General features: G+C 40.0%; 3 protein-coding genes and 2 pseudogenes across 6 annotated transcripts; 3 read left to right on the top strand and 2 right to left on the bottom strand.

Annotated features, from left to right (window-relative positions):
• Positions 1-2,660: 2,660 nt before the first annotated feature.
• Positions 2,661-53,640, top strand: TSG101 (tumor susceptibility 101). 2 transcript variants are annotated; one of them, XM_081240850.1, is made up of 10 exons: positions 2,661-2,825; positions 8,970-9,054; positions 11,322-11,387; positions 15,029-15,192; positions 24,494-24,620; positions 28,574-28,640; positions 34,172-34,263; positions 50,303-50,505; positions 51,780-52,019; positions 53,308-53,640. In XM_081240850.1, the coding sequence occupies exons 1-10, from the start codon at positions 2,784-2,786 to the stop codon at positions 53,395-53,397; spliced, it is 1,176 nt and encodes a 391-aa protein (XP_081096976.1). In that variant the 5' UTR covers positions 2,661-2,783; the 3' UTR covers positions 53,398-53,640. The 2 variants fall into 2 exon arrangements, with proteins under 2 accessions (XP_081096976.1, XP_081096977.1); XM_081240851.1 differs by lacking the exon at positions 8,970-9,054.
• A 19,439-nt stretch (positions 53,641-73,079) lies between these two features.
• LOC308621028 (L-lactate dehydrogenase C chain-like) lies at positions 73,080-119,864 on the bottom strand (the record flags this gene model as incomplete). The annotated part of the gene is given in 8 exon segments (XM_081241087.1): positions 73,080-73,244; positions 78,769-78,869; positions 78,872-78,891; positions 90,223-90,340; positions 91,963-92,136; positions 108,175-108,348; positions 115,229-115,346; positions 119,739-119,864. Coding segments are annotated over 8 exon segments (996 nt in total).
• LOC308620109 (WW domain-binding protein 2-like) lies at positions 73,336-77,401 on the top strand (annotated as a pseudogene). Its single transcript has 2 exons — positions 73,336-74,042; positions 77,354-77,401. The product of its transcript is annotated as a WW domain-binding protein 2-like (transcript).
• LOC308621029 (heterogeneous nuclear ribonucleoprotein A/B-like) lies at positions 85,240-85,925 on the top strand (annotated as a pseudogene). Its single transcript has one exon. The product of its transcript is annotated as a heterogeneous nuclear ribonucleoprotein A/B-like (transcript).
• Positions 119,865-123,298: 3,434 nt separating the features above from the next.
• LOC308621027 (L-lactate dehydrogenase A chain) lies at positions 123,299-134,237 on the bottom strand. The gene is made up of 8 exons (XM_081241086.1): positions 134,132-134,237; positions 131,830-131,979; positions 129,993-130,110; positions 128,853-129,026; positions 127,649-127,822; positions 126,872-126,989; positions 124,732-124,855; positions 123,299-124,032 (listed from the first exon to the last, which is right to left on the bottom strand). Exons 2-8 carry the CDS (start codon positions 131,953-131,955, stop codon positions 123,868-123,870), a joined length of 999 nt encoding a protein of 332 aa, XP_081097212.1. The 5' UTR covers positions 131,956-131,979; positions 134,132-134,237; the 3' UTR covers positions 123,299-123,867.
• Between the last annotated feature and the right edge of the window lie 9,942 nt (positions 134,238-144,179).

A 144,179-nucleotide genomic window follows, 5' to 3' on the forward strand; every position in this document is an offset into this window, starting at 1 on the left:
TGAAGTAGGCGTTTAGTTATTTAGTCATTCAGTTAAATAAGTGGGAGCCTGCTATATACCAGATGCCATACTGGGCACTGCAGATACAGTGGTGAGCAAACCTGGACTAGGTACAAGCCCTCATGGTGCTTATAATCTAGTATGGAAACATAGTAATCAAGTCTCACAAATAAATGTACAATTGCAAGTGTAATAAGTGCTGTGAAGAAGTCCCAGGTGCTTTGAAAGCATATTATAGGTAACCCAAACCTGTTCAATGAGATAGGAGCCTGATGGATTATAAGGGCAGACATACCTTAGGTAGAAACAGTCAAACTAATGCTGATTTAGAATAATAATGGATGCTTATAATGATGAGCTTAAATCATAAAGAAAAGGTGAAATTATATTCAGTGTTCCATGTTTAAGTAGAAAAGTATTTAATATGCTTGGAAAGATTCACACCGTAATGAACTAGTGTAAAAACATTGGCCATTTGAAGAGAAGAGCATTAGTTCTGTGTAATTTCACTGCATGGGTAGGTTATTTTGGTGTTAACTCTAATAGCATATCCTCACTGTCCTTTTGTATGAAATAAGAAATTAAAACTAAAAGGACCATTTCTTGTGTTTGTAAAGTCGCCTTTTCTAATATCAGATACCTAATTGTGCTCTTGAACAATAACCTAATTACAAGATACTGTATAAATAGATGAATTGCTAAGAATTCACTACATTAATTATAAAAGGAACATGTCACTACAGCAATACTTATTGCGTCTACTGTTATTCCGGGTACTGTGTTAGAATCTGAGAAGTCAAAAGATGAGTAATAATAGCGCTTGCCCTACAGAAGCCCACAATATAGAAGTAATTCTATCAGATATTTCCTTGAGTGTTGAGTATTATAAATCATATAGTAAGTTCCATATATAAGTCAAGAAGCAGTACCACCACCACCTCACTGTGATTTGGTGATAATTTGACATTCATGATGCTTCTATTAACTTTCACTTTTTTTCATCTTTCCAAAATCATGCAGTGCCTCTTGTTATGGTTTTTAATGGGGCTTGGATTAAAATGCTTCTTTGATATTGTAACAGATAAATATTTTATTTTCCAATTTACATTGTAGTTATTCTTAAATATCAAGAATAATGAATAAAATAAACTTTGACTTTAAAATTACCGGGAGATTCCTAATTTATTGGGTGGAAGGAAATATATTCAGACTGAGGAGAAAGATTCTTTCCTATAATTCATACAGTCCCCAGGATATTTAGTTACTTCATTTTAAGTGGCTTAAGTGCAAAATGAAGAGAATGGATTTTGTTAATTGTTTTCAAACTTTAAAAAATTAACAAGAACACCTTTTGAACAATATATTACCTACACTCTTCCAATTGATAAAAGTAGAACTGCTGTAACTGAAGGTGCTCCTGGGTAAGCTGTGGCTTTAAGAATAGTTTGAAAAGCACATTACTTTTAAGTGACAAAGAAGAGGTGTAGGGAAGGATAGACTGCCCTATAGTTTGGTTTGACTGGAACTGTGTGCTTAACTAATATATAGTGTCCAAAGAAAGATACCTATTAAAATAGACTTTATTTTGTGTGTGTTGGCAACAGTGTGTAACGATGCTTCCACATGTTGTCAATTAGGCCCTCTTTTTGTATGTGACCTTCATTTAGATGCCAATTTAGAAGAGAATTAATACCACAGCCTGTTCCCCAGTAACACTATGCTAATATCATCCAAATAATCATACTTCACACCGTCAAACCCAAGCTTTACAGTACCTCGAACGGCACTGTACTTACAAAACTGGTGGTGATGTGCAATAATAATGACTAATATAAATGACCATGAGGAACTTCTATGGGTATAGAAATTCAATTAAGATAGAGTACCTACTCTTGCACTGTATAATAAGACAATGAGGATCTGAAGATGAGTCTGCCCTCAAAGACTTGGACTTTGTTAGTGGACAGGCTAGTACACACACGGAGTCCAAGGTAGAAGGTAGGATGTCTGGGCACCAAGGAGAAATGGGGGCTTGGATTAAAATGGTTAATCCAAGCATTTGGATTAGGGGAATGATTTCCTGTAGAAGAAATTACTGCCTGGCTTCCTGTGAAACAAGGGCTCTGCACTTCGCCCTCGGGAATGTAGTATGATGAACTTTTCACCTTAAAAATGAAAACCTGATAATCAGAGACCCTGGGCATCGCCTTTTGCAAGCCTTTCATCCTAGAGTTGGAAAAAACTGAAGCCCGAACTAGCAGTGCATTTGCCTGCTATCATCAGAAGGGCAAGTCAGTGGCAGAACAGTTTTCTGATTCCAGTCCAGTGCCTTCCCACTTGATGAATCAGTCGTTTAAGCTCACTGGCAAGATCTTCGTACTTCTTCCCCTCCCTGCACCTGCGCTCTCAGTCTAAGGGCAACTGTCAAAGACCTGCCAATCTTATCCCGGCTCAGAGTTTCCACCCTCGGAACAAGAGTGCACTCTTGGAAAGATTCACACCATAATGAACTAGTGTAAAAACATTGGCCATTTGAAGAGAAGAGCACAAGATTCCACAAAACTGCTCAGCCTGCCGAGCTCTTTCCACGCCCACCCTTGGTCACCGACCTCGGAAGTGACGTAAGGGAACCGGAAGCGCTGGCGTGGTGGCCGACTTCCTGTTGGTAGAGGCTGGGGGGTGGGGGGCTGGCTCCGCTGTGTGCGACTGTGTGGGGCAGCCTGGGGCAGCCCTGGAGCGGCTGACCCTCTGCCTGTGGGGACGGGAGTCGCGAGGCGGCCGCCATGGCGGGGTCGGAGAGCCAGCTCAAGAAAATGGTGTCCAAGGTGAGGCCGCGGCGCGCTTGCCTGTCGGCGCGCACCCACCGCTCCCTTCCGCGCCGCCCGGGCCTTCCCGACCAGCCCAGCGAGCACCCCCGGGCGGGCCCGAAGCCCCGGGCAGTGCCCGGCCGCCTCCGCCGCCCCAGCCCCGGGATGCCTGTCGCCCGGTGCCGGAATCCTGGGCCGGGGCCGGCGGGGGGCGGCGACGGTCAACAAAGGCGCGGAGCCGAGGCTGCCTGCCGCCTGCCACCTGCCGCCCGCCCTCCTCTCTTCAGGGAGAGAGTTTGGAGCAGTCTTTGGGGCAGTATAGTTTTCGTCTTAGTTTTTATCAACACAAAGAGAGGGTTGTACTTAAAACTCGGTCGTGGGCACTCCTCCACTTGTGTCCCAGTGTAGGGTTCGTGCGTCTTCGCCCTTCCCTCCCGGCCCCCGGAGATTGTGTCCTTTTCAGTTTGTATTCTTCACGCAGCTCAATAGCCGACCCGTGGGAGATCATAACTTTTGGTTGAATTGGCTCAGTTATAGGTAAAAACGTCCTGAGAAGCCAGAATACCGGTACCTCACTACATCGGGTGAAATAAATAGAATTCCATTACCATTCCAGGGACTTTGATTTGCTAAGAGTGACTACCTTTAATTGTATGCTACTTATAACGCGGAATTATTTGCTTTGAAATTTTTAATCTTCACCGTTCAAGACCGGTGTATTTTTTTCATTTTTATAAAAGTAGGTAGGCATTTTGTATTTAAAGCCGTGGGTTATTTTGACAACTACTTAAAATGTAGCACCTGATACCAGAGGGAACTGGGTGGTTTTTTTGTTTTTGTTTTTTTTCAGTTTACCAAAGCTAATTGGAATAAGATGTATGTGAAATGGTTGAGTGTAGAATCTTCTCCAGTTAAACGATTAGCTTTAGATACTTTTGTCAAAACAAGAATGGTAGGAAGCAAAGAAGTTTAAACAGTCTTCAATAGTATTAAAGTACACTATTATGTATGAACTTATTCCTTTGAAAAATATACTTTTTCCCCCAGTAAAATCATCCCCATAGTCTTTGATTGAAGAACAAATAATCTCTAAATAGAGAGTGATGGTTTTTTAAATAAAGCTTCTCTTGATTGCTCTAATCATATCTTCTAGGCTTCTGATTTTCTTTCTTTTAAAAAAAAATTGAGGTATAGTTGATTGGATTTTCTTTCGATAAAGTAATTATCCTTAATTGTAGAGGAAGTTTTAGGGAGCCCTAGAAGATTGTGGCAGAGGTCTATGTTGTAACATTTATATATTGCTTTTTTTTTTTTTAAAGTACATTGTTTTATATACTATGTAACTGAAGAGTATCTGTTCCGTACCATTTTTTTTATCTTTAAAGTTGATAACATTGCCTTTAAAGTTTATTCCTTAATTTATATGTGTGAAGGTATTTACATACAAGGACAGGAATATTCAAATATTGGTTTTGAATTTTTAAAACCATAATTAGTTTTCCTAAACTTTCTGTAGAGGAACCTGCCTTCAAAGACAGAGGCAGGACATCTTTAGAAGATATTTTATACCTCCACCTGTCTTTTCCCTCCACCCTCTTCATATCCTAAGAACAAAAAAGGACATAGGGAAGAGGTGGGAGAGGGCATTCTGTCTTTCTTTTGGTTCTTGGCTCGGTTTCTGAAAAACCGAGTCTCTTACAAGTGGTGATGTCAGTTCTGAGTATCGGCATGTTTTCTCTCCAGCCTGTGAAGAGATAGATAGGTAGGAATAGTAAGTAGGATAATAGAAGCAATTTGTGGAATTTCTTCCTCCTGGTGGAGGGCTAGCTTCAGGTGTTATCCTTTCAGTTGGATGTGGTCCAGTGTAGGCATTGGTAGCCAGGACCTTGGACACATTGCTAGGGTGATGGTCCTTTACTCTTTATCTGATTCTGGGACTTCATCACCCAACATGTTACTTTGGGCCACCTGCTTTGACTTACGTCTTTTTTGAGGTATAATTGACATAGAACAGTATATTATCTTTTGATATATTACTACAGGTATATTTTTCCTTTGAGCATTTATTTTAGCTCCCAGCTTAAATACAGCTTTTAGTTTAACACCCTCTCTGTCATTGTTTTTGCAGTTAAGAGAGGTATATTTATGCTATTGGTCCATCTTGCTTTACACAAATAACTTTTACATTTTTCATACAGACAACTACCTGTATTCTTACATGCTATATCTACAGCATTCCTAGAGGTGGAGTCACTACTAACTAGGTAGGAGAGAGCTGGCACATTAAAGATTGTAATGCACTTCACACTGTTTTAGATTTAGGGATACAACAGTGAACAGACAGTGTGGAATTTAAATTCTATTAGAAGGCAACAAACAGCTCAGTAAGTACATTAAGTAGCACGTTAGAAGGTGTTAAGTACTTTGGAGAAAAGTAAAGCAGGAAAGGGTAATAGAGTGCTCAAACGTGAGAATAGGATAGGTTGCAATTTTATAGAATAGTAAAGGAAGACCTTCCTGAGGTCTATTTGAGCAAGACCTGAAAGAGGTGAGGAAGCAAACTGGAACAATCTGGAGTAAGAACATTCCAGGAAGAAGGAAAAACAAGCACAGGGGCCCTGAGACAGAAGCTTGTCATGCATGATAGAGGAACAGCAAAGGGAGCTAAGGGGGCTGGACTGGAGTGAGCAAGGGGAAACAGTGCTGAATAAAGGGGTGGTAGATTTTGGAGGGTCTTGCAGGCCACTGTAAGCACTTTGGCTTGTACTTGGAGTATGGTGGGAAACCCCTGATCTGTTAACAGTATAGCTCTAGCTGCTGTGCTGAGACTAGACTGTAGGAGGTTCAGTCGAGTGGAAGCAGAGACAACTCTAAGGAGGCAGTTGTAGTAACCTAAGTGTAGCTATGAAGGTAGTGAGGAGTGATCAGGTTCTGGATATTTTTGAAGGTAGAGCTAACAGGGTTTTCTGACAGATTCACTGTGGATGTGTAGGAAAGAGAAGCATCCAGGATAATGTCAAAGCTTTTGTCCTGAGCAACTAGAAGGATACAGACATGGAAGACTGTAAGAGGCATAGATTTTGGGGGGAAGATAAGGAGTTCAATTTTGATCATGTTAAATTTGACATTCATTAGATATCCAAGTGGAGATATCAAATTGGTAATTGGATATACATGTCTGGAGTTCAGGAAAGAGGTTCAGACTGGAATTTTTAAATTTGGGAGTTATCAGTGTATAAATGTTATTTTAAGCCATGCATGGAGATCACCAAAGGAGTGAGTTGAGATAAAGAAGAGGACCAAGGACTGAGCCCTGGGGCTCAATATTATTAAGATAAGAGGTTAGGAGGGGCCTCCCTGGTGGCGCAGTGGTTGAGAGTCCACCTGCCGATGCAGGGGATGCGGGTTCGTGCCCCGGTCTGGGAGGATCTCATATGCCGCGGAGCGGCTGGGCCCGTGAGCCATGGCCGCTGGGCCTGCGCGTCCGGAGCCTGTGCTCCGCAACGGGAGAGGCCACAACAGTGAGAGGCCCGCGTACCGCAAAAAAAAAAAAAAAAAAAAAAGAGGTTAGGAGAAGAGAAAGAACCAGCAAAGACACTGAGAAGGGGTAGCCACAGAGAGGAGAAAAAGAAGCAGTCGTGTCCTGCAAATCAAGTGAAGAACATGTGTTAAGAGGAAGGAATTGACTTGGTCAAATGCTGCTGTGATAGGTTAAGTAAGATGAAGACTGAGGATTGGCCATTGCATATGGCCATGTGTGGCAGTTACTGGTGACGTTAATGAGCAATTTCAGTGAAAGTGGAAAACCCTGATTGGTGTGGGTTTGAAGAGAATGGGTCTAGTCTTTGAGCATCAGTGGTTAACATCACGGAGAGATACCTAGATGTCTTATGCTACTTGATGGAAAAACACCGTCATCTGTGAAATGATCTTGCCAGAGAGAGGGGAAGATAGTGGAGGGAAAAAAAAGTAAAATTTAGAAAAAAATCATGAAAAAGATCATAACTTCCAGATCCAACTACTAATTCACAAGAAATACAAAGGGAATAGGAACATATATATTAAACTACACCAAGGGGACGCAGTTAGCAAAATCCAAACTGTGGGACAAATGAACCGATTTCTTCAACAAGTAAGTTTCAAGGGGTTAAAATAGAAATGGGCCCACTGATGAGTAGTTAAATAAAATGTGTTATATCCATATAATGGAATATTATTCAGCAACATGAATGTACCTTGAAAACGTGCTAAGTGAAAGAAGGTAGTCATAAATGACCACAGACTATATAATTCCATTTATATGAAATGTCCAGAATAGGCAAATTGATAGAAACAAAGTAGATTAGCAGTTGTCTAGGGTGAAAGGGGATGTTGCTGGTGGAGTGAGTGGGTGATTGCTACAGGGTATGCATTTCTTTTGGGGGTGATGAAGATGTTCTAAAATTGATTGTGGTGGCGGTTGTACAACTCTGAATGTACTAACAGCCACTGAGCCTTACGTAAGTCACTTTAAATATGTGAATTATATGGTATGTGAATTATATCTCAGTAAAGCTATTATCAAAAAAGAGGGGTGGGAGAGAATCTGTAGATTAAAAGAGGCCTAAAGAACATTTTAACAGATTGAAATATGTGGTCTTTATTTGGATCTCCATTCAAACAAACCCTCCCCCCAAAAAAAGACATGAGACTGCATATTTTATGATATAAGGAAATAGTGATTATTTTAGTATGATAATAGTATTGTGGGCTTTTTTTTAAGTTCTTATCTTTTAAAGATACTTACTAAAATATTTATGGGTAATAGGATATGATGTTACCATTTGCTTCAGAATAATACAGGAGAAGGGAAAGGTGAATGAGATTATAGATTAAATAAGATTGGCTATGAGTTGATTGTTGAAGCTGGGTGTAGTGCTGAAGCAGGGGATTTATTATACTGTTCTACTTTTGGATACCTTTGAAATGTTCCATAATAAAAAGCTTTAAGAGGAGAGAGTAGGAAGAGAGCAATTACGGACAGCAAAAGTAGGAAGCTCCTTGCAGGAGTTTTTCCTGTAAAGGGGAACTGAGAGAAGTTTGGTTGTAGGTGGAGGGGGAAGGGAGGTAAGGAATGTTTTTGTGTGAATAAGACAGAAGAAAGAAGAATATGTGTGTCGTAATAGTACTGATCCCATAGCATGGAAAAATTGGTGCTTCAGGACAAAAGAGGTCAAGAACTGCTGAAGAGATGCCTTTGAGTAGACCTGGATTTATTTCCTAATTTTTCTTGTATTTTCTCCCTTATTGTCTATCACTGTCTTTTGTGCTGGTCTCTGAGATTTCTTTGACTTTATATTCTAATCCTTCTATTGGATGTTTTTTTTCTACTCTCACTTTTCTTTACGTCCAAGAGTCCTTTCTTTTCTGAGTGTTCTTGTTTTATGGATACAATATCATTTCTTCTTTCTTTGAAATTTTTAGTGCTAATTCTTTTTAAAGTTTTCTTCTGCTCCTTGCATTATTTTTATTCTTAGTTCCTTCTTTCCGTTTCTGTCTGTGACATGTTTCTTGGAGTCTTTCTTTTTGGAATAGCTGACTGTTCCTTTTTAAGAGAGAAGCACTAAAAGCTGATTGAAAGCTTTGTGCATGAATGGAGCTTGTCAGCTGGTGAGCTTCAGTGTGTTGTGAACAGATGGGGATCCCCATCTCCTGATTTCCTAATCGGCTAAGAGTGTGTAAACAAGGTTCCTAGTTTTCCTGGACTGGAATGGTACAAGGCAGGGGTATGAGAATACAATACAGCACATGGTAAATTGCAAAATAGTATTGACGATGAGTGCTGGAGAGGGAGAGATCGTTTTGGGCTAAAGGGAAGTCTGGAAAAGGATTCATTGAGATGAAAGTGATGCAAACTAGGTCTTTGAGAATGATTAAGATTTGATTTGACGGAGGGCCTTTTAAGTTGGAAAAAGAGCTAAAATGGAGGTAAAAGTTTGAATAGGTGGAAGGAGAAAAAGCTACTGAGGTTCTTTCAGTCTTTATTTAATTAATGTTAATGATCACTCAGAACCATTATACTTTTAAGAAGAGTGCTATTAATAAGATTTTAAGAAAATTAACCTAGCAGTAAAATATGTGCATTGGTTTTAAACTAAATTCATTTGTAATTTTCCTTTTCAGTACAAATACAGAGACCTAACTGTACGTGAAACTGTCAGTGTTATTACTTTATACAAAGATCTCAAACCTGTATTGGATTCATATGGTGAGTTTATATAATAAAAATATCAAGTACTATACTTTGAGTTTCCTCTTTTTGTTAATAATTGTAGGTTTCCCATTTTCCCTTTAAGTTTGTTGGTTTTTTCATTGTAGGACTAACCTTCACCTAAAAAAAGCTGTGAGAGATAGGAAATTACAAGATCTAATAATAACATCTTACATTTGTTTAGTTATTTTAAGTTTTAATATACTACTCTAACATAGAACTAATGCAAATTTAGAACTAGAGGTGATGTTAAAAATAGTTTAGTCCATCATTTCCCAAAATAGTATACATAGTTGTGAAGAATGTTGCTTTGGGGGCGTGGGTAGAGGGGATTCTGAGGTTACATTTGAGCACTTATAGATTAAACAAAATTAAATGGGTTTCTTTGCAACAAGATTTCTCAGAGCCTTTAATATGCTAATGTGTCATTATGCCTCACCAAGGGGGGAGAGAAGATAATACATCGTTCAGTATATTCTGAAGTTAATTAACTAGTGAACCTTTTTCTCTCTAGAACATCTCTTTATATTCTTGAGAACACATTTTGTAAAACTATATTCTGGACTATCCTTTTCATTTTATAGATGAAGAAAACACTTAAAAACTATTGTCCTTAATTCTGTAGAGTAGGTAGGTGACAATTTGTGTCCACCTTCTATTGAGATGAAATAAAGTTGTGATTTAAGTAAGAAATGACAATATTTAGAGGGGTTTTTTTTTGTTTGTTTGTTTTTAAACAGTCTTTTCGGCCCTACCAATCCTAACATAATCTCTCCAACCCCGTCTCCTGGTAAACACCAGATGTGCCAGGGCCAAGGGAAACCCATGCTGCCTCCTGCCCATTGTGAGGCCCTTGGCAATGAGGGCAAAGAGCTGAATTTTGTAGCTGAGGCTCTCACTCTAAACCCCACTAGTCTCCAGGGCTTTGTAAACAGGAGCCTGGTGAGAGGCAGCAGAGGGGGAATCAATCCTGAATTTCCTGAACAACAAAGTCATGAACCGGAAGTCCTCTCCCAAACTAGGGCATAATTCTCCTTCCTGTCCACATACTGTACTATGGTATTTAGATCTGCAAAAAACCTCATATTACCAAAATTAGAGTTAATTTTAAAATGACTTCAGTGGGGGAATAAAGTGACAAAGACTAGAACTTTATGGTAAGTGTACAGTTTTTACTGAATACTAAAAGAATAAACGTTGATCAAAACTGACAAAGAGGGGGCTTCCCTGGTGGCGCAGTGGTTGAGAGTCCGCCTGCTGTTTCAGGGGACACGGGTTCGTGCCCTGGTCCGGGAGGATCCCACATGCCGCAGAGCAGCTGGGCCTGTGAGCCATGGCCGCTGAGCCTGCGTGTCCGGAGCCTGTGCTCCACAACGGGAGAGGCCACAGCAGTGAGAGGCCCGCGTACCGCAAAAAAAAAAAAAAAAAAAAAAAAAAACAAACTGACAAAGACTCCAACATCATTGAACAAATATTATATATACAGCCACACAGGCTGGACCAAGTCTAAACCATTGTCATCAACATGCTTTTAGAGTAAATATAACCCTAAAATTAAATACAGTGGTCTTTTTAAAATACAAAATCAGAATAAATTACAGCACAGTTTATAATTGTCGATAGTAGGTAAAAGAACTGAGGTCAACAGTACAGTTCTGTGTTCTTGTACTTCACATTACAGCCTTTCCTCTATGTAATACAGTGTTAATTCCAAATCATTATTACAGATAATAGCAGTCCATGTAACACAAAGTATGTGCCCTAGTTATTCAGTCAATTACAGGTAGGAAAACTTGTGCGATGTGAGAAATATTTGTATTAAAAGAAGATGTCCGTATTTGACTGTGAAAACTTTTTTCCTTTTTCATACTGTGGGATACTACATTGGGATTGAGAATGACAGTGAGTGGGAATAAACATCTGAAAATATTAGGTTAATATTTAATATGGTGTCAGTTAGTAGTGATTTTTAAGTAATTTTATAATGTTGGTTGGGGATCCAGAGCTCATATTTATTGGGACTGTAGCATTAACGTTTATTTTTCCAAGTAATTCATAGCATCTTTACTCATTCAAAAGCTGATCCCATTAAGTGGATCAACAAAGGATACTTTATTATTAGACAAAATGTATGAACATTAACAAGTTAGTCCCTTTCAAGGGGAATAATGTGTTTTAACTGTTGTTTCTGAAACATAAGAATAACTTATTTGGGAGTATCTGTGAGAATGCTTGTTGATTAACTCATTATTCTTACCTTTCAGTTTTTAATGATGGCAGTTCCAGGGAACTAATGAACCTCACTGGAACGATTCCTGTGCCTTATAGAGGTAAATGTCTTATGTGATTCATGTTTCCAACATAGATGCATTTTAATTCACATTTAGTTGCCAAAGAATTGTAGGTAATTAAGCTTGCTTTTTTGTGACTTTCATGATAATATAGAAACTTCACCTCCTATTCTAATTGAACTTCATTTGGCAGCAGCACCTCATATTTTCAGCTTTTTCCCCCTACTTCCTTACCAAGATATATCAACAAATAAGTGCCTCAGTGCACTGGAAGAGTTTGTTTCATAGAATCAGAGAATCTTAGAACTAGAAAGGGATCTTAGCTGCCTCCCAGTTCAGCTCCCACCCTACTCAAACTTATCTGACAATGGGAAGCTGTATAGTATAGTGACTAAGATAGAGGCTTTACAGTCAGGGCAGAGTAGGGTTTTAGTTCTCCCTCTGTAATCTATTAGTTTTGTGACAATGGGCATCTGTAACATTTGGATAATAGCACCTAACTCAAAGAAGAATTCATTTGTAATAATGTATGTAAAGGACTTAGCACAGAGGCTGGTATATCAAAAGTAGCTATTATTTATGGTTGCAATGCTGATGGTGGATAATTACATCTCTGTTAGTCAGCCACCCTCTGCTGGAATACTTACAATGATAATGGAGCATTCAGCTTCATGAGCAGCTGTGGACAGCTCTGTTTGTTAGTTATTCCTTGTGACTAGCTAAGAGCTGTGTCTCAGTAACCTACCCATTGATTTTATATAGTACCTGGTATACGTGGGGGAAAAGGGCTAGGGATACAAAGGTGAATAAAGGATGTACCTTCTCTGGAAGAACATACACAAATAGGGGAAACAGGGAATAAATAGATATTTACACTATTCTATACCTGTTATAGAATAATGAAATATAAAGGTGCTGTGAGATTATAGAGGAGAACAAGAACACATGGGAAGGTCATCAAAGAGATGACGTTCAGTTTGGTGTTAAAGGTTGAGTGAACCATTCATAACAGAATGGACGTCCCAGGCAGAGGGAAAAAACACTTCAGCATCAGCATTTTATAGAGCAAATACGAGTGAACTTCAGGATTACTGACTTTGCCTTTACCCCAGGAAGTAAGCTCTGGTGAGGGAAAAACGTATGTGGGAGAGAGAAGGAGGCAGAAGACTATCATAGACATAATTAAGGACATTTATTATTTTTTTCTTCCGGTTTTATTGAGATGTAACTGACATATAGCACTATATAAGTTTAAGATATACAGCGTAGTGATTGACTTCATACATCAAGAAATGATTACCTCAGTAAGTTTAGTGAACATCTGTCATATACGTACAAAATTAGAGAAACAAAAAAATATTTTTCCCTTATGATGAAATTCTTAAGTTTTCATCAAGTTGCGATGTTTACTCTCTTAACAACTTTCATATATAACATACAGCAGTGTTCATGACATTTATCATGCTGTACATTACATTCCCAGTACTTACTTTTTTTTTGGCTGCGTTGGGTCTTCGTTGCAGCTTGCGGGCTTTCTCTAGTTGTGGTGAGCAGGGGCTACTCTTCGTTGCGGTGCGTGGGCTTCTCATTGCAGTGGTTTCTCTTGTAGCGGAGCACGGGCTCTAGGCGCACAGACTTCAGTAGTTGTGGCACCTGGGCTCAGTAGTTGTGGCATGTGGGATCTTCCCGGACCAGGGTACGAACCTGTGTCCCCTGCATTGGCAGGCGGATTCTTAATCACTGCACCACCAGGGAAGTCCCCTTGCTTTTTTATAACTGGAAGTTTGTACTTTATGTCTACCGTCCTACAATTCTCCGTTCCCCCCAGCCCTCACCTCTGATAACCACAAATTTGATCTCTTTTTCTGTTTGTTTATCTGTATGTGTTTGAAGTATAATTGACCTATAACACTGTGTTAGTTTCTGTTATACAACATAGTGATTTGATATTTCTGTACCTTTCAAAATGATCAACATGATAAGTCTAGTTACCATCTGTCACCATACAAAACATTACATAATCATTGACAGTATTCCCCCACACTGTACATTATCATACTGTGATTCATTTATTTTACAGCTGGAAGTTTGTACCTCTTAATCTTCCTCACCTGTTTCTCTCCTCCCAGCTTCTTCCCCTCTGGCAACCACCTCTTCTTTGTATCTATGAGCCTGTTTCTGTTTAGTTTTGTTTGTTCAATTGTTTTGTTTTTTAGATTCCACATATAAGTGAAATCATACAGTATTCGTCTTTCTCTGTCTGACTTATTTCACTTAGCATAATACCCTCTAGGTCTATCCATGTTGTCACAAATGGCAAGATTTTATCTTTTCTATGGCTCAGTAATATTCCATTATGTATATGTATACCACATCTTCTTTATCCATTCATCTATCAGTGGGTACTTAGGTTGCTTCCATATCTTGGCTATTGTAAATAATGTTTCAGTGAACACAGGAGTGCATATATCTTTTCAAATTAGTGTTTTCATTTTCTTCAGGCAAATAACCAGAAGTAGAATTGCTGGATCATATGGTAGTTCTATTTTTAATTTTTAAGTAATCTCCATACTGTTTTCCATAGTGGCTGCACCAATTTATATTCCCACCAGCAGTGCACAAGAGTTCTCTTTTTCATACACACACAAACACAGACACACACACACACACGCATACATATATGTAAATTTTATTTAAACCTTTGTTCCTTCACCATATTTTTGTACGGCACAGTTCCTAAGCCTAAGTAATTCTAGAGAATCTGTCATTTTCACAAAGCAAAGAATTCTAGATGGTGGAAATAAAGTTATGTTTTATGTATTAGGATATATTTTATTGGAGTCTTTTTTTTTCATTCTAGAAGTACTTTGGGTAAAAAATAAATCCGAAGTCCCATAACTGTCTGATCTCTCTAAGTGAATTTTATGTGTATATACTTCTATGAAGTAAAACTGTTTCTGAGTGGGGGAAATGTATCTGAATTATGTTAGGTGATTCAAATGGTTGCTGGGGACACTGGGCTTTAACCTTAGGAAGAAAAGTCTTTGATTTATGTTCAGTATATTAACTATCAGATCCTTTGAAACACTGTTCATTTTGACTATATATAGTCAAATTTCTCAACTGAGAGAGATTCTATTACCTAAAGCAAAATAAAGGGGATGACATCATTGATTGTGAAACTACCACTGAAAATGCCATATTCATTGGTCAAGCTGTGGCCACCAGTCAGCATCTGTTTGACACTTGGATTAGGTCTTACAGTGTGACTTTTGGCAAGGGAATTTCAAGTTTAGCATATCACTTTCCGAAAGGACACCATTATCTATGGTCTTCCTTCTATATCCTTTACCAGTGAACTTTATTAACTGAAATGACAAGAGTCAAATAACAGAGAATGGTTTGAACCAAAAGATAATTTGTGAATAACGTTGTTACGGCAGTAAGTACACTTACTACACTGGCAGAGTAGTGATTAATTAGCTCCTTAATCCTGCTGATGTATTTTACAAACTGAAAATTTGAGAAACTGATGTTAAACAGAACTTTGAAACATAAAATATTTGTTGTGATTTTTTTAAAAAAGTGTTGCTTAGTTGTAGCTCTTTGTTGCTTACCTACTAAGCCATTATTGAAAAATAATAAAAGTAGAGTAACTGAAGTTTCTCTTTCTCTCTCAGGTACTACATATAATATTCCAATATGCCTGTGGCTGCTGGACACATACCCATATAATCCCCCTATCTGTTTTGTTAAGCCTACTAGTTCAATGACTATTAAAACAGGAAAGCATGTGGATGCTAACGGGAAGATATATCTTCCTTATCTACATGAATGGAAACACGTAAGTATTAACAGAGTGTTCTGCGAATTCGTTGTATTTTATATATTTTGTTCACTAGCACTTACTTTCTGTTAACTCTCAAGGAGGATTAAAGGAGAATAAATTCACATAAGATCACTAATCACTGAGCTGGGTAATTCAGAAAGGCTCTTTAAAAGAAATATATCTGGACTTCCCTGGTGGTGCAGTGGTTAAGAATCCTGCCAATGCAGGGGACATGGGTTCAAGCCCTGGTCAGGGAAGATCCCACATGCCGCGGACCAACTAAGCCCACACGCCACAACTACTGAGCCTGCATTCTAGAGCCCGTGAGCCACAATTACTGAGCCCACATGCCACAACTACTGAAGCCTGTGCTTGTAGAGCCCGTGCTCTGCAACGAGAAGCCACTGCAATGAGAAGCCCATGCACCGCAACGAAGAGTAGCCCCTGCTTGCCACAACTAATGAAAGCCCCCGTGCCACAGCGAAGAACCAATGCAGCCATAAATAGATAGATAGATAGATAGATAGATAAATTTATTTATTTATTTGAAAAATATATATATTGGGTTGGCCAAAAGGTTCAGTTGTTTTTTTCCGTAAGATGGCTTTGGTAGCACTTAGTTGTCGTTAACTTCATTCAAAACAGTTTCGTTAGATCGTATGCGATAGCTGTCCTATCAACGTGCATTTAAAAAAAGACATCAAAATTGGTGAATTTTTGTGTAGCCATTCATTTTAATATTGAAGATAGAAGAAAAACAATATTTTTGGCATATTATGCTTTATTATTTCCTGAAAGGTAAAAATGCAACTGAAATGCACAAAAAGATTTGTGCAGTGTATGGAGAAGGTGCTGTGATGATCGGACGTGTCAAAAGTGGTTTGCGAAGTTTCATGCTGTAGATTTCTTGCTGGATGATGCTGCATGTCGGGTAGACCAGTTGAAGTTGATAGCAATCAAATCAAGACGTTAATTGAGAGCAGTCAACATTATACGACGTGGGAGATAGCTAACATACTCAAAATATCCAAATCAAGCATTGAAAATCATTTGCACCAGCTTGGTTATGTGAATCGCTTTGATGTTTGGGTTCCACGTAAGTTAAGCAAAAAAAAACTTCCTGACCATATTTCCGCATGCGATTCTCTACTTAAACGTAATGAAAACGTTCCGTTTTTAAAATAAATTGTGATGGGAGGTGAAAAGCGGATACTGTACAGTAATGTGGAACGGAAGAGATCGTAGGCAAGCGAAATGAACCACCACCAACCACACCAAAGGCAGGTCTTCATCCAAAGAAGGTGATGTTGTGTTTATGGTAGGATTGGAAGGGAATCCTCTATTATGAGTTCCTTCTGGAAAACCAAACGATTCATTCCAACAAGTACTGCTCCTAGTTAGACCAACTGAAAGTAGCACTCAACAAAAAGCGTCCAGAATTAGTCAACAGGAAACGCATAATCTTCCATCAGGATAACGCAAGATGGCGTGTTTTTTGAAGACCGGGCAAAAACTGTTATAGCTTGGCTGGGAAGTTCTGATTCATCTGCCATATTTACCAGACATTGCACCTTCAGGTTTCCATTTATTTTGGTCTTTCCAAAATTCTCTTAATGGAAAAAAAATCCCTGGAAGACTGTAAAAGGCACCGGGAACAGTTCTTTGCTCAAAAAGATAAAAAGTTTTGGGAAAACAGAATAATGAAGTTGCCTGAAAAATGGCAGAAGGTAGTGGAACAAAACGGTGAATACTTTGTTCATCAAAATTCTTGGTGAAAATGAAAAATGTGTCTTTTATTTTTACTTAAAAACAGAAGACACTTTTTGGCCAACCCAATAGTATACTGGTGGCATATATTTGTGAAACTGTTCAAATCTCATTACTCAAAGTGTTCCTATCAAGAAGTAATACTAGTAAGAAACTTCTGTTTCTGCCTCTGATGGTATAGCTCTGGCAGTTTCTATCCAAAAAAATGCTAGAAAAGCCAAAGTACAAACAACATCTGCGGAAGGCTTTGGAGAACTGTTGAGGCAATTAGGACTTGAAGGGCCAAGATCCTTGCTGCAAAGAGATGAGTCAACATTCTGCCAGTTTTCCCTAAGAGTATTTACTGATTCTTGGTACAGAGTGAAAGGCTGAGAATCTGGGCAGAGGGCATTAGCTAGAGGCAAAGAAGACTGCACAGTTTCTAACAGTCTCACAGGGCTGAAAAGACAACAGTTGCTGTTCTGTCTGCCAGGCAGCCAGTATCTTAGGAGCCAAGATTTGGGAGAAAAGGAAGCTACAAAGAAGTGAGCCAGATAATTTGAGTTTCCCCCTCAAGGAATATGCTGAATTCCTAAATTTCAAAGACAAGATGCTAAAAAGCTAGGCAGAAAGCCTCTGAAATTCATAGCCAAGTTCTCAGCAGTCTTAGGTTGAGGAGGCAGTATGAGTTTGGAACCACTCACAAGGAGGAGGGGTATGAGTAAACATCCTAGGCTCTCAGTTGGCACCACTGGAGGAATACACCCCATGAGTGGGAACTCAGGCAGAATGAGCCCTATAAAACTCCACCCTTGAATCAGTTCAGTGCCTGATTATAATTCTCACGGTATCTGCCGGCCATAGGATAGAGTGAACTGTTGCTGGAAGGAGATAATATATAGAGCTAATTTTTCACGAAGTGTCCGGTGTACGATTTAAAATTATCAAATACATCGAGAGATAGGACAAAGGGGGAAAAAGACAGTAGAAACAGGATACCACCCCCCAGGTAACCCAGTTATCAGACACAGACTTGAAAATGATTGTGATTAGTATGTTCAATATGGAGAATTAATTATAATTATATTTAAAATGAACCAAATAGAAATCTTAGAACTGAAAAATAGAATAACAGAAATTAAAAACCCAATAGAGGGACTTCCTTGGTGGCGCAGTGGTTAAGAATCTGCCTGCCAATGCAGGGGACACGGGTTCGAGCCCTGGTCTGGGAAGATCCAACATGCCATGGAGCAGCTAAGCCCGTGTGCCACAACTACTGAGCCTGCGCTCTAGAGCCTGCGATCCATAACTGCTGAGCCCACGTGCTGCAACTACTGAAGCCCATGCACCTAGAACCCGTGCTCTGCAACAAGAGAAGCCACTGCAATGAAAAGCCCGTGCACCGCAACGAAGAGTAGCCCCCACTCTCCGCAGCTAGAGAAAGCCCGTGTGCAGCAACGAAGACCCCAACGCAGCCAAAATAAATAAATAAAATAAATTTAAAAAACAAAAAAACTCAGTAGATAGGTTTAATAGCAGATTAGACTCGGCAGAATAGAGAATTAATGAACTGGTTTATGAATACTTTATATTTTTAATGCTGTTGACGTAGGAATAAACCTTACAAAAGATGTACAAATCCATTATGGAGAAAATTCCAAATTTTATTGAAAGATATTAGAAGAGACTTAAGTCAAAAATAGAGAACCTTGTTCATGGATTGGAAGACTCAGTATTATAAATATGTTGGTTCTCTACAAATTGATCTATTCTTTTTCTTTTTAAAGAAGATGTTGGGGGTAGGAGTTTATTAATTTATTTATTTTTGCTGTGTTGGGTCTTCATTTCTGTGCGAGGGCTTTCTCTAGTTGTGGCAAGCGGGGCCACTCTTCATCGCAGTGCGCGGGCCTCTCACTATCGCGGCCTCTCTTGTTGCGGAGCACAGGCTCCAGACGCGCAGGCTCGGTAGTTGTGGCTCACGGGCCTAGTTGCTCCGCGGCATGTGGGATCCTCCCAGACCAGGGCTCGAATCCGTGTCCCCTGTATTAGCAGGCAGATTCTCAACCACTGCGCCACCAGGGAAGCCCTGATCTATTTCTTAACAGAAGTGTTTGTTTCTTTGCATATTTGTTAATTTTGTGAACTTGGTAAGCTAAATCCAAAGTTTATATGGAAATGCAAATAGCCAAGAAGAATAAGGTGGAATAAGGTGGAAGGGACTTGCCCTAGAGGTATCAAAATGCATTTTAGAAAACTAGTAATTAAGATGGTATGGAATTGTCAGAGAAATATTCAAATGGATAGATGGAACATAATAAATAACCCAGAAAAAAGATACACTATACAGACATACCTTGGAGATATCGTGGACTCAATTCCAGACTACTGCAGTAAAGCAAAATGTTGCAATAAAATGAGTCACACAAATTGCATGGTTTCCCAATGCATGTAAAAGTTATGTTTACACTATACTGTAGTCTGTTAAATGTGCAATAGTGTTATGTCTAAAAAAGTATTCATACCTTAGTTAAAAATACTTTATTGTATCCTATAATAAAGCATAATAGAATATGAAAAAGAATATATATATGTATAACTGAATCACTTTGCTGTACAGCAGAAATTAACATTGTAAATCAACTATACTTCAAGAAAATAAATTTTAAAAAAATACTTTATTGTTAAAAAATGTTAACCATCATGTGACAACACAGGGTTGCCACAAACCTTCAATTTGTAAAAACTGCAGTATCTGCAAAGGACAATAAAGCTAAGCACAGTAAGAAAAGGTATGCCTATACATAAACACTTGATGTATAACAGTGGTGTTATAGTAGGTAAGTGGGGATAAGATTAACTTCAGTAATGGAGTTGGGACAGTGAGATTCCTATTTGTATAATATACAAAAATCCATTTCAGGTAGATTGTGAAAGGCAAAAAAGTAAGACTTTTAAAACATAATATAGGAGACTGCCTTTCATGATCTTGTAATAGGTTAGGTTTTTTTTTAAACAAGATGGAAAACTTTTACTATAAAGGAAAAGACAACTAAATTTTACCTTGAGCTTATGCAGATTAAGAACTTCTGTTCATGAAAGACACATTAAAAACTGAAAAGACTAACCACAAACTGAAAGAATATACTTGTAGTACTTAACACCCACAGGGTAATGTCCAGAACATAAAAATAACTTCTGGGAATCATTAAAAGAAAGAAGCCCAATAGAAAAATAGATGAAACTCTTGAACAAGTACTTCACAAAAGAGAAATCCTAATGGCCAGTAAACATATGGAAAGATGTTTAATCCTGCTTGTAGTGAGGGAAATATAAATTAAGACCATAATGAGATACCATTACATGCACATTAAATTTGCACTACCAGTTGACAATGCTAAGGTTTAGAGAGGATGTGGAGCAAAGGGAACTCTTAGACACTGCTGATGCGAGCAAAATTGACACAACTACTCTGGAAATTAGTTTGGCATTACCTAGTAAAGTTGTAAGGGCCCATGCCCTATGTCCTAGCAATTCCACTCCTTGGTATGTACACTAGAGCAGGGTTTCTCAACCTCAGTGCTACTGGCATTGTGCGTCGGATAATTCTTTATTGTGGGAGAGCTGTTCTGTTCATTATAGGATGTAGGATCCCTGGCCTTTATCCACAAGATGCCAGTAGCATGACAGTTGTGACAACTGAAAATGTCTCTAGACATTTCTCAATATCCATTGGGAGACAAAAATAGCACCCCCAGTTGATAACTACTGCACAAGAGTAACCCTTGTGGGCTTCCCTGGTGGTGCAGTGGTTGGGAATCCACCTGCCAATGCAGGGGACACGGGTTTGAGCCCTGGTCCAGGAAGATCCCACATGCCATGGAGCAACTAAGCCCATGTGCCACAGCTGCTGAGCCTGTGTTCGAGAGCCCGTGAGCCACAACTACTGAAGCCCGCACGCCTAGAGCCTGTGCACTGCAACAAGAGAAGCCACCGCAATAAGAAGCCTGTGCACTGCAACGAAGAGTAGCCCCCTCTTGCTGCAACTAGAGAAAGGCCGCGCGCAGCAGTGAAGACCCAGTGCAGCCAAAAAAAAAAGAGTAACCCTTGCACATACATACTAGGAAACAGAGCAAGAATGTTCATGGCAGCATAAATAACCAAAGGCTGGATACAACCCATATGACTGTTAACAACAGGAGAGTGAATAAAGAAGTTGTGTATTCATTCACTGGAACACCATACAGCAATTAAAATGAATTTGTAACTATACTCTTTAACAGGAATGTATCTTACAAACATTGTTGAAATAAGTCTCAATAGAATCCACAGTTTGATTTAATTCATGTGAAGTTCAGAAACAGAAAAAATTAAACATACTGTTTAGAAAATTGTTTATAAGGTAGTAGTTTAAAGAAAAGAATGATAATCTGCTAAGTCAGAGAAGTGGGTAACTCTATAGAATAGATAGAGGGGGATGCAGTCAGGAACTTGTAAGTTGCTGGCAATCTTCTACTTCTTAACTTGGATGATAGCTACACAAATATTTTCTTTATTGTTACTCTTTAAAGTTACATACGTTTTATACATTTCTGTGTGTATGATATATTCCACAAATCTAACAAAAAAGACATAATGGTAGCTAACTTTGGTATGGTATTCAAGGTTATATCATGGAAGATCCTGATTTTTAGCTAAGGACTTCATCCTTTAATAGGCAGTTGGGAGTCATTTTAGATTTCTGAACAAAAGTAAGGCATTAAATGCAATGATTATTAGGTATAATGTCTGAAGTGTACTAGATAAATACATTAATTAGCTTTCTGACTGAAAATCACTAGTTGCTTTAAAACATAAAACCCCAAATACTAGAGACGTAACACTGGAAATTTCTTGCGCACATGATAGTCCACTGGGAGTCTTCCTCACTGGCAGGCAGCTTTCCCTCACTTGAGCTTCAGGGACCAGGCGCTTTCCAGTTTGTTGTGCCACCATCTCCCGGGGCTTCAGAGTCCTCCGCATCAAGGAAGACAAGCAAAGAGATTGGTGGCCCTCCTTCTTGTGCACCTTGGCTTAAAAGTTAAATCTCTTCTGCTTATGGTCCATTGGTAAAAACGAGTTGCAAGAAGGACTGGAAAATGTTTCCGCCTAAGCAACTGATTCTCAGCAACAACTCTGTATAATGGGAGGGGAGCATGAACTTTTATAGAAAATTCTCTCAATCATAATCAGTAAGTAAAACTAGAAGCTGCACAGAAGGCTATTGCAGTAATCTAGCATGGCACAGAATGTGAACTAGGGCTGCTCTCATTTATCTTGAGCTTTTACTAATTCAATTGCTTATTAATCCTAATCCTGAACATGTGTCATATATGCTTAGAATGAAAATCTGACCTTTTTATTGCTTGCTGGAAAAGCAAACAAAAAGGGATAGAGAAGAAAGCAATTTTGCTCTTCAAGTTTTCAGGGTTTTCAATAGGAAAACAGTTTTATAAAGATATGTTTCAGTTGACCCTTAGGTGTTTGAGCTAAAATAAACTAATATTCTTGCTATGTTTTTTGTATCCTGTATCATTCTGAATTAGTCATTTGTCATTCTGAAATATTCATGACCTGTTGCTTTATAATAGGCCTGGAAGTAGGTATTAACGATTAATTTTCCTTTCTTCAAAGACTTCAATGTGAAAGGAATGGTATGGTAAAGAATTAAAATAAAATTTGTCTTGACAAAACTATGGTTATAAGACTGTATAAATGGAGTACTGATTCATACTACAAACATGGGTTAACCTTTGAAAATATTATGCTAGGTGAAAAAAGCCAGGCACGAATTGTATGATTCCATTTACATGAAATGTCCAGAATAGGCAGATCCAATGACAAAATAGATTTGTGGTTGCCAGGAGCTGAGGGGAGGGGGAAATTGGAAGTGATCACTAACAGGGATAGGTTTCTTTTGAGGATGATAACAATATTCTGGAATTAGACAGTGGTGATGGAGAAAAACCACTGAACTATACACTTTTTAAAATTTATTTATTCTTGGCTGCATTGGGTCTTTGTTGCTGCACGCGGGCTTTCTCTAGCTGTGGCGAGTGGGGGCTACTCTTAGTGGTGCACGGGCTTCTCATCGTGGTGGCTTCTCTTGTTGCAGCACATGGGCTCTAGGGTACGTGGGCTTCCACAGTTGTGGTGCATGGGCTCAGCAGTTGTGCATGGGCTCAGCAGTTGTGGCTCTCAGGCTCTAGAGCGCAGGCTCAGTAGTTGTGGCGCACGGACTTAGTTGCTCCGTCGCATGTGGGATCTTCCCGGACCAGGGATGGAACCCATGTCCCCTACATTGGCAGGCGGATTCTTAACCACTGCACCACCAGGGAAGTCCTGAACTATACACCTTTAGACGGTAAATTTTATGGTATGTGAATTATCTCAATTTTTAAAGTGCATGATTTTAAAATCATTTTATGATTTAGTTAGGGAGTTTTGTTGGACTAAATAATTAACAAGAGATTAAGTTGTGTGATTCTCAATAGCACCCCCCCTCACACACCAGCCATAATCTCCAGCCAACACTCCTTGGTGCTACACAGATACTGTACATGTTTACTCCCTGTCTCAGCGTGTTACAGACAGACATAAGAAGGGTATTGGAATGGTGCAAATTAGCAAGTTTTTGTAAGAAGCTTTCTGAAATGTTATCTATTGTCACTGTCCATACGTTGGGACAGAATGGAACAAAATTGGTGCTTTGGAAAGTTGAAAGCTGCTAGTAAACTCTTCTGTCAGGAGAAGGGAAGTTATGAAGATGATTAGCTGGTCAATATAATTGAGTAATCCTTCAGAACCTGATGAACTAATGAATGAAGTATGTGAGGTGAGATATACACAAAGTATAATGGGTGAAAACAGAACCATCAGATAAGTCAGTTTGAACAACTTTGCCTAGCATAGATTGTCTTAAATTAGTGATCAATAGATACTTGAGAAAAAAGTTTAGCAGCCTTTATGGGATACAGGCACTCTCTTTGTAACTATGGTAATGGAAGGAAAGATCCTTTAATAATTTATATCTTTTGTACAGCAATCTAGTGATTTCTAAAGTGGAGTCTACCTGTAATTTCAGAGTTCATAATACTATCTTTAATAAAAATTAATCTAGGAACATGTGTTTCCAAGGTAACAATGTTATCTTTTAAAGGCCTTAAATAATATTTGTGACTACTGCTTACATCCATCCCTGAGTTCGTACCAGCATCCTTAATTTGTCCACTGGAAATATAATAAATTTTGGTTAGCTGTATGGAGTCAAATGAAGAACAATACCATCTGAATTTTGCAGTATACTGCTTTGGCTAGTGCTGTTTTTATATACATGAAGTAGCAGCCTTGCTACACATAAATAGTAAATAGAAATCACCTAGCTGTATTAAATTAATTAAATGGAATTTTCACGTTTGGGGTCCTACAAAGGAAATTGTCGAGCTAAGTTGAAAACAGATAAGAAATGGCCAGACTTTTCCTTATTGCCAAAAAGTAAATCTGTAAATGACTTAAATTTGTTTTCCGTTTTTAGCCACAGTCAGACTTGTTGGGGCTTATTCAAGTTATGATTGTGGTGTTTGGAGAAGAACCTCCAGTCTTTTCTCGTGCTACTATTTCAGCATCCTATCCACCATACCAGGCAACAGGGCCACCAAACAGTAAGTAGAACTGAGATTTGATTTTTAAACTCATATAAACAAAAGAAAACAAAATCTTGTAAAAAAATTTTTTTTGATGACTTCACTTTGCTTTTTAGCTTATCAAGTTAGTGGATTTTTTGGAGGTATTCTGAGGCCCCACATCTGCATGTACAGATTCCCAACAAAGACTGGCATTTGGGCTTTCGTTTGTGGGTAGAAATCTAACTATGGGTGTGCTGGATTCCAAAATGGAGGAGAAAGAATGCTGGAATAGAGCTGGAATTTTTTTTAAAATTATGCATGCCATGGAATAGCTTTATTTGATCCGTTTGGAAGCAGATACAACTTGAAAGGCAATCTGACCTTTTGTTTGCAACTCCAGGATCAGTGCTGTAGATAAGAATCAATTATAAAGTAAACTATATCATTCACATTCAGCTATTCTGGGTGTACACAATGGACATCTAGCTCTCAGCTTTCTTCTCTTGAGTACAACCAATTCATGATTTTACTTCGAGTGGAGAGGGTGGGGGCATGGAGTCAATATCAGTTCTCCCCTAACTGGTGTACGTTATCTATTATTTCTGGGTTTTTCAAAAATAATTCTTACTGATACTTTAAAATCACTCTGGATAATTGAGAGTTGGTTGTACTTACTTGTTTTGACTTTACTAAACCTGTTCATTGTGTTTTGCGCTGTGATTTTTTTAAACAAATTTTTGTTTAAGATAATTAACCAGACTTAATTTATCTTATAAGTTAGATTATGTGAGCTTTCATTTTCCTCCCGCTGAAAATTATCCTCCTCCTTTTTAATCCATTCTGCCTTGAGGAGCATCTTGACTAACAAGCTGAATGGGAATCTAACAGAACTTTCTGAATCCATTTCCTTTTCCTTCTCTGCTTTCCCAGAATAAGTTTGGTTGTAGCATTTTGTTGCTCTTTTAATAAGGATTCTAGGGATTCTTTTGGATCATAAATTTGTTTTCATCTGAATAAATTCTGTTGACTTTAATATCCAAGGTTAGATTATCTTGCCCATCTAATGTTGAAATGCAAAATATTTCCTAGATCATCGTTCACATTTATTTGCTCAAATAACATAACCAGTGACCACTTAAGGTAAAGGTAACCTTTTCAGAACGTTAGTCCCCTAAGCAACATATTTTTCCTAAATTTCTTCTAGTTTTATGTTAACATTGGAAGTACAGCATTCAAGAAAGAGACCTCACTAAAGAGGTCACTATTACACTTCCATTTTGCACTCACTCACTATAAATCACATCAAACAATATAGAGCTAATAGAAGTAAATTACTAAAAGAGACCAACTTATTGTCTGTCCATTACAGTTTTAATACTTTTTATACATTTAAATGATATTCATTATTGTTATGTATGACTGCAAAGAAATGAAAGTCTGAATTCCGTCCTACACCCACACATCAAGGAACAGCCCAGAAATTTGGATCCATACTTAAACAAATACGATCTTCTAGTTAAGAAATTATATACTTCTATTATTATTATTATTATTATTATTATCATCATCATCATCATTACTGTAAACATTTTTTTAAAGAAGATGTTGGGGGTAGGAGTTTATTAATTTATTAATTTATTTTGCTGTGTTGGATCTTCATTTCTTTGCGAGGGCTTTCTCTAGTTGTGGCAAGTGGGGGCCACTCTTCATCGCAGTGCATGGGCCTGTCACTATCGCGGCGTCTCTTGTTGCGGAACACAGGCTCCAGATGCGCAGGCTCAGTAGTTGTGGCTCACGGGCCTAGTTGCTCCGCGGCATGTAGGATCCTCCCAGACCAGGGCTCGAACCTGTGTCCCCTGCATTAGCAGGCAGATTCTCAACCACTGCGCTACCAGGGAAGCCCTACTGTAAACTTTTTTTTTTTTTTTTTTTTTTTGTTACGCGGGCCTCTCACTGCTCTGGCCTCTCCCCTTGCGGAGCACAGGCTCCGGACGCACAGGCTCAGCGGCCATGGCTCACGGGCCCAGCCGCTCCGCGGCATGTGGGATCCTCCCGGACTGGGGCACGAACTCGTGTCCCCTGCATCGGCAGGCGGACTCTCAACCACTGCGCCACCAGGGAAGCCCCTGTAAACATTTTTGATCTCTGGTTTTAGGAAAACTTTTGAGCTATCTGTAAGTCACACTAAAAAATTGTTGTGCCCAAACCTCATTTTTTGACAACTAACAGTAATAGTCAACGTTTATTCAGTGGTAACCATGAGACACAGCTAAGCACTTCATATTAGTTCTTATTTAATCCTTATAATAACCCCATATATTATGCTTATTTGTATTCCATTTTATTCTGGCTCTGAAATTACTTCACCTCATTATCTGCTTCCTTACCAGTCTTGGACTCAACTTTTGTTGTTTCCCAAAATCAAAATTTGAAGATTTTGGTCAAATTACTAGCTTTTCAGAACCTTAGAAAGGAAAATTGCCTATAATTATGAGGAAATTGCTTATAACTGTGAAGTGGTAGTTTATATGTGTTTAAGAGAAACTAGAATGGGGAGAGAAACTAGTAATTGACTGTATATGTTGCTGACACCTAATAGTGGCCTCATCTTTTGATGTTCATAAAGATCAACTGTGTTTTGGCCCAGGAAGAAGAAATGTTTTATGAGATCTAGCAATTATGATATTTTGGGAGGTTTTTTTTCCCGCTATGAAATAGCATTGAACATCATCCTTAGCTTCATTATACTTAAGAAAAAATTTACTTATGACATCTATAGATTCATCCTAACAAGAAGACTATGAACACTGATATTTGGGGATGTAAGCTCAGCAACTCTGATAAAGACATTTAAGGCCCTTAGTCAGAGCCCAGCATACTTCTCCCATCCACTTGCATTATGTGCTCTAAAAGTTTATTTCTTGAGTGTTCCACTTTTCTCTTCAAGCCTTTGTATACCATTCATCTACTAGATCACTCTTGTTTACCCCCACCTCCTACATTTAATTAGCTACCTCCTGTATGATCCCATATATATCACTCTGTACTTCTCCTGTCATGACACTTATCACTCTGTATTTTTATTCTTTTCTTGTTTATCTCCTTCACTAGACTGTAAGCAACTTGAGCCCAGGAATTCTTTCTTTCTTTTTTTTTTTTTAATCCAGTGCCTTTCACAGAAAGGCACTAAAATATTTATTGATTGGATTAAGGGCTAATTCATCATTATATTCAGTGAGAAAAATTTCACTGAGGTTAATTTGATTCTCAGACAAGTTGTTTCCAGTTAAGGCCAAAATTAACTTCTTCTCTTTTTCTTCCTCGATGTTGGTTAGCCTCTTGGCATCACTGACTAGTTCTTTGTCATTAGTGTTCTCTTTAAAATATATATATAAAGCATTCTTTATGCTTGCTAGATCTGAACCTTTTTCCACCTAGTATTTCCAAGCTTTTGTTTGTTTTAACCAGTCTGGCTGAATATAAGTTTTGTTTAGGACTTCTTGTAGTAATTTGAAGTCATTTAAAGTCCTCAGTCAAGCCAACAAAACCAGCTGTGCTAATCGGTCAACATGATCTTGCAAGAAATATCAAAAGATATCTTAGATATAATAAAGAGGTCACTTTCTAAGAAGCTGACCTTGGACCAGAGGAGGGCACAATTACCTTCCTCTAAATTCCAAACTGAATTGGCCCCTGTCTCAGGTTATAGACTCATTGAGAGCTTGAAGAGCTGACCAGGTTGACCTGTTCGCCAGTTAATCCTTGTTGGAATTGTCACGTTTAATGCTTTTAGAGTTGTGTGATTTGAAGATATTTATTAGTTGCAGTGAAGAACTAATATGGCTGGAGTGTTTTGTTTTGGTGCTGAGATTTGAATTCTTCAACTGTATGAAGTTTTGCTGTGGTTTGATGGTGATGTGTGTCTTATTTGATACCCTATATATCCAGAACTATGCATACTATTTTAAAATATTAAAAATTATTTTTAGCTTCCTACATGCCAGGCATGCCAAGTGGAATTTCTGCATACCCATCCGGATACCCTCCCAATCCCAGGTAATGAAAAATTATCTTTTGAATAATTGTATTAGAAATTCTATTAGATCTAGAATAAAAATAATGGGTGCTAACTAGGGCATTCAAGTGAAATTAGTTGCAATTTATTGGAAGGTAAAACTCAGTTTATTGCTGAAATTTTATGGTATATACATAGTTCAAGAGGAGTTTTTTCCATTTAGAGAAATGCAGCTCCTTTCTATTTAGAGAGAGGAAAGGGGTGGGGAAATGACAATAATCTTGATTAGTTTTGTACCTTGAAATCCTTCTTTCTTTCAACAACTCTGTATATCCAGTGTAAATGGCTGAAAGATTAATGGAATACTAATTATGATGACTTCAGCCACGGAGAAAAATATTTTAATATCCTTTTTAAAAAACTGACCTTTTCTGTAAACTACAGGGAATGAATTAATGGTGCATATGGTGGGGTCAGTCTTGTCCCCATATTTGTTTATTCAGTTCATAGACTACACGTACTACCAACCTTTATTATCCATATGTTAATCACATAAAAGGTAAATTAAATTAATAGTGAAATCAGTCTATGAATAATATATACTAGAAAAATCAATAAGAAATCATTATTAATCCATGTTTTAAATGTGCACCTGTTCCAGGGGTAATCTAGGAGTACTTTCCAAAGGTGGTCTTGGGGCTAACTTAGAATGCAAGACTGGCATATACTTGGTGCCTAGATGAAAATTTTCCAGCTACTCAAAATTAACAAGAATTAACAAAAAAATTTTAGCCCTGCTAACTCTTCTTAGCTCCATAGAACCTCACAGATAAATGCAGCTAGAATTCCGGAACACCTGCCATAAATAAATATATGTATATACATATATAATATGCAGGATCTTATAATTTAAATTTAGCAAACATTTATTTGGGGGCCTTTCTTAATTTCAAGAACTAGCTTTATAAGGTAGTAAGTATTCTGTCACATTTATCTGGGTAAGCAGACTAGATGAATATCTGTCAGAGACAAGAGAGAAAGATTCCTATGATTGTTATATATAAACAAGTTGTAAGTTTTAGATTTCTTGAGGCCTTTAATTTTCTGATTAAGTTCTAGAAATGGATTTTTGTCTGAAGCCTTGAAATTACAAGCCTTTATAATGAACAGTTGCTAGTAAGAGGGAACTTTGGGCATGTAGGGAATGGTTATTAGAAGCACAATAAGGAAATGGACTCCTGGACAATGAAGCCACTTCAGAGAAACTTGTAGATAAAAATGAAGGCTGAAAATATTGACAGAAATGTAAATCTTACTCATCTTACATAACCTCAAAAGTGTCTTTTGTGGGCTTCCCTGGTGGCGCAGTGGTTGAGTCTGCCTGCCGATGCAGGGGGCACGGGTTCGTGCCCCAGTCCGGGAAGATCCCAGATGCCACGGAGCAGCTGGGCCCGTGAGCCATGGCCGCTGAGGCTTCGCGTCCGGAGCCTGTGCTCCGCGACGGGAGAGGCCACAACAGTGAGAGGCCCGCGTACCACCAAAAAAAAAAAAAAAAAAAAAAGTGTCTTTTGTGAGCTTATTTGTAAGAAGTACCTTTTTAAAAAAAATTTTATTTTATTGTTTTTTTTTTTTTTTTGGCTGCGTTGGGTCTTTGTTGCTGCGTGTGGGCTTTCTCCAGTTGAGGCGAGCAGGAGCTACTCTTCATTGTGGTGCGCTGGCTTCTCACTGCGGTGGCTTCTCTTGTTGCAGAGCTCGGGCTCTAGGCGCGTGGGCTTCAGTAGTTGTGGCACGCAGGCTGTAGAGCACAGGCTCAGTAGTTGTGGCGCACGGGCTTAGTTGCTCCGCGGCATGTGGGATCTTCCCAGACCAGGGCTTGAACCCATGTCCCCTGCATTGGTAGGCGGATTCTTAACCACTGTGCCACCAGGGAAGCCCAGAAGTTCCTTTTTGAGGTAGCTACTTTTCAAAGATTTGATGTGTTTTGTTTTTTTGGGGTTTTTTTGAAATGTAACGTTTAATCTCATGACAGGCTAATGAGTTGTTAAGGGTAACTGTACTCACATTACTGTCTGTATCCTTCTGCATATGCAAGGTCTTGGCAGAAGAGCCTCAGAACCTCTTTCTCGCTTTATCCTAAAGGAGAATTAGTAAATCAGTGATTCAAGAATCTTTATTTTACAACAGTGAATATGAGAATATTTATTCTTGCTGTGGAAAGTTGGACTAGATGATCTCTAAGGTCTCTTTAAAATTTTAAGGTCTTTTGAAAGTTTTATTTAGCACCTTGCAGCATGTATACAAGGAAACTAAAAAGTATGTCAGGGATAGTTGTTCCGGTTTTGGTATATGTACTAGCAAGCATGTATTATTAGAAAACAGTTTCTGATATCAGAAAAGACAGAAAATGTTAAGTGCTGTGATAAACAGCTTTAAAGGAGAGGTCACATCTGATTTGGAGGTGGGAGCTTAGAGATAGCTTCATAAATGTAGGAACTGGTTTAAAAGAAAAGTAAGCATTTAGAGGTGGAGGGAGCAGCAAACAGTAATAACATTTTATATCAGAGGAAACTTACTGGTTATTAAGTTCAGCCCACTCAATTTTATGTAATCAAAGGTGTGAAAGCCAAAAAAAATCCCAGGAAAGAATAAGGAAACACTCTAATATGGCTGGAGAATATAGGGTTATGAGTAGGAGGACTGAAGAGTTTTGTTTTTTTTGTTTTTTTGTTTTTTTTTTTGGCTGTGTTGGGTCTTCGTTGCTGTGCGTGGGCTTTCTCTAGTTGCGGAAAGCGGGGTCTCCTCTTTGCGGTGCGCAGGCTTCTCATTGCAGCGGCCTCTCTTGTTGCGGAGCGCGGGCTCTAGGCGCGTGGGCTTCAGTGGCTGTGGCTTACGGGCTCCAGAGCGCAGGCCCAGCAGCTGTGGCACAAGGGCTTAGCTGTTCCGCGGCATGTGGGATCCTCCCGGAGCAGGGCTCAAACCCGTGTCCCTTGCATTGGCAGGTGGATTCCTAACCACTGCACCACCAGGGAAGCCCCTGAAGAGTTTTAATAAAGGTGCAACTTTCATAGGTATTACAGATCTCCCCAAACCTTCTCTGATCTCCTCTAGCTGGTATTGATTTTCCACTACAGTTGACTCTTGAACATCAGGGGGAGGTCGGGGGGCTATAGGGGTGTCAACCCTCCTTGCAATTGAAAATCCAAGTATAACTTTATAGTCGGGCCTCTCTGTCATATCTGAGGTTTCGCATCCTCGGATTCAACCCACTGTGGCTTGTATAGTAGTCTAGTATGTATTTAGTGAAAAAAATCTGCATATAAGTGAACCAGCACAGTTCAAACCCATATTGTTCAAGGATCAACTGTATACATTTCCTGAACTTTTATTTAGCATTTATTGTTTTCTTTATCCTATCAGGATTGTTTACAGGGATCTTGCCCTATTTTGATTATTAGTATCTTGAGGAAGAGATGGATTCATACTTTACCTCCTGCCTCAAGCACTTGAAAACAGTGCTTTAAATAGAATAAATAGTAAATTTTGAAGGGGCATATAAAGAAAAAGGAACATAAGAGTGTTGGAAAATTCTTTTTAAATACACTTAGTCCAAAAGTGCTCTTAAAAATCTGAAAAAGGTTTCCTACATAGGGCAAATTGTTTAATAATGTACAAAGATAGAAAATAGTACTACTAAATTATTTTTTTACTCAAGAAAAGTTGTTAACCGTGAACATAGAGAATAACTACGAAGGAGAAATTAAGCAAACTAAATAAAGAGACAGGGAGTTCTCTGAAGTTAATATCTGTAGGCCTAGAAGAGTTTTATACCACTTACTGAAAAATTCAGCAATAAAATCACAGATTGTCCTTGAAAAAGTATGCAAAATGGGAGGAACTCCAGAAAAAGCAAATTTATTCCAGTGTTCAAAAAGGTAGATTCAGAAATTTGAATAAGATTGACATTGTTTCCTTGCAGCATGGATTACTAGAGAGACTAGAACAAAAGTACTGTGCAATAGCATTCAGCATGTGTCCACTGGGAACAGAAATGCTTAACCTTTTTCTTTTTTGATTTTACTTTTATACTAATTGATAAGAGAGTATCATGATTACGTTGAATCCTCAACAAGTTATACACAAAATTTTTTTGTTGGTGACAGGTTATAAAGTGTGAACTAGTAGTACACATAGGAGAGAATCTTTGAGCCACTGCCCTATAAAAGGATTACTGATTATGAACTCAGAGCTCTTGCTCGGGGACTCTGGGCTGGGTCTTTTTAGTCAGTAATTTTAATGGACTCATAGAAGGCATGTTAATCAGAATTGCAAATGTCATAGATCTGACAATTGTAGATAAAATAGGATTCATCAAAATTGATTGTTCAACTAACAGGTAGCTATAGTAATCATCCTGTTCCTTTTCTTCTCCATTATAAGGGAAACACTGCCAAATTAGTGATCATTCAGAGGAAAGTGATTAGATCTGAAAATCAGAGCTGTGAAGAATGGTTGAAGGAATTAAAAATATTTCACCTGAAGAAGAGAAGACTGAGGGGAAAATGTTAGAAGTTTTCAAATATGCAAGTGATCTTACAGAGTGCAAATTCAGGACCATTAATTAGAGGTTACTGTGTCAAAATGCAGTTAGTGTTCAGTAGAGAAAGATGACCATTTGTCAGGGATATTGTAAATGATATTTATGAAACAATGTTGGATAGGAGATTGGAGGACAATACTTCTGAGGAAAGTTTCTTCCAACTCTGATGTGAATACAGGAATGACACAAACCTTCCTTAGAGTGAAGAGGAAGCTTTTAAAACTTTATCTCAAGAGGAGTATTTTCAGATCAGACATTCTTAAAGGTTATCAGTGAACCACAGGTAAAAATTAAATAATACTATTTTCCTGTATGCTAGGAAATCAGAATGGAAAAGTTCTCACAAAATATTCGTTGCTCTCGGTTCTGATACTGTTGGACTGCCCTTAGAAAAACTCGAGTTGCTTTCTGCTACTGTGAAGGTGTCCCTCAAATAACCAGGGCCAAGGGACTTCCCTGGCGGTCCAGTGGTTAAGACTTCACCTTCCAATGCAGGGGGTGTGGGTTCAATCCCTGGTCAGAGAGCTAAGATTCCACATGCCTCGTGGCCAAAAAACCAAAAAACATTTTAAAAAACCCAGAAGCAATACTGTAACAAATTCAATAAAGACTTAAAGCAAACAAACAAACAAACAAAAAAATCCACCCCATTCAGAAAGCTAAGCTTGATACTTCATTGTCTTCCCAGTTAATGACTTTACAGTTTTAGAGCTACAGGTGTCTATTCAAGCAAAGCTCTACAAAAATTCCATTAATGACACTGGATTTACCCTTAAAGTAAATGATTAAAATACTCTTGCTTGGCCCTGGTTTTTTTTTTTTTTTGGCTGCGGCATGTGGGATCTTAGTTCCCTGACCGGGGATTGAACCCGTGCCCTCTACAGTGGAAGCACAGAGTCTTCCTGAATGGGGTTCTTCAAGATACTGTAGGGTTGGGTCATCTTAACATTTAATATTTTATGTTCTTTTCTTTAGTGGTTACCCAGGCTGTCCTTACCCACCTGGCAGTCAGTATCCTTCCACAACAAGTTCCCAGTACCCTTCCCAGCCTCCTGTGACCACTGTTGGTAAGTACCGTTCAAAACTGTATTTCTCCACATAAGGAAAGTCAGAGTCTCCTGTTGTGAAAAGTGCATTTCACTTTTGTTTTTTATTGAATAAGTTTGATATGTAACATTGTGTAAGTTTAAGGAGTACACTGTGTTACTTTGATAGATTTATATATTGTAATATGATTGCATTATAGCGGTATTTATTACATTACATAATTATCATACAGTATTATTGTCTATATCCATTATACTGTGCATTAGATCTCTATGGCTTGCTTACTACTCGTTATAAATTTGTACCCTTAAATATCATCAATTTTATCACGCCTCCCCCCATTTCACTTTTACATGTGAAATGTTAGAATACTCTTTTCTTTTTAGAGCAAAAACTGTTGATGATCAGTGTCCTGTACTCTAAAACTTGAAATGATTTATCATCATATAAATGAGCCTTCTACCAGGGCATAAATGTAAATTTGATTGACTCTTATCACTCTTTCCTGTGTTTCACATATTTATTGGTGAACATTAATGTGTGTTGAACTATTAACAGATACTTAGGTTTTCCTAGCCTGGTTATATGTAAAAACAGATGAGCATCTTTAGAAGAAAGCACCATTGGGAAATATGAGTAGATCAAGTAAGACAAATTATTGCAGACCAGTAGTTCTTGTTTTTTTATGTTGCTTATTAGTAGAGTTACCTGAAATATAATTTTCTTCAGTTGAGAAAATGAAAGCAATACATGAACTTCTACAGACCCCCACCCCTCTACATGACTATCTGCCCCTACCATATCTGCCTTCTCCCTGTTACCACAGATCATTATTTCTACCCACTAGGTTTTATCCTCTCTGATTTACTCAGGGACATCATTTCAGCAGTTTCCCCTCTCATCATCAGTTTTTGTTCTCTACTGGGTTGCTCTCATCAGCACTCAAAAATATACCCTAAAAACCTTTAAAAATCCTCCTCTTAATTTCCCTTTCCCTGCCACCAGTATTCCATTTCTTCATTCCCCTTTACAGCAAAACTCCTTGAAACAAGTATCCGTACTCATTACCTTCAATTCCTCTTCTTCCTTTCACTCTTGAACCACTCCATGTGGGATTTCCCTCATGTCCTTCCACTAAAGCTGCTTCCCTCAAGGTCACCATTGACCTTTATGATGTTAAATCCAATGGCCAATTAAATAGTCTCCGCTTACTTGGCCTGTCAGCAGTATTTGACACAGTTGTATCTCCTTGATACACTTTCCTCTCTTGCTTTCTAAGACCCCCAGACTCACTTGTTTTTCCTCCCATCTCACTGGTACTCATGCTCAGTCTCCTTTATAAGTCCCTCCTTTTCTTCTTTTTTTTTTTTTTCCGGTACGTGGGCCTCTCACTGTTGTGGCCTCGCCCGTTGCGGAGCACAGGCTCCGGACGCGCAGGCTCAGCGGCCATGGCTCATGGGCCCAGCCGCTCCACGGCATGTGGGATCTTCCTGGACCGGGGCACGAACCCGCGTCCCCTGCATTGGCAGGTGGACTCTCAACCACTGCGCCACCAGGGAAGCCCTATTCCCTCCTTTTCTTAATATTGGAATGCCCCCTGGCTCAGTCCTTGGCATTCTCTATACTCACTCTCCTGGTGATCTCTACCAATCTCATAGCTTTAAATACCATTTCTGTGTCCACACTTTCCAAATTTCTTTCCAACTTACACCACTCTCCAGAATTCCAGATTCTTACATCCAGCTCCTTTCTCAATATCTCCATTTGGATATTTAATAGACATTTCAAACTCTGTGACCAAAATTAAACTCTCAATCTTTCTATGATGCTTTCCCACCTCCAGTGATACCTACTCAGTACTCTAACTTTGGTGTCATCCTTGATTCTTCATCAAGAACCAATTATCTTCAAAATACAGCTAGAATCTGATCACGTCCAGTGCTGATCCAAGTCACCGTTATCTTTCATCTAATTTACTTCAAAAGCCTCCTAAAAAGCCTTCTTCTTTCCTTAGTCTCTACATCTGTTTTTAACACAACAGCCAGAATGATCCTATTAAAACATAAATAAATTATATCACTCCTCTACTCAGAACCTTCCAATGTCTTCCCATTTCACTCAGCATTCAATCCAAATTTCTGAGGCTTAGAAGGCCCTTTGTGATCCTGCTTTCCTCCCCCTGTTACCTCTCTGAACTCATCTCCTACTACTCTTCTGTTTTAGGATTCGTCCACTACCTGTTTCTTTGTGTGGAGCAGTCAGGCCTACCCTGACCAATCTATTCCTATCACCAGCCCCGCACACATATACACACATGCCCAACATCTAGAACAGTGCCTGATATACAGAAGTTCATCTAAATATTTTACTGAGTGTCTGAATGTAGAATCTTGTGAAGTTTACTGTTCTGTTACATTTTCTGATCAATTGTAAGCATCCTGAGATCTGCCGTAAACATCTCCCCTTCCCCCAAAAAGAACATTTTCTTCAGCTGTTTTTGTCATTGATACGTTCTAGTTATTGAGATTCTAGTGGCAGTGGTTTTGTTTTTTAAAAATGTTCTCATCCTTCTGTAATATAGCTCTTTTTTTAACAATGAAATTTAAATGCTCGAGTTAGAAACCTGATGATGGGAGATCATTAATTCACAAGCAAAACACACTAAATCTTGTTAAGCTCTCCATTGTGGCTCAGGCATCATCAGTAAAATAGGAGTAGCGCCATTTGTTACCCTGTTTCTCACTGAGACGATAGCATTTGCTTTGTAGAGAACCTCAGTTCCTAATGTTAACTCATCTCACTACAATAGGTATGAAGCATTTTATAACTTAGAATAGACGATGTCCATACCTCAAAAAAATAGGAATATGGGGAAAACGGTACATTGTAAATCAAATCTAATGTTTGTTTTTAGAACAAGAATCAAAGCAATTAATATTTTATTGTACTTTTTTTTTTTTGCGGTACGCGGGCCTCTCACTGTTGTGGCCTCTCCCGTTGCGGAGCTCAGGCTCCAGATGCAGAGGCCCAGCAGCCATGGCTCACGGGCCCAGCCACTCCGCGGCACGCGGGATCCTCCCGGACCAGGGCACGAACCCGCGTCCCCCACATTGGCAGGCGGACTCTCAACCACTGCGCCACCAGGGAAGCCTTTATTGTACTTTTAAGAGTACTTTCTTAGAAAGGCTAGAAACAAATTATCATTTTATGATAATCTAGGATATCCTTTTAATGTATGTTGTTTTTCTACCCTTTGTTGCTTGCCTACTTGATTTTTTTCATCATATTTTAGTAGTACATTGTGCAAAACACTGTTGAACCTCAAAATTGTCATAAAGGAAAGCAGAAGCGTAAAAGTATCATCTGAATATTAGAGTTCACAAATAGCCAACATTTTCTCAGTCTGTCAGTGGCCATCAGGATTTGTGCTATTATTCTCTGTGCTACTAAGGCCATGAGAAAGAATGAAAGTGGTTATTTATCCTTTGTGGAACTTGATAGTTTCACTTTAAAGATTTTGATTTTATGATGTAAAACAAACACCTGTTTCACAGCATCATTAATTTACTCATGTCTTATTATTGATGTGGATGCCTGTGCAAGCGTTGATTTTTAACCATCTCCAACAGTATTGAAGTAAAAGAACCACTTAAAGTGAAGTAATAGAGGCAACTTCCCTGGCGGTCCAGTGGTTAAGACTCCGCACTTCCACTGCAGGGGGCGAGGGTTCGATCCCTGGTCGGGGAACTAAGATCCCAAGATTTCACATGCTATGCAGTGAGGTTGGGAAAACAAAAAAAGAAGTAATAGAGATTACATTTTTAATAGCAGTCTCTTCTGAAATATTGCAAAAGACTGAGGATTGATGCAGATCTTTGTACTTAAAACAGCTCTTTCTCACTCCATTACATGTAGATTTTGAACAACCACCTTTATAAGAAAATCAGAGAGGGCTTCCCTGGTGGCGCAGTGGTTGAGAGTCCGCCTGCCGATGCAGGGACACGGGTTCGTGCCCCGGTCTGGGAAGATCCCACATGCCGCGGAGCGGCTGGGCCCGTGAGCCATGGCCGCTGAGCCTGCGTGTCCGGAGCCTGTGCTCTGCAACGGGAGAGGCCACAACAGTGAGAGGCCCGCGTACAGCAAAAAAAAAAAAAAAAAAAAAAAAAGAAAAGAAAATCAGAGAATTTGTTTTGTCATCTTTTTTTATGGCTTTTTTGTTACCTGGCAGACAGCTTCCTGCCTAACCTGACTTTTAAAACCACCTTCATGAGATTGGTGCTCACTGAGAGCATTGACTAAGCAGTGAAGGCAGCTGTTGAATAGTGAAAAACCTGTTGGTGGTGCTTTTCCATCAGGTCTGGGCAATTGCAGTGATATTTTAATTCATTTGTATTATTTAATGAGGGAAAAGTTGTGATCTATAACTTAAATTCTTCGTTGAAGTTACTGTAAGACCAGGTGTTCTTTTTGTTTTGTTTTTTTGGCTGCGTTGGGTCTTTGTTGCTTCACGTGGGCTTTCTCTAGTTGCAGCGAGTGGGGGCTACTCTTCGTTGCAGTGCTCAGGCTTCTCATTGTGGTGGCTTCTCTTGTTGCGGAGCATGGGCTCTAAGCGCACAGGCTTCGGTAGTTGCAGCACACAGGCTCAGTAGTTGTGGCACACAGGCCCTAGAGCACGTGGGCTTCAGTAGTTGCGGTGTGTGGACTCAAGTAGTTGTGGCACTCGGGCTCTAGAGCGCAGGGTCAATAGTTGTGGTGCACGGGCTTAGTTGTTCTGTGGCATGTGGGACCTTCCTGGACCAGGGACGGATCCCATGTCCCCTGCATTGGCAGGCGGATTCTTAACCACTGTGCCACCAGGGAAGTCCCAGGTGTATTTTTTGTATATCATCTTTGCAAGTGACTAGCAAAAACATTTTCTACTGGAAGATCAGTGGGAAAAGATGTGGAATTTGGACAGTTTTCCTTAGATTTTCTGCCCATTGCAGGCATTATATATCAACAAAAGCATCAGAAGGAATGTAAACTTTTCTTGATATCTAAAAAACTTAAAAATTTAAGTTTCTGTTTCTTCAGGTTCAATTATGTTTCTTAAGAGTAAAACATTTTTGTTAGGACTGGCATATAACTTTTACCAAGTTGGCATTGCCAAAACTATAAGAGAACTTGAACTCTGATTTTAAAGGTTTAAAACTACTTGACCGCCACCAAGTTACAAAGAATAAGTTTAGGAGACAACATTAATACTTGTTTGTTCTCTTAATAGCACATGCCAGAATACAGCAGAAGCAGGTATGGATATTGGTCATCTGTATGTTTTCAGGGCTGAAAAACGGGCATTCAAAGAAAGCTTTGGTCCCCAGCTGGGCATTCCCATGGAGAATTCCAAACTCTATTGGATAGGGAAGAGTGGCATGAGGGACCAGTCACTCCACCTTGATTCATGCATAGCACTCTCTGTCAGACCTTGATGTGCTTGCTGGTGGTGCACCCAGGTGGCAGTGATCTGGGAGTGATGAAGTTGTTTGATATTTTAATCCAAATTAAGACAGATTTAAGATTTATCGGGACTTCCCTGGTGGTCCAGTGATAAAGAATCTGCCTTGCAATGCAGGGGATGTGGGATCAATCCCTGGTCAGGGAACTAAGATCCCACATGGTGCGGGGCAACTAAGCCAGCATGCCACAACTACTGAGCTTGCGCGCCTCAACTAGTGCCCACGTGCTGCAAACTACAGAGTCCACACTCTCTGGAGCCTGCACACCACAACTACAGAGCCCACGCGCCCTAGAGCCTGTGCGCCACAACTAAAGAAGAGAAAACCCGCGCGCCACAACTAGAGAGAAGCCCATGTGCTGCAGCAGAGATCCCGCATACCACAACTAACACCTGGCACAGCCAAAAATAAATAAATAAATATTTAAAAAAAAAAGATTTATCAAGTAAATGTTCAAGAATGTTACTAGAGTATGGTCCAGTGTGGTACCCAGAAAAGTGTGGTCCCACTCAACGAAACCTCTACATGTTATGAATATACGTGTGAAGAAAGTCAGTGGACAAATAGGCTCCTTTATGAAGTTCATCAGAGGATGTACCATCAGTACATCACACACACACATACACACAAATACATACCACATTTTCTTTTTTTTTCTTTTTTAAATTTATTTATTTATTTATTTTTGGCTGCATTGGGTCTTTGTTGCTGTGCACGGGCTTTCTCTAGCTGTGGCGAGCGGGGGCTACTCTTCATTGCGGTGCATGGGCTTCTCATTGCGGTGGCTTGTCTTGTTGCGGAGCACGGGCTCTAGGCACGTGGGCTTCAGTAGTTGTGGCTCATGGGCTCTAGAGTGCAGGCTCAGTAGTTGTGGCGCACGGGCTTAGTTGTTCCGCCACATGTGGGCTCTTCCTGGGCCAGGGCTCGAACCTGTGTCCCCTGCATTGGCAGGCAGATTCTTAACCACTGTGCCACCAGGGAAGCCCATACCACACTTTCTTTATCCATTCATCTGTTTTTTTCCTCAGTTATTTGTTTATTCATTTAGTCATTCAACATATATTTACTGAGTGCTTGCTACATGCCAGGAGTAAGAACAACACAAAGTAACTTCCTGCCTTCATGGAGTTTACATTTCAATGGGGGAAGACAGAAAACAAACTTACAGCACAGTATACAATGCACTAGATGGAGATAAATGCTACCTAGGAACATTCAGACGAAAGAGGGGCACAGGAAGACCTGGAGGGTGAGGACTGCATTCTGTTCTCACCTCCTCTATATCCACCTTGCTCACACCACTGGCCTCCTGCCACTCCTTGAGCCCCAAACACACTGGTTTGCTGTTTCAGCCCCATCCGCGCTCTGCTCGCTTGGATTGTGACCTGGAGGTCTGCAAGACTGGAAAAAGGCTTCTGTGCCTTATACTTTGAGGTGGGAGTATGTTTATGGTTCAAGGAACTGCAAAGAGGCCAGTGGTGTGAGCGAGGAGTGCACAGAGAGATGGGGTCAGAGGGGAAACAGGCCTGGCTCAAGTAAGCCCTTGTGGGTCAGGGGGAGGCCTGTGGCTTTTCCTCTACGTGAGCTGCGGAGCCACGGGCAGGCTTTGAGCAGAGGAGTGACCTGATCTGATTGCTATTATAACAGATGCCTCTGTGCCAGACCCCGGGAGGGAAGGGTGGCAGCAGAGCTCCCCACCCCGAGGAGGCCACTGCAGGAATCCGGGTCTGAGGTGGTGGCTCGGACCAGTGTGGGGACAGAGGATGTGGTCACATACGCTGAGGAGGGGTATCCATTCATCTATGGATGGACACTTAGGTTGCTTCCTTCCATATCTTGGCTATTGTAAATAATGCTGCAATACACAGGGGTGCATACATCTTTTCGAATGACTGTTTTTGTTTTCTTCAGAAAAATACCCAGAAGTGGAATTGCTGGGTCATATGGTAGTTTTATTTTTAATTTTTTGAGGAACCTCCATACTGTTTTCCATAGTGGCTGCACCAATTTGCATTCCTACTAGCAGTGTACACGGGTTCCCTTTTCTCCACATCCTCAACAACACTTGTTATTTGTTTTCTTCTTGATAAAAGCCATTCTGACAGGTGTGAGGTGATACCTCATTGTGGTCTTGATTGCATTTCCCTGATGATTAGTGATGTTGAGCATCTTTTCACGTGCCTGTTGGCCATCTGTATGCCTTCTTTGGAAAACTGTTCAGGTTCTCTGCCCATTTTTTAATCAGGCCGTTTGGTTTTTTGATGTTGAGTTGTATGAGTTCTTTGTATATTTTGGATATTAACCCCCTATCGGATATTTTTTGCAGCTATCTTCTCCCATTCAGTAGGCTGCGTTTTCATTTTGTTGATAGTTTCCTTTGCTGGTCAAAAGCTTTTTTAGTTTGATGGAGTCTCCCATTTGTTTTTTTTGTTTGTTTTGGGGGTTTTTTTTTGCTTTTGTTTCCCTTGCCTGAAGAGATACATCCCCAAAAATATTAAGACCAATGTCAGAGTACTCCCCATGTTTTCTTTTTTTTTTTAACTTTTTTTTCTTACAGTTGTATTGAGATATAATTGACTTATAGCACTGGATAAGTTTAAGGTGTCCAGCATAATGATTTGACTTACATACATCATGAAATGATTACCACAGTAAGTTTAGTGAACATCTGTCATCTCCTATAGATACAAAAATATATATTTTTTTTCTTTGTGATGAGAACTCTTTAGGATTTACTCTTAACAACTTTCCTATATAACATATAGCAGGACTTCCCTGGTGGTGCAGTGGTTAAGAATCCACCTGCCAGTGCAGGGGACATGGGTTCGATCCCTGGTTCAGGAAGATCCCACATGCTGTGGAACAGCTAAACCCGTGCGCCACAACTACTGAGCCTGCGCCTTAGAGCCCGCAAAGCACAACTACTGAGGCCACGTGCCACAACTACTGAAGCCTGCACTCCTAGAGCCCTTGCTCTGCAACAAGAGAAGCCACAGCAATAAGCCCGTGCACCGCAATGAAGAGTAGCCCCTGCTCGCCACAACTAAGCCCGTGCGCAGCAGTGAAAACCCAAGGCAGCTATAAATAAATAAACAAACAAAAATAAACAAAATATATCAGTGTTAATTGTATTAATCATGTTTTACATTACATCCCTAGTACTGCCTATGTTTTCTTCTAGGAGTCTTACGGTTTCAGGTCTTACATTTAATTTTAACCCATTCTGAGTTTATTTTTGTATATAGTGTGAGAAAGTCCAGTTTCTTTTGCATGCAGCTGTCCAGTTTTCCCAAAACTATTTATTGAAGAGGCTGTCTTTTCCCTGTTCTGTATTCTTGCCTCCTTTATCATAGATTAATTGACCATATAAGTGTGGGTTTATTTCTGGGCTCTCTGTTCTGTCCAGTTGATCTATGTGTCTGTTTTTAAGCCAGTACCATACTCTTTTGATTACTGAAAAGCTTTGTAGTGTAGTTTGAAATCAGGGAGCATGATACCTCCAGTTTTGTTCTTTAACATGGTAGATTCTTAGATTGTTCTTGTTCACAAAATGATTTTAAGGTATGACTTTGATTCTGACCCATTTTGTTTTTTTTTTTTTTTTTTTTTTTTGCGGTACGCGGGCCTCTCACTGTTGTGGCCTCTCCCATTGCAGAGCACAGGCTCCGGACGCGCAGGCTCAGCGGCCATGGCTCATGGGCCTAGCAGCTCCGCGGCATGTGGGATCTTCCCGGACAGGTGCACGAACCCGTGTCCCCTGCATCGGCAGGCAGACTCTCAACCACTGCGCCACCAGGGAAGCCCCCCATTTTGTTTTAAAGGATGGAATCTGTCCTTCAGATTAATTGGCCTTGGTACTTAAGCCTGCTTGTAGCATCTTTCATGATTATGATAGTTGAATGATTTTGTAGCACCATTTCTTTTTTGAAGTAGTTACTACTTTGGCATCTATTTTAATAAGGTCTATACTTAACCTCCACTTTTGAAACTTGAATTGTTATGTAAATCTAAATCTTTCTTTGTGCTGTGTGTTTATTTTCAAGAAGTGTAAACCTGCTGTTTTTCTTTTTCTCATTGATTGTGGTAATAGAAACTTTCTAGAGTTTAAAGAGTACTGCTCTAGGGGCTTCCCTGGTGGCGCGGTGGTTGGGAGTCTGCCTGCCAATGCAGGGGACTCGGGTTTGAGCCCTGGTCTGGGAGGATCCCGCATGCTGCGGAGCGACTGGGCCCGTGAGCCACAATTACTGAGTCTGCGCATCTGGAGCTTGTGCTCCGCAGCAGGAGAGGCCACGATGGTGAGAGGCCCGCGCACCGTGATGAGGAGTGGCCCCGCTTGCCACAACTGGAGAGAGCCCTCGCACAGAAACAAAGAGCCGACACAGCCAAAAATAAATAAATTAAAAAAAAATAAATGTAAAACAAACATTGGAAACATAACCATTTAAAAAAAAAAAAAAAAAAGAAGAGTACTGCTCTAATAGTGTTTAAAAGATAAATTGAGGTCCCCTGATTTCTTTGGAAGAAAGTTCCATAGCCTGCCCAGAGCCTGGCCAGTAGTATTAGAAGCTTATATATTCATAGACTATAAATAAAAGCCTTTTGTAAGCAGCTTAATGAATTTGCCTGATTTGTGTTTAATAGCACGAATCAGAATGACTCTGCTCATATAGTTGTTTGAAATGTTTCTCCTATTTCAGAGATTGACCTGTTTTTCTGTTTTTATTCTGAAAGGAAATAATACGGGCTTGATCCAGTGATCCACATGGGCTTGACCCAGTTTCTCAGTAGATGGGTCAATAATCTTCCGTTTCAGATTGCTTAGGCTCCATAGTTTGCTCTGTAGCACAAATGCCCGACCAAAGATCATTATGTGGGTCTTCAGCAAATAACTTCAGGAAGGAAAAATGCTGGGGGCGGGGGCAAGTGATTCACTTTGCTGGTTAGAGGTAAGATCAGAAAAGTTACTGTTCATAGTTATTTTGTATTTTTCTTTGGGGTTACCGTGGATTCTTTCTCTAATATAAATGAGCTCCTTTTTGAGTTGTAGGAAGTAATGATCATCAGTAGGTACTGTTAGGAGATAAATAAAACTGATTATCTTTAAGTGTTTAAAGATGGTTTAAAAATCAGGTAGTGTATATACCAGTGTACTTTGAAGATACTGGCCTAAATTATTCATTGAATTATCAGATCCACTGAGTATTGGTTTCCTAATAGTAGAAAAATCGTCTTATTTCCTAAGGATTAAGTTTAGTGATTGGATCCTATCTGATATTTAAATGAAGTTTTTGTTCTGGATTGTTTCTCAAAATCTGTGTTACCTTTTCAATTGCTGCTAATCTGGAATTGTAGAAGGGCACTTCTGAAATCCAACTCTGCATGAGTAAAGGTCAACAATGTGTGGGGACTTGAGGTATGGCAGTTTGCCACAAACTCATTAATACAAGGCTTGTTATAGCAGGTATAAAGAATATTAAAATTTCTCTTAAGACTTTGGAGAAAAAAAAGATTTTTTTGTTTGAAGAGCGATCAAGAATAAGAATCTTCTACCAGATGTTTTTCTTACTTGTTTATATAAACAATCTCTTAAAGTGTCATGGTTCATTCAATTTTGAACTTTAATCTGGGTTTGTCTCTTGGCATTCACATTGCAGATCTTAATTACAGTTTTCTTCTTTTTAGAAAGTAGATGGATTTAAAGTGTTCACACATACTGTATAATAAGGTCTGTGTGTGATAGAGGAGAGGACTAGGTCTAACTTGGCATTTCTAGCCTCCTCGGGTGAACTGTGACCTTTATAGAAAGCCAGGTGACTGCTGCCTCAGCTTGATTCCCATTTTGAATGTTAATGGCTTTAGCTATTTGGAAGGACTTATTTGGCCCTGTATTGTAGCATGTGCCTTAACGTATTTCATAAGAGAAACAGAATGTAAATTCCAGGATTTAAGTGTGTTTTTTAAAATTGGTTTTTAAAAATTCAACATCATTATAACTTGATTCATTTTATTTATTTATTTTTAATATTTTATTTATTTATTTGGTTGTGCTGGGTCTTAGTTGTGGCACATGTGCTCCTCACTTGTGGCCAGCAGGCTCCTTAGTTGTGGCTCGCAGGCTCCTTAGTTGTGGCATGCGAACTCTTAGTTGCAGCATGCATGTGGGATCTAGTTCCCTGACCAGGGATTGAACCCGGGCCCCCTGCATTGGGAGCTTGGAGTCTTAACCGCTGCACCACCAGGGAAGTCCCTTGATTCATTTTAATGTAGTGATTTTAACAAAGTTTGTTGATATGTTTGTGTGTGAAAAATCCAGACTAGTTATAAAAAGACCTTAAGCTTGTATTAGTTCAGATAACTTCTACACAGATAAATGGGACACTAACTGCTGCATATGATTGACCACACATTTGAATACCTAACCATATTCATATAATTTGGGTTCCCCAATCTCTGGGAGAATGTTTGTTGTATCTCACAGGAGCCATTTCATATAGAATATAATAAGAAACTTCTTTTAGAAACAAGTTTTTAAATTCCTATTGTTAATGCATCTTTATCATAAAATGGGGACTTAATGAGATACCATCTCCACTAGTCATTATTTTGTAAATCATCCTTTGGGCACAAAATTCTAAACTTGTAGAAATTACCCCTTTTTGCTCTCACTTAGGACTTAATAGTGCGATATAAGAAACTAGAGATTTTGGTTTGGCATAAATTCTGTACAAATAAACAGCTAAGTCATTTTTTTTTCTTTTTTTTTAAATTGAAGTATAGTTGATTGATGATGTTAATTAGCAAAGTGACTCAGTTATATATACATTCTTTTTCATATTCTTTTCCATTACAGCTTATTACAGGATATTGAATATAATTCCCTGTGCTATACAGTAGGACCTTGTTTATCCATTCTATATATACCAGTTTGCATCTGCTAATCCCAAACTCCCACTCCTATCCTCTCCACTCCCCTCCCCCTTGGCAACCACCAGTCTATTCTATATGTCCCTAACTCTGTTTCTGTTTCATAGATAGGTTCATTTATGTCATATTTTAGATTCCACATATAAGTGATATCATATGGTATTTGTCTTTCTCTTAGTTCACTTAGTATAATAATCTCTAGTTGCATCCATGTTGCTGTAAATGGCATTATTTCGTGTTTTTTTTTATGGTTGAGTAGTATTCCATTGTATATATTGTACCACATCTTCTTTATCCATTCATCTGTTGATGGACATTTAAGGTTGTTTCCATGTCTTGGCTATTGCAAATAGTGCTGCTATGAACATAGGGGTGCATGTTATGTTTCTGAATTATAGTTTTGTCTGGATATATGCCCAGGAGTAGGATTGCTGGATCATATGGTAATTCTATTTTTAGTTTTCTAAGGAACCTCCATAATTTTCCACAGTGGCTGCACCAACTTACATTCCCACCAACAGTGCGGGAGGGTTCCCTTTCCTCCACACCCTCTCTAGCATTTGTTATTTGTAGACTTTTTAATGATGGCTATTCTTACTGGTGTGAGGTAATACCTCATTGTAGTTTTGATTTGCATTTCTCTAGTAATTAGCGATGTTGAGCATCTTTTCATGTGCCTATTGGCCACCTGTATGTCTTCTTTGGAGACATGTCTATTTAGGTCTTCTGCCCAATTTTTGATTGGGTTGTTTTTTTTGTTGAGTTATATGAGTTGTTTGTACATTTTGGAAATTTTAAGCCCTTGTTGGTCACATCTTTTGCAAATATTTTCTCCCATTCTGTAGGTTGTCTTTTCAGTTTGCTTATGGTTTCCTTTGCTGTGCAAAAGCTTGTAAGTTTGATTAGGTCCCATTTGTTTATTTTCATTTTTATTTCTATTGCCTTAGGAGACTGACCTAAGGAAACATTGGTGCGATTTATATCAGAGAATAAAACAGCTGTTTTGCCTAAAACAGCAAAGTCTTTAAATCATACTGAGAGGAAAAGCAAGTTGTCTTGCTGAGAAAGGGAGGCGAGTGCTTTTGAATGGTGAGGAGTGAAGCACATAATGAAAGGGTTAGGATTCTTGTTCCAAAGCAGAATGGGAGAAGAGAGTGGAAGACTCCCATCTGGTTGTTTCAATCCTTGAAGATGTTGTGAGGATTTTTTTTGCCTTTGTGGGAAAATGGTAAAAGGAGGGCCTAAGGCTTTAAGAAAGAATCCAAAGGATTGAGGATTTGGGTTAGGTTATGGCAGGCGAGGCCTTTGGAATTAGAAGTCCTGGTGATCTGATAGAATGAGAGCGAGGCTGCCATGGCAGGCAGCCTGTATACAGGACTAAGAGAGATGGGCAAGGAGTTGGGACTGAGTGGACATACTGGGACCAGGAGTGGAAGGAAGGGAGGTCGAAGGTACGAAAAGGAATGAGTGGAGATAAGAATTGATGAATTTGTGGAGGTTGCTAGAGTCATCCCGGTGTCCATACAGGAGGTCGTGAATAAAGAGGTGGTCAGAGAGGAAAATGTGAGTGGAATGAGCCCAGAGGTGATGCAGTAGCTGGTAAATTGATGAGAACACTTTGGACAAGTCAGGTGTTGAGAGGCCAGGGATGTGAAAAACAAGACCTCAGGTTGCCCTCTCGCTTTACAACTCTGAATTCCAGAGCACACATTGTCTGAAAGTTAATAGTTTCGCTTCTCAGAAATACGAAATAATACGCTGACATATTTTTGTAAAATCAGAAGTGAACTCTGAAAAGCATATATGGATTTGTATTTTAACAATCAATCAGAAGTATTAATTGCCTCCTTGTAAACACTGGAGGATGGATACTGTTTGGGCTCTCCTCAGCAGGAGGTTTCTAACAGGAAAGAGGGAGACTCTTAGTGGGAGAGTCTGATATTGGGCTTTTCCTTTCACCATGTACAAAGCAGTGTCCTTAGGACAGATGGACGAAGGACACTCCTCAGGAAAACCTGGCCATGGGAGACACTGTCTTTACTCATTTTAGTAGAACCCAAGTCAAAAAAAACATAGTTCTTCTGTGGTGGAAACAAGAAAAAGAGGGGAAAAAAACACAACAACTCTAGATTTAGACTCTTTTGTTCTGTTTTTGTTTTGCGGTACGCGGGCCTCTCACTGTTGCGGCCCCTCCCATTGTGGAGCACAGGCTCCGGATGCGCAGGCTCAGCAGCCGTGGCTCACGGGCCCAGCCGCTCCGCGGCATGTGGGATCCTCCCAGACCAGGACACGAAACCGTGTCCCCTGCATCGGCAGGCGGACTCTCAACCACTGCGCCACCAGGGAAGCCCAAGATTTAGACTTTTTTTTGAAACCTGTAACACCTGAGAACTCCAAGGTCTCCCAGTGTCATTTACAAAAGCCCAGAAAAGCACTCAGGGTATCCTGGGTATGGACCAGCTTCTGGGAGAAAACAACTTTACGAATCAAAAGCCACAAGAAGTAGAGTGACCAGACCAGTGTATGGAATAGCGAGAGTTGTGATCAGATGGGACGCTGAAGAGCACAGGTGGCGCTGGTTGCAGTGTAGTTTGGACAGTGCAGTTTCCTTGTAGAAACAGTCAACTTTGCATGGTACCAGGAAGGAGCCTATAATGGATGGGAACATGAGTGGTGAGACTCTGGGTACATTTTTACAAACTGACTTGAAGGGTTTTTTCCCCCTAGTAAGCAGAACTCAGCGTCAAGGTGATAACAGTTTTCAGCTCAAAGTGGAAGTGATACTTTCTGTTAATCTGTAATCATTCTTTATTCATTGTAAGCAATAAAGGTAAGTATAATTCCCCACGTGTATTCATCCTCAAACATAATTGAAAATACCATTTATCATTTGCTGATTTAGGACCCTAACTAAAGAACACTGACAGTCATAAAGAGTATCCATACTTATGTTAAAAGGGAGGACCTTTTGAAGAAAATATCCGAGGAGTAAGTTTTATATAAGACACTGATTAGGAAGGTACATTTGGGAGAGAAGAGTAAAGAATCTGAGAATAAGCAGAATTTTATCAGCTGTTGAATTTTTTGGATGGCATTCTCTTTTGCACGTCTGCTCTTTCCTATTCTTTTCGTAAAGGGTAAAGGAGTAAACGTCTTACAGAAGGGACGCCAGGGTAACCTGTATATTAGTTTAAGGAAACTCTGCCCATTCTCAGTCTTACTGGCCTCTAGAGTGGGTTCCTTCCTCCTCCAGCTTAGCAGTAAAGCCTGAGAACAGACTTGACCTGAATCAGATGTTCTACCTTGGTATAAATTTGTTGTCCCATTTGTTGGAGATTTAGGAATAACTGTAATCTGTAGGGATATAGCCTCTGCCTCATTGAGAAAATAGCTAATTGTTTGGGCTGTTAATGCAAGAAAGTGGGTAAATATGGATTAATAGTAATCTCTTGCAGGGAAAGTATTTCTGAATCAACTCAGATTTTAAATGTTATGTTTTATGAAGTTGTGACATAAAATTTTTCTTTCCTCGCACTTTGAAAGTGTTGACTCATATTTTGTCCTGTTTTGTGATGGCTCTTGTGAAAGGAATAGAAAGAGACTGGGAAGTAAGCAAGTGTTCTGCCTTTTTCTCCTGCAGGTCCCAGTAGGGATGGCACAATCAGCGAGGACACTATCCGAGCCTCTCTCATCTCAGCAGTCAGTGACAAACTGAGATGGCGGATGAAGGAGGAAATGGATCGTGCCCAGGCAGAGCTCAATGCCTTGAAACGAACAGAGGAAGACCTGAAAAAAGGTCACCAGAAACTGGAAGAGATGGTTACCCGTTTAGATCAAGAAGTAGTAAGTAACTCATTGAATAGTTGCACTATTTAGATTGAATCGTAGCCACGGCTAAGTGTTCTGTATGTACTGTGGTTACCCTGAACATTGTGGGTATAGTTAAGAGTTCAGAAAGTTATACACGCCTTTAAGCATTTTCACATAGCTCCACTACAGCTTTGTTAAAAAAAAAATGCAGCCTGTGGTTGGAATGTAGTCTTTGATTGGGGAGTGGATGTATTTAGAGGATTTTTGCTTGCACCTTCACCCCGGGGGATAATGTTTTGACCCAAAGGAGGACTGTGTGAGTGCTTGATGTTACCAGACAGTTACTAGGAAATAAGAATTTGAGAGAGCTCTAAGTCGTGATAAAGATCTGCAGACCCTGGGTACAAACCTAAGGGTCAGTTCTTTTTTGTTTCCAAATGTTGTTTGAACTATATTTAAAGTATCTTTGGTGAGCCCTTCTAACTTAATAACCCATCGTGTATGCAACCTTTAGCTCTTAAGCTTTCTCACATTTTTATCAGACTGCTGTGCCCTGAAGAGTCGGTGTAAGTCAGCCCTGTGACTTCTTTTGTTAGTGATGTAGAGGCACTAGCATAATTTGAGTGCCAGCTTCACTCTTCACTTTCATTCCTGTGATGGAGAACTTGTTCCAGCAAGTGTGCATTTTTGATGAAAGGGTAAAGAGTTATTAAGTGTTTGAGGGCTTTGGAGAAAGTGATTTGTATGTACACATTACTCTAATAAAATGGTTCTAGTGTGTAAAGTGAGCTTCTCAATAGCCAGCTATTTTCAAAAGTTCAGGAAAGTGACACCAGTACAGTTCAGAGCCTGCAACCACCACCTGCCGTATCTTGTGAATAAAGTTCAACTGTTTGGAGTTCTGTGTGTTGAATCGTCTGTACCGACTGGGGAAAGTTATTCCTCTGAGGCAGGTCGCCACTTGTTTTGAAAGCAGGACCTCCTTTATGATTTTCCTGTAAGGAACCTCCTGCTGGAAAGTGTCTTGTCTGATGGCTTAGTTTGCCGTATCATTTGTCACTGGTAAGTGACAAGCTTATCACTGCCATCAAAAGTGCTCAGCTCAGCATCTCCTGTTTTCACTCAGCATGTTAGAGCACACCTTTTCCTCTAACTTTGACTAATGTGATACATGAGTCTCATCCATGAGTTGTTTAAGCATTGTTTTATTAGCACGTCTGTTTCTGTGAAGTTGAATTGTAGATGTCTGACAAGCAGATCATTACAATGAGTATAAAATCATCATGCTTGGACTATTCTGTTTTCAGGCTGAGGTTGATAAAAACATAGAACTTTTGAGAAAGAAGGATGAAGAACTCAGTTCTGCTCTGGAGAAAATGGAAAATCAATCTGAAAACAATGATATTGATGAAGTTATCATTCCCACAGCCCCACTATACAAACAGATCCTAAATCTGTATGCAGAGGAAAATGCTATTGAAGACACTATCTTTTACCTGGGAGAAGCCTTGAGGCGGGGAGTAATAGACCTGGACGTCTTCCTGAAGGTATGTCTTCCTCGCTCTGCTTTCCAGGGTTTTGGAACATGTGTTTTAGAGACACTGACCTTGAAAACCACAGATCAAGAGGGTTTCTCTGTAGGAGATGGGTTAAAATTCTTTGTCTTTCCAAAAGAGAGCAAGTGAGATAAATGGCTGTGAGCAGTGTCTTCCCACCTACAGAGGGGGCTGAGGATCATCTGAGCAGGGGAAGAAAAGTGGGCTAGTGGCTGCAGTTCCCCACCCCACAAGATAGCATCAAGCTGAATGTAATCCTTCTCTCTTACTACTGTGCCTGGGTGGATCATGAGGTACAGTCAGATTTCCATTGATTCTTTCAGGTCACATCATTTAAACTGAGATCATTGACTGCCCCACCCTTATTGTTTTTGTTTTTTTCCTCTGTTAATTTTTTTAGACTTGCACAGTTTTATACCTGTTTTCCCAGATCAAACAGCCTTGCGAAGTATTGGGTTTGCCCTGCTGGTAATCGAGCCCTTCTGAATAAGGGTTATTCCAGGCTTAATGCTATTGTACAGACATGAAGATCTGTAAGCCAGGTTTGGCTGCTTCTCTCTGTTGGGTCACGAAGAGCATGGCTTTAGGAGTAATAGCAGCCATCCTTTGGATATTCAATACAGCTGCTGCTGATGCTTCAGTGCACATGTGAGGCTGGTCAGGTTGCTTGCTGATCTTGCCTATCTTACTATGAGCGTGTGGCCAAACCACTCTTGGACCTGGTGCAAGCACATGAATAGCTGGGACCCTAGAGAGGACTTCCTTTCTGTACACTGTCCCCTGCTTGGGTGTCATAGCCTAGGGAAAGATACACATGGAGAGGCAAGAGAGGTACACTGTTTGCTAGGCACTGGACAAAAGCTGGCCTTGTGCTATACTCATCCTTGCCCTTCCCGTTTTTTAGCCAAGTGGGGACAAACAGTCACAGTTTGTACAAAAGTTTTTTGTAACTTTTGTTAGGATCACAGTACAAGTTTCCCTGCCATCTTGGTTGTCTCAAGTGCAGCTTGAATTCCTGAGCCAGATCCTGCAATGTGGTGCTTTCCCTGTGAAGAAGGCCTTTGTATAGGGTCTCAGAAGACTACTTTCCTTAACACAACCTGCCAGCATCAATCCAGTGAGTTTAAAAAGCCACATGTAATAAAGTATTGGCTCCAAAGGAGAGTTGATATGAGTTTAGGTTCTTAGCTCCCACCTAGGTTACAAACTGTCTGATAGTTCATGCCTGGGCCTGGATCAGAGCCAGTCTAAACTGTTGAAACCTTTTCCCCCTTCACAGCATGTACGTCTTCTGTCCCGTAAACAGTTCCAGCTGAGGGCATTAATGCAGAAAGCAAGAAAGACTGCCGGTCTCAGTGACCTCTACTGACTCCTCTGATACCAGCTGGAGACTGAGCTCTTCTAAAGCATTCTTTTCTTCTCTTCCTTTCTCTTATATCAGTAGGTGCCCAGAATAAGTTATTGCAGTTTATCATTCAAGTGTAAAGTATTTTGAATCAATAATATATTTTCTGTTTTCTTTTGGTAAAGACTGGCTTTTATTAATGCACTTTCTATCCTCTGTAAACTCTTTTTGTGCTGAATGTTGGGACTGACTATGCTAAATAAAATTTGTTGCATAATTTTTCTCTTTTACTGAACATCTTTAGGAAAAATATATGACACCTAAATAAGAAGCTCGGCTTCTAATTTAGCAAAGTATAATGTCCATCGTGAGTTGAAATTTAGCATTATTTATCCTCTAGCATATAAAGTGACTTCTATTCAATATGGGATATAATACCACACAAATCTAAATTTTCGAATATTTGAAATTGAGGGATTTGAGTGACTTTTTTTGTGAAAGGTCCTGGGTGGTACCCTCCTCCCAGTTCCTGCCTAGATGTGTTTCCTTTCCGGGCCTGACAGAACCGTAACTGTTTTCATCAAGAAAGGAGCAGAGTGGCCAGCACCAAGCTGCACACCTGAGAACCTGTGTCAACTAGGCAAGGTGGCCTGGCCACAATTCAGGAGGAGGGGACAGTGTACACTGCCTCTCTGCACTCATTGTCATCTGAAGTCAGTCTTTCTGGTGGGTGATTCTGTAGTCAAGATGGTGGCCACCCATCCAATGATCTACATGTCCTATAAAGCTTATCTAGCAGAACAGAATTTTCTCTGTCAAAATGAGAGAGCTAGAAGGTTCATGAGGTTATAAAGAAATGAACATTCTAATTTAAGATGTTTTAAGGTATTCAGGGAGCCAGACAGCCTACTCTATACGTCTCCCAAGAGAAGAAAGACCAATTTGGTCTCACTCATCAGTGAAGAGTTTATATAGTTTAGATGTTTTCTTAAAAAATGAAAATCTACTTGTAAAAATTATCAGAATAGAAACTAGCAAGGTTTAATCTAGTGTTAGGTTTGAAGCTAACATTTAAATGAGTTATTTTTGTGTATACATTTACTTTTACATGGTAAAGGAAGTTACAGCTTTTTTATAGTATACAAATGAACATAGGTGTATTAGCCAGCCAGAATGAAATAATTAGCATACACTTGATGAAAAGAATCACGGTTTCTAAACACAATAAACACACATCATACACTGTTTTGGACCAAATGGCAACTACATACATAATATACAAGGCAAGTACTGGTACATCAGAGGTACCAAAATACCTTATTTGATGCAGTGACTTAGGAATTACAAAAAATAAGTATCATCCAACATTTGGATGCTAAATAAAAGAGCTGAGGGGCTAAACAGAGAAGTCACTCTTCCCTCCTTTGTTCCGACTTTTAGGAATTTGAGTTTATTCAAAAGTTTGACGTATTTAATCCTGTAACTAACTACTATCTCTCTTTCGGTAACTTCAGAATGGTAGTTTTAAGCAACTTTAAAACTTGCGCTCCTTCTGAATTTTCCAGAGAGTTTCTGCACCCTTTTTCAGACGGGCCTCTTCTGCAGAGGTCAGCTTTACCTTTATGAGGTCTGTAATAACATTCTCTCCCAGGATACATGGAACACTAAGGTATATTCTTCATTTATTCAATAGTGGCCCTGAAAGTAAAGACTTAAAAATTATTCCTTTCTCTTTTCTTCTAACAAAGGTCTGCAATATAAAAAACAACAGTTGCTGGGTGAATTGAGTATTTAACAGAATTGTAGTATGAACTGTGGCAGAAAAAGATACAAGGAAAGAACAGTTTAAAACAGATGACTAGACATATTTATTGTTCACATTCATCTGCCATTTTCGCACATAGGCCCCAACCTCTTGCCATGTTTGCTGGGACCAACCCTCCTGTTCCTATCTCCTTGCCTCCAAACCTCTTCCTATCAGGGAACCACTTCAAAATTCCTATTACTTTATTCCCAGTGATTTAATTCCATTGTACTTTACCTTCTCCCATTCAAACTAGCAGAGGGATCTTACCCAGGCCCCAGCTTCCCCCTGCCCGGGAGACCAACTGCTAATACTTTTGTGGTCAGTGCTTCTTTCTTAGGTCTCTTCACTGGACCTCACTGAAACTGCTAGAGAACAACTCAAAATGTGGCAAGACCTACCACAGTGGTTCCCAATGTTACTAGATATTTGTAGAGCTAGTTCACTCAGTTAAATAATAAAGATGCAATAAGACTTTTATCTAATAGAATGTATAAGAAATACCACACTAGGCCAGAACAAAGGTCTACAAAGGTAGGCCTCTTCCTCCTCTACCACCATCCCTTTGTCTCTGTCTCTTCAGCAGCAGCAGCAAAGAACAGATTTTAGGAAGAGAGGTGCTTCCACAAGATCAACTTCAAAAATTTTTATCAATGCTCTTTTACCTCTATCTTATGTTGATATTAAATATTTTTTCAAACATAAACATCCTACCTTACTCATGGTGGAAACTGGATGCACTCCTAAGATTCTTCAGAATACTTTGTTAAATCAGCACAGGTAGGGCAGCACCCCATTTCTTTTTAATCGCCTCACAGCCACTGTGGAGTTGGAAGAAATCATGAACATAAGTTAATTTTAGAAGACATACTTGTCTTTGAACATCCATATTGTGGCAGCCTGACAATGCCACAAATCTGAAATGTTTCCATCAATAATTTCTCCTAGGAATTTCTTATAGGAGTTGGTTATGTAAGGTAGGAAAACAGAGTTATGACGGTAAATACAGAGATCCAGAAGTTAATGTGAAATCAATTTTACTATTAACTGTAAAGAATATATGGCAACAATTAGAAAAAATATATTGTCAGTTAACACGTGAGTTCCTACTATATGGTAGATACTGGGTTAGGCTCAGCAGTGAGTGAGACAGACTTAGTCCCTAACTGCTTAAGAGTTTATAATGTGAATATGTTCACACCAAAATAAAAGTAGAAGTGCTAAGGAAAGAAAAGTCCGGCAGATACAACAACATATACTTAAAGGACCCAAGTCTCATCCCTCTGGCACAATTCAGGCTTACAGCTAACTTCCAAGGTACTGAAAATACAAAACATACTACCTGGCAACCACTACTTTGTGGACATTTTCCTACTGCTCAGGTCTTTATCAGTTCCTTTATCTGAGTTCAGAACCTTCGGAGAGACCAGAGCAGTGTTCACTCCACTCCACACAGGAACTAAGAAAAAGATACCCCCAAATCCATTCATTACATAGTAGTATATAACAGGTGGTGGTTGTTTTTTTTTTAACCTTAGCAAAACTGTTACAATTGCCCTGAGTGGTTTACAACTAGGAACACTCAACAGAACTATCAAAAATTCAGATGTCTAAGCCCTACCCCAAATCAGCTAAATCAAAATCTTAAGGGATGGAGCCCACAATTCTATCGTCTTGGCAGAGATTCTCCAAACAAGAAAGTGACAGTTTTGAAATTTTCAACTATAAATTTTAAGTGTTAACTTTTATCACTTCAAGTCCTTTTCCATAGCCAGGGGTTTGTATTAGATTGATTTCAAGGGTTCTTAGCCAGAAGAAAGTAAGATAAAAAGGACTGCTATCATATTAGCACCCCTCCTCCTTTTCCCTTTATTTTCTCCAGTTAATAGGAAGAATTCATGTTACTTGAATTACAATACTGACCTTTCTGAACTAGAGTATCCCAAGTTAAATGTAAACTACATCTTGTTACTTCTGTGTTAAGAAAGCCTTATAATCTTAATTGTACATATATGTAGGATTGTAGTAACATTCTCATTTTTTTCAAACTTGTATTTCTGGTAAGTTATTTTATTATAAAAATAATGTGCTAAAAATTAAAACACTACTAAAAGGACCTAAAGTAGAACAAAAGTCCTTTCACCCAGGAGGTATTTTACTTTATGATTAAATATATGATCAATACAGTCTATATTTCAGAGAGTGTGCACAGCTCAGTGGTACTTTTAGGCTTACCACTTGAGTCTCTGTGCTCTCAAAGGACAAACCATGACAGCTTTCAGAGTGGACACCAAGCCTCTGCCCAGTCAAGAAATGGAAAGGGGCAGTGGCCAGATTACAGCCACTCCCAATAACTACAGTTTTGGGGAAATGCTCTTAACTTCCATGCTACAAAGTTAAGATACCCACTGAGAAGAAAAAATTCAAGTCAGAAAAAGTTCTCACTTTAACTGATAAAACTTTTTTACATTTATCTAAATTAAAACTAAGTCTGATGTTTCATTGTGGGGGAACAAAAACAGTTCTCTATCCAACTCCAGTTACACCATAGTTTCAACAATATCTACCCAATAGAAATAAATTATGAAAACCTTTTGTTGCTACTTTGTATAGACTTTTGTTCAGAAACACACATTCATTCATGCCATTAAAAAAATTTAAACACAAATCAATATCCCTTATCAAGTCTTTGAAATAATTTTTCTCAGAGAATAATCCATTTAGAGCAAAAAGCTTAGTTAAGAGAGAAACAGAGAAACAAGTATACATGGAATATAACTGTCAGGCAAAACATAATCAGGCCTTAGTCCCACTAGGCAAGGGAAAAAAATTTGGCATAGTCTGATGTTTTGGGTATGTGAACTATTTTAAACATTATTTTATCAGAATTTTTTTCTCATTGGATTTAAAAAGTGGTAACTATTAGCCAGAAAGTTAGTGCAGATACAGTAATGGCAAACAAAAGAGAATTTCAAAAATAAAAAAGCATTACTAAGGATACACAGAGATACTACATAATATATGAAACAATCCAACAGTACATAATAATCCTGAACTTAGATGCAACTCATTGAAATGGCCTCAAAGTACATTGGAAAAAAATCGGGAAATGCTAGGTGGATTTGAGTAACTACCTTTATCAGAAACTGACAGATCAGTAATAATTAAAAATTTGTAATTTAGTAAAACTAAACCAAATCAATAAGTGTGAATGGATATAGAAAGATCATCCAATTAAGTCCATTTCCCCCCCCCCCAAATACATAAAGGAACATTTACAAAAACTGTATTAACTAGGTCACAAAGGAAGCCTTAACAGATTTCAAAGAGTGGATGTTAACCCGCATTTCTCTGATCTCAATTCAGCTACGTTAGAATCAACCGCAATATAACAAATTTTAAAATGTTTCAAAGCTAAAAGCATACTCTTAACTTGCTGAGTTAAGGAGAAAATAAAACTAGGAATTACAAAATATTTATACCTGAATGACAATAAAAGTGCCACAAAACAAAAGAAAAAGTGGTACTTACTGTTAAGTTTATATTCTTAAATGCATTTTTAAAAACAAGAAAGATCAAGGATAAAAGTTACTAACCATAAAGCAAAAGGAAGTTTTAAAAAATAAGCAGAAAGTAGTAAGATTAAAAACATCAGTATCAATAAAATAGAAAGTAATTCTTGGGGAGAGGAGGACTAATAAGTTAGAAGAACATCTAGCAAAATGAGGGCACAATGTCCCCAACAAATAATATTAGGAAACAGGAGAGGTAAGCACAAATATAGTAAAGGTTTAAAAAGTCATAAAATATGAAACACATCCCAGTATAAAACTTGGATGAAATGGACAGCTAGAAAAATTCCTAAAATGACTTAAGAAGAAATGGAAAATCTGAATAAACAAATTACATTAATGAACTTTTAACAAAAATCTAGCCCCTCACCCTTTCAACTGTTTTACAAACAAGTTATATCAAAATTTCAAGGAACAGTTTGTTCTTATGCAACCTATTGTATTAGATAACAGAAAAAGGTTTTTGGTGGGGATATAATAAAACCTTGATATCGAAACTGAGCAAAGACCAGATAAAAAATAGTAAGCTCATATTATTTATTTACACAGATACACAAGTACTAAATAAAATATTAGCAAATATACTTAAGTGGGGTTTTTGAAAAATACTTCATGACCAAGTAAGTTTTACCCCAGAAATGCAAAGATGGTTCAATATCAGAAAATCTTTTAATATATTACACTATGTGAGATTTAAAGAAAAAGATCATTTGAATTGTACAACAACCTGATGAAATTCCAAATCCATTAGGGTTTAATAAAAGTAAAACTCAACAATCTAAGAAAAAAGGAAACTTAACCTAAAAAGGTATCTATCAAAAATCCAAAACCACAAATAATGAAGAAAAATTAGAAGTATTTTCATTACAGTCAGGAACAAGACAAGGATACACCCACTATCACTGTTTCTATTTAACATCTAACTGGAGATCCTCCTAGCCAATGCAATAGGACAGGAAAAAGATAAAGGTCTTAAGTATAGAAAAAAGGCCTTATTTGGAGATGGTAGGTCTGTCTAATAGAAGATGTCCGGTAATTTGTAAACTATAGAAACTAAAGATCAGAAAGAAAACAAGAAATAACAGAGACTTGTGGGAGACCATTAAATACACCAACATGCGTTATAGTAGTCCCAGAAGGAGAGGAGAGAAAGGAGCAAACACATTCAAAGAAATAGTGGGTGAAACTTCCCAAATATGAAAAACATTAATCTGCACATTCAAGAAGTTTAAGGAACTCCAGGTAGGATATACTGAAAGGGATTCTTACTTAGACACACCATAGGTGAACTGTCAAAAGCCACAGAGAAAATATTGGAAATAGGAGAAAACAGACTCACTGCATACCAGAGAACCAAAATAAGTTAACAGCTAACTTCTAATCTGAAGCAATGGAGGCCAGAAGACAGCTGAATGACTTTCAAAGTGCTGGAAGAGAAACTCAACCAAGAATACTATATGTAGCAAATCTATATTTCAAAAATGAAGGCAGAGGGCTTCTCTGGTGGCATAGTGGTTGAGAGTCCGCCTGCCGATGCAGGGGACACGGGTTCGTGCCCTGGTCCGGGAGGGTCCCACATGCCATGGAGTGGCTGGGCCCGTGAGCCATGGCCACTGGGCCTACGTGTTTGGAGCCTGTGCTCCGCAATGGGAGAGGCCACAACAGTGAGAGGCCCGCGTACAGCAAAAAAAAAAAAAAAGAATAATAAAAAAAAAATGAAGGCAGAATAAAGACATTCCCAAATAAAGATTGAGAGAATTCACTACTAGCAGCCGACCTGCCTTACAACAGATACTGAAGAAGTTTCCTCAGGCTGAAAGGAAGTGATACCAGGCAGCAATTCATACCAACATGAAGAAAGGAGCACTGGTAATAGTGAAATATAATTTATTTATATAAATGTTTGTGTGTGTGTGTATACATACATACACACACATACACCTACCTCTTATTTAAAACACAACTGCATAAGACTATATAAAATTTATTGTTGGGCCTACAAGATATATAGATAGAAGGTATTTGACAATAACAACCAGAAGAGGAAGGGAAAGATACTAGAGTAGAGCAAGGAAGTGACACCAGACAGTAACTCAAATCTAGACAAAGAAATGAATACCAAAAATGAAAAATAAGGTTAACATAAAAAAGTTCATATATTTCTGTCTTAGCTTCTACAAAAGACTTAAGATTATATAAAGTAATAATTATAACACTGTATTGTTGAATTTTTAATACATATAGACATATACAACAATAATAGCACAAAAGTGGGTGAGGGATTGATGCTACAATGGAGCAACGTTTCTATATTTTATTGGAATTAAGTGTGCAAAAATGTGAAGTACATCCAGGTACCTTAAGCTGATACTGTAACCCCAAGAGCAACCACTAAAAAAAAAAACCCTCAAAAAACATAATTTAAAATTAATTAAATAATTAAAATGTTACTTTAGAAAATGCAAAAAAAGTCAGTAAAGGAGAAACCAAGGAACAAAAGAAGACACAAGACATAGAAACAGCAAAATGACAGGCATAAATCCAAACATATCACAGTAACAGTTAATGTGAATAAACAGTCTATTCAAAAGGCAGAGATTTTCACACTGCATAAAATGAGATCTAACTATATTGCTCTCTAGAAGAGACACACCTTTTTTTTTTTTTTTAGTACTATCTGTATTTTGGGATCATTATCCTATTTTAAGACAATAATATTTGTCTTTCTCTGACTTCATGTAGTATGATCTTCTAGGTCCATCCATGTTGCTGCAAATGGCAATATTTCATTCTTTTTTAGGGCTGAGTAATATTCCATTGTATATATGTGCCATATCTTCTTAAACCATTCACTCAGTATGAGAATCTCTAGGTCCATCCATGTTGGCATTATTTCACTCTTTACTTCATACACACACACACACACACCATCATCTTTATCCATTCATCTGCAGTGGACATTTAGGTTGTTTCCATGTCTTGGCTATTGTAAATAGTGCTGCTATGAACATAGGGGTGCATGCATCTTTTCAAATTATAGTTTTCTCTGGATATATGCCCAGGATTGGAATTGCTGGATCATATGGCAACTCTATTTTTAGTTTTTTGAGGAACCTCCATTCTGTTTTCCATAATGGCTGCACCAACTGACATCCCCATCAACAGTGTAGGAGGGTTCCCTTTTCTCCACACCCTTTCAGTGTGTTATCTGCAGACTTTTTTAACAGCAGCCATTCTGGCCGGTGTGAGGTGATATCTCATTGTCATTTTGATTTGCATTTCTCTGATGATTCATGATGTTGAGCATCTTTTCATGTGCCATATAAATTTTAGGATTATTTGTTCTAGTTCTATGAAAATAGTCATGGGTAATTTGACAGGGATCACATTATATCTGTAGCTTGCTTGGGGTAGTATGGCTATTTTAACAATATTAATTCTTCCAATCCAGAAGCATGGGATAGCTTTCCATTTCTTTGAATCATTTTTGATTTCCTCTATCAATGTTTTATGGTTTTCAGCATATAGGTCTTTCACTTCCTTGGTTTATTCCTAGGTGGTTTTTTTTAATGTAATTTTAAACAGGATTTTTTTAACTTTCTCTGATATTTGATTGTTAGTGTAGAGAAATGTAACTGATTTCTGTATATTAACTTGTATCCTGCTACCTTGCTGAATTCATTTGTTAGTTCTAATAGTTTCTGTGTGGTCTTTATTATTCTCTACATAGAGTATCATGTCATCCGCAAATAGTGACAGTTTTACCTGTTCCCTTCCAATCTGCATACCTTTTATTTCTTTTTCTTGTCTGATTGCTGTGGCTGGGACTTCGATACTACATTGAATAGAAGTGCTGGGGCTTCCCTGGTGGCGCAGTGGTTGAGAGTCCGCCTGCCGATGCAGGGGACGCGGGTTCGTGCCCCGGTCCGGGAGGATCCCACATGCCGCGGAGCGGCTGGGCCCGCGGGCCGTGGCCGCTGGGCCTGCGCGTCCGGAGCCTGTGCTCCGCAGCGGGAGAGGCCACAACAGTGAGAGGCCCGCGTACCGCAAAAAAAAAAAAAAGAAAAAAAAAAAGAAGTGCTGAGAGCGGGTTTCCCTGGTGGCTCAGTGGTGAAGAATCCACCTGCCAATGCAGGGGACACGGGTTTGAGCCCTGGCCTGGGAAGATCCCACATGCTGCAGAGCAACTAAGCCCGTGAGCCACAGCTACTGAGCCCATGAGCCACAACTACTGAGCCCATGTACAACAACTACTGAAGCCTGTGCGCCTAGAGCCCGTGCTCCGCAACAAGAGAAGCCACTGCAATGAGAAGCCCACGCACCACAATGAAGAGTAGCACCCACTTGCCGCAACTAGAGAAAGCCCGCGTGCAGCAACAAAGACCCAATGCAGTCATAAATTAATTAATTAATTGACTGATTAATTTTTTTAAAATACAGTAATTTGGCTGAATATCACAACCTAGATTTCTGAGCTCCAGATTCATAATCAGCTACCAGCTACCTGTTTGATATCTCCTGAGTATCTTTTCAGATATCTCAAATTTAACATGTCCCAATTGGAAATCTTGGTTTTTCTCCCCTAAACTCAACACTCCCTCCTACTTCCTTCACTGACTCCCACCTCCTTGAGAGCATCACAATCCAGGTAAATGGAACTACCATCCAATCAATCGCTCAAGGTAAAAATCCGCAAGTCATTGTTTACTCTTCCCTGTCCCTCACTGTACAACATCTGTCAGTGGTCCTGCATGTTTTATTTCCAAAGTATATCTTAAATTTGTCCACTTTGTGCATGTGCACCAGTGAGGAGTCTAGTACCATCGTGGAGGGTTAGTCAACACAGTATTGTGCTTTCACTTCAGCACCCTCAGCAACCTGGAGAACAGCGCGGATATGAAAGCCTCTAAAGCTTGGATCTACGCACTACGATCCAGCAAATTATCTTTCCATATATGCTAGTATTGAAAGAAATCTTCGTTATGGTACACACACTGATTATGCAAGACACATGTTAAATTAACAAAACAGGAAGCGATTCTGGCTATATCAGTAGTTTAGAGTTTAATACCCATTATTTTTCTCTACCAAGTTACTAAACCCACCCTCACACACACACAAAATTATTAGTCACTGAACAGCCAAAATAAAGGTGACCTGGATTGGAAACAATAATCACTTTGCAGTGGAGACTGTGTTAGATAATACTGGAAATCATTAATTTAAACGTGGACACATTTCTCTGGATTAAATCAAGGTATGTTTCTCTTTATCTGGCCTGCACCTGCTGTGATAATCACTATGTTGAGTTTGCAGTGACAAAGTAATCTGGGGAAAGATTTGAATAGAAAACATTATGGGAGAAAACATCTAAAATTTAAGTACACATTTCCTGTTCAGCTCAATCACCACACTTCTTACTAAAGAGTGAGCTCCCTCAGATCTTCTACTATGCCCACAGCACTCTTAATTTCAGGAAACTAGTACTAAATTTTCCTTGGGGGCTTCCCTGGTGGCGCAGTGGTTGAGAATCTGCCTGCCGGTGCAGGGGACACGGGTTCGAGCCCTGGTCTGGGAGGATCCCACGTGCCGCGGAGCAACTAGGTCTATGAGCCACAACTGCGGAGCCTGCGCGTCTGGAGCCTGTGCTCCGCACCAAGGGAGGCCGCGACGGTGAGAGGCCCGCGCACCGCGATGAAGAGTGGCCCCTGCTCGCCGTAACTGGAGAGGGCCCTCGCACGGAGGCGGAGACCCAACACAGCCATAAATAAATAAATAAATAAATAAATAAATAAATAAATAAATTTTAAAAAGAAAAAAAAAAATTTTCCTTGTACATTTGTTTTAAAAACCTCCTAACATGGGCCTCCCTGGTGGCGCAGTGGTTGAGAGTCCGCCTGCCGATGCAGGGGATACGGGTTCGTGCCCCGGTCTGGGAGGATCCCATATGCCGCGGAGCGGCTGGGCCCGTGAGCCGTGGCCGCTGGGCCTGCGCGTCCGGAGCCTGTGCTCCGCAATGGGAGAGGCCACAACAGTGAGAGGCCCGCATACCACAAAAAGAAAAAAAAAAAAAAACCTCCTAACATACATACCTCTTGCACTTTATAGAATAAAAGGTCAAAATGTACATTGTTCTGGTAAATGAGAATGTTTACTTAGAGATAGATGTGGTATGAAAAGACCCTTGAACAGGGAGATATTGGTTCATTCATTTGTTCATACAATTACCTCCTGGGTGCCAAGTAAATAAAGTACAGTAGTTAAGAGCTTAGGCTTCTGAGTCAAAACAAAGGGATCAAATCTTTACTCCATCACTTTTATTTAACCTTGATGTGCAGGTGCATCATCTATGAAACATCATAGAATTGTGCTGAGGTTATTAAATAAAATAAAGTGCTTTAGCTCAGTGGCTGGCACAAAATGGGCAATCAATTAATGATTCCTGTCATGATAATTACTATTACTGCTGCTCACAGGAACTCAGTCTGGTGCTGTAGGAAGCCCTGTAAACAAATTAAGTACAACCTAATGAAATCTGAACATGTTATGAGACTACAGGGTAGGGAGCAACCAACTTTATAACAATTGGGGAAGTCATGATATAAAGATACGATTTTCTTAGATATTTATTAATGTACTATTAGAATATTTATAGTATTTAGCTACGACAGTAACCTTTGCTGGAAATAATATTTAGGATTTTCATGAAAGGGCTGCCATGTTGCAGATCCACTGTCTCACCCATCAATTTGCCTTCATCAGCATCCACAAAGGCAAGTTCATCACTCAAGCCCTAAAAAGACATCAGTCAAGTGGGAGAGGGGGCATCTGGATTAACTGGAGAATGAAAGAAATTTCTTATACTGGCAATCTGTATCTACCTTATGAATTATCAGACTCAGGGAAGACGTACTGAATCTGTTCAACATTTCATCATGATATAAAAGTCCAAACTAGAAGAGATACAAGCTACAAGGAGGAAAGCTTCAGCTCACAATTAGGAAAACAAACAGAGAAGCCATTTAATAAACAGAACAGTCTCTGGAGGTAGTGAACACCTCTTCAATTTAAGCTGAGGCTGCACAATGATAAAGAAGGGATTCTGTAGAAGGAATTTCTCACTGGACTATGAGCTCCTAGAGAAGAGGAAATCATTCATTTTCACTCATCTGGTGCTTAGCATTAACCTGGCACACAGAAGCTCAATAAAAGTTTTTTGAATAAATAGGTTAAAATATAGGGCCCTTTCCAACTCTAAAATTTTATAGTTCTTTTATCAAGCAATGTTACATGCAAAAAGGAATCAGTACTGTATATTTCTAGCATGCTACTTCATATGTAATAAAGGAGGAAAATTATATATTGTATTTGCAAAAGAAACTCTAGAGGATACAAAAGAAACTGACAAATGGTTTCCTAAAGTGGAATTTAGGGGAAAGGTTGGATGGAAACAAGATGAAAGTGTGATTTCTCTATGTACATCTCTTTTTTTTTTAAACATCTTTATTGGAGTATAATTGCTTTACAATGGTGTGTTAGTTTCTGCTTTAAAACAAAGTGAATCAGCTATACATACTATGTATATCTTTTTATATTACTTTTATTTTTTAACCTTGTAAATGATTACCTTTTGAAAAATAATGTTGTAAATAACTACATATTATCTTTATTATATATTATTAAAATCTTCACTGAAAAAACCAATGGCTTTGAGCTAGTACTTAGAAATAAATGATCAAGTATCCATAATTTAAGTAATGTCCAACTTATATTGTTGGATCTTCTTACTTTATTCTAATTAATGGAAATTCAAAGCCAAGCACTTTAAACTTGATTATAATTTATTAGCCTAGAAGTCTAAACTGTATCACAAGGAAAAGGTTGTTGCCTAATGAGATGCCAATGCTTTCTGGATACTCTAAATTATTTACAGAGATTATAGTAGCATAGAGCAGAATTACACTATTGACAAAATTACCTTTGAAAGATAGTTTTTAAAATGTTCTGTGTAGAAATGAGCACACCTAGCACTCAGATCTTGGGTTATAACATCATGCTCCAATAAAAGGAATCAGGGCTCCTTGGGGAAAAAAAAAAAGGCTGATTTACGACTGAAGCAGAAAATATATGACACGAAGAAGCTGAAAGATCTTATATGCCAGAAACTACAGAAGTGCTCAAACTAAACAAAAACCCTATGTTGATGGGGTATGTCAAAGGGACACAGTAGTCAACTGAATGAGCTCCCAATGGCCAAAGCTGGAACGACTTGAGAAACAAAATAAAGATGCGCTTAATTATAACCCCAAATATAAAATAAAATTCATGAGCCCATACTGATATTAGTAAATGACTGAATGAATGAATAAAAAGGAGAGAAAAGACAAATCTCCTATGCAGAAGAATCCCAAATAATTTATGAAGATACTTTACTCCCAAGGAGAGGGAACATAACTCCCCACTCCCTAAGTGTGGGCTGTACAGAGACTTCCTTCCAAAGAGCACAGCATGGAAAGACGGAAAAAAGAGTAATTTTACAGTAGAGAAACCTAACACTACCTCAGCAAGTGACTGAGGTCAACATCAACTGTAATAAATCACGTTGATAGTATGTTTTCTGGAAATGATGTGATGAAAATGCTACCTAACTTCTTTGTCTTCCTCCCCAAAATCCATTATTTCAGTCTCACCATGAGAAAACCCCAAATTCCAATAGAGGAGCATTCTACAAAATATCTGACCAGTACTCCTCAAAACTGCCAAAGTCATCAAAAACAAGAAAAGCCTCAGGAATTCCCTGGTGGCCCAGTGGTTAGCATTCAGTGCTTTCACTGCCAGGGCCTGGGTTCAACCCCTGGTTGGGGAACTATGATCCTGCAAGCTGCGTGGCATGGCTGGGGAAACAAAAATACACAAGGAAAGCCTAAAAAAGAAATTGTCATGGTCTAGAGGAGTCTAAGGAGACATGAATGACTAAATGTAATGTGGTATCCTGGAAGGGATACTAAAACAGAAAAAGAACATTAGGTAAAAACTAAAGTATGGCCTTTAGTTAATGACAATGTATCATGTATATATTATCTATATACACTTACCTATTCAGGCAACTTGAAACAGTCTGTGGCTTTTTTCTCCTCTATAAAATAGATCTAATAATTACTTTTCAGGGCTGTTAGAGAATGTATACAAAGCATATTGTTATTATAATCAATGTTGTAAACAAATGTGTTGGTTTTCATGTATGTGTATTCTTCTTAGCAATGAGGACACTGCTGACAAAGACATAGCTGGTAGGACAAAATGCGTCATGAGGAATTCATATGATTGCTGGAAGCAGCAGGTGACAGTACCTGATGCTCTCGGTGCCTTATGTCATTTAGACGTGAAATCCAGGCCTAATCTTTTAAATCCAATAAATCATGCCAGGATTAAAGGCTACAGAAAGGTAGCTTGAAGAAATCTTATATTCCATTAATAAAAGCAAATCATAGCTAAAAGAGTTTATTATGATTTACCAAAACGTTATGGGTTCAGATCAGGGTAATATTCTTAGAAAGGGGTCAGATCTTTTTAGTCCTGTGTCTCTCCATTAAAAGTGGAAGCTAACTTTATTAGCTACATCAATACTAAGAAAACTAAACACTAAAACTAACCTAACATGAATAAAGAAGGAAGGGAAATAAAAATAGAGACCAGGAAATGGGAGAGAGATTTTTAAAGGAAAACGATTATTGTATTTGTTACTAGTAGGACACCTACCACAACTGACAAGTTGCACACTCTTTTTCTGCCACCTATTTCTCCAGTTGTTTTACTTGTGAGCAGAGTTTCCTAGTCAAGCAAAGGGGGACCTCATAGTATCACCACATGAGTGAAAGTGAAATGTCAACATGCTTTCACATAGAGACGCTTCTAACACATAGGATACCATCCTAAGAACTAGAAAAAGCAGCCCCCTCTGGGTGGAACAATTAGAAAAGAGCACCTGTTCCTCTGGGTTAAGCCAGCAGGGGCTGGATAGGCCCCCATTCACCTCTTGAACTAGACACAACCTGCACAATGGTATGTGGCGGCCTTGCCTCCAACTAAGGAAAACTTGGTTAACCCAATGGCACAGAGCACATAACTTACTTTTTCTGGGGGGTGGGGGAAAAGGTAGATTTTTAATAACTGCTTTTATCACCAGGTTAAGTCATGCAGTTACAAAGTAGTTAGAAATTTCTGAAAGGATATTATTATTTAAAAAACTCATTCTTACATAAATAATATCTAGTACTTCATTGGGACACTACTGTTCAAAAGGTCCTGACCAAACAACTCCCAAACAAAACACAACCCTAGGCTGTTTCCAGCCCACTGGGAATGAAGCCATGCGCAGAAGATGAGGCCTGTAAAAGACGACACAAAGTCAGGGCAAGTCAGAGCCTTTGGTAATGCTCAGAGCCGCCAGCCAGACTCCAAAGACAGAGCTCAAGTGGTTTCTCCTGAGACACTCTACTTGAATTATTGTTCAATTAGTCAACACAACACATCTTCAAAAGAGAACAATTAACATGATAAGGAGATGACTGCATTCTTTGGGTTGTATGTCATAATTGTGGTTAGTAAATTCTGACAGTCTTAACAAAATAGCCTCCATCATTTGCAGGTATGAAATTCTCTACCAGGCTTTTTATTTTTGCTGGATGACAAAATGCGATTGATAAGCTATAAATGATACTGTTTTATGTTATAAAAATACTAGCTTTTTTCATTTATTATATTTACAGGCATTCACTGCTTGAGTCAAGGTTAGGCTTGTTAAGTGATTAAAGGCAACTTCATTACAGCAGCATGTATTTATTTTATTCTAAAAGAATAAAATGCATAAAGAGAAAGTTTGTTTGTAACCTGTCAAAAATTGAGCTATTTTGCTGACGTAAAATACCAGTAACTCACTTGAGGACCATGCTACCTTCTGAAAATGCCATATACCTGCTTCTTACATGTGTCAAAGCACTTGATAGACTTGTCCAGAGATGAAGCGGCAAGCTACTGACTGCTCTTGAACAACAGGTGCTTCCCTGGGGCTACAGCTGACTGTGCTGGGAAGCAGCTGGATCAAGGCAGCACAGGCAGATGGAAAAAAACTTTTTATTTAAAGGCAAAATGCCCAAATGGCTCTCTGGCATAGCTAATTTCTACTATCCCGTATTCGCTTATACATGATCCCCTAACCTGAATTTTCTTCTTCTTAAGGGGCTGATTTGGATTAAATTGTTGAGAATGTGTATAACTTACTTTTAATAAGATGCACAGGCCATAGCAACTGATCCACTTCCTTACTGGGATGAATGGCCTCTTCTGAAACGAAAATCTTAAAAGTCACGCTTGACGGTCGCCATCTTGAGGAAAAACTGCAAAGCCACAAAGCCTCTTCCGATTGATCTGGAATTGGTCTGTAGTGAAAGGGGGCATATAGAGAACTCCTGGGCCCCGGTGGGTAAGGAGGCGCTGCAGACACACAGGGAACGACAATGACCAGCAAAGCAGCTGGATAATTTCTGGCCAGCAGCCCAGCATCCAGGAGGCAAACCAAGGGGAGGAGGAGGAAGGTGGGTACAGTGAAGAGGGGTTGAGAGGGCGTGAAGGAAGGAAAAGGGTCTGCTCCACCAAAAATGAGACCTACCGCCGGTAAAGTTATTTCAGCCTTTGCCCTGAAGCCTCTGTTCTTCCTTCCCTCCGCCCCCCGCGCCCCCATTCTTCTCCTCCCCCAGCTCTTAGCTCCAGGACCGAGCCCAGGGTCCAAGAGCCCACAGTCCCCAGGCTCTGGGCCTAGGACGTCCAGGCGCGCGGTACTTCTGGCCACCCTCACACGGGTGAAGGGCCAGCCGCCCCTCAGCGGGATGCGTGCCGCCTGCAGGGGACACAGAGTCAACGCCAGGCAAAAAGCATACACTCCGGCGGCGCCCACTCTCCTGCTAGCCCGCAGCACTCCCGCGGCCCAGCTCATGGCCACCCGAGGAAGAGGAAGAAAATGGAGGAAAGCGGAGGGAAAGCTGGTTGAAGCTCAGAGGAGGAAAACCTTTAGCTACTGAGGCTGCGTAAGGCGGCGCCCAGCCCGTGCAGACCAGGTGCAGGCGCGAGGCAAGGAGGCGAGCTCTGAGGCACTGCGCCTGCGCCTGCGCCTGCTGTTTGTTGCAGGTTGAGGTTCCTGTGGCTGGCGGGTTTCAGAGAGGCTCCTTGGGCTCCAAGCGCACGAGGTGCAGCAGGCACACTTAACTAGAGGGCCTCAGCTCTCAAACGGAGTGTTCCTTGCCCAGAATCCACCAGGGAGCCCACGTAAATTTATTTCTAACGAAATCTTGTCCAGATGTATCGGATAAGGGCTTTTTGACTCTTGATTGGAAATTTTTCACCAGGGCTTTGGGAGAAAGGGATCTCAGGGCTACTGTTTACCACCCAAATATGAGCTGAAGTAGAAAAAACATTTAATTTAAACCCTCTATGCAAAGGAGATTTTTAAATAAGATACAAAACCCTAAGAATTTGATCAGGGCAGTGCTAATTGATAACCATATATACAATTGATAACCATTTCTACAACTCATTATTTATGAAGTCGTTAAATGTAGAATCTAATAAAATCCCCCTCTCATCCGTTAATTTGGGATAAACCAAGGTTTCCAATTCTCCCACCACATTCTACCCAATTAACTGTTTTCTTACTCATTTGTGAATCATAAAACATAATACACATCTGACAAATTCTTTTACAAAATGTAAAGCGGTGTTTCTCAACTTTTTTTCATTATCTTTCCCTCAAGAGCTTCTTCAGACATTAACCCTAATCGTTCAGCTCCCTCACCTGCCCCCAAAGCATGAGATTAAATATCATGGAGTGAGACTTTTGTCTGGTAGGGTTGAGCTTTGGAGAGCCAAACCCTTGTAATATCAAAGATTTTTTTCACCAACCCTGCCCCCACTCAAGAACCAATTTTCACCCCCTTGGGGCAATATTGCTCCAGCTGAGAACACATGATGTACAGCAGTTTTATTTCCTAGAATATTCCCTGTAGAAAGTATATTTTGCAGCTTTTTGATCTCTGCAAGGATCTCCTAAAATGAAGCTTTAATTTGGTGTAAGAGAGGAGCTTAAAACAATGTAAAATCCACAGAAGACTCCCCTCCCCCCCCATCCTAACTAAACTCTCACGACCATATTTTGTACATTCAAGGGAAAAGTTGAAAAAAAAGTAAAGACAACAAAATAATGGGAAACTAATTATGTTCAGTAATAGATGACTGAAATGAAAGCTATTAAATAGCAAGAGTAACAGAGAGTGAACTGTAAATCTCTGACCAAATGGGTTTGCCTCCACTAGAGCCATGTAGGCCCTCAGGGTCCGCATATATGCCTTCTAATTTTTCCCACTGGTCCTGTCCTAGTCTAATTTGTAAATTACCTTGGTCCTGATTTTTTAGTTTTTGTTTCACTGTGTATTTCCTATAGCTGCCTTAAATTCTTTGTGGAATCAAGGAAATATATATTTTTGTATGAAGCACATGCACTCCTACCTTGGACACCAAGAGGGAGCTACCAATTGACTGTTACCAAGCATCCATCAATAACCAGTTAGATGAGGTTCCCTAAACACTCACTGCAAAATACTTGAGGGCAGAAATCATGTCATACTGAACTCATAACCATAACACAGCAAGCATAGTAGTAGTTTGCTAAAAGAATAACCTAGAGGATGGTCTAAACTCCCTGTGTGGTATTTCAACAGAGGGACCAAATCAACTATTTGAGTTTATATTAATTGGTATAATACTTGCAGGGTTGAAGATATTTCATTTAATTTTTTTATGCCATGAAGTTATATTTCTATTTTCCTTCTGATATACATTGTCTTAAAAATAAGTACTTAGAAAAGATTATATATAAACACATAAAGTTAATGAAGCAATATAAAGTGAATATGCTGGTGCCCTAATGGAAGAAAGCACAAAATGAAATTTCAGTACTAGAAATGTTGTTGTTTTATGAGAAGAATCATAAGTTCTATATTAAATGGATTATTATACATATTCTACTAAACCTGAAGACAACTTTTACATATATGACATACTTAGGAAGTATAACTTACATCTGTACAGGTTGAGTATCATTAGAATAGAGTAATAGAGAAATTCCTTTACCATTTCCTTTTTCTAGCCTTGAGAGGCTGGAGTTATGTCATAGGTCCAATGTTCTTTTATTTTTTAAAGATCAGGTGAAAATACTTTCAAAATGTAAAATATACAGTCTACTATCTTCTGTTCTATAAAACATGGAACATTAAAAGGTTTTAAAATATCAGGTCTTTTTGGACATCCCAAAGTGTGTTTGCACTCTTCTTTAAAAGGGCCTCCTCCTCAGAATTCAAGTTAACTTTCACAACATCTGAGACACCATTTTGGCCCAAGACACAAGGGATACTGAGAAAGATTTCTTCTTTTATTCCATATAAGCCCTAAAAGGCAAAATTAGGTTATTATTCAGTAACCTGATATGGAAAAGCAGCTATGCAAGAGAGCTTCAGAATAAGAATATACAGAGAGACTATGGAGCTCAAGAATCATTCGGAGGGCAGTGGAGTGATCGTCAACAATACGAAGAGCATCCTAATGTCCTATGACCGTAAGAGCTTGTGTTTAATGACATGAAGAATGTGCCAGATGCCTTTAAAGGGGCCAAAAAGGGCACTGTCTATTTTACTCCTTACCCTTGTCATATTTCTTTCTAAGCGGAATGCCATGCAGTCTGATGAAGGACTGTGAGATCAAGCAGGCTGTGTTTGGTGTAAAATAATCAAGAGAACAGTGAAGGCAGAAGCAGGAAGTGGCTGTGCAGGCTCTGCTTTGTATAATCTTTACATCAGGGGATGCCACTGGGTTTGGACAACAGATGCTAACAGGTGGCTTCCAGAGGTGAAGCCGCCGGTGGAGCCTAAGGTTCCAGGTACTCACATGCTCAGCAGGGTTTATGTAATTCCCCTGCCAGTCACCAATGGAATGTACTGCTGCCTTCCTGGCTACCACCTGGCTTCTATCCAGGACCTTCCATGATGGACAGGGCCATGGAATAGTTGCAGCCATGGCCACCACCCTATCCTAGGGCCATGGAACCTCCCATCAGCAGCCCTGATGTTCCCTCCACTCCTGCAGCTGAAGCCAAGGCTGTAGAGGCAGCTGCTAGAGCCTGTTACAACCTGGGTAACCCACACAATGCCTACATGCCCACAAACCAGCCTCCACCTCCTCCCTGGAAGGTAAGAAGACCCAGTAGACCTCTCACACCTATCTGCCCCCTACCACCCATTGCCTTTTCTTACTCCAGAATGTAGGGTTGGAGGAGGCAATGGGAAGGTCTTGTTGTTCCTCCAGGTGTGCCTGTAAAGTTACCAGGAACCAGCGTTGAGAAAGGGAGAGGCTCCTTGACCCTGGAGTGGTGCCTCCCAGCTTCCCATAATAGTTCAGAGCCCACAGGCACTACTCAGCCAAGCTTCCCTCTCACCGTCTCTGGGGCTCTCCTCAGGAGCTCAGCGTTCCTGTTTTACTCTAGTGGCCCACAGAGGGATTCCCTATCCACCTTTTCCACTGCAGTCCAACTCCCTCATTTTCGTAGCCACTTTATACTCAACCTCATGATCTGCATCAGAACAGCCACATGTCTTCTCCTCAGGGTCCCCTGCCAGGCTCTCCTCACATTCACTCCACTCTGGTCCGTGCCTCGCCATGGAAGGCCACTGTCCCACCAGACTGTCAGCCCACATTCCCTTCCCAGCCACATTCCAGCTGCAGTCACACTTGCCTGCCCCCGCTTCCCTTTCCTGTCCTTGGTCATTCTGTTGCTCCCTCTGTGTAGCACAATACCTTTCAGAGCTTTAACATGAGCTGCCAGGGGTTGGGTGGCATCAGGAACAAGGCAGCGTGGCAGGGGCAAAAGCCCTCCTGCCTTCCGTGCTAGTGTTTCAGGAATTTGCTCTCTCTCCTTTCACTGTATCTCTTCCTACTAGAAAGGGCCTCTTGGATTAGAACTGGAAATGTATGTCCATGCCATTATGCCACTTGGGGGCTGCTGGGCAGACTGGAAACAAGGGCCCTGACCTCCAAGGCTGCCCTGGCCTAGCCCTGTGTACTGCCATGACCTGCTGCCCACCCTCAGCCTATCCTCTTCCCTTTAACCGTCATGCCTGGTTGGCAGTATGACCCCTGGATGCACTGAAATTTGCTTCCTTTCCTCATAGACTGGCCATGAAGTGAGGAAATGGTTATTTAAAGAGAATTCCCTATTTATCTGACAAAAAATCAAGCTAATATATTAATGTTAAATAAACTCTATTGGCAACTTTATTTGTTGAAAATGTGAAGTAATAAAAAAGAACTGGCAAAAAAGATTAAGAGCATACAAATGATTTTGCTCTTTATGTCAAATGTTTAAGTATTTCCTATAAACTATAACTCATCCACTGATTTGTTCAGTAAAGACTATGAAATTCCCATATTACTCAATCTCTTTTCAGGAGCATTCATTTGACACCTCCCTGACTCTTCTTCAGGAGCCCTCTGGGGGTAATTGCTTATTCTCCCACAGCCCTTTGTATCCTCAAAAGAGGAAGAATGTGGAATCCACTGTATACTCCTCACTGTCTCTTCCAAATTATTAATCCCTTGCTCTCTTAAAAACAAAAAAAATTCCCCCTATTTTTTGAGGCCCATCTTATTCAGCTCTTCTTCCCTTTCTAATGACCGTCTACAAACCTCTTGAGTTTTCCATCTCATTCGTAACAGATTTTGACACCAGCAATCTTCTCTCTCTGTCCCAGTTTGTGCCATTATCCTTGGTGACTTAACTGTCCATGTGGATAAATGAACCAATTCCCTTTCTTTCCAGTTTCTTGTCTTCTTTAGCTCATGGGACCTTCTCCCACCCCAAGTATCTTACTCTGAACCTTGTTATGAGGTTCCTCCATATCCAACTTATATTCCTTTCTTGTAACTCTTTTGCTACACCCTAAGACCCTTTGCCTATTTTAATTTTTATAAATATTTCTTAAATTCTTTATTACTCATTTCTTTTTGTAATTTATTCATTTGTATGTAGATAACATTTAAGGGCAATGGTGTTGAATTTGACTGTGACCCTTTAGCAGAAGGTCAAACTCATTTTTAACAAGTATAGAAACCAAAACTACCTACACCTCTATCTATCTCTGTCTTCCTCTCTTCTCTCTCCCCCTTTAACAAAACTCCACAAGTAAAACCCAAACCCAGATGAATTCAGTTATCTACTTTCTCCACTCCTGCACTCAGGTCCCTAGAGAAAACCACACAACCAAGCTGATCTTTAACTTTTGTCAAAATTAATGCTTATCTACCTCAAATAAGCATCCACCTGACAGTAATTCTGCCTTTATTTTTTGTCAAATTCTATTTCTCACAATCTACAAAGATGCTTTCAAATCTTCTCAAACATCTGACTTTTCTATACTTCCCTTGACTTTCAGTAGATGATTTTGTCTCCTTTCACTAAAAAGATAGAAGTCATCAGATGCTTCCAATGCCAAACCTACAAACCTATATGATTCACTACCTATCTTCTCTTTGTTATCCCCTATTAAAAAAAGATAGTTGTCCCTCCTCCTTTCTAGGACTAATACCTTCACCAATGCTCTGGATCCCACCCTCTCTGCTTATTACTTCTATCTTCAATATCTTCTTTACATCTTATCTTTTAAACAACAACAACAACAACAAAAAACTTGCCTTGCCCTGATTTTCCTCTCCAGTTACTGCTCTCTCTCCTTAATTTCACAGCCACTTACCTCAAAAGAGCTGTTTATACTGGCTTTAATTTCTCCAGTCCACTTAAAAGGTTCTCAGATGGAGGTGATTTTGCCTCCCAAGGGACATTTGGTAATGTCTGGAGACATTTTTTTTAACATCTTTATTGGAGTATAATTCTGGAGACACTTTTGATTGTCAGAACAGGTACGCTACTGGCATCTAATGAGTAGAGGCCCGGGATGCTGCTAACATCCCACAATGCACAGGACAGCCCCAATAATGAAGAATTATCCAGCCCAAAATCAACAGTGCCGAAGTTAAGAAAACCCTGGTGTACTCCAATCAGATTTTTTCATTTCTATTACTTTATTAAACATCTGCTAAGGTTATCAATGACCTCTGTTACTTTATCTTCCTGGCATTTTTAACCTTCATTTTATATGACTTCACATAAATCAACAACAGAAAACCAATCCTTTCATCTTTAAGGCATCCTCCTGTCACTTGGTTACCATGATTCCATGTTCTCTTGGTTTTTCTTTTAACTCTGGCCACCACTTAGTCACCTTCGTGGACTCACACTATAAACTCTGCTGTTAATACTGAAACTCCTCAAGACTCAATCTCAATCTATCTTCTCACTTTATACTCTCTCCTTAGGCAAGCTCGTTGAAATTCATGGTTTCAGTTACCATGTGTAAGGGATATCTACTGTCTTTGCTTGTCTAGTATCTCTTTCTCTTTTTTTTTTTTTTTTTTTTTAATGTTGACAGAACCTCTCTTTTCCTTTCAGGAACTGCCTCTCTCCAAACTGACAAGTATCACAGGAATGGACAAGTGATCCCAGAAAGGCCAATTATCAAGAAATTAATATGGGTAAAGGGAGAGGCAGGGTCCTGATACTATAGGTTCTAAGCCTGCAGATGCTGGGGGCCATCTTTGTTGCCCCATGGAAAAAGTCCACATGAGCTTGAAGCCAATAAGAGTGAAAAGATGAGCCAAGACTGTGGAGAGAAAAGGTAGCTCTAATGATATAGTCTGAGCATGTGGTTCAGGCCTCCTTGGCATTTCAGTTACATGAGCCAATATATCTTCTTTTTGCTGAAGCTAGTTTGGGTTGGCTTCTGTGGCTTTTAACTAAGAGTCCTAATATACACTTTTTATGCTGATGATGCTCATATTTATAACTCCAACCCAAAACTCTTTTATGAATTCCAGAAGCTTGTGCCCAACTGCCTATTTCCTCTCAGATATTGCAAAGGCACCTCAAATTCAATTTCTCCATAACTACAAACATGATCTTCAAACCTGATTCTCTTTGAATATGCCTTTCCTCAGTGGATTATATAACCATTTATCTAACTGTGCAAAACAGAAGCCTAAGAATGACCTTTATCTCCCTTATTTCCCACTTCATTCCATTATCAAGACCTATGAATTTTACCTCTTAAATACAGTATAACTCAAATTTACCACCTTCTCTTCATCTCTACTACTACCATCCTCTCTGTTCTGAGCTAATGCACATCCTCTTCCCAAGTTTACCCACCTCTACTCTTGTCCCCTTCAAATCTGTTCCATCCATCAGAGCCCCAGGAATCTTTTTAACAAAAAAAGATTGTAAAACCAGTCCCTTTCTTAAGTTACTTTGGTGGCTTTCCATAGCTCTTATGGTAAGGACCCAAACCCCTTTATAAGACTTTCAGTGGCCTGACCCTGCTTACTTCCTCCAGCCTTATCATGTACTTCCCTTTGCTCCCTTTGCTCTGTGCATTTCAACCACTGACCTTTTTTATTTTTTTCAGATCCTCAAGTGCTCTCTACTTATATCTACCTCAGGTCCCCTACACATGTGTTCCCTCTGCTTGGAATATTAGTCCAGTCTTGCAAATTAACTTGTACTCATTATTCAGATTAGGTCATTTTACTTCCTTAGGAAATCTCCCCTAACCACCACAAACGCCCCCTCCGCAGAGTAAATTCCCTTCTTGTATACTCTAAGAACTTCATAGTTTGTCATCATAGCACTTAACACAATGTATTATTATATATTTGCTTTTGTAATTGTTTTATTAAGTTCCTATCTTTCATTAACTCTATGAGGTCTGGGCCTCTATTTTGTTCACCAACATATTCTCAAAATTTTGTATAATGCCTGGCACATAGTAAAGACTCAGCAATATTTAAACAAAGATGATAAGTGTCTACCTTAACCATAGTGGAAACTGGATGCACTCTCCTGAGATTTTTCAAAATTGATCTTACCAGATCTGTCACAGACAGTCCAACAGCCCAAGAGGTATACCCTTCAGCTTGATAATCTCATAGGCACTACAGTGGTGGAAAGTAAGAGAATCAAATTCATGAGAAGCTGATTCAGAGAGAACATAATATTTTTCAAGTATCTGTTCTGAAGCAACCTACATGTCAATACCACTCTTAAAATTTTCTCAGAGATGTCTTCTTGACATTATTTATGAATAGGCAATAAAAATTTCTATATTATTCTCATAAACTTCATTATTCATTTCAAATAATAATTCACCCTTCATTTATCATAAAGGTGGAATATTAGGTCATTGTGCCACTCAAAATGAAACTTCTAGTTTTAAATTTTTTCTTAAATATCCAAACATAGAGTCTGATCACCTTGAAAGTTGGCATATACATCTTGTTGACCACATAATATTGTTACTAAGGTGCCAGTGTAAATTTAAACTTTATATAATTATAAGCCAAGTTACACATTTTTCCCAAGAATATATTATTAAATCAACAACATACTGAAGTATGGGGAAATGTTCATAATACATTTTCAAAGGAAAATAGCATAATCCTAAACATTATGTAGTTTCTTATCTCAGCCTTGTAAAAAACACAATGCATTTTTATAGGAACTTTAGAATCATATCAATCCACCAAATTATTGTGATTATTTTTGAGTGGCAGGCTTACAGGTGAGATTATCTTCTTTTTAAAATTAATTAATTAATTAATTAATTAATATTTTGGCTGCGTTGAGTCTTCGTTGCTGCATGCGGGCTTTCTCTAGTTGTGGCGAGCGGGGGATGCTCTTCATTGTGGTGCGTGGGCTTCTTATTGCAGTGGCTTCTCATTGCAGAGCATAGGCTCTAGGCGCACGGGCTTCAGTAGTTGTGGCACGCAGGCTCAGCAGTTGTGGCTCACGGGCTCTAGAGCGCAGGCTCAGTAGTCGTGACGCACAGGCTTAGTTGCTCTGCGCCATGTGGGATCTTCCTGGACTAGGGCTCGAACCCGTGTCCCCTGCCTTGGCAGGCGGATTCTTAACCACTGCACCACCAGGGAAGCCCTGGGGTCACATTATCTTCTTTATGCTTATGAATTTTCTTATTTTCTACAATAAATATGTATTTTATTTTTGCATTTCCACCAACAGCGATCTCGGGTTTGGATTCACAGTAAAACTCAAAGGACAAACAAGTTTTAACCTAGCTCTTAGTTTATATAGTTTTGAGAAAAGGATCCAGGACAAGAAACACAGAATGTACAGTATCATTATTTGTATCAGATGGTCTTGCAACTACCTAGGCACAGTTTGAAGGCCCCAGGACTGCACACAACACACTCAGTAGCAAATTACACTGATGTGTAAATGGACAAGCTCAACACAGGAAAGTTGGGGCTGGACTACACTTATTGTGGTGTCCTGTGATTTGACTATCAATCCAAAACCAGGGGCACTACTAGAGGCCATGAGGATTGATGTCAAAATTAAAATTAACTTTCAGATCCTCAATATAACCAAGACTCTGTGGGGTAAGTAAAAAGAAAGGAAGGAAAGTTTTGCCTAGAGACTGATTGACTAGTGGTGTATGAGTTGAAGAAAGCTTTGCAGTAGATAAGTGGGGGCAAATCTTACCAGTAGAATCTGGATGACAGGTTTACCCTCTCAGGAATTAACAAAATGTCTTGAGAAAGAGAAGAGGGTTGAGAAGAAAATGGCTAAAAACATAATCCTTTAGTTGCTATTAACCATCCTAATGAAATTAAAACTGCTGGGGTAAAAGGGAGGATAGAGAACAAGCAGTTTCAAGGCTAGTATTTTAAGACAAAAACTGACCCATGTTGTAAACTAAATGCTCTATTCAGAACCTGGAAAGACATCCTATTAAATCATGATGTCACTCCCCTGCAATTGTTAGTTAGGCACTGGAAAATCAGAGGCTATAATATAAAAGAGTTGAGTCATTTTAAGATAAGTACTAGCAGTATCCTGAGGATTCTTTGCAACTATAGATACTCTGCTAAATGAACAAGGGGCAAATAATTTAATGCTGGACACTGCATTGTTGAGAGGACTAACTGGAATGAGTACTGATCTGTAATGTGTTGCAGTGTTTGGTATTCAAATCATACGGGACTACAGTGGAAAATGTGATCTTAATCACTATTCCCTTATAGCAATAGTGTTTCAAATGAAAAAGAAACTAGCAGTCCCTGTAGTACAATTATCTGGGATTGGGCAGACAAAAGACTAACACTGTGACCTCCCTATAAAGATGGGCTACTCCATGACATCTGGAAACCAGTATTGGCTAAAACATGTTCCTTTGTGGCTGGGTTATAACTGAGTCTCCAGATCAGTTAGATTCCTGCATTTACTGGGAAATGGTCTCTAGTGGTCCCTGAAACTGGAAATATATAGTACAATATATGGGTAAGGGACATTTTTGTTAAGATATGAAATGATACTGTAATATTAACATATGTTTCATTTGCTAAGTATGAATTTAATCTCTTATCCAAAGCTTTGTGGCATCACAAAGGTTTGTAGGTCCCCTTAAGGAAATTTAAGAAAATGAAACATACCAATAAAAATTATCACAGTGAAAAGATATTTTGGGATATTGACCTGAAACTTCCAATTGATGTGGAAATAGTTTGACTAGAAGAAGAAATTAATTTGCTTTAGAGAAACTGAACACACAAATGCATCTATCAATAACTTTAATAAGGTACAAGTGATAGTAAATAAAAGGGCAAAATAAGATAGTCCAATTAGTTAAGAATTACCAAAACATCTGGTGAGGGATTTTGGTTACCTATTGGATCTTATAGATCCTGGTGATTATAGGTGTATACAAGCTTGTTTTTTTTTTAATGTGTAAAATATTAGGACATGTTTGTCACAGGAACATTGCAGGATATATGATACAAAGATAATCACCCAGGTCATGGGTAAATGGTTAACAGCAGGTATGGACCCTTTCCAAAAAGGCAGGAGTATCTGGGAAGATGACTGTGAGTTTGCTTTTTCACAAAACAGTTTTCTAGGTTTAAAAATCTAGTTAAATACTGGAGGATTCTAGGAAGATGGAGAAGTAGGAAGCACCAGGAATCTATCTCCCCAACTAGACAATAACTGCACTGCCAGAATCTGTCTGATATAACTTTTGGGGGAACTCTGGAGTCTTCTGAAAGCTTGAAATTTCCAGGGGAAGGTTTGTATGTTAAACTGTGGCTAGTTTCAGCCAATTTCAGCCCTTAGCAGAGTAGCAGGGCTGTTTACATGTACCCAAAGCAGTTTGTGCACAGCCTGTGAAAAGCACCCTTTCCTCCAAATATCAGAGATCTGTTCCCTAATGACTGATTACTGCTTCTGATGACAGAGGTGTAGACAAAGAGGGCAAAGCCATTGTTGTTGCACCTCCCCACAACTGCTGCAAGCCTCTCCCCCTCTGGCTAAAGTAACCTCCAAGGAATGTAAAGGGCAGGCACCCTTTCCCCCTTCCCTTAATATTTCTTTTTCCCCTCATGGGAGCCAGACATTAAAGACCAGAACATACAAAAGCAGTTGCATATTTGGGGGAAATTAGGAAGTAACCACGTATGCCCAGGGTAAAGCACAGGCCTAGAAACAACCTCAAAGACCTTAAGAGTACACTTCAGGTTGGTCCTTGGCACAGAAACAGACCTCAACAATCAAAAAACAAAAGCAATAACAACAAAAACCCAGCAAACCCTGGGGAAGGGATAGAATCTGATAAAGTTGTCATATATTACTAGATTCAAACACCCAGTTTTCAACAACAGCAACAACAACAAAAAATCACAAGGCATACGAAGAAATATAAAAGTATGGCCCATTCAAAGGAAAAAATGAATCAACAGAAACTGTCCCCGGGGGGAAAAAAAAACTGATGGCAGATATACTAGACAAAGACTTTAAAACAACTGTCTTAAAGATACTCAAAGAACTAAAGGAAGATGTAGAGAAAGTCAAGAAAATGATGAGTGAACAAAATGGAAATATCAATAAAGAAATATAAAACCTAAAAAGAACCCCCACCCCCAAAATTCTAGAGCTGAAAAGCACAATAACTGAAATGAAAAAAATCACTAGATGGACTAAGAAGCAGATCTGAGCAGGCAGAAGACAGAATCAGCAAACTTGAAGATAGGACAATGGAAATTACTGACTCTGAGGAACAGAAAGAAAAAAGACTGAAGAAAAGTGAAAAATAAGATCATCAGCAGATTTCTCACCAGAAACTTTGGAGGCCAGAAGGTACTGGGCAGATATATTTAAAGTGATAAAAAGAAAACAACTGTCAACCAAGAATCATATCTTATATCCAGCAAAACTGTTCTTCAAAAGTGAGGGAAAAATTAAGACTTTGCCAAAGAAACTAAAGCTGAGGGAGTTCATCACCACTAGACCAGTCCTGCAAGAAATACTCAAGGCAGTTCTGCAGGGTGAAATAAACAATAACTTGAAGCCATGTGAAAAAATAAAGATCTCAATAAAGGTAAATGCATGGGCAGTTATAAAAGCTAGTAATACTGTAACAATGGTTTATACTTACACTTTTTATTTTCTGCATAACTTAAGAGACTAATACATTAAAAAATTAGTCTAAAAGCTAGTATTACTGTGACTTTGGTATGTAACTCCCATTTTCAAATTTAAGAAACAATTGCATTTAAAAGAATTATTAGTTTATATTTTGGGGCAAACAGTGTGCAAAGATGCAATTTTGTGACATCAACAATCAAAAGGGGTAAGGATGGAACTATGAAGAAGCAGAGGTTTTGAATGTTATTGAAGTTAAGCTGGTAGAAATTCAAATAAGAGTATTATAACTTCAGGGTGCTAAAGGTAATCCCCCATGGTAACCAAAATGAAAATAGCTATAATAGCTATAGGATATATACAAAATAAAATGAGACAGGAATTTAAATATTTCACCACAAAAAATAAACACAAAAGAAGACAGTAATGCAGGAAATGAGAAACAAGAAGCTCTAAGGCATATAGAAAACAAATAGCACAATGACAGAAGCCCCCATTATCAGTAATTACTTTAAATGTAAACAAATTACACTCTCCAATCAAAAGAGACTGACAGGGCTTTCCTGGTGGCGCAGTGGTTGAGAGTCTGCCTGCCGATGCAGGGGACACGGGTTCGTGCCCCGGTCCGGGAAGATCCCACATGCCACGGAGCGGCTGGGCCCATGAGCCATGGCTGCTGAGCCTGCACATCCGGAGCCTGTGCTCCGCAACGGGAAAGACCACAACAGTGAGAGGCCCGCGTACCACAAAAAAAAAGAGACTGACAGAATGGATCAAAACACATAAGCCAAGTACATGCTGTCAACATGAGTACATGCTGTCAACATGAAACTTACTTTAAAGCCAAAGACACAAATAGATTAAAAGTGACAGAATGGAAAAAGATATTTTATGCAAATAGTAACCAAAAGGGAGCAGGGGTGGCTATACTAACATCAGATAAAATAGACTTCAAATCAAAAAAGTTTACAATAGGCAAAGAAGGACATTACATACTAATTAGAGGTTCAATAAAGAAAATGAAAGAAAACAAAACAATAATTATAAACATGTATGCATCTAATAGCAGACCATCAAAATACATGAAGCAAAAACTGACAAAACTGAAGGGAGAAATAGACAGTTCTATAATAATAATTGAAGCCTTCAATACCCAACTTTCAATAATGGATAGATCAATCAAACAGAAGGTAAGTAAGGAAATAGAGAATTCAATACCACAGACCAACTAGATCTAACAGACAAACAGAACACTTTACCCGACAATAAAAGCATCTACATTCTCCTCAAGTGCACATGGGATATTTTCGAGAATAGACCACACGTTATGCCACAAATTAAGTCTCAATAGATTTAAAAAGACAGGCATCATACAAAGTATATTCTCTGACACAACGAGGTGAATTTAGAAATCAATAACAGAAGTAACACTGGAAAATTCACAAATATGTGGAAATTAAAAAGCACACTCTATAACAACCTAATGGATCAAAGAAGAAAGCACAATGGAAATTAGGAAATACTTAGAGATGAATGAAAATGAAAACATAACATAAAACTTATTGGTCAGAGAGAAAGCAGTGCTAAAGGGCAAACTTATAGCCATATATGCTTACATTAAAAAACAAGAGGGGCTTCCTTGGTGGCACAGTGGTTGAGAGTCCACCTGCTGATGCAGGGGACACGAGTTCGTGCCCTGGTCCGGGAGGATCCCACATGCCGTGGAGTGCCTGGGCCCATGAGCCATGGCCGCTGAGCCTGCGCATCCGGAGCCTGTGCTCCGCAACGGGAGAGGCCACAACAGTGAGAGGCCCGCGTACCGCAAAAAAAAAAAAAAAAAAAAAAAAAATGGATCCCAACACTGGCTGGTCAAGAGGGTTTGGGTTTATCCTCTTCAAAGATGCAGCCAGTGTGGAGAAGGTTCTAGACCAGAAGGAGCACAAGCTGGATGGCTATGTCATTGACCCCAAAAAAGCCATGGCCATGAAGAAAGACCCAGTAAAGAAAATTTTTGTGGGGGGTCTGAATCTTGAAGCCACTGAGGAGAAGATCAGGGAGTACGTCAGCACATTTGAGGAGATTGAAGCCACTGAGCTTCCAATGGATCCAAAGTCGAACAAAAAACAGGGCTTGTTTTCATCACCTTTAAAGAAGAGAAACCTGTGAAGAAAGTTCTGGAGAAAAAGTTCCATACCATCAGTGGAAGTAAGTGTGAAATCAAGGTGGCTCAGCCCAAAGAGGTTTACCAACAGCAGCAGTATGGCTCTGGGGGCCATGGGGGTGGCAACCAAGGGAACCGAGGCAGCGGTGGTGGTGGTGGAAGTGGAGGAGGTCAGAGTCAGAGTTGGAATCAGGGCTATGGCAGTTATTGGAACCAGGGCTACAGACCTAGCTATGGTGGCTATGACTACTCACCTTATGGCTATTAGGCCCCAGCTACGACTATAGTCAGGGTGGTACAAATTATGGGAAAAGCCAGCGATGCGGTGGCCATCAGAATAACTACAAGCCATACTAAGGCTTTGGCAGGAGTGCCCAACTGACCGCACATACTTTGGATATCAAATGAACACAGTTATGTACCAAATTTAACTTGGCAAACTTTCTATGGCCTTTCCCATGTGCATCTTATTTAAAATCTCCCCCCTGGAAATCACTCTTCTATTTAGTATTTCCAGAGCTCTAGTTATTTTAGGCAGAGAGTCTGTGGTGTCTCAAGAGGCCAGAGGGGCATTATAGGCTCATTTTTATTACCAGGTTACCCAGAACCAGACTGGAGTGTCTGCTTCCTGCTGCCGCTCTGCAGCCTGGACGTGTGGACCCTGGTTGTAAAGAGTAAATTGTATCTTAGGAAAAAGAAAAGAAAAGAAAAGAAAAAAACTAGAGACCATTATCCCTTATGAACAATGAGGCAAAAATCCTCAACAAAACACTAGCAAACCAAATTCAACAGTATGTAATGGATTATATACCATGATTTATTCCTGGAATGCAAGGATGGTTCAAAATACCAAAATCCACTGATGTAATACACCACATTAAGAGAATAAAGGAGGGAAACCACATTATTGTCTCAACTGATGCATAAAAATCGGTTGACAAAATTCAACACCTTTTCATGATAAAAACACTCACGAAACTAGGAATAGAAGGAAACTACCTCAACATAATAAAAGCCATATATGAAAAACTCACAGTGAAGGTCATACTCAATGGTGAAAACTAAAAGCTTTTCCTTTAAGGTCAGGAATAAGGCAAGGATGCTCACTTTTGCCACTTCCATTCAACACAGTATTGGAAGTTCCATCCAGAGCAATTAGGTAAGAAAGAGAAATAAAAGGCATTCAAATTGGAAAGGAATAAATAAAAGTATCTCTACTTATAGATAACATTATCTTACATGCAGAAAACCGTAAAGATTCTATACACACACATACAAAAACTGCTGAACTAATAAATGAATTCGGTAAAGTAGCAGGATACAAAGTCAACATTAAAAAACTGCATTTCTATATAATGACAATGAACAATCTGAAAAGAAAATTAAGAAAGCAATTCCATTTACAATAGCATCAAAAAGAATAAAATATTTAGGAATTAACTTAACCAAGGAGGTGAAAGACTTGTACAATGAAAACCACAAAACTTTGCTGAAAGAAATTAAAGAAGACATAACTAAATGGAAACATCTTATGTTCATGGATTGGAGACTTAATATTATTAAGAGGTTAATACTACCCTAAACCATCTATAGATTCAGTGAAATTCCCATCAAATTCCCAAAGATATTTTTTGCAGAAGTCGAAAAACCCACCCTAAAATTCATATGGAATCTCAAGAGACTCTAAAGAGCTAAAACAATCTTGAAAGCTGAAGGACTCACACTTCCTGATTTCCAAACTTACTACAAAGCTACAGCAATCAAAACTGTATAGTACTGGTATCAAGACAAACATATAGACCCAGTGGGATAGAATAGAAAGCCCAGAAATAAACCTACATATCTGACATTCAACTGATTTTCAAAAAGTGTGCCAAGACCATTGAATGGGAAAAGGGCAGTCTTTTCAACAAATGGTGCTGGGGAAACTGGATATCCATGTGCAAAAAATTAAAACTGAACCCTGACCTAAAACCATTTACAAAAATGAATTCAAAATGAATCAAAGATCTGAATGTAAGACCTAAAACTATGATACTCTTACATGAAAACATAGGGCAAAAGCTTCACGACATTACATTTGGCAATGATTTCTTGGATAGAACACAAAAGGTAACAAGAGAAAAAACAGACAAATGGACTTCATGAAAATTTTTAAGTTTTGCACATCAAAGACACTATAAAAAGAGTAAAAAAAGAACCTGTGGAATGGAAGAAAATATTTGTAAATTATCTGATGAGAGATTAATATCCAGAATATAGACAGGACTCTTAAAACTCAACAACAACAACAATAACAACAAAACAAACAACCCAATTCAAAAATGGGCAAAAGACTTGAACAGACATTTCTCCAAAGAAGATATACAGATGGCCTATTAGCACATGACAAAATGCTCAGCATCACTAATTAGGGAAATGCAAATCAAACTACAATGAGATACTACCTCACATCCATTAGGATGACTACCATCAAACAGAAAATAACAAGTGTTGGTGAGGATTTGGAGAAAATGGAATTCCTGTACACTACTGGTAGGAATGTAAAATGGTATATAGCCACTGTGGAAAACAGTATGGTGATTCCTCAAAAAAACTAAAAATAGAATTACCACATGATACAGCAATTCCATTTATGGGTATATACCCAAAATAATTGTAAGCAGGATCTTGAAGAGATATCTGTACACCCACATTCATAGCAGCATTATTCACAATAGCTAAAGCATGGAAGCAACCCAAGAGTCCATCAAGAGACGAATGGATAAGCAATATGTGGTATATTTACATACAACAGAATATTATTCAGCTTAAAAAGGAAACTCTGACATATGCTACAACACGGATGAACCTTAAGGACATTATGCTAAGTGAAATAAACTAGCCACGAAAAGACAGATACTGTATGATTCCACTTACATGATATACTTAGAGTAGTCAAAATCATAGAAACAGAAGGCAGAAAGGTGGTAGCCAGCGCCTGGGGTGAGGGATTAATGGGGAGGGATTGTTTCATGGATACAGAGTTTCAGTCTTAAATTATGAAGAGTTATGAGATGGATGGTGGTATGGTTACAGAGGATTATGAATGGGTTTTATACCATTGAACTATAAACTTAAAATGATTAAGATGGTAAATTTTATGTTATGTGTATTTTATCACAATTAAAGAAATAGGAAAAAAGAAAATAAATACATAAATTATTTATGTATAAATTATTTAAGATAAATGTAGAATAGTAATCATAATGGAACAAGGTTATCAGCATTGCATATTATGTAACTCTTGATGTGTGCATTGCACCAGGACTAAAAGACTGGGAACAAGCATGCAAATCCTGAGGGCTATGTGACAAGAACTGTATTAAAAACTGCTGGGAAACAAAGGCAGTGGCTTTCCTGTGCTGGGGTAGTCTGCTCTCATCCTTTGCAACTGAGTGTGCCCCCAGTAGTGATGGGGCCTGGAAGCTACACCTGAGCGTTTGCAACACCTCCTGAAGTAAATGCTAATATTCCATACTGTGTCTTCTGTCCAGTATCCTTTCACGAAGCTAGACAAACTTAATGCTAGATTAAAGTCTATTATGTACTGTTAGTTTGACAGTCTGAACTCTAGACCACTATTGGTAGCCGTGTACAATACTCATTTTATTTTTTATAATTGTGGTAAAATTTGCCATTTAAACCATTTTAAGCATACAGTTCAATGGCATTAAGTACTTAAACAATGTTTTACCACCATTACCACCATCCTCTCCAGAACTTTTTCATCTTCCCAAACTGAAACGCTATACCCACTAAAGTGGTCATGTGCTTTAAGATCAGAAAATAATATAATTTATTTTTTTTAACTAAAAGTCATGTAGAGAATAAAACTAACCCATAATCACTTTTTTGTTATACTGTGTGCCTTTTTTAGTCTCTGCCCTAATTCTTATACATTTTTGTAGGGTTGCTATCATAAATATACATTCAATAGACATGTGGCAGCTTTTATAGATTTAATATTCCAGTTTTGAACATCCAAAAGTGATTTCTAAGTTCTATAATTTTACTAATATGTATCTTGGTTAAAGCATGAAGGAGAATCACGTATGCTATTCAGGGGATGTGTACAGAGTCAGACACTTCATTTATAAGTAAACCTAGTTAGTTAACTTCTGATCATCTGCGTTAGTTTCATGTTTCTTTTCATCAAGTCTTTTGAACTTAATCAGTTCTAGGTACCATTCTAAGCATTCTACACGTACTAAGTCACTTACTCTTCATAATAGCCCTCTAAGGTTGGCTCTATTACTATCCTCATTTTAAAATATGAGGAAACTGAGCTTTCAATATTTTAAATAACCTCCCAATATCACACCACTAATAAATGGTGAAGCCAGGTTTGAAAAAACCTGGGCAACATGGTTCCAAAGTCCATGCTCCTAATCACTATGCTATATTGTTCTCAAACACACATGAGTTCTTATGAAGTGAGAAGTATATTTTTGTATTTGAAAAATGCCCCCCAGAAGAAAGCTATGCATTATGTAGATCTGAATTTGGGGATTTTCAGAATGTTATTTATCTCACAAAAAGCAAAGATCAACTTTTATACTTTTTGTCTGCAAAATTTGTTCTTACAATTGATTATTAAGGCACTAAGAAAGTGAATGACTAATGTTACCTTCCAACAACTTGTTTATGGATATTTTTCCACTGGTCCTTGTCTGAATCAGTTCCTAACTTAGGGTCTAGAGTCTTCAGAGCAACACCAGCAACGTTTACTCCACTCCATAAGGGCACTGAAAGAAATAAATCCCAGAAGGAGCTCTTCTTCCCAGTACTGCATCAGTTGTTTAAGTTCAGTGGGTTTTTTAAGAATAAAGTTAGGTTACTACCTTACGCCATATATAAAAATAAGTTTCAAATAGACAAAAGAGGTAAATGTAAAAAATAAAATTATAAAGTATTATAAAATATGTAGAATTTACTTGTAATTGTGTAATAAGGAGGCATTTTAAGCAAAATACAAATATAGAATCCACAAAAAATAATCTATAAGAAATGATAAAATATTGTAAGAGGGAAAACAGCAATAAATTAATACCATACTATTAAACCATATATGGTTTTTTAAAAATAAAATCATGGAATACTAAATGGGAGAAATTAAAACATATCTGGCAAAATAACTTTTTTTTAATATAAATTTATTTATTTATTTATTTATCTTTGGCTGTGCTGGGTCTTCGTTGCTGCACGCGGGCTTTCTCTAGTTGCAGTGAGCGGGGGCTACTCTTCGTTGCGGTGTGCAGGCTTCTCACTGTGGTGGCTTCTCTTGCTGTGAAACACGGGCTCTAGGCACACGGGCTTCAGTAGTTGTGGCACGTGGGCTCAGTAGTTGTGGCTCACAAGCTCTAGAGCGCAGGCTTAGTAGTTGCAGTGCATGGGCTTAGTTGCTCCGCGGCATGTGGGATCTTCCCGGACCAGGGCTCGAACCCATGTCCCCTGCATTGGCAGGCGGATTCTTAACCACTGCGTCACCAGGGAAGCCCGCAAAATTACTTTTAATAATTTTCAGGAGGAAGAACTAAGACAATAAATAACACATGCCAACAGGGTCAAATTAAGGCACTAGTCAAAGAAATATTTGTTTAAGTCAAATCAAAAGTATTTATTATACTACGACGCTTGAAGTATAAAGAAAAGAGAAGGGCTCATTAAATGTTTTGAATCAACAAATGGATGATTGAATAAATGAACAAATGGTGCCTATTCTCAACAGGTCTATTGGCATTATGGAAAGAAGACTTACACATATGACATAATTAGAGAACACTGTAAGTATAAAGTTCTAATTGTGTAGAAGAGATTAAATGTTTAAGTTAAGAAAAGAAAATGGTTCGTGTGACCTAAGTAATAGCTTAAATCACATATTAAGCAATTTTATTTCTATGAAAAGTCAGGGAAAAACAAATCTATAGAGTCAGAAAGTAGATTAATAGTTGCCTGGGGCTAGAGTGGGGGTGAGCGCAGGAGTGGGAGTTTTTTGAGGTGATGAAAATTTTCTACAATTAGATTGTGGTGATAGTTGCACAACTCTGAATAAAAAGCCAGTGAATTATACACTTTAAATGGGTAAAGTTTATGGGATTGTTTTATATCTTAGTAACTCTGTTTTTAAAATGACAATGAAACTGCTCCAGACAAAATAAACACTCATTGACTTTTAAAATAGCTATATGCTCTATGCGCTATTTTATGAGAGGTAGCTAAATCAATGACACAAAAGACTGAAAGTAAAGGAATAGAAAAAGTTAGTAATATGCCAAAAAAAATAAGTGCTGCACAGCTATATTCAAGAAAAAATGCATTATTAAAGATAAGGAGTGTGATTGTATAATGATAATGAGTTTACACTTACCACTTGAATCACCATGTTCTCCAATAATCCAACCATGGCAGCTTGTGGGATGTACACCCAACTTCTCTCCAATTAGGTAACGAAAACGGGCAGAGTCTAGATTACAACCACTTCCAATTACATGAGTTGCAGGTAAGCCACTTATCTTCCAGACAACGTATGTCAAAATATCCACTAGGAAGAAAAATTTCTTGTTAGAAAAAGATTCATAGTAACTTCCTTTTACAATTTGATTTTTTGAATAGATAGACCAATTGTCTTAGAATCAAATACAGATTCATTACAGAGTTCAAAATGAAGCAAATCAACAAAGAAAAAAGATAATCTCTCAGATGCATTTTTAAAAGATTATTCACCATCAGAATTTTAAAACAAAAGATTCTTTTTTGAAATAACTTATGTGCCTATCTGTATACTTAATAATTGGTGAATTATACCTCTTTAAGATCACCTAGATTTTTCCTCTCCATCACCACAGCCTCATCTAAACTATCAGAATCTCCTACCTAGAATAAGGCCACATGCAGGCTCAGGGCTATATGCAGGTGAGTGCATGCTCAGGAAAAACATGAGAAGATCCTAAACTTTAGCTCTGTCTAACCATGAGGCTCTGTGAAAGCAGGAAGTGAAGGCTAAGGCACGGTTATAAACTGCCTGGCTAAGTGTTGAAGGCATGCCCCAACTTGCACACAGAGCCTTCCAGCAAAGACTGGGAGGTATCTTTTGGTTCCAAATATTTAAGGAAAGTTCTGTCCAATCACTGGCTGACAACTAAACAAATAGAACAAAGGCTTCTGTGTTCATGTATAATAAAGAATACAGACGACAGAATTAATTCATAAAAGTCATGAAACAAACAAACTACAAGCATCAGCAAAGCAAACCCTGGGAGGGAAGAATTTGACTTACAGAGTTTTCTTGCTATACATTTTTAATGTCCAGTTTTCAACAAAATAATTATGAGGCATTAAACAAAATAAGGAAATATGGATCATACAAAGGAAAAAAAGCAATCAATAGAAACTGTCCCTGAGTAAGCCCAGACATTGAACAACTATCCTACCTTCAAGTCCACTGATTCTTTCTTCTGCCTTCTCAATCTGCTGTTTTGCCCCTCCAGTTAATTTTCACTTCAGTTAAGTTTTTAACCTCAGAATTTATATTCAGTTTTTTAAAAATAATTTTTATCTATTAATATTCACTATTTGGTGAGACATCGGTCTTATATTTCCTTTTGTTCTTTAGACTTTGTTTGCTTTAGTTCTTTAAACATAGTTAGAACAGCTGATGTAAAGTATTTGCTAAATCTTTATTCAATTACTCTGGCTAGAATTTCTAGCATGATGTTGAACAGAAGTGGTGAAAGGAAGCCTCACTGCCTCGTTCCTGGTCTTAGGAGGAAAACCATTTACTCTTTCACCACTGAGTATAAGCCGCGCTGTGGGTTTTTCATAAATATCTTTTATGAGGTTGAAGAAATTTCCTTTTATTCATAAGTTTACTAAGAGATTATTTTTCAAAATCATAATACAGTATAGAATTTTCTTTAATGTTTTTTCTGCATTATTAGCCCCTTTATCATTATATAATATTCTTCTTTGTCTCCAGCAATAATTTTTGTGTTAAAGTCTAATTTCTGTGATATCAGTATAGCCACTCCAGCTCTCTTTTAGTTCCTGTTTGTATGAAATATCTTTTTCTATCCTTTTACTTTCAGCTTATTTGTGCCTTTATTTTTTTTCTCTTTTTTTTCAATTTTTATTGGAGTACAGAGTTGATTTACAATGTTGTGTTAGTTTCAGGCATACAGCAAAGTGAATCAGTTATACATATACATATACCCACTCTTGTTTTTTTTTTTTTTAGATTCTTTTCCCATATAGTCCATTACAGAGTACTGAGTAGAGTTCCTTGTGCTATACAGCAGGTTCTTATTAGTTATCTATTTAATATATAGCAGTGTGTATATGTCAATCCCAGTCTCCCAATTTATCCCTCTCCTCCCCTTATACCCTGGTAACCATAAGTTTGTTTTCTACATCCATGACTTTACTTCTGTTTTGTAAATAAGTTCATTTGTACTCTTTTTTTTTTTTAGATTCCACATATAAGCCATATGATATTTGTTTTTCTGTGTCTGACTTACTTCATTCAGTATGACAATCTCTAGGTCCACCCATGTTGCTGCAAATGGCATTATTTTGTTCTTTTTATGGCTGAGTAATATTCCATTGTGTATACATACCACATCTTCTTAATTCATTCCTCTGTTGATGGACGTTTAGGTTGCTTCCATGTCCTGGCTATTGTAAATAGTCCTGCAGTGAACACTGGGGTGCATGTATCTTTTCGAATTACGGTTTTCTCTGGGTATATGCACAAGAGTGGATTGCTAGGTCATATGGTATTTCTATTTTTAGTATTTTAAGGAACCTCCCTACTGTTCTCCATAGTGGCTGTACCAATTTACATTCCCACCAACAGTGTAGGAGGGTTCCCTTTTCTCCACACCCTCTCCAGCATTTACTGTCTGTAGATTTTGTGTCTTTAAATCTAAAGTGAGCCACTTATAATTAGTCAAGAAAAAGAAAAAAAAAGAGATAAAAGGCATCCATATTGGAAATGAAGAAGTAAAACTATCTCTATCTGCAGGTGACATAATCCTATATATGGAAATCCTAAAGAATCCACAAACACACACACACCAAAAAAACCTATTAGAGCTAATAAATAAATTCAGTAAAGTTGCAGGATACAATATCAACACTCAAAAATCAGTTGTATTTCTATACACCAGCAATGAACGATCAAAGAAGGAAAATAAGAAAACAATTCAATTTTCAGTATAGAGTCAAAAATAATAAAGTACTTAGGAATAAATTTAATGAAGGAAGTACAAGACTTATACACTGAAAACTATAAAACATTGCTGAAAAAAATTAAAGAGGAAATAAATAAATGGAAACGCATCCCATGTTCATGGACTGGAAAAATTACTACTGTTAAGGTAGCAATACTCCCCAAATCAATTTACAGTCTCAGCTCAATCCCTATTAAAATTCCAATGGCCTTTTATGAAAAAATGAAAAAGCCAATCCTAAAATGCATATGAATTCACAAAGGTCCCTAAAGAGTGAAAACAATCTTGAAAAGGAAAAGCAAAGCTAAAGGACTCACACTTCCTGATTTCAAAACTTACTACAGAGCTACAGTAATCAACACAGTATGCTACTGGTATAAGGATGGACATATCAATCAATGGAACAGAACTGAGAGTCCAGAAATAAACCCATTTACCTATGGTCAACTGATTTTAGCAAGGGTGCTAAGACAATTCCATGGGGAAAAAATAATCTCTCCAACAAATTTTGGGACAACTGGATCCACATGCAAAAGAATGAAGCTTGATCCTTACCTCACACCACATACAAAGTTAATTCAAAATGGATCAAAGACCTAAATAAGAGCTGGAAATATAGAGTAAATCTTTATAACTTTGGATTTGGTAATAATTTCTTGGGTATGACACTAAAAGGAAAAATAATTAAACTAGACTTCATCAAAATTAAACATTTTTGTGCATCAAAATATACTATCAAGAGAGTGAAAAGGCAGCCCACAGAATAGGGGAATATATTTGTAAATCAGATATCCGCTAAGAGTCTTGTATCCAGATTATATAAAGAATTCTTATTACTCAACAACCAAAAGACAAACAATGCAATTTCAAAATGAGCAAAGAACTCAAATAGATATTTCCCCAAAGAAGATGTACAAATGGCTAACAAGCATTGAAAAGATGCTCAATGTCATTAGGCACTAGGGAAATGTAAATCAAAACCACAATGAGATACCATTTCACATCCACTAGGAGAGCTAAAATAAAAAAAATAGAGAAAGTTTACAAGTGTTGATGGGGATATGGAGAACTGGAACATTTATAAATTGTTGGTGGGAATGTAAGTACAGCCACTATGGAAAACAGTTTGGCAGTTACTCACTAAGTAAACATAGAATTACCGTATGACCCAATATTTCTACCCGTAGGTATATACCCAAAAGAGCTGAAAACAAGTGTTCAAATAAAAGTTTGTACGTGAATAGTAGCACTATTCACAATAGCTAAAAGGTAGAAACAACTCAAATGTCCATCAAGTGACGAATAAATAAATACATTGTGGTATAGCTATACAGTAGAATATTATTCAGTCATAAAAAGGAATGAAGTACTGATGCATGCTGAAACATGGATGAACTCTAAAAACATTACTAAGTGAAAGAAGACAAAGACAAAAGGACACATGTTGTATGATCCCATCTATATTAAATACCCAGACTAGGCAAATCCATAGACACAGAAAGCAAATTAGTGGTTTCCTGGGTATGGAGAGAGGGGAAATGGGAAGTGACTGCTTAATGGGTACAGGGTTTCCATTTTAAGTGATATAAAATCTGGGCACTAGACAGTTGTAGCAGTTGCACAAAATAAAATGTACTTAATGCCACTAAATAATATACTTTAAAATGGTTAAAATGGTAAACTTATGTATATTTTCCCACAATAAAAAAATAGACTTTCACTCAAAAATTTTTACTAGAGACAAAGAAAGACATTATATAATGGTAAAAAGGTCAATAGATGCTGGGGAAAAAAGCATTTGACAAAATTCAACACCCATTCATGATTTTAAAAAAACCTTCTGAAACTATGAAGAGAAGAAAATTTAATGAAAACCCCACATTAAACATCAAACTCAATGATAAAAGACTGAATAGAGTCCCTATAAGATAAGGAACTAGGCAAGTATGTCCACTGTCAACACTTGTTGTGCAAAGGTGACATGCACAAATACCACTAACACCAGAGGCTATAGATATAAGCAATGTTTACTGAAGAAAATCTTAGAAGGAGAGAAGTAGGGAACCACAATCTGTACACTGAATTCTCTTTATTCCACAGTATAGGTTAGGCAGAGATCTTCTCTATACAAAATTGCCAAGGGAAGAGAAGCCTCCTTTGGCTGGCAAGCAGGACGTTCTCTTGAAACTCCTACAAGAGAAAAGTGAGCCCCACCACCTCACTATGTTACACATTTATATGTTAGCTTTGGAGGGAATGGAAACCCCTAGTTTCCTTAAGTAACAAAAAATTTATCAAGGGATAGCTGGATTCAGGAACAACGGTAAGAAGTATGCATTTCCAGGGCCAAGGTCTACATACCAAAGTCCCTGAAAAGAACCATGCATGCCGGGACTTCCCTGGTGGCACAGTGGTTAAGAATCCGCCTGCCAATGCAGGGGACATGGGTTCGAGCCCTGGTCCGGGAAGATCCCACAGGCCGCAGAGCACCTAAGCCTGTGGGCCACAACTACTGACCCTGCGTTCTAGAGCCCGCAAGCCACAACTACTGAAGCCCACGCAGCCCAGAGCCTGTGCTCCGCAACAAGAGAAGCCACTGCAGTGAGAAGCCCGTGCGCTGCAACGAAGAGTAGTCCCTGGGCTTCCCTGGTGGCGCAGTGGTTGAGAGTCCGCCTGCCGATGCAGGGGACACGGGTTCGTGCCCTGGTCTGGGAAGATCCCACATGCCACGGAGCGGCTGGGCCCGTGAGCCATGGCCTCTGAGCCTGCGCGTCCGGAGCCTGTGCTCCACAATGGGAGAGGCCACAACAGTGAGAGGCCCGCATACCGCAAAAAAAAAAAAAAAAAAAAAAAAAGAGTAGTCCCTGCTCGCCGCAACTAGAGAGAGCCCACGCGCAGCAATGAAGACCCAATGCAGCCAAAATAAATACATTTTTTTTTGTTTGTTTGTTTTTTGTTTGTTTGTTTTGCTCACTGTTGTAGCCTCTCCCATTGCAGAGCACAGGCTCCAGATGCGCAGGCTCAGTGGCCATGGCTCATGGGCCCAGCCACTCCGTGGCATGTGGGATCTTCCCGGACTGGGGCACGAACCTGCATCCCCTGCATCAGCAGGCAGACTCTCAACCACTGCGCCACCAGGGAAGCCCAATAAATAATTTTTTTTAATCTTTAAAAAAAAAAAAGAACCATGCATGCCAGGAATGCTGACAACAGCTTAAGGCCTTGCTGTCCCTCCACAGGCTGGCTCAGTTCAGCTGATCCAGCTATTAAGCTACCAAAAGGAAGGAGGAAATGAGTTTCCAGGGTCATACAGATTTACCTCTCCTCATTACCAATATTCATCACTGTACTGGAAGTCCTAACCAGTGAAATGAGGCAAGAAAATAAAAAGATCTTCAAATTGGGAAGGAAGAAGTAAAAGAATTAAAACCAGTAAATGGTTTGAAGATGACACGATAACGTACAGAGAATATCCTAAGAATATAAAGAGAATTACTAGAATTAATAAGTGAATTTAGCAATGTTTCAAGATACAAGGTCAATATATAAAAAAATAGTATTTCTATATGCTAGCAATTAAACAATTAGAGAATGAAATGTTAAGACAACTCCTTTTATAATAGCATCGAAAATATGAAATATTTAAGGATAATTCAACAAAATTTGTGTAAGACCAGGCTTCCCTGGTGGTGCAGTGGTTGAGAGTCAGCCTGCTGATGCAAGGGACACGGGTTCATGCCCCAGTCCGGGAAGATCCCACATGCCGCGGAGCAGCTGGGCCTGTTAGCCATGGCCGCTGAGCCTGTGCTCCGCAACGGGAGAGGCCACAACAGTGAGAGGCCCATGTACCGCAAAAAAATTGTGTAAGACCTAAACCTGAACACTACAAAACACTGCTAAAAGAAAATAAAGAAGACTTAAATAAATGAAGAGATATGCCACATTCATGGTTTGGAAGACTCGGTAGTGTTAAGATACCAATCTCTTCAAATTTATCTACAGCCAGCATGTGTTTGTATAGAAATTGATACGCTAATTCTAAAATTTATGTTAAAATGCAAACAACACATAATATCCAAAGTAAGTTTAGAAAAGAAGAACAAAGAGAATTTATACTAATTTAAAGAGTTAGTGTAATCAAGATGATGTGCAATAACAAAATATATATGGAAATCAATGTAGAAAATAAGGAATCCAGAAGTAGACCCACATATATGATAATTTTCAACAAAGTTGTCACAGCAATTCAGATGCAAAAAAAGTATTTTCAACAAATGTTGTGAAAACTGGATATCACCATTGAAAAAAATGAATATCAACACTTACTTTACATTAAACACTAAAATTTATATGAAAATGAATCATCATCCTAAATATAAAAGATAAAACTATCAAACATACAGGAAAACATCTTCAGACTTAGGGTAGGCAAAGGTTTCTTAACTAGGAGTCAAAAGAGCATAAAACACAAATAAGAAATTGATAAACTAGACTTCACCAAAATTAAAAACTTTACTCATTGAAAGATATCATTAACATTAAGAACACAAAAAGGCAAGCCACAGACGGAGAGAACCTATATGTGATACTTAATATCTGACAAAGAGACCTGTATTCAGTATATATAAAGAACTCCTATAATTTAATAATTAAAAGACAAAAGATCTAAGTTTTAGGGGCTTCCCTGGTGCCGCAGTGGTTGAGAGTCCGCCTGCCGATGCAGGGGACACGGGTTCGTGCCCCGGTCCAGGAAGATCCCACATGCCGCGGAGCGGCTGGGCCTGTGAGCCATGGCCACTGAGCCTGCGTGTCCGAAGCCTGTGCTCCGCAATGGGAGAGGCCACAGCAGTGAGAGGCCCGCGTACCGCAAAAAAAAAAAAAAGATCTAATTTTAAACATGGGCAAAATATTTGAAGAGACCCTTCACAAAAGAAAACATACTAATATTCAATGAACACATGAAAAGATTCTCAACATCTTTAATTATCAAGGCAATACAAATTAAAACCATAATGATATTGGAATGGCTAAAATTGAAAAGACTAACAATACCAAATGTTGACAAGAATGTGGAGCAACTAGAACTCTCTTGCAGTGCTAATAGGAATGTAAAATGGAACAACCACTTTGAAAATCTGTTTGGCAGCTTCTAATAGAGTTAAATATATATCTACCATATAACCCATCTATTTTGCTCCCAGGCATTTACTCAAAGAAATAATGATATATATCCATGCAAACACTTGTTCACAAATGTTTACAGCAGCTTTATTCATAATACTCAAAAGCTAGAAATAACCTAAATATCTGCAATTGGTGAATGGATAAGCAAAAAAAGTATTTAAAATGCATAAACAAAAGAATAATCAATCACTCTTCATCCATAAAAAGGAACAAATCACTGATACTCCCAACAATATGGATGAATTTTGAAAAAATCATGCTGTGTAAGAGAAGCCAGGCAGAAAAGATTCAGTATGATTCCATTCATTTGAAATACCACAGAAAAGGGGGCCAGAGGTGGAACAAGGGATGGAGTGCAAAGGAGCACAAGAAAACTTTAAGAGATAATGGAGATGTTCTTATCTTGATTATGGTAGTGGTTTCATGGGTGATTACATCTATCAAAACTCATTGTGGAGTGACGGCTGCAAAATGGCCCAATAAGACCTACCTCACTCATAACCCCCCCTCAACAACAATTTGGCATTCACCTATGGACAAAAGTACCTTTATGGAAGCTGTGGAATCTAGCACCATACACCAAGGGACCCCGGAGGAGACTGGCCTAACCGTGAGTCATGTAATAGGTATACAGACCTCAGTCCTGGCTGTGGATCCTACAAATGGCCCATATGTCCCCAGCCCCTTTCAGTTGCAGTCCAGTAGCCCCTGGAGAACAATGTCTTAGATAATCAACCACAGACAAGATAGCCTTTGTGGAAGCCCAGGTTTCCAACAGAGTAGTTCTAGGACACCACTGGAGCAAAAAAAAATATATGAATTTGGATGCATAGTAAAAGGAACAGTTTACCTTAACCTGCAACACTCCTTCCCCCAGATGGCAAAGCTCAGGGCCAAGAGAGATCTTCTTAGCCCATGATTTCTTCCACAGGGGGAAGTGAGAGCATGTTAGTGAGCATCCAGCTTCCCTAGATGTGTGGATCACTGGCAAAGAGACCCATTTCTCTCTCACCCCATCTTGAGTACTGCATGTTGAGTTACATGACTGGAAGACTGGAAGAGGCTGGGACAGTGGCAAGTAGGACCCTCACAGACCGTTAATGTGACATGGATCTTACTAACTGCACTGTGGACTCCATCAAGAAGACCCGCTCATAAACCACTGGGGATGCCTTGTCTATGGATTCTCCCCAGGTAACCCACAGGCACTCCTAGCTCTCCACGCACCTCACCCACACATATCCCCAACCTGTGGCTGGCTTCCTGTGTGTGCTCCCAATGGTAGCAAGAGCAAGCTTTGGCACATGGCTAGTGAGCACAGCCCAAATCTGTGGGTCAGGAACAGACCACAAACTTCACCTTTATCTATGTCCTTGGGAAAGCAATGTCCTTGGGAAAGCCTCCTTGGGAGGCTGTCAGCACCTGGCCTACTGAACTGAGGGTCAAGAGAAGGCATACAGGCTTAAGAATTCTGCCACACAGGGAGTAAGAAGCATGGAGTAGGCATACACATAAAAGGTCTGAGAAAGCCTCAGAATCCCTAGTAGAGCTGACAGAGGAATTCTCTCCTGAAATCAGTGGGTAAAAAATAGAGATGACAGCTATTTCAAATGCAAAGATGGCAACACAAAACTTCAAGGAATGTGAGAAATCAAGGAAACATAACACTACCAAAAGATCAAAATAATCTTCTAGTAATCAACCCCAAAGACATGGAGATCTACAGTATATTCAAGAATTCAAAATAGCTGTTTTAAGAGAGCTGAATGAGCTACAGGAAAACCGAGAAAGACAATACAATGAAATCAGGAACACAATTCATGAACAAAATGAGAAACTTAACAAAGAGAAATCATAAAAAAGAATTAAATTCTAGAGCTGAAGAAATGAAAACTGCAATAGAGAGCATCAACAGCAGAATGGATCACTGGAAGAAAGAATCTGTGACTTAGAAGACAGGGCATTTGAAATTATCTAGTCAGAGGAAAACAAAAGAGTGAGGACAGCTTATGTGATTTATGAAATTCCACCAAAAGAAAAAAATCTTCAAATTATTGGAGACCCAGGAGAAGAGAGGAAGAAGGAATAGAAAGTTTATATAAATAAATAATGGTTGAGAACTTCTGAAATCTGGGGAGAAATGTGGGTATCCAAGTTCATGAAGCTCATAGGTCAGCAAACAAATTCAACTGAAAGACATCTTCAAGAGACATTACAGGACTTCCCTGGTGGCAGAGTGGCTAAGAATCCGCCTGCCAATGCAGGGGACATGGGTTCGAGCCCTGGTCCAGGAAGATCCCACATGCCGTGGAGCAACTAAGCCCGTGTGCCACAACTACTGAGCCTGCGCTCTAAAGCCCATGAGCCACAACTACTGAGCCTGCGTGCCACAACTACTGAAGCCCGCCCACCTACAGCCCATGCTCTGCAACTAGAGAAGCCACCGCAATGAGAAGCCAATGCACCACAACAAAGAGTAGCCCCTGCTCGCCGCAACTAGAGAAACCCCGTGTGCAGCAACGAAGACCCAACACAGCCAAAAAAGAATTAATTTAATTAATTTTTAAAAAGAGACATTACAATAAAACTGTTGAAAATCAAAGACAAAGAGAGAATCTTAAAATCAGCAAGAGAAAAGAAGCTTATAACTTACAAGAGAACCCCCATAAAACTTCAGTGGATTTCTCAGAGAAATCTTTCGGGCCAGGAGAGAGCGGGATGATATATTCAAAGTGCTTAAACAAAAAACTGCCAACCAAGAAAACTCTACTCAGCAAAATCGTTGTTCAGAAAGGTTAGAAAAGATAACATCTTTCCCAGACAAACAAAAACTGAGGGAGTTTATCACCACTAGATCTGCCTTACAAAGAATAATGAAAGGAATTCCTCAAGCTAATTATTATAATTATAAATTATAAAATTATTATAGTTAATGAAGGATGCTAATTAGTAACAAGAAAATACACAACACACTGGGTAAAGGTAAACGTATAGTCAAATTCAGAATACTCTACTACTGTAATATCATAGTATATTAGCCACTTAACTGTAATAAAAAAGTCAAAGGACAAAAGTAATAAAATAATTTGTTAATGAATATACAATATAAAAGGAGGTAAATTGTGACATCAAAAACATAAAAGGGGGGAGTAAAAGGATAAAGTTTTTTTATGCAATCAAAGATGTTGTTATCAGCATAAAATAGATGGTTATGTCTATTAGATGTTTTATGTATGCCTTATGGTAACTACAAAGTGAAAAGCATATACACAAAAGATAAAAAGAAGGTAATCAAAGCATACCACTAAAGAAAGTCATCAATTCACACAGGAAGGCAGCAAGAGAGGAAGAAAAGAACAAGGGAACAACAAAATAGCCATAAAACAGTTAATAAAATGTCATTAGTTAAGTCTTTACCTATAGTAAGTAACTACCAATAATTACTTTAATTAATGTAAGTGGATTGAATTCTCCAGTCAAAAGGCAGAGTGGCTGCATGGATGAAGAAAACACTACCCAACTATATGCTGCTTACAAGAGACCCACTTTAGCTTTAGTGACATACATAGGCTCAAAGTGAAGGGATGAAAATAAGGATATCCCCTGCAGGTGGAAACCAAAAGAGAGCAGGGGTAGCTATACTTGTATCAGACAAAATAGACTTTAAGCCAACAACTGTTAAAGAAACAAATAAGATCTTTGTATCATTATCAGGACATGCACCCAACATCAGAGCAGTTAAATATATTAAGCAAATACTAATGGACCTGCAGGGAGAAATAGACAATAAAATAATAGCAGGGGACTTCAATACCACCACTTTCAACAGCAGATAGATCATCCAGACAGAAAACCAATAAGGAAATGTTGGACTTGAACTATACTTTAGCCCAAATGGACCAACAGACATACAGAACATTCTGTCCAACAGCAGCAGAATATACATTCTTCTCGAATGCATGTGGAACATTCTCCAGGATAGATAATATGACAGGTCCAAAATAATTTAGCAAATTTTAAAAGATTAAAATCATACCAAGTATCTTTTCCAAACACAATGTTATAAAACTAGAAATTAACAGGAGGGAAACTGGAAAATTCAAAAATATATGGAAATTAAACAACACACGCCTGAACAACCAAAGAGTCAAAGAAGAAATCAAAAGGGAAAATTAAAAATATCTTGAAACAAATGAAAATGGAAACACAACATATGAAAACTTATGGGATGAAGCAAGAGCAGTTCTTAGAGAGGGAAGTCTATACAGCATTAAATGCCTACATTAAGAAAAAAGAAAGACCTCAAATAAACAACCTCAAGGAGCCAGTAATAGAAGAACAAACCAAGTCCAAAGTTAGCAGAAGGAAGGAAATAACAAAGATCAGAGTGGAGATAAATTAAACAGAGACTAAAAGGACAATAGAAAAGATTAATGAAACGAACACCTGGTTTTTTGAAAAGTTAAAATTGACAACTAGACTAAGGAAAAAAGAGAGAAGACTCAAACAAATAAAATCAGAAATGAAAAAAGAGACCTTACGACTGATACCACACAAATACAAAGGATCATGACACTACTATGAACGACTATATGCCAACAAATTGGATACCCTAGAGGAAATGGATAAATTCCTAGAAACATAAACCTACCAACACTACATAATGAAGAAATAGAATAAATGAACAGACCAATAATGAGTAAAGAGATTGAATCAGTAATCAAAAATCTCCCAACAAAGAGAAGTTCAGGACCAGATGGCTTCCCTGGTGAATCTACCAAACATTTAAAGAATTAATGCCAATCCTTCTCAAACTCTTCCCCAAAATTGAAGAGTAGGGAAAACTCCCACACTCATTTTATGAGACCAGCATTACTCTAATACCAAAACCAGATAAGGCTACTACAGGAAAACTACAGGCCAATTTCCCTGATGAATACAGATGCAAAAATTCTCAACAAAATATTAGCAAACCAAATTCAACAATATATTGAAAGGATCATAAATCATGATCAAGTGGGATTTATCCCTGGGATGTAAGGATGGTTTAACATATGCAAATCAATAAATGTGATATACCACATTAACAGAATAAAAATAAAAATTATATTACCATCACAATAGATGCAGAAAAAGCAATTACCAAAATTCAATATCTGTTCATGTCAATATCATATCAACAAAGTGGGTAGAGAAGGAATGCACCTAAACATAATAAAAGCCATATATAACAAGCCCACAACTAACATCATACTCAAAGGTGAAAACCTGAAAGCTGTTCATCTAAGATCAGCAACAAGACAAGTGTTCCCACTCTCACCACTCCTATTCAACACAGTACTGAAAAGTCCTAGCCAGAGCAATAAGGCAGGAACCAAAATGAAAAGGTATCCAAATTAGAATAAAAGAAGTAAAACTGTCTCTGATAACAGATGATATGACCTTATTTATAGAAAATCCTAAAGACCCCACCAAAAACTAATAGAACTAATCAGTATATTTAATGAAGTTTCAGGATACAAAATACAGAAATCAGTTGTGTTTCTATACACTAACAACAAATTACCTGAAAAATAAATTAAGAAAACAATCCCATTCACAATAATATCAAAAACAATAGATACTTAGGAATAAATTTAATCAAAGAGATTAAACATCTGCACACTCAAAACTATAAGACTTTGATGCAAAAAAAATGAAGCAGACACAAATAAATGGAAAAACAACCCACGTTCATGGATTAGAAGTAGTAATACTGTTAAAATGTCCAAATATCCAAAGCATTCCATAGATTCAATGCAATCTAAAATACCAACGGCATTTTTCACAGAAATAGAAAAAACAATCCTAAAATTCATATGGGACCACAAAAGACCCCAAATAGCCAAAGCAATCCTGAGAAAGAAGAAAAAAGGTAGAGTCATCACACTGCCTGATTTCAAACTATATTACAAAGCTATAGTAATCAAAGCAGTATAGTACTGGCATAAAAACAGACATATAGACCAATGAAACAGAATGGAGAGCCTAGAAATAAGCCCTGCAGATACTGTCAAGGGATATTTGACAAGGGAGCCAAGAATACTCAGTGGAAAAATACAGTCTTTACAATGAATGGTGTTGGGAAACTGAATAATCACATGCAGAGGAATGAAATTGGACCCATATCTTATGCTGCTCACAAAAATTAACTCAAAATGGATTAAAGCTTTAATCAGAAGCCTGAAAGTGTAAAACTCCTAGAAGAAAATGTAGGGGAAAAACTCCTTGACATTGGTCTTGGCAATGATTTTTTTGGATATGACACCAAAAGCACAAGCAACAAAAGAAAAATAAATAACTGGGACTACATCAAACAAAAAAGCTTCTGCACAGAAAAAGAAACAGTCAAGAAAATGAAAAGGCAACCTATAGAATGGGAGGAAATATTTGCAAACCATGTATCTTATAAGGGGTTAATATTCAAAACATCTAAGGAACTCATACAACTCAATACCAAAAATTCCGATTTAAAAATGGGCAGAGATGGGCTTCCCTGGTGGCGCAGTGGTTGAGAGTCCGCCTACTGATGCAGGGGACACGGGTTCGTGCCCCGGTCTGGGAAGATCCCACATGCCGCGGAGCAGCTGGGCCCATGAGCCATGGCTGCTGAGCCTGCGTGTCCAGAGCCTGTGCTCCACAATGGGAGAGGCCGCAACAGTGAGAGGCCTGCGTACCGCAAAATAAATAAATAAATAAATAAAAATGGGCAGAGGAACCAAACAGACATTTTTCCAAAGAAAACATACAAATGGTTAACAGGTGCATGAAAAGATGCTCAACTTCACTAATCATCTGGGAAATACAAATGAAAACCACAGTGAGATATCACCTGACACCTGTTAGAATGGCTATCACCAAGAGGATACATGTTGGCGAGGATGTGAAGAAAAGGGAACGCTCGTGCACTGCCTATGGGAATGAAAATTGGTACAGCCACTATGGAAAACAGTATGGAGGTTCCTCAAAAAAATTAAAAATAGAACTACCATATGACCTAGCAATCCCACTTTTGGGCATATATCCACAGGAAATGAAATCAGTATCTCAAAGAGATACCAGCACTCCCATATTCACTTCAGCATTATTCACAATAGCCAAGATATGAAAACAACCTCAATGTCCATCTACAGATGAATGTCTAAAGAAGATGTGGTATATAGATATACAGTGGAATATTCAGCTACAAAAAAGAAGGAAATTTTGCCATTTGTGACACAGATGGACCTTGAAGGCCTTATGCTAAGTGAAATAAGTCTGACAGAGAAAAAAAATACTGTATGATGTCACATATGTGGAAACTAAAAAAGCCAGACTCATAGAAAGAGAGAATAGAATGGTGGTTGCCAGAGGCTAGAGGAAAGGAAAAATGGGGAGATGTTGGTCAAAGGATATAAACTTCCAGATGTAAGATGAATAAGTTCTGAGGATCTAATGTTGGCTATAGTTAACACTACTATATTTTATATATATACTGGAAAGTTGCTAAGAGAGTAAATCTTCTCTTAGTGAATCTTCTCCCTCCTTTCTTTTGTGGTGTTCCCACCACAAATAACCACATTATATGCATTAAACTTACATGTTGGGCTTCCCTGGTGGTGCAGTGTTTAAGAATCCGCCTGCCAGTGCAGGGGACATGGGTTCGAGCCCTGGTCTGGGAAGATCCCACATGCCGCGGAGCAACTAAGCTGTGCACCACAACTACTGAGCCTGTGCTCTAGAGCCCACGAGCCACAACTACTGAAGCCCGTGTGCCACAACTACTGAAGCCCGCGTGCCTAGAGCCTGTGCTCTGCAACAAGAGAAGCCACCACAATGAGAAGCCTGCGCCCCGCAACAAAGAGTAGCCCCCGCTCACTGCAACTAGAGAAAGCCCGTGTGCAGCAGCGAAGATCCAATGCAGCCAAAAATTAAATAAATGAATAAATAAATAAATTTATTTTAAAAAACTTACATGTTATATGTCAATTATATATCAGTAAAGCTGGAAAAAAACAAAGTATTGTGTATTTGGATGGGTGTGGTTTATTGTCATAAATTTACCTAAATGACATTGTTTTAAAAAGAAAAAAAAGGAATGGTATGGAAATATCATCCTTATGCAGTTAAACGGAGTAGAAGAGACTCACCTGGATTTGAAACAATAAGCATCTTACAGTCAGGACTATTTTGGACTATGGCAGGAATGATTGATTTCATGATATTCACATTACATTGGACCAGGTCAAGGCGACTTTCTCCTTCCTGCTGACGTGCACCTGCTGTGACAATAACTAATTTGGAGTTTGCAGATACACTGTAATCTAAAGAAGGAAACAAAAGAAACTATTTGGATCAAGACTGCCATAATCACTGTGCTTTAATTCTTTAAAAGTCTATTGTATGATGATAGTATTAAAGTACTACCTTCATGTCTGGCATTTGCAGATGAACAGATTTTCCATATAGTAATGTTATCTTGTATAATCTGAAGGAAATTTTGTCACTATGATTTACCAATGTTCACATGGCTTTTTTAAAAAAAATAATAACAGAACCTACCATGGCTTTTAGCCCACATTCTCATTTGTTATTAAGGCCTGAGGCACTGCAAGTCAGCTTTCTGGATTTTCAGAAATACCATATGAATCAGAAGCTTAGAACTCTGAGAATTTATGTGTGTTTCATGATTCAAAGAGTGAGAATGTATTTACTTACATTATTTACTTAAAATTATTATTATAACGTGTTTATGTATTTGAGATCATAAACAAGTTCTTGATTCACACAAGAAAATTAATTACCTTCTAAATCTGATGACCAGTTGTAAAATGTTTCACCTATTAAACCCAATGACAGGGGCTTTCCTGGTGGTGCAGTGGTTGAGAATCTGCCTGCCAATGCAGGGGACACGGGTTCGAGCCCTGGTCCGGGAAGTTCCCACATGCCGCGGAACAACTAAGCCTGTGCGCCACTACTGAGCCTGCGCTCTAGAACCCGCGAGCCACAACTACTGAGGCCTGTGCACCTAGAGCCCGTGCTCTGCAACAAGAGAAGCCACCGCAATGAGAAGCCCACACACCACAACGAAGAGTAGCCCCCACTCACTGCAACTAGAGAAAGCCCGCACACAGCAACGAAGACCCAACGCAGCCAAAAATTTTTTTAAATAAATAAAATAAATAATAAAAAAAACAACAACAATATTTTACAATGCTCACTATCCCATACTGGACTTTTTAAGAACTATCATATACTTAGAAGTTATTTTCTATTTGGATGTCAAAAATTAAATTAGCTAAAATCTCTATATGCCATCTCCATTTAAAAAAATTTATTTTTATGCCCTTTTGAAAGGAAATTTGCTTGATTTTAAACATACTATTGCATCTCTATGATCATTCTTATATCTTTCTAATCCAATTTATAAACCATAAACATTTGAAAGGTTTTCCTGCCCCAGTAAAGATTTTAATTAGAAAGACAAACTTAGAGAATTTCATTTCTTAGGCTGGCAAGTTTCACATTAATCTGAGAGATTATCTTTCCCTTGTATCAAATAAAAGATCTACTCAGGGCTTCCCTGGTGGCGCAGTGGTTGAGAGTCTGCCTGCCGATGCAGGGGACACGGGTTTGTGCCCTGGTCCGGGAAGATCCCACATGCCGCGGAGCGGCTGGGCCCATGAGCCATGGCTGCTGAGCCTGCGCATCCGGAGCCTGTGCTCCGCAACGGGAGAGGCCACAACAGTGAGAGGCCCGCGTACCGCAAAAAAAAAAAAAAAAGATCTACAGGAGGAAGTTCTCTTCTCTCTGCGTACATAGTCTACTCACTCTTGCTCAAAGACCTTGCTTGACATCATCTTCCATAAAGTCTTATCTAACCACAGAAATCCAAAGTAATCTCTCAACCTCTGTCTCTCTCTCTGTAACTCTCTATCCCAGCCCCTCGTTTTCTCCCTCCTCCCCCGTCGACTTTTAGAGAATAAACTGGCAAAAAACCTTGCAACTTCTCCAGAATCATCTCGCCATAGCTCAGATCAACTATTTGAAATATTATGTCCAACAAATTCAGTTAAAGTGTATACCAGAGTAAAATATCAAGTCTTTTCACAATCTGCCAACAAGTTAACTTACTAGCTTTGTGTCTTATTTTTATTTCAGATTTTCCAGGTACCCTGATTCTGTTAATGCCATCATCTCCTTACCTGTTATTTATTTTCCTTTCTAAATATAACTCAGTCCTCCCAGAGACCGCAAACCATAGTGGTCTGGAACAAAGGCTTTTTCAAATACCAATTCCTCTGCCAGGCATCCCTTAATTATATCATTCATAAATACTACTCTGATTTCACTGAATTTTTATAGCACTTACTGCCTATAATTCTCAAATAGTTCTTATTTATAGTGCCTTATATTACCTTCCTGTGGTTATGTTGTATTTATACCCCTAACTTGATCATTAGATCCATAATAACAGATTCTGGTCTCATATTACCTTAAAACCTTAAAAAGGTTTACAACCTATTCATATTTAAATAACATATTAAGTTTTATCTGTTTTGAATCATAAGGTATGTATTACTTTAGATAAATATTATCTGACATTTATCCATGTTAATGTGTGTCCCTGTAGTTCATTCACTTTCATTGCTGTGTAATATTACAGTGCGTAATTGATCAACTTAGTATTGTTATACAATGAATTATTTCCAGTTTGGGGCTATTACAAATGACAACACTATACATCCTTGTACATGTATCTTAGTGCACATGTACACAAATTTCTCTTGGGAATATACCTAGGAGTGCAATTTCTAGGTTTGGGATATGTTCATGTTCAACTTCACCAGGTAATGACAAACTTAAAAAAAAAAGTAGTTTTACTATAATACAATTCTACATGTCATGCATGAGAAAACCTATTGTTCCACATCCTGACAAACACTTAATATTATCACACTTTTGCCAATCTAATAGGTGTGTAATGGTATATTGATATACTTTTTATTTTCTTGGTTACTAATGAGATTGTCATTTCCTATATTTATAGGCAATTCGAGTTTCTTCTTTTGTGAAATGTTCAAGTCTTTTCCTATTTTTCTATTGGGCTACCTATATTTATCTTATTTATTACACAAGTACTTTTAGTCTGAACACTATTCCTTTGCCAGTTGTTTATGTTGCAAATATTTTCTCTCACTTTACGATTTGTCTCTTCACTCTTTTACAGTGCCTTTTTAAGAACATAAACATTAAACTTTATACTCTTTCCTTTACTGTTCATGCTTTTTGTGTCCTTGTGTTTAATAAATTCTTCCCTATCCTGAGGTCATAAAGATATTCTATGTTATCTTCTAAACAGAAGCTTTGAAGTTTTGCCTTTCATATTTTTGGTCTTTAACCAATTTGGAATTGTGTGTGTTATCAAGAAACGGTTCAGGGGACTTCCCTGGTGGTCCAGTGGCTAAGACTCTGTGCTCCCAATGCAGGGGGCCCAGGTTCGAGCTCTGGTCAGGGCACTAGATCCCACATGCCGCAACTATAGATCCTGCATGCCGCAACGAAGATCCGTTGCAGCCAAATAAATAAATAAATATTTTTTTTAAAAAAAAGGAAAGGGCTCAATTTTATTTCTTTCCATAAAAACAACTATTGCCATAAGAAAAAGAATTTATAAGTCTGCAAGTTTCCCATTGATCTACAATATGATCAGTGTTATATAACAATCTTTTGTTTGTCTCTGCACTTAATTAGTGTAGCTTTGTAATAAGTCTTGATATCTGGTAAAGCAAGTTCTCACCACCTTGTTCTTTTTCAAGAGTATTCTTGACTGCGCAGCCCAGGCTGTTGCCATGGTGAAGAGCTGAGCAAAGAGGCTGCAGCAGCTCTTCAAGGGTGGGCACTTTGCCATCCACTGGAGCTCTGTTCCTTTTAAATTTACCTGGGATTTGAGAAGAATGCTTGAACCTACTGTTTTGAACCTGCTTTGGGGATAAAGGACTATTTGGTCATCTGGATTTGGAAGCGATCAATGGACAGGAAGAACATGGAAGGTGTGCACTCTGCCTGGGAGGTGAGATGGAACATCTTTCAGACATTTACCAGTTGGATGGCACAGGGTTCTCACTGCACAGCTGCATCTGTGGCAGAGTGGAACCTCTACTGACTTATTTATGATAGACTGTATCAAAATAAGTGTTTTTAACAATGTTTTAAAAAAGTGTCTTGTCTATTCTTGGACCTTTGAATTTCTGAATGAATTTTAGAATTAGTTTATTATGTACAACAATAACAACAACAACAATAAAACTTGTTGGGTTTTGACTGTGATTGCATATAATCTATAATCAATATAGGAAGAACAGACATCTTACAATATTGAGACTTTTATGAACAAGGCAGATCTCTTCATTTATTTAGATATTTAACATCTTTCAATGAGGCTGTATTATTTTCTGCATAAACGCTATTATACGTCTTGTTAGATTTATTCCTAGGTACTTCCTATATTTGATAACATAAATAATACCTTTAAAATTTTTTGCTTCTTTTTGAATAGATTTTTAATAATTAATAATAGTTAATGTTATTAAGTTAATATTATTAATAGTTAATAATTATTAATAGTTAATAATTTTGTGTCTGGCATCCTTGCTAAACTCTTATTTAGTTCTATATGTTGTCCCTCTTCTTATATTTATCTTCTTTTTGATTTTTTTGTAAAATCAAAAAGTACGTTTTTATAATTTTACTTCTTCCCCTTTACTAAAAGGATTGATTCAGGTACTTATCCTGCCATATGACTAGAAATTAAAGGCTGAATGATTTTTTAAAGTATTTTAATACAGGAGTAGCTCTTTTAACTTGACTCCACTCAATAAACTCAACAGATAAATTGATGTAAAACATACTGATAGGGCTTCCCTGGTGGCGCAGTGGTTGAGAGTCCGCCTGCCGATGCAGGGGACACGGGTTCGTGCCCCGGTCTGGGAAGATCCCACATGCCGCAGAGCGGCTGGGCCCGTGAGCCATGGCTGCTAAGCCTGCGCGTCCGGAGCCTGTGCTCTGCAGGGGGAGAGGCCACAACAGTGAGAGGCCCGCCTACCGCAAAAAAAAAAAAAAAAAACATACTGATACCCAAGGCACACTGAACACTCTCAACTAGCAGACTTCTGTCTAGTACATCTGTACACTTCTGCTCATGAGTTGCTGCATATCAAGAATCTGTCACGCTTATACCCAAATATATTTATGCCAGATATATCTATTAATTATATAATACGATGTAAATCACTAAAATATGAGGGTGAAAGAAATACATGGTAAAGGTAAACACTACATTCAGGATTGAGATATGAATAGATGTAACACACAGAATGTATCAAGTGAATTGGTAATGTTTTATTTCTTTTGCTGGGTGTTGGATACACTGATGTTTGTTATACTTAAACTTTTTATATCTGAAGTATTTCATAATTAATTTTTTTAATGATTGTTACTATGAAAATTAAGTTGAATGCCTTAGAAAGACATATTAAAAGAAAGTTGTTTAAAAATCTTCCTTTTAGGTATGAGAGAAATAAAAATGGAGAAAAACCATAAAAATTTAATAGAATTTTGTGATTAGACTGCTTCATGAGTATCTTTAAATTAATTACAGTATTTTAAAGAAATAGAAATGATTACTACTGGTGTGCTATAAAAAACACACTGCAAAACTCCAGTCAGCTGAGCCATGATCAAAGTCCTTGACCTACAATCAGAAAATCAGCAAATGAAGTTCTAAGTACATTAACATGTTTAGGTCAATATAAAATTTTATGATGGCTCTTTCTAACAGGCATTTTAAAATTAAGTAACCACTTTCAGTTCCAATCATGTTAGATAAGAGGGATTCTAGTAGAAAGTACATCTGTTGAATCACATTACCAAAAAGCACACTACATACATCAGTGTATGATAGAAGTTATTTTTCCTAATACTCTAAGGCTTCTTAGTTGGCCAACACATGACGCTAATGCTAATGGGGCTAAGCTCTCCATTTCCTCTTCTATAGCCTCAAACTATACCCTGAAACCTGATCCTCTAAAAACACACATCAGAAAAACAGGTTAAGGGGCTTCCCTGTGGCGCAGTGGTTGAGAGTCCGCCTGCCGATGCGGGGGACGCGGGTTCGTACCCTGGCCCAGGAAGATCCCATATGCCATGGAGCGGCTGGGCCCGTGAGCCATGGTTGCTGAGCCTGCGTGTCCGGGGCCTGTGCTCCACAACGGGAGAGGCCACAACAGTGAGAGGCCCGCGTACCGCAAAAAAAAAAAAAAAAAAAAAAACCAAAAATCAGGTTAGGGACTTCCCTGGTGGCGCAGTGGTTAAGAATCAGCCTGCCAATGCAGGGAACACAGGTTCGAGCCCTGGTCCGGGAAGATATGCCACGGAGCAACTAAGCCCACGCACCACAACTACTGAGCCTGCACTCTAGAGCCCGCGTGCCATAACTACTGAAGCCCGTGAGCCTAGAGCCCGTGCTCCACAACAAAAGAAGCCACTGCAATGAGAAGCCCGTGTACTGCAACAAACCCCACAGAGCCAAAAATAAATAAATAAATAAATAAAGCAGGTTAAATATAGATAAATGTATCAGTAATATTACAAAACTATTCAAGACTGCATATCCTTGAGAAAATATATGACTGAATGACAAGTTTAAAAAGCATTTATATGTCAGTTGTATAAAAAACAAATGAAAAAAGGAAAGAAACAAAACCATTAACAGACGAGATTTAAAATTTTCTTTATACTTTTTATGTATTTACCAAATTTTCTCCAATTAGAGTGGAATTTTTTTTTTTTTTTTTTTTTTTGGTATGCGCGCCTCTCACTGTTGTGGCCTCTCCCGTTGTGGAGCACAGGCTCCGGACACACAGGCTCAGCAGCTATGGCTCACAGACCTAGCCGCTCTGTGGCATGTGGGATCTTCCCGGACCGGGGCACGAACCCATGTCCCCTGCATCGGCAGGCGGACTCTCAATCACTGCGCCACCAGGGAAGCCCCTGGAATGTTCTCTTTTTTTCAAAAAATTAAGCTTCTAAACTATATGTGTTAATTACAATAGTGCTATTTTTTAATTTTATATTTATTGACAACAGTTTGATAAACTTCATTACTTGTTTTTAAAGCTCTGAAAATAACTTTATAACACTAACCTTTTCCAGAGACAATCTTTGAAGTATTAAAGAAAAGACTGCCATGCTGAAGATCCACTGTTTCTCCCTTCAGTTTGTCCACTGCAACATCAACAAGGGCAAGCTCATCAGCCAAATCCTAAAACACATGAAAGTCCTGAATAAAATGTTCCCATTTCAATTTTAGGAGAAAGAGAAAAAATTTTGTGTGGTTATTTTATAATCAAAGGAGTGTTACATTTTTAATAGAAAAAGTGGTATAAAAATAATGGTCTTTATGGGAGTTCCCTGGTGCCCTAGTGGTTAGGATTCTGAGCTTTCACTGCTGTGGCTCCAGTTCAATTCCTCAGTCGCTGGTCGGGGAACTGCAAGCTGCAAGGCATGGCCAAGAAAAGTCTTTTAATGTGTCTAGAGAGACCAGAAGTTAAGGTAAACAAAAGAATGTAGCAAAAATTATTCATTGCTTTGCCTTCCTGTAATTGTTAAGCTTTTTAGGATTGGTTTTCTTCCACTTCAGGTAACAGTATAAAATGAATGAAAAGTTATGAAATCCTTTTTTATTATATTTAACCCTTATGCTTAATCTCTGAATTGGCTGAAGTTGTTTTTAGTATGAATGCTTATGGCCAAAATATAAAGGTAGCCACCTTTATATGTGGGAAACCATTTCATGTGGCTCAGTATATTACAATTAACATCCGCCCTCCAACCTAGGGATAGATATGCAGATACCAGACCCAACCAATTGTTCCATCCTTCCTTCTGGATGCAGCAATTAGTTCACAAATGGGTATATGGCCCAGGCATAACAAATGAGCATAATGTCTATGAGGTTAGAAAATGGAGGATGAGAAATGAAGTCCCGTTTTTCTTTGCAATCATAAGCTCTAATGATATAAGACTCTAAGAACAAACTGTATAGCCATCTTCACCACCATATACAAAGACCCTGCCCAAGAATTAAGCCAACAGAGGAAGTATAGACTAAGATATGCAGAGACTGTGTCTTGAAATGTCTGAATTCCAGAATTTAGAAATATCTGAAGCTAGCTCTACTGAGATTTTTCCAGTTACATGAACAATATACAGTCTCTATATATTATACTATACTCTAATTTATTGGGCTTTCATCACATGCAACAGAATATATATACAGAAGGAATGTAGGGGACTTCCCTGGCAGTCCAGTGGTTAAGACTCTGTGCTTTCACTGCAGGGGGCATGGGTTTAACTAAGATGCCATGTGGCCAAAAAAAAAAAAAGAAGAAGAAGAAGGAATGTATTCCCTCAGATTCCAGTGGCCAGATTCCAAAGGTGAACAGTAAGGGAAAGGAATCAAAGTCCCTATTTACTACTGTTCCCCACCCCACCCTCCACATCGGGCACCATCTGGCCTTTCTGTAAAACTGTAAATTCTAAAATTTACTAAATTACGTGTCATACATCAGGAATAGGATAAGGATAAGGAGTTTCATCCAAAAGAATCATATATCACGTTTCAGCTAACTGATAAGAAAACCAGATCATGCTTACAGATCCATTTTTACAACTGTGTATCTGTCTGGTCTGGACAGAAAAACAGAAACCACTCTAAGCATTTCAACAGAAGGAATTTTTTTTTTTTAAGAAGATGTTGGGGGTAGGAGTTTTTATTAATTAATTTATTTATTTTTGCTGTGTTGCGTCTTCGTTTCTGTGCGAGGGCTTTCTCTAGTTGTGGCAAGTGGGGGCTACTCTTCATCACGGTGCGCAGGCCTCTCACTGTCGCGGCCTCTCCCGTTGCGGAGCACAGCCTCCAGATGCACAGGCTCAGCGGCCATGGCTCACAGGCCCAGCCGCTCCGCGGCATGTGGGATCCTCCCGGGCTGGGGCACGAACCCGCGTCCCCTGTATCGGCAGGTGGACTCTCAACCACTGCTCCACCAGGGAAGCCCCCTCTTTTTTTTATTTTTAATAAATTTATTTATTTTTGGCTGCATTGTGTCTTTGTTGCTGGGCGCGGGCTTTCTCTAGTTGCAGACAGCAGGGGCTACTCTTCGTTGTGGTGCCCGGGCTTCTTACTGTGGTGGCTCTCTTGTTGCAGAGTACAGGCTCTAGGCGCAGGCTTCAGTAGTTGTGGCTCACTGGCTCAGTAGTTGTGGCTCACGGGACCTAGAGCACAGGCTCAGTAGTTGTGGCTCATGGGATTAGTTGCTCCGCAGCATGTGGGATCTTCCCTGACCAGGGCTTGAACATTGGCAGGCGGATTCTGAACCACTGTGCCACCAGGGAAGCCCAATCCTCCTGTTTTTAGTCCCATCCTTTAGCTCTGTCTTGTGAGGTAACTGATACTTCCAACTCCTGAGCCTTTCTGGGGTTCTGGAACTTAACTGGCTTTGCTTCTTCTCATCATCTCCCTATGCAGGTTTCTAAAAATTGTCTAAATAATGTAGCAAAGCTTTTAAGAGTACAGGATATGTGTCCAGATTGCCAAGTTTTGAATTCTGGCCTTTTCACCTACTAGCCATTTGACCATGAGAAAGCTATTCAACATCTATGCTTCAGTATTTTCATTTATAAATGGAGATGATAACAGTATCTACCTCCTAAGGTTGTTATAAAGATTAAATAATACCTTTAAAAGATTTAGTGAGGTGAAAAGCTTAACGTTGGAAACTACAAAACTGCTGAAACAAATTAAAGAAGACACAAATAAATAGATATCCCATGTTCATGGACTGGAAGATTTAGTATTGTTAAGATATCACTACTGCGGGCTTCCCTGGTGGCACAGTGGTTGCGAGTCCGCCTGCCGATGCACGGGACACGGGTTTGTGCCCCGGTCCGGGAGGATCCCACATGCCATGGAGCGGCTGGGCCCGTGAGCCATGGCCACTGGGCCTGCGCATCCGGAGCCTGTGCTCCGCAACGGGAGAGGCCACAACAGTGAGAGGCCCGCGTACCGCAAAAAAAAAAAAAAGAAATAGAAAAATCCATTCTAAAATTCATATGGAATCTCAAGAGACTCTGCATAGCTAAAACAATCTTGAAAAGGAACAAAGCTGGAGGTCTCAAGCTTCCTGATTTCAATACTTATTACAAAGCTACAGTAATCAAAACAGTGTGGTACTAATATAAAGAGACATGCAGACCAATGGAATAGAACAGAGAGCCCATGGGAAAAAAAACCTCTCACATATATGGTCAGATATTTTTTGACAAGAGTGCCAAGATCATTCAATAGGGAAAGGACAACATTTTCAACAAATGGGATAACTGGATATGTACATGCAAAAGAATAAGGTTGGACTATTTACATTATACCATAGACAAAATTAACTAAAAATGGATCAAAGACCTAAATGTAAGACCCAAAACTATAAAACTCTTACAAGAAAAGATAGAGGGAAAGCTTCATGACATTGGATTTGGCAATGATTTTTGGATATGACACCAAAAGCACAGGCAACAAAAGTAAAAACAGATAAACTGAACTACATTAAAATTTAAAACTTCTGTGCATCAAAGGACACAACCAACAGAGGGAAAAGGAAACCCAAGGAATGGGTGAAAATATTTGAAAATCATTTACCTGATAAGCAGTTATTATTTAGAATATAAAAAGTACTCCTACAACTCAAAAACAAAACAAAAAAAACAATTTAAAAATGGGCAAAAGGACTTCCCTGGTGGTGCAGTGGTTCAGAATCTGCCTGCCAATGCAGGGGACACGGGTTCGATCCCTGGTCCGAGAAGATCCCACATGCTGCGGAGCAACCAAGCCCGCGTGCCATAACTACTGAGCCAGCGCTCTAGAGCCTGCAAGCCACAACTACTGAGCCCGTGTGCTGCAATTATTGAAGCCCACACGCCTAGGGCACGTGCTCTGCAACAAGAGAAGCCACCGCAGTGGGAAGCCCATGCACCGCAATAAGAAGCCCACACACAACAATGAAGAGCAGCCCCCGCTCGCCACAACTAGAGAAAGCCCGCACGCAGCAACGAAGACCCAGTGCAGCCAATAAATAAATAAATAAATAATAAAAAAGAAAAATAAAAACGGGCACAAAAGATTTGAAACAGACATTTCTCCAAAGCTATACAAATGGCCAACAAGCACATGAAAAGATATTCTGAAAATAGGAAGGAAAATTCAAGGACTTCCATTGTTATTTTATCAAATTTGGTACTTTTTATTTTATAATGAGAATGTAATACTTATATAATTTTTTTAAAAAATTTTAAGTGTAAGCCATTGGGAAATATGATTTTCACCCATTACTCTTCAAGGAAGACAAAGTGCTGAATCACTTTAACAGAAAATGTTATACTATTAACAAAATAATATAATCAGTGCGTCTCCTAGGAATAAATTTAAATAGTCTGGCAATGCCTAACAGATGGTAAACTCCAAATAAATGTTTCTTAAATTGTGTAAAAATCAGATGATACTTATTTGCTCCAAGGGATTAACCCTGCAACCCTGCACTCATGATCATCTACAAGACCTAAAAGTGCTTATTTTCAGCCACAGTATAGGCTTATCACTTACCTTCAATAAGATACAAATAGCACAAGCCATGCCTACAGCACCAGTTCCAACAATGGTGATCTTACTCTGGGAGACTTTATCTTCTTCAATTAGATTCTCAATAAGCTGCTCCTTGACAGTTGACATTTTGAGAACCTGACAGAGATAATGCAATTTCAGTGAAATCAAAGTCCCTGAATTAATCACACTCATACCTACCGATGTACTAACCACACTGAACATCTAAGGAACTACCTCTTGAGTTTGCAGAATTTTGGAGCCAGGAGCAGGGGGAGGCCAAAGAAAAAAATTCCTGGTCGAGGAGTGGAACACGGACCAGTCTATCTATCCGTATTAGGGACTGGGGAACCAACAGGTTTTTAAAGGTTCTCCCTGCCCCCAGCCACCATTTTCGCTCCAGTCCCAGTCACTCACAAACGCTTAGCGTGGCGCAACAGTACAGACAGCCCGAATGTGCAACTCACGGCCGTTAGGCTGCTTTTTAAAGTTACACCAGGAAAAAAAGACGGCAAAAAGTCCGTTGAGGCGTGAAGCCCAGCGACAGTTACTCCCTGAACCGTTACGCAAGCACGCTCCCACGCATGGCTCTCCTCCGTCAGCACGCAAGCTCCGCCCCCGGCCAGCCCGGGCGCAGGCGCATTGGCTCAGGCTTGTCCTCTGGCTCGAGGGGGTTCCGCGCCCCCTGTGGTTATGTTCTCTTAATATCGGTAGGTGGAATCCTAGACGGTCTTGAAGAGTGTGCAAGAGAGGGATATTGGCGTGTTGTTTCATTTCCTTCAGCGGGCCTAGGCTTCGGACTGATTTTAGGGCGAAGCTTTTTGGAGGCCAGACTACCACGTGGTGGGCAAGGGGCCAGGCTCGAAGTCGTCGTGGGAAAGAACTCTCCTGGGAGCGCCCCATAATCTCCAGTGGACCAGCTAAAACCAGCATCCTGAGGCCAGTCCTTCCAAATCTGGATTGATAGTAGCTAGTGGAGGCGAGATTGAAGATGGGCAGCTATCTTGGGACATATATGGCAGAGCTCAAGGCCTGAACGGACCTAACTTACCTCTCTATGAGAGGGCATGCTGAAGGGACCTGGGCCCCGAGGACGAAAAGGAATTTAAGGAAAGAGCAGACTTGGGAATGATCAGCCCGAGTTTCAGAAACAAACTTTTCAATGCACTTACATGCCCTTGTCCGAGCATTTATTTGCAGGAATTTTAAAAATTATGATTAAGTTCTATAACTTCAGGACTGAGTGGTGAAATAAAGTTTGAATTTCTCTTGAGAACAGAGGGTAGTAATGAAAAGGAAAGGCCATGTCTAGTTTTCTAAGGGTGATTTTAATTTATGCCAAGGATTTATAACTCACAGAAGGGGACACAACCTCCTTTGTCATCTTTTGTCATCACTTGCATTTGAATCCTTTTCAGAATCTAAAGGATAATCTATTTTCTGTATCAAAGCCAGTAGTTTGTGGGGTTTTTTTTGTTGTTGTTGTTGTTGTTTTTTGCGGTACGCGGGCGTCTCACTGTTATGGCCTCTCCCGTTGCGGAGCACAGGCTCCGGAGGCACAGGCTCAGCGGCCATGGCTCACGGGCCCAGCCGCTCCGCGGCATGTGGGATTTTCCCAGACCGGGGCACGAACCCGTGTCCCCTGCATCGGCAGGCGGACTCTCAACCACTGCGCCACCAGGGAAGCCCAGTAGTTTGTTTTTAATGTGGGTTAGATCATGCAGTGAGGCTGCTTAAAACCCTTCAATGGCTCTGCATTACACTTAACCAGTTTTTACCACAACTTAAGAGACATTCGAGACTTGGCCACCTTCTGTCCCTCCAACTTCATCTCAAGACACTCACCACACTTCCCTCCAGCTTTTGGACAGCTTTTTCCTGTTCCATATATCTGGAAAGTTCTTCCCCAGCCCCTCTCAAAGTTGATTCCTCATTTTCAGTTTCGAACATAAATGGCACTTCCTCTAGCTTTCCTTGACTAATGTCTCAGCTACCATCAGCTCCCTACATCTCTCCTGTTTCTCTTATGGCGCTTTTCACAACCTACTACCAGCCCCAAGCAAGGGGTTCACAGGAGTGGCAGTGACTGTTGGTCCTGTACTACCACTTGCTCGTGTGCTTCCTTCCACAGCAGCTCCTGGCCCTTGTACCTCATTTACCACAGGGCTGTGAGCGAGAGACAGCTGCTCTGGATGACCTCCAGACTCAAGCTCTACACCTGCCTCAGGCCAAAAGAGGGGTCATTTTAGTAGTGACCAAACTCCAGCTCTAGGTGAAGAGGCTCTTCATTCACACCTGCCCAAGGCACATGTTCTGAACGTCCCCTTTGCTTCCTCCACTAACTGGCAACTTGTGTGAAATGAGTCTAAGTCCTGCCTAATCCACTTCCCAAGGTTATTAAGACTAAAATTAGATCATATAACAGTAAAATCAGGGCTCCTAGCAGAGTTGGCCTACCCTTGCCTGGCGCAGGAAGGTGCAAGGTGAACATGGAACACATAATGTACCAGAAAGTAAGGAAGCTTTGTAAGATTAAATCTGAAAATTCATGAAAGATTAGTTTAATAAATCTGTTAAGCATTTTTTGTCACGTTGATACTGGCTAATTTATTGTATGAAATAATAAGAAGGGTAAATACTTTTTTTTTTTTAAAGACTGAAGATGCGTCAAAGTCTACAGAAGGCTATAGGAATAATTACACATTTCTTTGGGGGGTAATTAAAAAGTTCTTAGTGGTAATAGCTGCACAACTATGTGAATCCACAGAATTGTACACTTTAAAAGGGTGAATTTTGTGCGATGTAAATTATATCTTAAGGCTGTTATTTTTTTCAAAGCCTACAGGAAAGCAAATCCTATTATAACAGCTAATTGTCAAGCCTATGTAGGTTAGTCCTGTCCTTCTACATTTGAGACACATTAAAAAACAAAACAAAACATAATTCTTTCCCTTATCTAGCTCTCAAGAAGGAAACTTCGGAAAAAAAATCCTGGAGGAGTGATGACCATAAAGTTGTTCTAGTTAACCTCTATAAGTATGGTTTTTAGGCCTGGAGAAGGTCACAGTTATAGAAATATTTTAAGGGAAATCTAAAGAAAATTTTTGAGTAGACAACCACCAGGACTATTTGGTTTAAAATTGTTAAGTACCATTATGTTACTACCTCCAGAGAGTAAAGGTTCTTAAAAATTTCTGTCCCCCTGTAGTGGCAAAGTACCACTGCTTATGTTCAGTTGGCAAATAATGTTTTTTACATTCATGTACAGAATGTTACCTGTGTGAACTGTAGGGTACAAGTTATGATTAGCACTATAATCAAGTTATCTCATAATACTTTGGGCCTTAGTATATTAAAACGATTACAATGGAAATGGTAACAAAACAGCTAGTCCATCTAGTCACACCCTTAATACATTAGTTCTTATTAAAGTCTGGTCATTAGAAACAGTACCCCTTAAAAAATCATCATAGTGTTGCCCAAGAATAACCTAATGGCTCCCATTAATGTAATTAACAAATAACATCTTTATCACTTTGTATCTTAATAAATTAGCAGAGTAGTCACTGTTCAAGGTTTATTTATTGTTTTAGTTGGTATAACAGAGAGTTGGCTGCATCATTTATGTTGATTTTTCTTTTTTACATTACATGGCAATGTATACTATTCTGATACATACAGTACATAAAATAAGATTCTTTAGAACAGTTATGCACAAGACATGCAATACTGGATTTATAATCAATCCCAGAATGTGATTAATTGGAGAAAAAAAAGTTCGACTAGGCATCTTGGCTAAAGGAACCAGAAGTTATATAACAGAGTTAAATACGCATCTGGTTTGAAGGGCAACTGCAGCATCTGCAACATTGTCAGTGGTACCTCTTGACGAAATAGAACTATTTTACACGAACCAGTTTAGGACCACACAAGATAAGTGCCATGCAGCATCAGGATACAGCTGCAGGGTTTTATGAACCATTCCTATTGCTAATGTTAGGAAACTGATGTTTTTCCTAGGCTGTCTTAACATTACTGCTTTAGTCACAGATCAGATATAAAGGACAATATGCACAACCTCCAACTAAAATCCTGTTGTAGCCTAGACAGTGAAGTGGTATGATATTAGACTTTAAAACTGCAGCTCCTTCTGGATCCCCCAAAGTGTATCTGCACTCTTCTTCAAACAGGCCTGTTCCTCAGGAGTCAGAGTCACTTTCACAACATCTGAGATTCCATTCTGTCCCAAGATGCAAGGAACACTAAGGAAGACATCCTCTTTTATTCCATACAAACCCTGAGGACAAAAATGAAAAATATTTTACGTTTTTTCTATGCATTCTGGGATCTCCCAAGAATTTCATTCTTTACAATTATGAAGCTTACTTAATACAACTTGATAAGTAGAAATTGCTTTCCGGATTTTCAGTTAGGATGTAATGAACAGTGTAAAAGAAAGTCATTAACATAGCAGCAAGATTTCCATTCTAAAAGAAAATCTAACTGATTGCCATTATCCATCGTACTTTGCAATTTATTTTTGGCTGCCCCGCGAGACTCGTGGGATGTTAGTTCCCCAACCAGGGATCAAACCTGGGCCCTCAGCAGTGAGAGCACAGGGTCCCAACCACTGGACTGCCAGGGAATTCCCTGTTTTTATTGTATAACACTTTGGTAACTCTAACTTGACTGTGATTTCTGTTTTTCCCAAAGGAAAAAATTTGTTTTATAGTCTTCCACCCATCTCAACAAAATTGAGTTTTTCAGTCAACAAGTTATCAAGTATCTATGTGCTGAACACAGTATTGGTGGACATTAATCCTAAAGCTCAACCATGTCTTTTCAGAAAAGAAAGTTGCAGGTGCATTAATTTATTTCACTTAAATCAATGATTGAGGACTTAACATTAATCTAATTGCTTTCTCAGAAGTTTTTTTTCCTTTAAAGAACAGGAAATAATGGCATTCAAGTAAAACCTATTACTACATAGACCTACCTTAATCATGGTGGAAATCGGATGCACCCGCCTAAGATTCTTCATTATACTTTCTGCCAAATCTGCCACAGATAGTCCAATGGCCCAGGATGTGTAGCCTTTCAGTTTGATCACCTCATAAGCACTGTAGGGTAGGGAAGTGTAGGGAAGGACAGGGAAGGGTAGGGAAAAGTAGGGTGGGAGGAACAAAGAAAAAGCTTTCGCTGAACATATGCTTTATAATAAACCATTTTTATAGTAAATAATACTATATAAATAATATAGTAAAGTTGCATTATATACCTAAGTGTAACCTTTGCACATGTATGCCAGGATATTATGTATGGGTATGTTCACAACAGCATTATGGTAATAGCAAAAACCTGGCAACATGCCCAATGCTCTCCAAAAGGAGAATGGATAAACTGTGGTATACTCATACAATGGAATATCACATAGCTGTGAAAATAAATAACTACAGCCACATGCAACAAAATGGATGATTCTTATAAATGCAATACTGAATTTAAAAATGCAAATCCGAGAAGATTACATATAGCATGCTTGACTTGGGATTATCTCAAGAGTGTGTATGTTGGGGGAGGCGTACACAGGGATCAGTGGGAGGAGCACAGAATTCACTCGTTTCCAAGCACCAGCAGACTACTAACTCCAACTCAACAAACGCTAGTTAGTTGACAGCGACTGTCAATGCTTCTTGGGTTGGATGATGGGTTAACAGGTTTTAACTAAACAAATACGAATAAGAGGGCCTTGCCTACACCCATCATGATTCATTCTCCAATTCCATAAACTTGAGATCCACACATGGCTACCTTACTTAAAGTAGATAATGCCACTAAGTTGAAAGTTTCCCTATTTGAACCATTTCTGACAGTTAACGATTATTTTCATTTTTTGTACCATTATGAATACATATACCTTGCTTAAAACTTTCTAATCATCTGAATAAATAAGAAGCTAGCTGTGTTTCTATTCAGAGACTATTATAAGTTTTTTTAAATTTATTTATTTATTTATTTATTGCTGCGTTGGGTCTTCGTTGCTGCGCACGGGCTTTCTCTAGTTGAGGCGAGCAGGGGCTACCCTTCATTGCAGTGCTCGGGCTTCTCATTGCAGTGGCTTCTCTTGTTACGGAGCATGGGCCCTAGGCCCGCAGGCTTCAGTAGTTGTGGCATGCAGGCTCAGTAGTTGTGGCTCACGGGCTCTAGTGCGCAGGCTCAGTAGTTCTGGTGCACAGGCTTAGTTGCTCTGCAGAATGTGGGATCTTCCTGGACCAGGGCTCAAACCCTGTGTCCCCTGCGTTGGCAGGTGGATTCTTAACCACTGTACCACCAGGGAAGTCCCTATATAAGATTTTAAAATTCTTATTCCTATCTAAATGAATCATATGCTTTTGAAGTAAAGACTGAATCTCAAATAGGGTAGACTTAATCTAACTTGATTTATCTTAGTTTACATTACAAATACAGAAAAGATTTATCATACTATAAATTGATAATTATGGCAAATAAAGATAGACTGTAGCACTAATGTCTGCGATTTTTGTTACTTTTCTATTTATTTTTACGAACGCTCATTAACAACTAGAAATGAACAACTGTAAAGATGAGGGAAAGATTCATAGATGTATAAAGCCATACAGAGATTCAGCATCTGTCTTCACAGCCCTTCAATAGTTGCGTCAATCTCTGCATTTACACCAAGGCTTCCTTGACTGTCCCAGCTGTACGTGGTCTTTCTCTCCTCTAACTGTTGATTGGCAAGTCAGCATGCACTACTGCCTTGAATATCTCTTCGTGGCCTTAATTGCCATTTTAATATTTGACCACATTATAATGTCTGCGATTTTTAATCCCTTTACCTGTTTTATATTATAAGCTTTAACAAAGCTTTAGAAAACAAGTTTTCTGACAACCAAATGCAAATGCTATTAAACTTTTAATCCTTTTTTTTTTTTGGCCACACCATATGGCTTGTAGGATCTTAGTTCCCCGACCAGGGATTGAACCCACGTATGCAACAGTGAAAGTGCAGAGTCCTAACCACTGGACCTCCAGGGAATTCCCCAAACTTTTAATCTTTTAAATAAAAATAATAAGTTTCAACCTTCTGTGTTACAAATTATGAGATCTATTACCTGTCAACCACCTGTTTGTGAACTGCTTTCCAGTGTTCCTTATCTGCATCAGTGCCTAATTCGGGGTGCAGATTCTTCAGGGAGACACCAGCAACATTCATTCCACTCCATACAGGCACTAAAAGAAATAGTACAGAATTTATTTATTCCCATGCACCAGCCAGCAGACTAGTAATTCTGACCCATTCTTCTAAAATTGTCTTTTCTTATCTAAGGAGGATTATCTCCTTTTGGTAGGTGGTCAAGACTACCAATACTCTAACTTTTAGATTCTCATTGATTAGATTATGTAAAGCTAAGAATCTTCACTATATTCGAATCTGTTTTCCTAACTTGAGATATTATGAGATCATAAGAGGAATTTTCTTGGCATAAGGAACTGAGAACTCTGCACAAATTATAACATCTCTCAACTGTGGTAACAGATTTCTTTCTCATACACTCCACTTGGATTGGCTTACCTTTTCAGGGACAAGCAATTTGAGTCCAAATAGCTGTGATATTAAATGAAGTATCCTAAACACTATCATCTTATTTAATACGTCCATTATAATAAATAAATTTCATTCCCCATCCCTTATACCAAAAAATGTCATACAAAATGGCTAAAATCTTAGCAATTCTTAGCATACAATTATACCAAAAGGTAAGATTTCTGGAAACCATCTACCCTAATGAATGGATATTTGATTTAGGCTCTGATTTAGTAACGATACTCCTGTCAATTTTTTTTACACAATTTCTTGAAAACAATAAGAGAAAATAAGTTATGCTTACCACTAGAGTCTCCATGCTCCCCAAGGATCCATCCATGACAGCTTAATGAGTGAACTCCCAGCCTTTCCCCCATGAGGTAACGGAACCGGGCTGAATCCAAATTGCAACCGCTTCCAATAACACGGTTTTTGGGAAAGCCGCTTATCTTCCAAGCCACATAGGTCAAGATATCCACTGTGAAGAAAATATTTAGGCACAGATACTACGTGAATCATTAGATAAGGACTGAGTACTCAGGATACATGGCTCTGTATAGATCTTGATATTGACCATGACCAATCAATACTTTTGTTAATATTTTTAAGCCTCTATACTGTGTATAATATAGCAAATACATTAAGTATTCAAGAAGTGTAGTTTAATGAAAATAAGTTGTGCATCAATAACACATTATTGGGACTTCCCTGGTGGTGCAGTGGTTGAGAATCTCCCTGCCAGTGCAGGGGACACGGGTTCAAGCCCTGGTCCCGGAAGATCCCACAGGTGGCAGAACAACGAAGCCCGTGTGCCACAACTACTAAGCCAGCGCTCTAGAGCCCACGAGCCACAACTACTGAGCCTGCAAGCCACAACTACTGAAGCCCGTGCACCTAGAGCCCATGCTCCGCAACAAAAGAAGCCACCGCAATGAGAAGCCTGTGCACCGCAATGAAGGGTCGCCCCCGCTCGCCTCAACTAGAGAAAGCCCGTGCACAGCAACGAAGACCCAATGCAGCCAAAAATAATTTTAAAAAATAAACAACACATTATTCATAAACTTATCCCTTATCCAAGATCTTCTTAGGCAAGTAACAAATTTTAAAGTGCAGACTACATTAATGGCATTGTATCCCTTTTAATGTTTTAAACTTAACTATTTTACAAAAATACAAACACACTCTCAGGAGGAAAATGAAAAATATGAGAAATAAATATATATACAGATTATGATATATATTGATACTATCAGTTTTACTCTATCTTTTTTTTTTTTTTTTGCAGTATGCGGGCCTCTCACCGTGGTGGCCTCTCCCGTTGCGGAGCACAGGCTCCGGACACGCAAGCTTAGCAGCCATGGCTCATGGGCCTAGCCGCTCCGCGGCATGTGGGATCCTCCCGGACCGGGGCACGAACCCGCGTCCCCTGCATTGGCAGGCGGACTCCCAACCACTGCACCACCAGGGAAGCCCTAGCTCATCTATTTTTATGCCATTAAAAGTCTCACCTGGATTGGAAACAACAAGCAACTTGCAGTTTGGGCTGTATTTTACAATATTAGGAATGATGAATTTAAAGATGTTCACATTACGCTGGACCAAATTAAGACGGCTTTCTCCCTCCTGCTGACGTGCCCCAGCTGTGATAATAACCAGCCTGGAGTTTGCTGTCACACTATAGTCTAGACAAAAAAGAAACAATAACCAGATTAAGGCCTTCAAGAAAACTCCAGCAAAAGTTTGTTCCATTAACTTTTTTAACGGACAGTTTTATCAGTGTTTTGCATATATGGCATATAAATGCCGACTCCTCCTTTTTGGAGTTCTATCACTGTGGCCACTTACATGGAGGAAGAACACATCAACACCTTCCTTGTATTCTGGTTTTAGTTATGTGGTTGGCTTTATATAACTATGACTGGGGGGAGCTGAAAGAAATAAAATTTATTTCATAGTCATATCAAATGAGACACATCCCCCAATGTGTCACCTGAGGTCAAAGCTCATACTCTTCCACACTCCTATTTCTACTTAACTACTTAATTGTGGTCATACCAGCTCAGGGATAGGGTCTTTTTTTTTTTTTTTTAAGCAGGGGCAACTGTACACTTATCAAGCATGTCTTGCTTCTAGATACCCTATGGCACAGGATGGTTAACCCTGGGTTGAAGATAATGAAGGGAGTCACCTATCAGATAGATGGTCAATGATTTTCATGTGTCAAAACAGACTCTATTAGGGCCTATGTCTGTTTCCTGGCTGGTAATTTTAAAGTGTGATAGGGTTAAGCCAAGAATATCTGCTGAACAGACTCATTTACCCTAGTCTCAACCTTGTGTTACTGTATGAAAGGAAGCAGTGGAAGTAAGTATATTTAAATATTTGAAGCAATGTGGTAAAATATGGACCTACAAAGCTTTGCTAATTACATTCTAATTCAGATGCTTTCCACATCATGGACGAACTGGATTTCCATTTAAAACCATTTGCTGGAAATTCAAACATTGATATCCATAGGTACCAATGCAAAATTGTTCAAAGGCTCTCTTATCCTGTATAAAAAAGAAATCTTTGAAGACCTAGGATTCTCAAGCCTGATAAAGAATTAAGTCTAGCATAGAGTGTAATACAAACATGTTGAAATCAACCTTTGCCAGAGACGATTTTTGGTGTTCTAAGGAAAAGGCTGCCATGTTGGAGATCCATCATCTCTCCCTTCAGTTTGTCTTCTATGACATCAACAAGAGCAAGTTCATCTGCCAAGTCCTAAAAGACAAAAAATTTTCAGTTCAATGGAAAATTCCTATTTCCAAACTTTTAGAAGGGCATGCAAAATTTCTATATTTCTGGAATAGGAGAGTTCAGCTACTTTATTAAGTATTATCAGGACATACCTCAAAGTAGAGGCAGGCCTCCATTTAAGAGCTGACTCCCGGATGACCTATACATAGGAAAAAGCACTGACCCTCTCTCCAATCGTCTCTCCTCATTGGAGCAACCTCTGCAGGAGGTCCACCACTACTGTACAGAAGCAGAACACTGGATTGGCAGTGACTAACCACCAATTATGTAAAACTGCTCTATTTAGTCTCTCAAATTCAGTTTTACACATTGATTTTAGGTTGTCAGCCATTAAATAGATGATACTGATTAGGATTAAGACTTTAAAAAGTAATATTCTGGATCATTCCCTGGTTACATGTTTTCCATATATTAACCAACACCAACAGTTTTATTACATAAAGACAGATTTGTGCATTACAAAATGTTGGTGAAAAATAGCCTTCCAGATGAACCTTTAAAAGTTCATAGGTGCATCTCAGACAAGGAGCACCAGCAACAGCTTTAATACAAATGGAATGAGGACTATAACCACAGAGGTATACTAGCTGAGCTGCAGATCTACCCTTAATCATCTACAGTATAATGAGTGGTCTGGCAGTTACTCTTAGCCACACCTGAGTTGGGGGCATCACAGGTGTTTCATAGGCTTGGGAAAAATAAATGACATCAATTTCTGAACCAATGGGGAAAGAATAAGAGTTGGTATACTATGTGGTCTAAGAACATATAGAGCAACCTGTGTAGTTACAAGACCTTTGCATAGCTCATTTCTGCCTTCAGTCCCTTCTCATTTCAATCCTTTTCTGTTCAGAATCCAGAATTCATCATTTCACTCTCTTATTAGGAACTCCAAACCTGAACTTAAAATGAATTAATTTATGTATTTTTGGCTGTGTTGGGTTTTCGTTGCTGTGTACGCACTTCCTTTAGTTGCAGCAAAGGGGGGCTACTCTTCATTGTGGTGTGCGTGCTTCTCACTGTGGTGTCTTCCCTTGTTGTGGAGCACGGGCTCTAGAGAGCAGGCTCAACACTTGTGGCGCACAGGCTTAGTTGCTCCGTGGCATGTGGGATCTTCCCGGACCAGGGCTCAAACCCGTGTCCCCTGCATTGGCAGATGGATTCTTAACCACTGTGCCACCAGGGAAGTCCCCCAAAGTACTTTTTATTCATTCACAAGTTCTCTTTTTCTAATTAAATTTTAGCTCCATAATTGGTACCAAAACTGCTATCCAAGGAGGGGGGCAGAGGGGATTAACATGGGTGGAAGACTTCCCACATTCAGTTTAATTTTTACCACGTATATATATCAATTTCAATTCCAAAATTACTTTTAAATAATTTTAGCTTGTTTAAAGGCATGGACTCTACTTTTTCATTTGTAGGCAACTAATGCAGGTTAATAAAGCACAGTGAATTTAAGAAACTGGGTCTCCAGCCTAAAAACCTTTAATTTTTGTAGTTTAGATACTCTTTTGATATAGCATCATGTTTTACAAGTTTGTTTCACATAAAGTTCTTTGAATGAGTGCATGAACCTAAATATCTGTATATACAATGTGATAATGCAATTCTTGGAGAGTGAGTGGAGGATGGATGGAGTCAAGGTATCCTTGGCTTCCAGAGTGATAGGCTCTCACTTACCTTCATTAAGATACTGATGGCACAGGCCATGCCAACAGCACCAACACCAACCACTGTAATCTTATTGTGGGGGGCATGTTCTTCCTTAAGAAGATTCTGAATCAGCTGATCCTTGAGAGTTGCCATATTGGACTTAGAACCGAAAGGAATCTATAAGGGGAAAAACATGCACTGTCACTGTATCCTCTTTAAACTAACGCTTATTAACCAAAAGGTGTTCTGAAAAAGCTTCTTTTGCTTCCTTTTGGGGTAGCTGCCACTAAAAATCACAAGAGATGACTAAAAAGGGGGAGGGAAAAAAACTTAAAGACAGACAAAGGAGAATTGAAAGGCCTAATGCCAGGATCTGTTCTGACTAGGATCTTGGTGTAAACGTCCTCACCTTGGCGTGGAAAAAAAATATTGACGTTTGGGTGTTAAGTATAGCCTCCTGAGGGCTCACTCATCTTGACTTGTTAACTCCAAGTGGAGCTGGCCTTTCCTCAAACAAGATCACTGTGAGCCGCCCGCCCAACTCTACTCCCGTCACCAGGACTCCTGCCAAGCCCCTTCGGGACCACAGGTACGTGAGTAAAGGGCCTTTGACGGCCTCACCGCGTTGCCCAGCGCCAAGGTGAGCTCTGCTCATGCGCAATCCCTCGTTTTCTTCTTCCTCACCCCAACCCCCGCCCCCGAAGAAGCGGCGGAGCCCGCGGATTTTACGCCCCGCCCAGACCCGGAAGATTAGCAGCTACCCCTCCCCCACCCACCTACCCAATAAGTAACCCTGAGCACAAGCGCATTTCAGAGTGCTAGTGGCCGCCGGCTACTGAGACGTGGGCCCTAAACCAGACAGCACAGCGGATGCTTGCGAGGCCCCGCCCCTGAGCGGACGTGACCAGAAACTAGCCTGCTCTCTGGGTCAGAGTGAGCTCAGAATCAGACTTTAGACTAAACTAGCTCTCCTAAGCACACACGAACAACGTGAAGCCCGGCTGGCAGCCTCCCCGGCCTGGCGCGCTGCCAGAGCCAGATTTTAAATCGTGATATTAGGAACCCGGGACTGTTAACCAACCCACAGGGAGGCACCTCGTGTGGCTTCTGCCGTGATCCTCGTTGCAAGGGCGTTAGGCCCGGTATGAGGAAATTTTGTTACTACAGGAAGCTGCAGAGGCCTGAAGCCTGGAGCCCTAAAGTTAACAGATACTTGGTGGAACCCTCGATTTCCAGAGCCGGGGACGGGGGCTTCGACTCTGCTAATCCAAACCTGCACTGCATTCACTGGAGAGATTGTCGTAGATTGCATCCCCAAAGCACCACGTCTAATCTTGACACTGCCCCAAAGGGCAAAAATATCCGAGAGGAATTCCAGGCAGGCAGCCCAGAGTCACCAAGCTGGAATCGAGTCTCTCCTTACAAATCACTGCTATTTCTAGACGGCCTTGTAAGGTTTCTGGCAGCCTGACGGGGGAAGGGAGTTCTTTCAGCGGACGTCTGGTTTCACCAAAACCTAAGCTCTGGGCTGCAGCGCTCCCTTCAATGTGGGGATACGGGTGCGGGTGAAGCCCTGAAGAAAGAGGGTCTACGCCCCAACTCTGCCACCCACTGACTGTGACCTTAGAGATGCCCCAACCAGTCTTAGGTTCCCCCATTTGTCAAAAGGAGGAGAAGGTACCGGATGATCCTCCTCTCATTACATTGTCTGAGAGGCGGGAGAGCTGGTACCCTTTCGGCTGCAAATTTGCATGCATCATGTCTAGCATAGCGCCCTATAACATCGTTAGCTGCTTAACACATGTAACTTGCGCAAAAAGCGCCCTTTAATCTGCAAGCAGCGGCTGCCCCCAAGGAGCCCACCTCTCGAGAGTCCGAGGGTTAAAATACAACCCGAGCGGCACCCAGCGCCTTTCCGGCTTCCAGGAAGCCTCCCCAGACTGCTGAGGCTTTTTCAGTTCCATGGACTCCCGGAACCCGACTTCGAGTTCTGTGCAGTTTGCTCGTTTCGAGCCCGAAAGTATGCCCTCAACCCCACCCTTCAGACCTGTAGTCTCCGGGCCCTTCTGCATCCACCCAGGCCTTCGACCTCAGGTTAGGTGCGGCCACCTCCTTGGTTCCCCAGCCCGGCCAGAAGCCACTGTGCCCACTTAGAGCCAAAGCAGGGTGCGGCCGGGCCCATTTGTGGCATGAGCCACCGCCCAAGTCTCAGGACTTTGCCTCTGGGAAGCAGCGCCCACCCCTCCCGTGAGCAGGCAGCGCAGGGCCAGCTTAGCCCGAAGCAGTCGGTCTCCCCCTCGGGCGCAGTGCGCGCCGGGCCCGATCATACCGGGAGTACACGTCGGGCGGCCGGGCGTTGGCGGCAAGCGGCGCTGGACCCGGAGTTGGCGGCAGCTGCTCGGGTACTCCGACTGGAGAGCGGGAGGGGCCTTAAATAGTACCGCGAGGCTGACGTCAGGGGGGGAGCCGGGCGGACGTGCGGGAACGCACGTGTGGGTTGGGCTGGAGGCGGGCTCCGGGCGGGGCGGTAGAGAAGCCCCGGCGGCGCGCGCGCATCCTGAGGACCCGCAGGCTGACCGACCCACGTGCGCCGAGACATCTAAAGGGCTGTCCAGAGCCACGCTACCTCCGCACGAAAGTCCGGGCCAGAGTCATCAGCCGGGGTCAAGCCGACCTTCAATTTCCTCTTCCATAAAATGTGAAAGTTACTCTCAAGGAAGGCTCGATCTGAATTTTTGCCGTCGTTGCCCAGTGCCCAGAACAGCTCCTACCACGTCATAGACACTCGACAAATATTTGTTGAAAGAAAGAAAATGCCTAGCACACCGTCAGTCTGGTTACCTAAGTCGAGCGATTTCCAAAAATTGACCCTGCTTGTCCCCCTACTGCTAAACCTTCCAAGTCCCACAGTTCAAAAGTAAAGCCTCAGCCTCTCTGGTCGGCACTCCCTACTGCCCGCGCCCCCCACCCCCACCCCGGCCCAGCACCTTGTGTCCCAGCCACGCCTAAGAACAGTCTGGGCTTTTTTTGTTTTTTGTTTTTAGCATATCACGTTAATTTTACCTCCAGGCCTTTGCTCACGCTGGTTCCCGGCCGGCCTTCCTCCTCCACTTCTTCCAGCTGTACCCATCTTCTGCTACTCCCCCCATTGCCCCCACTCCCCCACCACATACACTTACAGAGTCGGTATCTCCCTCCTCTCTGCTTCCACCACACAAGTCTATACATCCTCCAAACCTGTTTGCCTTCGAGGTGTGTGGGGCTCTGCTCTCCCACCTGCGGGTGAGTCTCTTAAGGGCATGGGTGAGTCTATTTCCTCCCTGCACCTGGGGCACCAATTTAGCCGCCAGCTCTGAGAAAGATCCCTAATCATGGCTTCCTTGGTTTTGAAGGGAAAACTCTAACCTCATCTTCAGAAAAACAGGGCATCTCTCTAGCACATTCTAACCATTTTCCCGTCCCTCCAGGAGGCCCGGAGGAGCCAAGGAGGCCAGGAGGTTTGGGGAGGACCTAGGCTGTCTCCCCAAACATACAGCTGGAGGGGCTGAGGGCCAGCCACAGGTTCTCCAGGGTTCCTCAGGGCAGGGAGGACTGCAACAGTGTCTGTGGTTCCTCAGTCTTTGCAACAATGTCCTCATTCAGTCAGGGCTGGGCCCCTGGCTTCCTATCAATGCAACCGCAGCTGTCCGAGGAGGAAGGCAGAGCATGGAGAGCAGACATTAGGCTGGGGAGACAGGTAGGAACCTTCACCAGGAGGGCTCTGGGACAACCTCTGAAGATAATCTAGGCAGAAAGTTTGCAATCCCCTAAATTAAGGCACCTAACAACAGCTCACTCCAAGCACAGCTTCCCTCTTTTCATGTAGAACAGGAGCTTCTATTTAACTCTACAAATACGAATCAAACACGTACCATTTACTCAGCACCTCCTGTGTGTTAGGCAGCAAGCTAGGCAATCCCCATACTCATCGTCATTTTAATTCTTTGGAGCAGGCATAATTATCCCCATTTTTCAGATAAGAAAATTGAAGCTCAAAGAGATTACTGACTTCGCCAAGGTCCTACAGCCAATAATTGATTTCAGCTGGTATTTTAACCCAGGCTGATGACTCCAAAGCCTGTGATTTTTCTTCTGTATAGGATGTTGTCTCTCCCCCACCCCTTACCCCCCAATTCCACAAAGTCAAGAAATTATATAGAGGGCCCAAGCCAGTCCCAGGCTCAGTTTTCAGTGAGAGGCAGTGGGTGGCAGTGGGTGTCTCTGCCTGTCTGCTCGACCTGAGATGGGTCTCCGCATCCTCAGGCTGGGACTTACACCATTGGCAGTCTTGCTTCTCAGGCCTTTGGCTCGGGCTGGAATATATACCACTTGCTTTCCTGGGTCTCCAGCTTGCAGACAGCAGATCGTGGGACTTCTCAGCCTCCATAATCACATGAGCCAATTCTTTATAACAAGTCTCATTATATATATATTTTTTCTTTCTCTGGAGAACCCTGAGTAATACAGTATCCTGACTAATGCAGTCCAAACAGAAGTATTTCTATATAAAAGTCAAAGCCGAGGGTGGGGCAGGAAACTGTTTCAGAAGGCAGAACAGATTTCTCATCCTGACCAAATGTTTTTTTTTTTTTTGGGGGGGTGGCCTCTTTAAAAGGGAAAATCTCACAGAGAGGTGGTTTGACCAGGGGACAGGCTGGCCTCAGAGAATGGGTGCTACTCAACATCCAACATAAGATTTTCCTAAAGTGACCCTGGCCAGAGAATGGTGTCTACCCAAAACACAGAGTCATTCCTTTATCCAGTAAGTATTTATTATCTTCCTCCTCAAGAACATTCAATGGCTCCTCAGTCAGTGGCCTCCAGGATAAAATTCAAATTCCTTGGAAAGGCACACTAGGCTTTCTATGATCCAGTGCCCACATCCCTCTCTGGCATTATCTCCTATTTTCCTTCATGCCAGTCCCAAGGGTACTTACCACGTTCCCCAAATATGCCACCCACTTCCACGTGGGCGGTTCCTTCAACCCACATGAGGCCCTTCGCACCATCCCTGCCCACCCATACCCCACACCTCCATAGATCAAATGCTGTTCCTTGGGCTTTGTATTAAATTAGTTCTTATTGCTGTGCATCTCTTTCTCTCGGTACACTGTAAGCTCCTAATGGACAGAAACTTTCTCATTCATCTCCACATCACCAGCATTTATTTGTTTAATAAATGTATTTTGAATTATGTACCTGCTGTGTAAAGGGCGCCATTCTAGGTGCTAGGGATACAAAAATGAATATGACAACTTTATAAGCCTTCAAAGCTTTCTCCACCATTTAGTGGAGAAAACCAACAACATCCCCCTCTATAGTTAAAGTGCAAGATAGAATGTAAACTAACACAAAAGATGTAGAAAATATTGCTCTAGTATTCAGAGGAGAGAGAGGTCCTTTGGCCAGGGAGACCGGTGAAGGATTCTTGGAAGAGGTGAGATTTGAGCTCAGCCTAGAAAAAGAGTTCAATTAATGAAGATCAGGTGTTGAGAAAGCAGAGAACAAACACCTGGAGACAGGAAATTCAAGGTACGTCTGGTGAATCTTTAGCTTTAAATGCCAGGCTGAGAAAGTTGGGGGTTTGGGTTTTTGGTTTTTGGTGAACAGTGGATGTCACTGAAGTTTTGGGGAAATGGGAGAGATAGGGTGAAAGCAAGGTGGTTGAAAGGTGATGGTTGAGGGTCCTGAGTAAGGACGTTGTTACACAACAGAAAGCTTCAGAACACACACAGCTCCAACCACCTCTGCACAAAACATACTCTTCTCTGACACACCCTACATGTCCCCATGGCACCTCTGAACACTCGCTGACAGCCCGACATTTTTTCACCTTTTCCACAGTTGCAAAGCTGATGGCTTTCCTAAGGTGCAAGGTCCAAGATGCAGATAGCCTCTTCCATCTCCATCCCTGATAGGCCAGGGCCTGCAGCGTATGTGCCAAAGCAGAGGCTCCTCTCTCTGGGAAGAGAGCAGGTACCTGCCCCTGGGAGACTTCTTCATGTCATCCCCCAAATCGCATCTTCTTCTCGCATGATGGGAGGGGAAGCTGAAGACTCCAGCCCGACTCCTCAAGTTCTCCTGGGTGCCATCTCTTCTGCTATCCTGATGTCTCCTTGCCCCCAGCTCCTTCTTCTCCCCTCCTCCAAGCTGGCTCATCCTCAGGCACTAGGTGCTGCCTCTGTTTCCCTTTTTGGCTTAGACTGTCATTCCCTCCAGAGTTCATTCCTCACATGATCCCCTAAGAATCCCCTCAGAAACTCTAAATTCCCTTTGCTGTATACTGAATGTTTGTGTCCTGCCAACATTTATATGTTGAAACCTAATTCCCAATAGAATAGTATAATTTTTAGAGGTGGGGCTGTTAGGAGGTGATTAGGTCATGAAGGTGGAGACTCCATGAATGGGGTTGGTGCCCTTATAAAAGAGACCCTAGAGAGAGCCCTTGTCCCTTCTGCCATGTGAAGACACAGCAAAAAGGTTGCCATCTATGAACTTGGAAACTGCCAGCATCTTGGTCTTGGACTCCCAAGCCTCCAGAACCATGAGAAATAAATTTCTGTTGTTTATAAGCCACCCAGTCTATGGTATTTTGTTATAGCAGCCTGAACGGACTAAGGCATTACCCTTCCAGCCACTTTCTACCCCAGGAAAGAGATAAGACCTGTGCCCTTTTCTCTCCATCCTTCCCTGGCAGGGAGTTAGGCCTCAATCTTAACATCCCATTGACGAGTTCCAAGGCAAAGACTGCCACCAGAATATAAGTGGCTCCCAAACTGAGGCCTTCCAATATCAGTGCTGCAGAGGGAGTCCCAGGGCCTCTCCAAGCCAGACAATTCCCAGTGTAACAGAAGATGTCCCTTATCTAATCACAGCAGGGGAGGACTGTGGGAAGCTGCGACAGCCTTTCCCTCTGACAGGTTGGGTGGCAAGGACAGTGACAGTAGTGGCTTGGCAAAGATGAGTGAGCAACCTGGTGAAGAGGCAACCCTGACCTGGGGTTCTTGCCCCAGTTTTGTCATGGACCTCTGGGTGACATTATGGCAGTCACATTCCCTCTGTAGTCTCAGCATCCCTGCTTCTAAACATAAGAGGGGGGGCTTCCCTGGTGGCGCAGTGGTTGAGAGTCCGCCTGCCGATGCAGGGGACACAGGTTTGTGCCCCGGTCCGGGAGGATCCCACATGCCGCAGAGAGGCTGGGCCCGTGAGCCATGGCCGCTGAGCCTGCGTGCCCGGAGCCTGTGCTCCGCAGCGGGAGAGACCACAACAGTGAGAGGCCCGCGTACCGCAAAAACAACAACAACAACAACAACAACAACAACAACAACATCAAACCATAAGAGGGTCTCTCTCTTCCGGTTCAAACATCCCGGGAGGCTCTGAGCTAGGGAGTTGAGCCTCCACACACACCTTCATTTTTTCAGTTTTGCTCAGGACTCAATGGCAAAGGCTGCCCCCTACTTTGGAAAGTGATTGGGGCTACTATGGGGGTGGAGACAGACATCCAAGGCTCCTGGCTCCACCCATGGCAACAGGAAATCCATGCCTGTCACTCTCTTGTCCCCATATTAGCTCCAAAACGGGGTCCAAAATTCCCAAGGCACTGGTGGGTATTGGATTGTTAATAAAAAACAGTCTCACAGGGCTTTGAAAGTGAATTACTGATAATAGGAACTCATCTCTCTTTGATTCCTGTGTAGATGTTTCAAACCTTTACCAGATGGAGAACTACATTCCAAAGCCTAACTCAAAAAAGAAGGGCAATTTCCTCTACAAGTCCAAGAGGATCAAGCCAATTGTAAATATGAATACCACCAGGGAAGTGTATTGGTAATTTCCTGGGGCTAGGTGTGGGAAATGAATGGAAGTCTTCTTAGCTGTGCAACTGCTGACTGCAGGGCCCCCTCACTGAAATTTGGGTCCTAGGTTTTTGTTCAAGCTGGGGTACACAGGCACTCATCTAGCTGCACCTCACAATGCAGGCTCTACTGGAGAAGGAGGCCCTCTGCCCTGTTGTTTGAGCCTGCTCAGAGCACCCTGACCCAAAAAGGTAGCCCCACCTCATTTTTCCAGGGTACCAGAAGGGAGCCTGGGATTCTGTTAAGAGGAACAAAAGAGAGCTCCTTTGAATCCCAGGAGGGACCACAGGCTGTGATGGGTACAGACATGGAGAAAGCTTCCCTGCAGCTGGGTAAAGTTCATCGGCCCTGTAGCTTAGGGGGGGTTTTCATATCCATTCTCTCAAGGCATTTTCACCTCAACCGAGAGAAGAAAGCAAACAAGAATTTTGACCTCTGTTTTACTGGTGAGACTACCAAATCTCAAAATATGTAATTGCTTCAGGCCCCTCATAGCTGGAAAGCAGCCAGGTGGATTTTAAACTCCTGGTCTAGTTTTTCTTCTCCTATGCTACTCTGACCCTCTGTCTTTTTTTTCTTTTTACATCTTTATTGGAGTATAATTGCTTTACAATGGTGTGTTAGTTTCTGCTTTATAACAAAGTGAATCAGCTATACATACACATATGTCCCCATATCTCTTCCCTCTTGCGTCTCCCTCCCTCCCACTCCCCCTATCCCACCCCTCTAGGCGGTCATAAAGCACCGAGCTGATCTCCCTGTGCTATGCGGCTGCTTCCCACTAGCTATCTACCTTACGTTTGGTAGTGTATATATGTCCATGCCTCTCTCTCGCTTTGTCACAGCTTACCCTTCCCCCTCCCCATATCCTCAAGTCCATTCTCTAGTAGGTCTGCGTCCTTATTCCTGTCTTACCCCTAGGTTGCCCCTCTGTCTTTCCTGGGGTGCCTCACAGCCTGGAAAGCAGTTAGCCCTTTGCTCTCCGAATATCAAAGGACAAATGTGATAAATACTCCCCAAGGTCCAGACAGCTCATCTGCCCACAGGGCTGCTTCAGGGCCCTATCTAATAATCTAATCAGCCTCCCTCTTCCTGGTGCTCCATTAGCTTGGCAAAGTCCACATGTGTGCAGGGCCAAGCTCTGCCCTCTGTACAAACATACTTGCAGCGTCAGGCTGTCTTAAAGGACATTTTAACTGGGCTGATCTTCCAGTTTTAGCCACAGAAGGGATGAAAGCCTAGGAGAGGCCCTCACAGCCTTGGCCCTCCTTTACCCACTGAATCAGTGAGGGAGATTAGCCCCTCACACCTGCCCCTGCTTTGCTTACACTGCAGGGCCTCTCTGCAATCCGATTCGACTGCAGGGCAGACGTCATTGCGCAGTGGGGAAGTAGGGCTGGGAGAAGGGAAGGGAAGGGAAGTGCTCTTGACCCTACTGTAGTGTTTCAGGGGTGGTGACTAAGAAACAGGAACCTCCCAACTAGTCTAGCGTTTTCTTCCCTGCACCAGACACCACGGCCTTCTCTACCCGCCTGGGCTGCTTCCTTGGCACTGTGCGTATGGCTGTACTCCCCGCTTGGCTTCTGGGGTTTTCCACTGTACCAGAGCCGCTTCGAACAAGCCCTGGCTTGGGACTGGCAGCTTGGCGGAGAGGCGTCGCTCTGCAGGAGGCCACACCCCAGCCACTGAAGCCACAGGATTGCAGGAGGCCGCCTCAGCAGAGCGCTGTTCTCACAGAGCTCCCGGCCTCAGCCTCCTCTGCAGCCCCCTCGGCTGCAGGCTCATGATGTCACGGAGTCCCCCCACTAGGCTGAGCTAGTTCTCCAGCAACCAAATTTCTCCTCCTCATTTCCTAAGGGAGGCTGCCTGGCAGCCATAGATGGGCATAGCCTGTGCCAAGATCTCCATGGTAACCAGGGGCCACAGCTTCCTGCCTTGGGTGACCGATCCAGAGCCAGCACCCTTGGCAGGGCTCCCTTGCAGACTCCAGTGGGGCTGACTGTCATTCGGGCCCATCACACCCCACTGTCGTGCCTGGAACTTAGGAACAGCCTAGGGAGGAAGCCCAGCTGGGTTTCCCTGGAAGACTTCAGACCCAGCAGGAGTTCTCTGAGAAAAGTCTTGAAATGGGGCAGGCTAGGAAGGCTCTTCTTTGGAGTCCACCCGCTCCCTCCCACATGGAATTGATTTCTAAGGGCAGGCTGTGGGGCTCTGGTGGTAAACCTTTTTTAGGGTAATGGGTGAAAGTTGAAAATTGCACAGTGTGTTAGTTGCCTTTAGACTTTGCTCTCCCTGGCAGAGGGGGTGCTGGCGATGCAGGAGATAGTTTGCCATGGATTAGGCAAGAATCCCAGGTCCTTGTTACCCCTACCCCATAAAATGGCCCCTGATGCATTTGAGGAGCTGGCAGGCTCTCAACCAGGGTGGGTGTTTATCAATGTGGAGTCAAAGACTCCAGAGCGACAGGGAAGGTAGGGTGGGTGCCCCGGGAGCAGAGATGGAGCTAAAACTCACTGCCACAGTGTCAAGAACTGGGGCGGCCTCTTCAGAGAGATTCCGTTTCCAGGAGAAAACCAAATCAGAATGCCAAATGGAACTGCTCCTGGCATGACCCGCTCCTCCTCTCAGCCCTCTGGGCGCATCTCCGGGAGGGAGCCTGAAATTCAGTTGTGTGGATAGTGGACCGGGCGAGGTTCATAGCCTTCCCTGTGCCCTGGGGTAGTCCTTCTCCTGTTCAACTTCTTTTCCCAGTCTCTGAGGGGAGTTCGGTTTTTGCTCAACTTGTGCCTTGGGCTTTTGAGATGCAGAATCAGTACCTGGTTGGGGAAGACTGTGTATTTGGACTGGTAGTGGAAGGGAGGATTTGGGTCTACAGGATGTTAATCTGTATAATAAAGAGGAAGAGAAAATGTCTCAAGGGAATTTTGGAGGCAGTGGAGGTGGAAGACTGGAAAAGAGTTGCCTTAACTTCTGCTGATGAAGGGAGATTTGAGAGTAAGGAGAATTCTTGGTCAATGCTTCTATGGACATCACTGTCATCTCCACTCTCACTTTGCCAAAGGGCGAGCCTGGGATTTGAGCTATTTTGAAATTACTTGTGATGCTGAAGGGTGCTTCCTAGTCAGTGCTAGGACACCAGACCTTGCGGGTGCAGACTTTGTGAACATTGCAATAATAATCACTCCCATGTTTATTGCACATTTAATATGTACGTCCCCAGCACTCCTACTAAACCCTTTAGAAGCACTGTTTAATCTTCACAGCTGCCCTGTGGAGTAGGGCACATCATTACTCCCGTTTTCCAGAAACAGGAACTGAGTTTTGGGGAGGTGAAGGCACTTGCCCAAAGTCACACAGCCCGATGTGCTATAGCCAGGCTTCGAGGACATGAAAGCCAGGTGGCATCTGGGCAAGTTCTCTGCAGGGAGACCAGGTGCAGCTACTGCCCGTGATAGCAATTTCCTCTCAGGAAATTGCTAGGCCGCGCTGAAGAGGGCTCTCTGTGGAAGCCGCAGCCTCTCACTGACCTAACGAAGCAGAAAATCAACGAAGTTGACACCAGGCACCTCTCCATGGAGGCTGTTCCCTCACCGCTCTGAGCAGCAGGGGTGCGCCGGGGGCTGGCGTGATCATCCCGGACAGCTCCTGTCAGCCTGTTTTCCTGCCATTTTGTTAGTCCTGGGACAGAGACGTTGGGGAAAACAAAGCCCAGATTGACCCTTTCCGAGGAGGGCCCTGTCTATCTCTCTGTCCAGGCCTTTCAGAAAACAGACATCCCTGCAAACTCCTCCACTTGGAGAGATACTCTGCACATCTCCTAAGGGACAAGGAGGGGCAGATGGCAGAGCCTCCATCTCTACTGCATTCCTCTGCTGCACCAGATTTACTGTCCTTCAGGAAGGGGGTCTCCATGGGAACCTCAGCTTTGGGAGCCAGTCAGGTTCAAACCCTGACATGACTCCTACTGCCTGTATGTTTCTGGGCAAGTCACTTTCTAAGCCTTACGCATCTTTGAAATAGGAAAAACAAGGACATTGCTCAATAAACCATATTCCTATCTCAGGAAATGAACTGAGGAGAGAGGCAAGTTTGTGGTCACTGCTCTGACCATTTGTTTTATGTATTTCAGACTCTAATTGGTTCAGAGCATTCTTCCTGGCCCTGCACCCAGGCCGAGCCTGACCCCTTCCTCAGGTGAGGATCTTCTAGAACCTGCACATAATGCCTGCTTTATCCAACCTTTTTTTTTTTTTTAAAGATACTTTATTACCTAGTACTAAAATTGGTTGTATATACAAGGCTGGGCTGGTCAGGGAGGGGCTGCAAGTTTCCTAGTTTTTTATGGCATACTTACCTTATGATGTAAAGCTCATGGCTGTTTCTGGCCACCCTACGCTGGTTGGTCTCTGCCCCTTGCATGGATTCAGAAAGGCAGCCCCTGCCCACGAGACCCTGGCCTCCCTCAGTTTTGGTTCTCTC

This window comes from Mesoplodon bidens (genome assembly GCF_964165515.1).
Source record: "Mesoplodon bidens genome assembly, chromosome: 7".
NCBI lineage: Eukaryota > Metazoa > Chordata > Mammalia > Artiodactyla > Ziphiidae > Mesoplodon > Mesoplodon bidens.

Bases quoted from the DNA above. Each gene is read 5' to 3' on its own strand.
- TSG101 (XM_081240850.1), top strand. From the start codon at position 2,784: ATGGCGGGGTCGGAGAGCCAGCTCAAGAAAATGGTGTCCAAG. The intron at 34,264-50,302 runs GTAAGTACCGTT...TTTCTCCTGCAG, and splicing joins GCCTCCTGTGACCACTGTTG to GTCCCAGTAGGGATGGCACA. The intron at 52,020-53,307 runs GTATGTCTTCCT...CCCCCTTCACAG, and splicing joins ACCTGGACGTCTTCCTGAAG to CATGTACGTCTTCTGTCCCG.
- LOC308621027 (XM_081241086.1), bottom strand. From the start codon at position 131,955: ATGGCAACTCTCAAGGATCAGCTGATTCAGAATCTTCTTAAGGAAGAA. The intron at 126,990-127,648 runs GTAAGCATAACT...TATTTCTTTTAG, and splicing joins GGAGCATGGAGACTCTAGTG to TGCCTGTATGGAGTGGAATG. The intron at 124,856-126,871 runs GTAATAGATCTC...CCTACCCTACAG, and splicing joins CACAAACAGGTGGTTGACAG to TGCTTATGAGGTGATCAAAC.